Source organism: Plectropomus leopardus, chromosome 16 (assembly GCF_026936395.1).
Source record: "Plectropomus leopardus strain MGB_pleo_1.0 chromosome 16, ASM2693639v1, whole genome shotgun sequence".
In the NCBI taxonomy this organism is placed as follows: Eukaryota; Metazoa; Chordata; class Actinopteri; order Perciformes; family Serranidae; genus Plectropomus; species Plectropomus leopardus.
The window spans coordinates 33,147,077-33,291,255 of record NC_142191.1 but is presented as its reverse complement, the minus strand read 5'-3'; the positions used below and the strand labels follow the sequence as shown (position 1 = coordinate 33,291,255).

Below are 144,179 nucleotides of genomic sequence, written 5' to 3'. Positions count from 1 at the left end.
ACAGTTAAGTTCAGCCTCTGAGCATTTATTATTGCAACGTTAAACCAGAAATAATGTCATTTTTAGTGCACCAAAAATAAATATTGTTTTTGCTTTCATGTCTCATATTTAAATGAACCCTTTGAAACCTGAGCAAATTGGCTTGATTTCTGTCAAACACGTGAAGGAGGCAATGAGCAAAAAAAGACCTACAAATTAGCAAGAAATTAGTAAAAAGTACAAGAAAATTACCTAAAAATCACAAACAAACAAATAGAACAAGGAAATGAACTGGTAAAAGTGCTTAAAAATAATCATTCTTTAATATCAATATAATCATATAATCAGTTTCTTCTTTCCTCATAGCCTTTTTGTCATGTATAAATAGCTGTGAAAGGCGTCCAAAAGCAGCACAAGGAATGTCGCTCCAGGTTTCAAAGGGTTAAATGGATCTGAGATGAACTCCCATGAAGCCAGGCAGCTCCTGTGTGTTCTGCTCCATGTAGTAATCCTTTCTTTCTTCCCTTCTCTTTTAATTGTGCTTTTGCTGAGAGACATGGAGAAAGTAGATCATGTCAGGCCAGATTAGCATGATCCATTTGAAATTTGGATTCAGCTAATGAAAAGCTATACAGCGTCCTTTATTTCTCATAAACAGCTGGAAGCGGGGCGGGAGGGGACAGCCTCTATCAGCAATCCACCTGAGGACCAGTGAAGAGGAAGAGGAGCAGGTAAGAGAGGGACAGAGAGCAGGCTGAAGACAGGGAAGATGACAGAAGAAGACATTTCCAATCACTGTAACCCTTTAAACCTGGATCGACATCACCTTTCACAAGTATTTAAACCGTTGAACCCTTAGCAAATAGATGCCATTTCATTCAAAACATTGCAAGAAATCAGTGAATTTAGAAAATATTCCAAAATAACCTCAGTACAAATGTCCAGAATACTATATTCATAAATATACTTCATTTATAGAGGGCTTTTCAAACAAAGTTACAATGTACTTTACAGAAAAAAATGGATAGACAGTGATTAAAAATAATAATAAAAGCAGTTAAAGTTAAAGTATCTGTTTGTGGCATGTTGATTGTGATGTGTTGGTAACATGGTATACTTGCGTGGATTGTTTTACATATAATACATATAATTTAATGATGATGATTTAAGGAATTATTTGATTATTCACAATGCCTCAGTGTTTCAGATGCATTATCTTATCAAAATCTGAGAAATAGTTCCCTAAGATTAAATTATTATTGCCCAAACAAACATGAGAATTTTTAAATTTTTTGAAGTCACCTTTGCCGGCCTATTTTCCATGGTGACATGGGGACATTTAGAACAGTTTAAGGGTTGTGGTCAGGAGTTACACGTCCCAGCTGAGGACTGAGAAAGCAGGACAGTGTATATAAATGGCCAACCCAGATGTCTGGAAACAGAGCAAAACAACCTAAATCTGTACCAGCAGACATCCGGTGGTGGTGGTGGTGGGGGGGGTCGTCTAGACAGCGTCTCAAGCGCTGCACTGACGCACACCTCGAGCACTGTACTGCCTCTGGTTATTGTCCTTCAGACGACCTTTCACCTTCAGCATCCACGTACGTCTGCGTGACTGACAGCTGTCATCACGTCTCACATTTTCATCACAGCCTCCAGAGAAGCCGAACAAATTTGTAAACGAGACACTGATTGAGTGTGATGGTTAAATTGATCCTTCTCTGTTTGTTCTCCCACATGCGGAGAGGTCAGAGTGTGGGGCGGCCCAGGCCTGCAGGCACTCTGTGATGCTGGAGGACACTTCAGCCTCCTCCTGAACTCACGCCATCACTTCAAGGACAGCTGCCCCGCCGCACTGCCCACCAGCTGCTGGACACACACACACACACACACACACACACACACACACACACACACACACACACACACACACTCTGCATGGAGTGCAGCTCCACAAAGCTTCAGCTAGAGTGGGCTGCAGAGTTGGTGCTTCAATGCTTCTGTTCACATATTGATCTGTCCTTGAAAAGGACGCTGTGTTTGAATGAGAGAAAAAAATTATAAAGTGCTTTGCCCATTAACATAGAAAAGCAATAAATAAAAGAGGTTCATTGACCCTTTCATACCTGGACTGACATTAGATTTTTTGTGCTGCTTTCAGATGCCTTTTACAAGCATTAAACCCTGAAATTATTTTTTATTGGTTTCTTAAAAGACAAAAAAAAAAAAAAAAATGGAAGAAAAGGCAATGAGCAACTTGACATAAGGTGCTCTGCAAACTGCAAGAAATTAGGAAAAGATGACAAGAAAATTACTTGTAAATCTTTTGTTTGTTTTTCAAAAGCATTGTAAAAGTGTCGATAAATGATGACTTCAGACTGAGAACAGGCTGAAAGTGCATCTAACATTTGGTGGCCATTATAAAATTGCAAAGGGTATACATGCACTACACAGTATTCATTGCAACTTTATAATAGCCATCCAAATAATGTTTATAGATAGTCCCTGTGTCTATCACTAAACCATTTACTGTCCATGATTTATTTTAAAGTGTTAATAAAAAGTGTTTCACACAGAATAATCGCATGCAAATCCATAATGTGAGTGTGGCCAGCGGTTAGCAGGTTAAACTAACCTGTACTCATTCATAGAAGTGCACAAATGTATGGGTGGGAAAACACATCCTCTGTATCCTCTGTATTGTATGCTTTCACGTAATAAATATTCTCTGCTTGTGTCAATCTTAACCCTTTACGCCTGGAGGGACAGCACTTTTCTTGCGCTGCTTTTTTTTTGCTGATTATTCTACATTTTTTTTAAAGCACTTTCCCCAGGTCATTTACATTTACTTTTAACTAACTAGCACTAACTTGCTTATTGCCTTGTTCCCATGTTTTTGAAAGAAATCAAGCTTAAAAAAGTGAGAATGGCAATGATACTAGATGTTTCACAAACTGCACGAAATGAGTCATTTTAGGAAATTATTTTTAAAAAGGTAGGAAAAATGTGTAGAAAAATATATATATACACAGTGTATATATATACAGTGTATATATATGTAATATACATATATATATAATTAACTCAATTATATATTTAAAATTATGATACAAAATTGTTATAGCTTTGTTAAAGCACCTTGTTCTGGTCATTTCCATGATTTTTATAACTTTTAAAACTTTTGGGTAATTTTCTCTTTCTTTGCACATTATCTTCTTCTTCTGAGGGTTGCAAATTATAGGCACTTTCCTTAATTTAGTATTGGTAAAATTAACAACTGATTAATCAATTAATCATTATTTGAAAGAAAAACATTAAAAACTTGCTTATTTCAAACAATAAAAACTGAGTTTTTTTCCTTAACCAAAACTCACAACAACATATTGCATATGCTTTGACGGCATTATCAATTAATCGATTACACATATTTGATTAAATAATACAACCCATTAACCGATCATCGATTCATTTTTATCATCCCTACTTCTTCACGTTTTTGAAAGAAATCAAGAAAATTAGCTCAGGTTTTTCAAAAGGTTGAAGTGAGATGTGGTGGGATACTGAAACCTAAAATGCTATGTTACATCAAAAGCAGCATTACACAGGATGTCTTCTACATTACTGAGATATATTTGTATGTGTATAATGGGTTCCTAAGAGTTGTAGGAACTAATGAGAGTTGCAGGAAAAGACTGTCCTGAATGTTTCGATCTGTTTTTGGACTGTTATTTTTTCAGTACAGGGTTCTGGTTTGTGACATTACAGCTGCATGGTTAATAATGCCAGAGACAGTATTTCAGTAAAGTGCAGTAGTCGCGATATGCCGAGCTTCATAAATGCTTACATTATCAGCGGGAGTGCTGTAGATGGGGGTCAACCTGAGGTCACCAGCACTCATTTGACCTCTGAACTCAGTTCTGCCCTGTGCTCTCCAGAGCATTGCCTGGGCCAGTTGAACCATGTGTATGTTTCTCTTGTCACTGAATTAGCAGACAATCCCCCGCTCCTGCGTTCACGACTCACTGCACCGGTGGATTTTAACTGAACACTACATCACTCACACTGTCCAGCTCCCCGGAGACTGCCCGCTGAGTCAGCAGAGGGGATTTGGAGGGTTTGAAGATTAGGCAGCTTGTGACATCAGTGAGATTACTCAACACACCACACATACTGCTGTTTTTTCTTTGATATAGGAGGTTTTTTTCATGTAGCATAAATTGCTTGTAATGTTCCATCTTGTAAGTATATGTGATGCAATGTGTTCAGGTTTTTGAAAAACTACACCGAAAATAATACCAAACATTTGCAAAAGAAAAATCTGAAAGACGAAGTAAATTATACATATTATACAAATCCAATGCGAGTCATTTCATGTTGAGTATCTGTCAATACCGAGTCCTGATTCGCTACTTTTATTTCAGATAACACAGCCGCACAGTGCACACTTTAACCCTTTGAATCCGGAATTGTCATCAGTTTTCTTGTTCCTTTCCCAAGCATTTAAACCTTGAAACAATGAGCAAATTTGAGTGATTACCTACAAAAACATGTGAAAAAAAGGTAACTTCGCATGAAATGTCACAAAAACTATGAAAAAAAATGTAATAGGTGACAAGAAAATAACCTTAATGATTAGCTAAAAAAGAGAGAGGAAATCATCAGGAAATTTTCAAATAACTAAGGAAAAATACCCAAAAAAACATTTATAATTATAACTATCAGAAATTATTATTTAATTTTAGGACTCTTTTCAGGTCATTTCCTGCTTTGATAATTTTACTTTTTTTTGTTTTTGTTCAGCTAATTTTAGCTAATTTTCTTGTAACTTTTTACTAATTTCTTGCACATTTTTTGGTCTTTTTTTTTAAAGTTGATCATTGCCTGCTTTCCATGTTTTTGAAAGAAATCTAGCCAATTTCAGGTTTCAGGGCATTAAGTAAGCTTCTTTAAGGTTATTGAAATCAATCCGATCCAAAGCCTGTGCCGTTACGAATAAATAAATAGCTTTGCAATGCATTTGCCATTTATATTATACATTTATATTATATTATTTAACCAATAAAATGAAAAAAACTCCTTTAATCCTTTTGACCTGTCTCAAGTGAATGCCTCTGTTCCTTTTAAGAAAGTGTTTTTACTTCAATGCAGTCTAAGTTCCCTGAATTAACTGTATTTCCTCGATTGTTTATTTTCATTGTCCTCTCATCTTTTATGTGGATTACACTTCATTAATACATAAGCCATGTTGACATTTTGCTGGTGGGGCTTTTATTGTACTTGGAGTGGTGAATGGGTTCGTAGTGTTATCTGCATTTTTCTCCTCTCTCCTCTGAACAGGGCCCAAAAACACCATGCCTTATATTTAAACACAAAACACGAGACTCTCACACAGAGCTGAAATGAAAACAGCGCTCATAATTTAGGTACATGACGTAAATAAAAAGTTTCATATTGTACTGCATTTTTGTTTATGATGTGCAGTGTTTTGTGGGGCTCAGCTGCTGCTCTGACACACACACACGGAGCTCAATGGAGGGGAGACTGAGACAGGTGAGTGGATGAGTGTTGATGGAGGCTGCACTCACACACACTTGCATGACAACTGACATAGGAAAAGGATTGGATCGGGCTCCACTAAATATTCCTGTTCCCAATCAGTCAAAAAATGCCTTGATTAGCCCCTGATGTTTGAGATTGGACTGGGACATCCCTAATATATAGATATGGACGACATGAAAAAAAAAGTGAGACCAAATGTTTGCTGGTGCTGATTCAAAGGCCCTGTGTATGTCAGCATAACCAGCTGTAGGTGACCTCTCACTGAGTGACCCTGCTCACCGGCTGTTAATCTACTTTGACTGTCCTTGCTTCCCTGTAACCCTTGGATGGCGTCATGCTCCATTCACCAGCTGACCAAGCATGAAATGATTATTGGGCCCCAAACTGTGAGATCTGGTATTGTGCTGAGCCTCTGTGCTGGCAGGCCCGTTTGGTTGCTGGCATAAATCAGGTGAGGGGAGTGGAGCGGAAGGGACCATTATCCAGATGCCATCTATTTTTAGAAAGGGAGGGAGATGGATAGAGAGGAGATGAGATGGAGATGGAGACTAATTTGTACAGAAACACAGAATGATTGATATAGGGAAAATTAAGGTTATAAAAAAAGGAAGATAGAACCAAGGAGTAAGAACGAGAAAAGAGGGGGATGTATATGGGGTTCAAAGGCTTAATGACTATTTGCACAGCTCATTGATCAGGAGGAATAACCTTTGCAAACTTGGCTCAGCTTGTGGAAAGCTATCCATATATCTGGCACTATAAAGGCTGCATTAGCATAGCTACCTTATCCAGCTGTATTACCTGCCTGCCATGGACATGCATCATCAGTCCGGGCCGCCTGCATCATCAGCCTGAGACAGATGCCTCCATCTATACTGCCATAGTACTTAGCAGCAGCTTTCAGCTACAGAAATGGTCGCCTTCATCCCTGAGTGAGGACAGTCTCATAGCACAGTAATACCATACAGCAGATCTGTCATAGTTCTGCATTACTGGTCACCTGCTCACTTCTGCCTCAGTAATTTACGAATTTGCCCTCATTTGTTTCCCATTTCCCAACATCAGTCACGCCCACCCCATCAAGGAAACGCCGTTCACCTGTTCCTGATTACACATAGCCAGAATGCATACCCAGTCCGCTCTCATTCCGAATTGGTCAAAAGTGCTGCGTTGACAGTGCTTTTGGCAGAAGAAGGCATCATCAAAAGGCAGCTTTTAGTTAGTTAATGTTGTGTAATGTTGTTATGATATTTTGATTACTGATCAGGTGTGTTGCCATGAGATTTTTTTCCAATTCTTAAAGTGTTACTTGACTTTTCCACTGCAATGCCGTTTCAGTCCTACAGTAAATTTGACCTTCATATAATGAGGTTTCCTTTCACTGAACACCGAGCTGTGCCATCGTTCAGATTTAGCTTAGTTGGACTATCTGGCATGCCATCAGGTGCTATAACAGAGCAGGTGCTGCTGTCTCAGAGCTGTGATTGTGTTTTCAACATGGTATTTCCTCACGGCTCCCCTACCCAGTCCTCTCTTTCTGAGCTGCTGGACCTCTCCATGCTTGTCTGATTAAAGCTGACATGCTGTTGCCATATTCTTTCCCATTATAATACATAAACCAAACCTAATAAAACAAAATAATAAGGGCTCATTCATCAGGGAGGGTTTGAGGCCTAAAAACAGGTGAGAATAAACAAATAAATAAAAAGGAGATGTTAATAAAGACATGCAGACAATTTGCATGAAAGCAAATTGTATTCATATCCATCAACTATGAATTCCAGATGTGAATATTTCAGTATTCTTCTCATAAAAACTAGAGTTGCATGCTGGTAAGGATAAAAAAAAAAGGACACAGCATAAGCATGTAAAGATAAAAAAAAGTTAACATTGACTTTTAGTTTTAGCACTCTGCTCACCTGAATGGGGATGAAATGATTCAAAATCACAGATATTAAACATTTTACACGGTTTACACAGTTACACAGGCACTTAAAAAAAGAGGGTAAAACAATGTACTGGATGTGTGATTATATTCAGGATATTTCTGGTCATAATTTAATTTAAAGTCCAAATAGAAAATTTATAAAGATAAATGAAAAAAGTGTACTACAGTCAACACACTACAAGGAATAATCTGACCATAATCAAACTTGAAGTGCAGGTAAAGTAAATTCAGAGATTTGTTTCAAAACACATTCTGAATGTCTGAAACTGATTATTGAAAACACGTTACAAAGACTCTTTGCTATATTGTACTGAATTGTGGAGTTAGACGGTAGACTATTTTTTCACCATTTTCCTGTTTAAAGATTTTTTGGGCGGGCCTAAAACCATAGCTCGATGATGCACTGGAGCTATACTCAGCATAACCCCGCCCCTGACAATGTAGCAGTATAAAAACGAGAAGCATCATTAGCACAGTCCTGCGATTGGGTGTGGGCCTCCGCTCCTCCAGCGGACAGACCCCCAGCATTTCAGATCAGAGAATACTGTGCATTTTTTCATGATTTTGAGACCTTCTTTTACATACTTTTTGTGGCAATTCAGATTTGGTCAGGTGTTTAATAACACATTTTCCGTGATGTGACAAAAACAGAACACATTTTAATTTTCACTTGACCCAGACTTTGAACAGAAAAAGGAAATTGAAAACGCAGATTTAAAATGTGAAATGATCATTCAAAAAAGTAGCAACAATTAAAAGAAATAAGATTTCAGTTTGAGCAGTTCCATTGTAACTTTTGCATTGTAAATTTCACTTTTTGTATTGTGTCTTAAAATTTTCAATTTTTTTTGTAAGATGCACAGATTCAAAGTGTTCCACTGGCGATCTGTGGATAGAAAAGACAGAGGCAGAATATTTCATCTTGTGTATCCAGAGGAAAAGAATTGCATCATGGTGCTGTGTGTCAAGGTGCTGCACACTGTATTTGAAGATATTTTTGTATTTCTGTGCACTCATTATGTTTTATTTAGCCCCCAAGTCCAAGCAAGCAGCTGCAGGGAATTGTGTTGGGGCTACATGGTACCTGATGTGTTGAGCTTTGGGAATCCCTGTGTGGCAGGCCTTTCTGATATTATAGCCGATCAGTACCCGATATCATCTGGCTTTAATCCATTATAATTTCAGTTGCACTCTGAGACCCAGCAGCGGAGTTGTGAGTCCTCATTAGCGTAAATAATATCCAGCTGGCCCCTCTCCATGCCTACCAACGAGCCGGAGGCCTATTGACGTGAAAAAAGGTACTGCTGCTTTTGACTTGGTGCCAGACAGCAGAGAGGGAGGGGGAAGGCGGTGAATGTGGGCAAGAAAAGGGGTCATTTAAAGGCCTGAATGCCTCTGAAGAATAAAAATGAAAGAATGTATGGAGTGTGCGAATACCGAACAGGTTCTCATCCCAACTTATCAAATATTGCTGCCTAGCAGTGGACTTCTGCATCAACATATTACATTGTCGGTATCCTTCTGCGTCTGTTGGTCACGTTCCGGAGTGACACGACTGTGATGTCAACACAAGCACATGGTGGGATGGCACTTTAGGCAACTCAACCATATGGCAATCACTGCCAAAATGTCAATAAACAAACGCTGGTATGGATACTTAGATTTAGAAAAAATACATCACGTACAGAATCTCTCATGAAAGTTCAGGGTTTGTTGGACCCATCCAGCTCCCACCTTATAGGTGCCTTCTCACTCCTTAAATTACATCATTACCAGCAGCATCTCAACCCGATGCTGTTTTGTGGCATATCATGTGCATGCAACAGGTTCCATCCAGCTGCATTCTCTGCTGATGCCGTCCACGGGATTAACATGTGGATGTGAAAGGTAGCTTTTGGCGCCAGGATCCTCCACCAAAAACACTGTCAAAGTGGCAGTATTTGACAACTTGAGAATGAGAACAGTCTGCACATTCAGGGCTCTAGCTTATGCTCGGCGCAAGGTGGCGCACAGAGCAGTCCGAGTGTTGTTGCTAGTGTCAGACCAGCACAGTTGTCATTTTCATGCCAGTGATCATGTCCTTTAAATAACAAATGTACCTGCACCCATCTGTCCGCCCCTGGGCGTGTCAGTCTTAAATTGAGGTCTGGTCAGGCGCATTGCTGGCAGATTGCTATTTTGAGGCAACAGAAAGCGAATGTGCCATTGACCAAATAAAAGCTGGTCTGAAGTCAAAGGCACAGTCTGTTTCCTGTTATTTAAAGAGCAGATTATTCAGATAGCAAGATGTGCCTGCATGTGGCTCAGATGTTTGGATAACTCAGGCAGGACATTACAATGTTACATACGGCCCTCAAAGTCAAAGCATTCTTTGTCGCATGTTGTGTGTTGCACAACATTGATGCGATGTATCTTGGACATAAATGAGGACACATTACAGAACACACAAAGGCGTGAGGCTGAACTTCTTGTGCCATTGCCAGTTAATCCAAATAGGCCTGAAGCAATACACGAAAGATCAGCTGGCCCCTACCATTTCTGCTTGATTTTTACGCTGAGCGGCAACCTTTGTTTATCCCTTTTTCTCACATCATTGTAGACTTTTCTGTACTGTAAAGCCGCTCTGGAGGTTCCAAAAATTGATTGAACCTGCACCACCACATCCTCTCATGCCTGCTTTACCTCTGCTGTTTTTGGTGGTATATATACAGTATATATATATATATATATATATATATATATATATATATCATACTATCTGATGGTGTATCATAACACCGTGAACAGGTCTGTGCAGCTGCGACATATACAGCTGCAAAAGGTGGCTTTTGACTTTGAGATTTTACACCGAGATCCCTGCGAAAGCGTCAGTACCGGTACCATCCACAAACATGTACATCTATAAAGCAGCAGCCATCGGTGTAAGACAAAGGTCTAAATTACAGAGAATAAGTTGAAGCAGATGGAATCGCAGTTGTACCTTGTATAATTCCATGTGACAAATAAGCTTTTGACTGATTGACTGATTGATTTATCATTGACTGACTGATATATATAGTTTATAACCCCAATGCCAGTAACTAGACTTTTTTCTCCAACTTTCTTCATCTTGCGTCAATGATGACGGGCTTGTGTTTTGCTTGAGTTAGTGGAAAAAAACGGTTGCTAACCCTGACAGAGGCACAGTCAGTGCTCTACCTGTCCTTCTACACAACTACACTGTTGACTCATCCCTGATGAATATTCATTCTTCATGGATATCTGTGTGTTTGTGCTGATGGAGGCTTTTCCAGGAGGGTCTCTGCTGATGTCAAGGTTGTTGGCATTGTGCTGGCTAGATGTACAGATACATACACTCAGTCTGTTAGTGCTGCTGGCTCCGCTTGCACCACATCATGAGAGAATGGACGAGACGAGCATGAGAGGACTCCTGAGCGAGGGCAAGTATGCACCTCTGAATGTGGCACTGGTGACTCCTTGAAGGGAATTGCAATAACCACATCATACCTTATGTGAAGTCTAAACGGGATGTTTTGCTGTAATTACACCAATATTTCCCCGAAATGGCCTCGGGGGGTTGTTGTTTGCATAATCCTGTTTGATCTTGCAGAAATTGAAATTGCAGTAGTGCGGAAGGACAGTGCAACAGATGTAGACATGTACACCAACATTTTTGGCCATGATATGGATGCAAACACTTTTGACCGTGTGGATGCAGACATTTATGACCCTCCTCAGTGCAGTAGCTCAGATTCGTCTGAATCTGACGATAAAGGTGTTGACCCATGTAGCCTTCGAGACAGTATCTGAATGTTGGTCATTGCTCTTACAGTACTTTTAACTATATTGAGATTTTACCACCCTGACTTACCAAAAGATGCAAGAACTATTCTAAAGACTAACACTCAGTACACTATTCAGAACATGGTTGGGGGCAGTATCACTATTTTGGCATATTCTCTTCTATCAAAAGACATTGTCTCAGATCATTGACTCACTTGCTGATTGTTTTACCATGAAGTTGCAGATAAATATTGATGTGTTACCCCTGTTTAAGAGCCTATTTTAGGACTGTTGGTCAGTGTTACAATTAAAGAGCCTGTCATTATTAATTTGTTTTGTGGGCCCAACAAACCAAGATCAGCTGATGAATTTCTAAAGGATTTTGTTGTAATGGAAAACTGCTTTTTCTGAATATTGACTCTGTCATAAGTGATGCACCTGCAAAAGCATTTATAAAGAACATAAAGCCACATAATGGATATTATGGTTGTGACAAATGTGTGCAGCGAGGACTGTACGTGAACAGACGCATGACTTTTCCTTTCACTGATAGCATGCTGAGGACTGATGAATCTTTTGCACAGCAGGTTCACAAGGAGCATCAACATGGGTCAAATCCTTTTCATGGCTCAAATGTTGGCATGGTGTCACAGTTTCCAATGGACTATATGCATTTGGTTTGTTTGGGTGTTGTTAGAAAGTTGTTTCTAATGTGGCTCAGAGGTCCTGTCAATGTTCGGTTACCTGCAAATGTTGTAAATCAAATGTCTGATCGTATAAAAGAGCTGCAACATCATATTCCTTTGGAATTTGCATGGAAACCACGATCATTTAGAGACATAGACCAATGGAAGGCCACTGAATTTAGACAATTTCTATTGTATACTGCCCTGTCTTTCTGTCTTCATATTTGGCAACTAATATATATAACAACTTCATGTTGTTGTCCACTGCCATTGCTATTTGAATCGATGCAGACCTCTCATTGTCCTACTGTCAATATTCTCAGACACTTTTTAAACTTTTGTATCACATTTTGGTGAGATAAATGGCAAAGATGCTATGGTGTATAATGTGCATAGTTCATCTTCCAATGGATGTACAGCAGTTTGGTTGTCTGGATCGCATTTCAGCATTTCCCTATGAAAACCACCTCCAAAAGATAAAGTGACTAGTTAGAAAACCAAATAGCCCTTTTGCTCAGATCATTTGAAGACTGTCTAAACAAACTAATTTTGGGTCTTCTGGTGCAAGTACTGTTTGGGCGTTTGATGTGGCATCAAGCTCTTTAAAGAAACAACACTTTGATGGACTAATTCCTGATGGACTTAATGGACATTACAGTCAGATACTTACATTTTGAAAATGAAAATCTCAATAACATCTTTTTCATTGGAGATGATGTTTGTGTGATTAACAACATTGTTAAGTGTACTGATGGAGCATACATTGTATACAAGGTCTTCTCAGAAATGTCGCTCTTTTTTGAATACCCATTCAAGTCTGACTTACTAAGTATATTCTGTGTCTCTTGAGCATCAGGCCAAAACAAGTATGCAAATGTGTCAGATGTTACAAAAAAGTGCATAGCTCTACCTCACAGGGGAGGTTTTGTGGTCATGCCTTTACTGCTTACATTGAAACAGTAATTAACAGTGTTCTGTGTGATCTTCATATTTGATGGCATGTAAGCAGTCTGTGGTCAAGGATTTGCAAGAACAACCCGTGTCAGTGTATATATACATTTGTTTGAAATGGCACAACAATTACACTTATGCTCACTTGTGATGTTATTAGTGTTAGCTGGCATCCAGAATTTGATGTTGTGTATCAATGGAATGTGCTCTCTTGCTGTCTTATTTTCCTCTAACCATTTCCTTCAATTAAAGGATGTTTCATGTGGTACAGTTTTTAGATGAGCAGAAGTCTGTGTCTGTGGTGCCACAGTCTTGGTACAACAATGGAGCAACATACTGGCAATCCTATAAAAGTGACGAAAAACTCCACAAAGCTACAAGATTAGCAGAGCAGCCAAGCCAACACTGGACCAAACATGATGTCAGAGAGTCAAAGACATGTCGTAAATATTTTTTTCTTTTTTTTTTTTTCTTTTTTTTATTTGATTAGTTTACATAAATATAAAACATATGCATTTACATGAGATATATATGCATGCATGCAGTAATAAGAGGCATGCTCATGTGGAGAGAAACAAATTGGTCATGGTCCTTAATATGTTAATACTGTAAGATGTTTTTTTTTTAGATGATTATGTCAGCTTGGGGGATGATGAAGAAAGAACATCTGAGCTTGACACTGATCATGGCAAGGAGGAGGCAGTACAACAATTTAAGAGGAAACGTAAACCAATGTAAGTCTGTATAGCAGTCAGATTTATTATCAAAATTAGACATGTTCTTAGGCATTAACACATAATTTGTCTGCATAAATAGCCACTGCTTAGGTGAAACAGATTCTGAAAATGATAAGGAAGAGGTTCCTCAAAACAACCAGGCCCAATTACGACAGCCTCCAAAATCCAAGTTGAGTTAAACTCAGCAGTCCTCTGCGCCACCAGTGCCATCTGCTTACAGATGTTCACTTGATGATTCATCACTATCACCCCCTGTGTCATCTCTTTGCAGGTTGTCATCACTTAATGATTCAGTACCATCACTAATGCCACCAGTATCATCTCCTCAGGCATTATCACCAAGGTAAATGAAAGATGACTATTGTTTATGTGTATTGATATATTGTTACAAAAAACATAGAGATTTATAAGTGTGGGTCAATTATTCTTTTAACTTACTGGTTCTTCATATCTCTTTTTTCTTTAAACCCCATATCAAGATGCCCAGTTTCACCATCTCATCGCTTGTCTTTAAGCACCATTCCCACTTCTCATCAATCATCACGCTCTATGTCATCTCCTCATCGGTCATCAACACGCCCAGGGTCATCTCTGCATCGGTCATTAACACGCCCAGGGTCATCTCCTCTTTGGTCATTGCTAGGCTCACTGCCATCTCCTCGTCGGTCATCAGCACGCCCAGGGTCATCTCCTCATCGGTCATGGGCATGCCCAGGGTCATCTCCTCATCGGTCATCAGCAAGCCCAGGGTCATCTCCTCATCGGTCATCAGCAAGCCCAGGGTCATCTCCTCATCGGTCATCAGCACGCCCAGGGTCATCTCCTCATCGGTCATCGGCACGCCAAGGGTCATCTCCTCATCGGTCATCAGCAAGCCCAGGGTCATGTCCTCATTGGTCAACGCCAAGTTCACTACCATCCCCTCGTAGGTCATCAGCACACCCAGTGTCATCACCATATTGGTCATCAACACGCCCAGGGTCATCTCATCAGTCATCGAAATGCCCAGGGTCATCTCCTCATCAGTCATCAACACGCCCAGGTACATCTTCTTGTCGGTCATCAAAACACCAAGGGTCATTTCCTCGTTGGCCGTCATCATCGTCATGCCCAGTGCTGTCTTCTCAGCCCTCTTCAGTCTCTGCATCGCACTCACAGTCTTTGTTGTGGTCTCAAGACACTGCTGAACTATTCAGGCCATCTTTAGAGTGGGGCGATCAGGAATAGAGCAAATACCTGGCTCTGGTAAGTGTCCACAACTGCAACTAACTGTTCACGCTTTTATGGAAAAGTCAAGTTCCATCTCACAATGTCTCTGAATTCACCTTTAGCTGTTTACTTGAACAGTTTATGATGGTACATGTTGTGTCACTGTAATGCTTGACCATTAAAACACAGGGGTAGACATCACCTTTTCTCTGTTATGTTTGGTTCAGGAAATATGATGCAAAAATACATAATTAAAATACATAAAAATGAAAAGTTACCAAAGCAACCACAAAGCATTTCTATGATGGCTCCATATCTGAAAATGTTCAGGCCCCCAAACTGTGCAACTGTACCAAGTTTCATGCTTTTATAAAAAAGAAAGAGTTACCTCAAATTTTGCACATAGCATCTGGAGTAAGCAGTGTTGTCCACTGTGGACTGTGTCCCTTATGTTGCTTGCATTAATTTTCTGTGAATGTTGTTTGTATAGGTGCTGTACGCAAAAGTCATGTGGCAAAGCAAGCATCAGACATTGAGATCAACAAACACGTAATCAGATGGCTCAACTTGGCATCTGACCGAGGAGGTTGTCGTAGGGACCGTATGATGCGAACGCAGGTAACATTTGAAGCAACTTGAATGATCCTACCATTCAAAGAAAAGCCCCTCAAAATGCACAAGCAGACACATGAAAGAGACAACCATGAGGAATGACTTACTCTCAGCAAGAATATGAACATTAAATTTGCTGACCTTAAACATAGAAATAAGCTCTTCCTGTTGAGGTTATACTGTCAGCTATGCAGCTGTTTGGAAAATGCTCAACAGCCACCCACTGTGCAAGCAGCAATTTTTGGATATTTTGCCAGCTATGGTGTCATAATCAGTTACCAGAGATGTGAATGCTTGTCGTGCACGGTCAAATTGCTGCTGACACACTGACAACTTATCTACCAGCACAAACAACAATTTTATCACATCTCTGCCCCTCCCAAGTACTCCTTTTTAGCAATGGCTCCCTCCCTGTAATTACAAGGTGATTAGAAAGTACACTGTGTCATTTAAAGTCAGTATAATCACATTGATCACTGCTCCTCTGTGTTTGATACCCTCCATTTCACCTAAACCAGCACCACCTTACGTATACTCAATCAAGGTGGAGTTGTTACACTTCATGTCTCAGCATTTCTAAACATAATACACTTTAACACTCCAGAATGTTTTATTTTAATAACTTTTGGCAGCCTTTAATAAAGTAATAAATCATAATTTTTGTGGAGGCAGTGAATCTGACAGTGTCATCTATCAATGCACACACTCCAACCATAAAATAAGTTATATGTATGTGAGTGAGGCAGCCGTTTCCAGCGTCTATGGATGCTATTTCAGACTGCGGTGTGAACAGCTATAGCTACTGCATGTACACTGATAGATTGCTGATTTTAATTGAGCTGTCAACAAAGCTCTTAATAATAATGTACAATAAATGGGTGCAAACTTTTCAGCCCAATTTTATTTGGACGTTGTGAAAAAGTGCCGCTTTGACAGTACTTTAAGTTTGTGATACCAAAAGGCACCTTTTGCATGCCCACAAAACAACACTGGATGGTGTCTGGTGAAAAAGAACCAGTCGCAGTGTTATCATACGGCGGTAAATGGAAGGACAGCACCTGCTGTGTCTGCATGATATGCACGCAGGTGGTGTCACGTGGGAACACAGCAAGATGGAACCTGTCATGTGCCCATGAAACGCAGCAGCATGGCGCCATCTTGTAACGCTGCCAACAATGTAATAGTATGAGGAGTGCAAGGGTGCCAAAAGGGAAAGCAGTAGAGGAAGTGGATGAGTCCCACAAACCATGGACTTTAATGTGGGAGTCAGGTGTTTGTGTTACACCATCCGGACGACAACGACATTAATGGTGTAAAAATTGTCGTTTATTAACGTCACCGGCAGGACAGAGCAGTACATACAAGCTGTAGCAGCACCTGGTATGCACAAACAACTACACTGAACATGGGCCAGACAGAACAATGTATATATTTATTTTTTTACACTTTACCATGTGCCTCCTTTCCCTAATCCTAACTATCTGTTGCAGCATGTGTGTTCGTTGATTTCCCGCCATGTGCTTTTGTTGCCTAAACATAACCACGTGCAGCGTCATCCCACCATGTGCTTGTGTTGACAATCCGGTAGCGGCATCTTGTAAAGTAAAGAGCAGATGAAGAAGGGTACCTAAAACGTATTGAGTAGATGCAAAAGTCCACTGCAAAGCAGCAACATGTGATGGAATGAGAACGTGTTGAACTTTCACCAGAGATAAAATAACGTATTCTTCCCCAAATTATTCTCCCCCAAATTCTTCCCCCAGATGAATTTTAAGCACTTGCAAATTTACAGATAATATATTTAGAGGAGTAAAGTGGCCAACTCTCACCAAAGTTTAGTGAAATGAGGCTGGGATTTTAGAATGCGAAGTATAAACTCTGTGTTTACAAAAAGGGAAACACATTTTCCCTTCACTAATGGATTATGTGAAGCTGAACTCATACAGTCGTTTGACACTTAGCACTTACTACAGAAAGTGAAGAGATGATTTTCACTTCACTGATGCAAGTACACATTTCATGATTAAATGGGGCTCAGTTTCTACCCTCTGACTACTTGTCTAACCTTAGCCCTTTAGATGTAGCGAGATACTTCAGTTAAAATGATGAAAATACTCGTATGTGCAGCCTGTTCTTATTCCAAAGTCATTAAACACTGCCCTTTTTGTCAGCCTTTTTGACGTGAGATTCTGACGCCAAAAGCCGCCTTTTGCATCTGCATGATTCACTCCCAGATGACATCAGCTGTGAACATGGCTGGACAGAACTGGTTGTCGTGTTATTATACGCTACCGCTGTGATGTTTCCGAACAATCAGTGCCAGCACGTGTGTTTATTGATGTTCCAGCATTGGTTACCATGTGCTTTTGTTGCCTAAACACAAACACATGATAATAATCACTCCATGTGCTTGTGTTTACATCACAATAGTAGCATCCCCAAACATAAAAAGCAGATGCAGAAGAATACCTGTAGCGTAATATGCAGGTGCAGAACTCCACTGCAAAGCTGCAATATATAAAGGCTTTGGATGAAGCATGTTTGTATGTGACAAATGCTCAGTTGTTGATGTGCTTAAAAATAGTAGCACTGGCACAAAACCCCAGCTTAATTTTAGCAACATCTGGATTTAGCTACCTGAATTAGAAAAAGCTGGCTGTTCTGGTGTCTTTTGAAGATGTAAACTCTGGCTTGTCATGTTCTGATCAGCAACGTGCAGTTGTAATAATCCACACGTTATTCCTGATTTTCCTCTTTGCTGCCGATCCCCCTTTGTTTTCTCTCCGGTAGTCTCTCACTTTCATTTATTTCTTCTTTCTTCCTCTCTACTCTTCCCCCTTCGGTGATTATGAAAATATAAACCAATGTCCGGCTCTGACTCCACTCCTGCTCATCCTTTACTCCCCAGGCAACTGCAAAGCACATATCACACATGTTCAACAACAACCTTGTATATTCTTTTTCCAAGCTGTCAACTCATACAGAAGGACAGGTTTGATGTTACAATTCAATGGCTCTATATTTATATGAGAAGAAAACAGCGGGTGAAAGTCCAGGGTTTGTTAGACTCATTCACCTCTCCTCCTGCCAGCCTTAAAGGGACTCGTGACTCTTTATATTTCATAGTTAACAGCAAAGTTTCAACTTGGTGCTGTCCAGCAGTGTATTATACAGTTGTGACAGGTTCCCTCCGGCTGCACTGTCAACTGACGCTATGAATCTGCATGTCATGCTGCACCAGGTGCCATCCAGCCATGTTGCAAACTGACGCCATGAAATATGGCTAGACCGGGCTGTTTGCGGTTGGTATCTTACACCAAAATCACTGACAAAGCAGCAATATATGACAGCTTAAAAAGAAGAGTGCCCAGATTGCTTCACCAAACAGGTGTGACTAAAATGAATTGTCTTTGTCACCAGCAGCAGCAGCATTATTTAGTGAACAGACTGTCGTTGCCAGCTACTGTAGAACACAGCTAAATAAACTAAAATGCATTCTGAGAAGTGAACAAATAAATGATGAAACAAAAGCAGCTGTATTTTGTATATTTCTTATGAAGTAATAAAAGAGAGAGAAAAAAAGGGTTTTACAGAGTCAATCTATTTCAGCTGAAAGGACAGAACTCAGACACCTGGAGTGTACATACATATTTATACTTGCAAACACAGTGTTAGGAAAATCATGGAGGTTTCCTCCACTGAGACAAGGTGTACTGGAATAAGGAACATTTGTCTCCTCTTCCCAGCAACATCAAGTTTCCTCACACACAAATGAAACTTCCAAGGACAGTTGGTCACATGATTAGCACAAGTTCATGTGAGCTAACTTGGTCAAATCAAAAGTTAATATAAGATGATGAAGGTGAATGTATAAGGTAAATATAAGGTGATTAATTTGAATATATAAGGTAAAGGGCAATTCTTGTCTCGACAGTGGTCTGTGAAGAATTACAGTATATATCAAAGATTAAATTGCTGACACGTAAAAACAAATGTTAAATAAAATGCCATCATGATGGTATAAAGGCTAGAATCATTATAAATGGTAGTGATGAACACAACCACCTGCGTAGCCACAGATGTGCCATGTCACTTGAGAAAGCAGCCAGACAGAACCAGTTTTGTGTGCATGAATCGCTAAAGGACAACATCAGGTAAAAACGCTGCCGGTAACCACGTACTACAAGGTGGACATGTGTGCCTATGTGGTGGGCAGGCAGGGGGAAGGCTCCCACAAACAACCAACTGTTGTGCATAAGTCTGGAGTTCGCTTCCCATGTGGAAGTAAGGTTTTTTTTCTACACCTTACTATGTGCCTCTTTTGCCTAAACTGAACCATCCATGACTTTGTTGTCTAATCTCAACCATCATGACGGACCGTGTTGGTTGCCATGTGCAGTTCTGTAAAGGACTGTAATGCGTCCTCCAACCATGTGAATTTGTTGACATCCCGGTAACAGCATCCCAGAGCGTAAACAGCTGACACAGAAGGATACCTATGATGTCAAAACAAGATGCAGAAGGTCACTGACAGAGCGGCACTCTGTGACGAGTTGAAATAAGAACGTACTGGACAGCCCCACCGCTGGCTGGTGGTTGACTTCAAGCTGCTATAGCCACTGACCATTTGTGGTCTGATAAATACAGCGGGGCAACGATTAATTAAGGGAATGAACAACTCTACAATGAAACATAATGAAATAAGTCAATGTGTGGGAAACAGGAATAGGTCTGCTGGTGGGAGGGGCTTATGGCAGAAAGTGTAAAGCTGCAGGAGGAGGGTGTATGTTTTTTTTCATTTCTAATTTTTTCTTGGCTTCATATTAATGTGTATTTTCAGAAATATTTAAATGTTTAAAAAAGGGGGGGGGGGAATAAACATACATTTGATGGCCTCCTTGCAATAACACTGTGGAGCCCCAAGGGGTTGCTGACCCTCTGTTGAAGACTCATGGATTAGAATAAAAGATTCAGTGGCCTCATTTCTGAATTATTATCAAATTTGATTTCTTCTCTCCCGAAAAATTCCACTCTTTTTCCTATTGCATTCATGCATTCCCAGGCGCTATATGCCCTACTTTACAGTGCTGCTGAAGAGCCTCATTAGTGAAATTAGACTTAATTAGCTCCCCATCCAGTCCTTTCATCAAAGCAGCCTTCCCTCAATTTGGTAAAATTCCCCTCCACTCCACAGAAAAGTTTCTGACATTTCCAACATCTGTGCAGCTCTGCAATCAAGACTGCCTCCTCTGCAGCACCGGAGCGGGAAGGAGCGGAAAACAGCAACAAAAACCCAAACAGAGAAACTGGGACAGAGCAGGAGAGCAGACAGACAGGCACGCAGGGAGACATTAGTCCCATATCTGGCGTTTGAAAAGCTCTGATGAAATGATTGCTGACATACAAGCAGGAGTCATCTGGGAATGATTTTGATTTTACAGCTTCTGTCAGAAGTCAGGCAAATAAAATGGCTCAGTGATGCAATGAGAGAGTGATGAGAAGCTTCTTCTCAAACCTTTACAGCTGAGCTGCATCATAACTATGAGCTCACACCACAATTAATCCATCCTTTTTGGATATCCAGCCAGTTCTCAAGCCGAACTAGTCAAATATCACCACCCTGTCAGTGTTTTCAGTGTATGAGTGTGATGCCTAAAGTCACGGTCCGAGTCCAACTAGAATGCAGCTGGACGGCATCAAATGAGAACACGCTCGGACCAGTGGCGTTGTCATCCCATTATATGCAGGGACAGCTGCTAGTGTGGTTACTTTCATCAGTACAGTGCTGACCACTCACCCAAGTGACTTTGCAGTCTAGCTTTTAAATGTTACAAAAATGCTACTTGTGTTGTAGACACCCAGTATGTTCACTATCGTTATAACTTTTGTGTGACCGGACCAGCCCGTTATCATTCAGAACTCACAAAATAACGCAGCTTTGGTAGTCCTTTTGGCACAAGAGGTGGGTAGGAGGGTACCACTGACAACAGACTTTCATGTGGGAATCCAGTGTTTGCTTCTGAGAATGAGAGAGAGAGAATGAGATGTTTTTTTCTGCACTTTACCATCCCTAATCCGAACCATCCGTGCCAGCATGGGCTTTTGTTAACATCCTGACATTGGTTGCTATGTGCTGGTGTTGCCTAAACATAATCACATGCAGTGTAATCCCACCATGTTGTTATGTTACCTAAATTGCGATAAATAGATGCGAAAGTCCACTGCAAGGGGCAACATGTGACAACTCAAGATGAGAAGATGTTTACTTTTATCATCAGAGTGTAGACAGCTCACCCACAATTCACTTTGTTTAGCTTATAAATGTTGCAAAAATGCTTATTATGCACTAAATACCTTATATAATACCCCATCGGTATGACCTTAGTGTAAATAAACAGTAGTATAAACAGACACGCAAAGCTTTAATTACCTTTCTCTTCCCTAAAGCCTCCTTACTGGTTTAAGATGCATAACCACAGTAACCTTATAGGTGCAATCTGTTTTACACATTAATGAATAAAGTCTTATTGAAATAACCCAGATTAGGAATAGCAGCGCGTTCTCACTGATGTTTATTTATTTGTTGGGGAGGGGGGTATAGAAACAGAGCACCAGAGGTAAATGGGAACAAAGATGTTACACACAATGAAAGAGGAGTTAAAATAAAAGTAGAAAGTAGGTGGGAGGGCAATAGATGTTTCAGACAACAGTGGAGGAATTAGAAAAGGAGAGAGAGGAAGAAGGGAAAGATAGATTTGCATTCACAAAAAGAAATCAGAGAGAGTGAGAGAGAGAGCATCTCTTGATATATTCTGCATTCACTCCCATGAATACTGTCAGCCATGACAGATAGACATGCCCCTTCAAAGGCTTCTCCACAGCTACAGTAAGTCAGCCCGTAGTTTCTTCCTCATTATCACAGGCTGCCACTCACATGGACAAAAGATACTTTACCAACCAAAAAGATGCAACCGTGCATTATAAAGATAATCGCTGATGTCTTGAAGACTTTGCATTTTCCTGCGTTTTTAATTAGCTGTATCTTTCTGTCACAGTCTGGCATCTGTCGGTGTATGTCTTGCATCATTTTTGTTAGAATGAGATGTTAAGCACATTAATGTACTGTAAGGTAATACTTCTGTGAGTGTGGCTTTGCTTCAGTAAACTTAAGTCTAACAGTGCTAAGAGTGCAATATCTGCAGGCTGTATATGATGATACATCAAATCCACGACACCAGCTCATGGGGCACATCCCCATAGCAACCTTTGCAGTGAGGGGTCACCAGCAAAGGACTCTAGAGCAAAACTGCCAGCACATCAGAACCACACACACAAAACAGCAGTCCATTTCCTCTCAAAAACCGACCCACAAACGCCGTCACAGAAGCAGAACCACACACTGTTATCTCAACTCGTTAAATATGGCCGCTTGGTCAGCAGACTTCACAACTACCTATGACAGGCTTTCCTCCTGTGACTGTTGTTGACTATTTGGGACACCAAGTGAATTTACACCTGTTTAAATGCATTGTGTCTTTACAAAACACATTTCCATTTTGACAGGAAATGTACAGTTTAGTCAACTAAGCAACAAAGATTAGAGTTATGTAAGTGTGGCAACGTGGTCGTGGGTACTTTTATATTATAAAGGGGCTGTAACAGAATGATACAAATTGCAAGGCAGACAACGTCACCTAGGGACTTTCACCCAAGGAGTTTTACCCAGTTCTAAGCAGTAAGGCAAACACAGGTTCAAGCACTACAAGACAGAGACGTGGTTCAAAAGCAAATCAGAATTTATTCATTAATAATTATTTAAGCAAAAATAATTTTAAACTGGAAGTGTCTGTGGAGGGAAAAGAAGGAATTAGCAGTGAGCAATGAATGCGGGTCAAAATTACGGTAGGAGGTATGAAAATTTATTACAATTTATTCCCTTAACAATAACTCTTTTCAATTACTAAAACACTTCCAAAGTGAATTATTAAAACTGTATAAAAAAAAAGGGAAGGGGGAGTGAGTGGAAGCTGGCAAGGGGGAGGCAAACTACCAAAGGAAGTGTCCCAGGAGTGCACTTACCCACCACTCGTGAACTCACAGCAAACACACAGCAAACGGGTGCAGACTATCATGTCCCAGTGCCTTTCTGTTGTAGTTAAGCAACAAAACGTGGTAGGTTTAGGCAACAAAAGTATGTGGTTAGGTTTAGGCAACAAAAGCGGGTTGTTAGGTTTAGCCACAGAAGCAGGTGCTTAGGGGTTGGTCAACATAGTCGAGTCTCAAGTCTAAGGCTCCCAGGTGACAGTCAGGGGTTGCTGGAGCTATCTACCACCCCTCCACCTTTCCTTATCGTGGCTTTCCAGCTCCTTATATTGTATTGTTTCCAACAGGATTTCAAAGTGATGCCATCCGGCGGCAATTTAAACACACGCTACCCAATGGCGTATCATAAACACCACTGGTTTCAGACTGACGCCACCCGGCAATATGATTTTTTTGTCCTGGTGTCTGACGCCAAATTCACAGACCATGTGATGATATTTGACAACAACATGCTATCAACATGCAAAGATGTCTACAGATGTGTTTCAACCTAACGGTATCTAGGCCACTGCCTGACTGACAGAAAAAGCAAAGACCACACATAATCAAAATTTGTCTGCTTTTCTTACTATGAAAATAGTCTACAGTAAGAGAAAAAGATAGCTCAAGATTCCACATTGTAGATCCTGTACTGGTCCGAGTCCTAAAATGTAAAAGACAGGACTCAGTCTTTTTGTCACAGCCCCTGTCTCTCATCCCCCTCCTGTCACTCTGCTGCAGTACTTTTCCACTCACCCTCCCTCTGCTCCACTCTACCTGCAAGCCACGCCCACCTCCTCAGCCCAGCTCTGCTCACCTGCCTCACAGCTGCAGCTCATTACAATCAGCCCTGCATATAAGCCTCTGCAGCACTCTCACTCACTGCCAGATTGTTCTTCAGCGTCATGCGAGACTTTCCAGCTTTCTTCTGTCTGATCTCCCAAAGCTGACTCTGCCTGTCCCTGACCTGCTCTCCTCGTCCGCCTCCCGGTAAACTCACCTGCCTTCTGTCCCCGACTTCGTGCTCTGCCTCGGCGTTTCTAGTACTGCTCAGCTGGCTACGACCCCCCCCCCCCCGCCTGCATCTGACCATTCCTCTGCTCTCTCCCCATCGGCACACCCGCACGAACTGCCGGCTTGTCGGACCACAGAGCTTCCTCCTCGCCGTCAACGGCTGTAGTAAGCTACGTCTCTTCCCCTCGTCTGAGCCCCAGAGACTGTTTGAGGTCCTTCAGCCTGAAGAACGAACTGTACTCTGTATTCATTCAATTTGCTTCATACCTTGTTTGTTGTGGAGAGAATAAAAGTTATTACCAACTGTTCCTGAGCGCCGGTGTACTGCATTTGGGTCCAAACCCCGCCCATTTCACTTTTGGCTCCTTTTTCTATTTTCAAGGTTAGAAAACTGCTATTTTTAGGTAGTTTGTGCATTTAAGGAGCAGTTAGGCCAATATTGTAAGAAAGTGTCAGAAATGTCTCCATTTTAAGCAAAGACTTGAATCCACAGCACTGATGGGAGTGAGGCAGGGAGAGCACACAGTTAACATCAAAGGTAGTTGATCCACTTTAGGAAAAATTTTTTAGGACATTCTATGAATATGGGTACAATTACAGCTCAAGAGAATATCATAACTTCCTGATCCCCCAATTCTTTTTGTTTTGATGGGAGTGTTAACCCTTTGAAACCTGGAGCAACATCACTTTTCTTGCGCTGCTTTTAAATGCCTTTCACAGATTTTAAGCCTTTGAGCCATGAGGAAATTGGAACAATTTTATTTCAGAAATATGGGGAAAAGGGCAATGAGCGACTTCGTAAGAAATGTTCCACAAATTGCAAAAATTAAACACCAGCAGCCACACTATTTGTGACCCTATTGGTGTACAACTTTTGTGGAAACGTGAACAAAGGCAAGGTTTTACTTTTTTTCATGCCGGGTTTTTCTAGGAAAAATTGAATTTCAGGTTGAAAAAAATGATCATTTAGGGGCTTTTCTATGCAGTTAAACATAGTGGAAGGTCATTTTTGATCCTTAAAACAACCTAAAGGTTAAGGAACTTGAGGGAAGGAACCCCACTGATTATTCCTTTGGTCTTTAAAGGAGCAGTGCACATGATGTCAAACTGAAAGTAAATTAGTCTGATGTGGAGCTATTTCCTGCCCTTATGTAGTTTGCATTAAAAAGGAGAATACATTTTAATTTCCAGTGTGTCCAGAGTGTTTCTCCTTCTCTACAGCCCTTTAGTGCCCCCCCCTCCTCCAAGACAATCAAATGACCTTCACCTAGTCAGACTGTTTCAGCACACAGTGAGTCACCTCCACCACAGAGACGAAGGAAGCGAGGGGGGTGGAGGGTGTTTAATGACACAGAGGGCAGAGGCGAGTATGAGGGATGGAGTGATAGAAAGACAGGTATATGGGGAGTAAGGAATACAAAAAACCACTGCATTATTTGTCATTAGAGAGGGAGAGAAAAATCCTCCACAGGAAAGACCCTGCTTAATTAATTATCAACTTCCCACATGTGGATTGTGAAGGTGTGAGCGAGGAGGAGAGGAACGCCAGCATAGGTGTAAGAGGAAGGTTAGGGAGGCCTTTGGGAGCGTGAAAGGAAGTGTGGAAAAGCAGGACCGAGGGGAGGAGAGGAAGAGGAGGAAAGACTGAGGTGGTAAAATGGAAAATTTTTCATGTTTGCACCTTTTAGAGGAAAAGGTTACACCACTATCAACACATTCATGTATTTTTATTGAATACTTTGTCAGTGCTTCTGTGCTTCTACTGATAATATTTTAGATTTTTTTAGATTTCTGTATCAGCTGTTTACGCTCCAGGATGCTGTTACAGAAATGTCAACAAATACACATGGTGGGATGATGCTGCACTTTCATTATGTTTTCACAACAGCGTGGACCGTCACGATGGTTGGGATTGGGCAACAAAGTCACTTATGGTTAGGTTTAGGCAAAAGAGGCACATGGTAAGGTGAAGCAAAAAAAAAATGTGGAAAATGTATTTCTTTCAAAAACATGGGAAAAAAAGCTTTCAGCAACTTGACATGATTTGCCCCACAAATTGCCACAAAGGACATTGTGAAAGGTGATGGGAAAATGATGAGAAAAAAAGAGGGAGTATCATTAAAAAATGATCACATAACAAGAGAAAAATATGAAGAAATTAGAATTATTATATAACGATATTATCACGATAATGGTTATATTATTTAAAATTAGGTCACAGGAAAAAAAAATATGATTTATATTTAGATAAATGTAATTAATTTATTTATTTTTTACTTTTTTCAGGTCTTTTCCTTTTCCGTTCTTTTCTTTTTCTTTTTTAGTCCTTTAGGCAATTTTCTTGTAAATTTGTATTCATTCCTTCCTAATTTTTGAGTCATTTTTTATTAATTACTCATTGCCTTTTTTCCATGTTTTTGTGAGACATCAAGCCAATTTGCTTACATTTCAAAGTGTTTTAAGGTTTAAGAATGAATTCCCTCTTTCTTCTGATAATTGATTCTAATAGCTGTATTTTGACTTAGAAAACAGAAGTTATTTTGAAGGACTTCCGTTTTTTAGGAATGGAGAAACGCAGTTAAATTAAAATTCAAAAAGGGTGAGAGATGGTAATAACAACAACAGGTGGAGGGAAGGTTTTAAGTAAAAAAATAAATAAAAAATAAAACAAAACACAGTAGTAGGGATGGAGGTGGGCTGTGCAGAGAAATCCCCTTTAGCCTGCGGGGCTATATATTTCCAGAAATGCTCTGTCAGCATGATGGCAGATTGACTGCGACAAGTGCCATTGATGAATGAGATTGGGAATGGCTGCTCTGATGTCATTTATGGAGTAGCAATATTTTTTGACGAAGAGCGCTTTGCAGAGCGTACCAGAGGTGGTTAGCAGCGGGCAGCGTGCTCATTCAACAAACACAATCACCCCCAGCATCAGCGTTATTTATGGACAATCTGTGTCATAGATCAGCATTTGTGGATACACATGCAGTCTCAGACACATGCCTCTAATTCTGCCACCTGGGTTTTCATTTTCTACAATTCTTTTTTTTTTTTAATTTGCACATGTGACTGAACTAAAACAAATAAATCAAAGTAGCAGTGCAAGCTCACATCCAGGTTCAACATATGTTAATTTCGTGGGTTGTCTGTTCATGCGTCATGGTGAACACAACATCTTAAGAGAGAAGTTGTTCAAATTTGGCACAATCGTTCATTTGGATTCAAAGAAGAACTGATTAAATTTTAGTGGTGAAAGGTCCAGGTCAATGTGATCTTTCATACACCTTATTCTCGTGAACATGATGCCTCATGAGAGGACTTTCTTCAAAATCTGACATAAATGTACCCGTGGACTTAACATGAACTGAATAGAATTTGGTGTTCAAAGGTCAAAGGTTACTGTGAGTACAAGTCCACCTCATCTTGGACAACACAATATTTCAAGAGGGCCTTGAGGGAGTTTCCTCAAATTTGGCACACATTCACTTAGACTTGAGACTCGACTCATTTGAATTTGGTGATCAAAAGTTAAAGGCCATGATCATGTTTTTGGTCATAAAACAAGAATTTATACCCTAAATACAACAAAATTTAACACAAATGTTGAAAGAAATGTTGAATTTGGCACAAATTTTCACTTGGACATCATAATGAACTAATTAGATTTTGGTGACCATAGGTCAAAGGTCAAGTTCACTATGATCTCATATGACTCATTCTGATATCTTAAGAACACATTGAGGTAATGTCTTCAAATCTGACACAAACATCTCCTGAGACTTGAATAAACTCATTAGAATTTGCAGCTCAAAGGTCAAAAGTCACTGTGACCTTGCGTCAGTCTAATTCTCGTTTAACACACTATTTGCAGAAGGCCTTGAGAAACTTTCTTCAAATTAGCCACAAATATTCACTTAGACTCAAGAATGGGCTGGTTAGAATTTGGTGGTCAAAGGTCAAAGGTCAAAAATCAATGTCATGGTGACCTCACGAAATGTGTTTTTTGCCATAACTCACAAATGTATATCCTAAATATGACAAATGACTAGAAGGATATAATGATGAAGTCATGACTTTTTATTTCCAAAAGGTCAAAGGTCAACTTCACTGTGACATCAAAATGTGGTTGCTTGTAGAAGCAATCACCATAGAGAGCAAACAACCTCTACTGACTTCACCACCAAGGACAGCGGCTGGTTCCCTGAGACTACAGCTTAATGTAGTCGGCTGAAAATGCTACATGTATATTTTTTTATTGAAACAGACACCCCCCCTAATTTTTTTGTTGAATATGTGAATTAATCTAACTCGGTTTATACAGTTTTGACATCGCGTCAATACTGCAATATGTCAGTAGATGGCACTGTAACGCCACTGTGGATCCATTAGGGAGACTCTAGATATTTGCTCTGCTCGTGCGCAGCTCAGGATTAAACGAGCACCGGCCGGAGCAAGACGCTAACTTTTGGTCCTCTCTCTTATTAATCCGCAGGTATGTTCAAACTTGCTTTTCTATGATCAGCTTTGCTTAACGCCTAATGCTAGTGCATTAAAACACGTTTGGTAGAGTTTTGATGTGGTTTTGAGATGCATTTTGAGCACAGACGGGTTGTTTTTGTCAGTTTGTGTCCTGGCCGCGGCCGCCATCTTGTCTAATTACCTGCGTGAGTTTCTGTTTTCCACAGTATTTTCACAAGCGTAAGTTACAGACATTAGCTTGAGGTAACATAAGAAAACGTGTTGCAAACATTGTTTATGAGTTAAAGCCAGTTCGCCGAGAGTAAATTCGGGAGTCGCCATATGCAAATTAGTTTCACTTCCGGTCGCTCGTTGACAGTCATCATGGCGCCAATTTGTCAGACAGTTAAGTGCAAGGCTAAGACAGTGTTATGTAAATGTTGGACAAAGGTTTTGTACCCATTATATCAGTGTCGTATGAGTGTTATTGTATTGTATGTGTTAAAGTATGAGTGAGTATGGGTATTTGAGTTAAGTAAATGTGTGTTTTTTTAGTAGTATTATTTTTGTACAGTTTCATGTTTTAGTTGAGCCAATTCTTATTTATGTGAAATATAATTTAAATTATTTTGAATTCAAGTGTACATAATTTACTTTAGACCTTATGTTTATCTGGTTTATTGTCAATTGGATTTTTACATTGATTTTCTTTGTGTAACTTATTTTAGTGTGAATGTGAAAAATGAACTTTAAAGCAACATATTTCAGCCAGCTGACATGACTGAGATGTAACTGAGTTTTATGCAGTTTATTCAGTATTAAACGAGCACTGGCTGGAGCAAGACGCTAACTTTTGGTCCTCTCTCTTATTAATCCACAGTCCAGACTTTTGTTTTATGGGCTACACAGTGCACCCTTGCCTGTGTAACCTTTGCTGCCGGTCCAGATTTCCCCTAGGTCTGGACCCGGTAACACCAACACACTCACCACAAACATCCTTTTTTTTATATAGTACAATTCCATTATTCAGCATTTTAGGCACATGTCAACATCACTGAGCACACTTACTGTACACTTATAAACTCTACTAACAACCATTGTTGATGTTCCACTGTGCACAGTCTGCAGGCTTTTAGCTTAATCACAGCAGCTTTGACTCTTTGTGAGCCGCTGTGCGGCTCCAGATCCGGAGGCAGATCTCTTCTGGCAACTTCGAAAACCAGTAAAAAAGGAGGAGGTGCAGAGGTGATTGGGACTTTGCCATCCAGGCTCTTAGGTTTTTACTCAATGCCTAAGAAGCTTGGGGCAGCAAAACCATAGTGATCTTTGACATCACTCAATAGACATACCCACAAACCAGCTTTTAAAGAATTAATTCTGCATTTTATTTTGATTGGATTCCCCTCTTTCATATGGCTGTCATATATTTCATTATATTATACTGGCTCTGTACAGGCTCTTCTTCAGCAACTGACCCTTTTGAAAACCTGAGCAAATCAGCTTGGTTTCTTTCAAAAACACAGGAAGAAGGCAATAAGCAGCTTTAGAAGAAACAAACCCAGAATTAGTAAGAAATTACGTTTCTTTTTTATAAAGTCATCTACCTGAAAATTAGCAAAAAAAAAATAAAACTAAAAAGAAAAAAAAAACAGGGAAATGAATGATATAATGAATAATATATATATATATATAAATTGAAAAAAAGAAAAGCTGCACTATGACAGGAAATTGCAGACTGCAGTTAAAATTATGAACCCATCACAACACCTTTGCACTCTGCTCATAAATACAAACATATCTCAAAAACTAAATAATGTACATAGGTCGAATGACTTATAGAATGTTAAGAAATACTTTGTTTATGTTTCTACATTTAAAAATCTTTTGTTTTGGGGTTTTGTGTAAAATCTGATGAATCTGATTTTTAATGAGACAATTTAAGTAATCAGTTAGTCGGTTATTTTGGTTTATTGACCTATGTAACCTTTTAGGCTAGGTTAAGCAAATTTTGGGGATGCGAACGTTCCGCAATAAGCAAAAATACCAACAGGCACAGGCATTTCTATTTCAGATTGCAGATTTCCATGGATTTGAATTTTCTACTTTCAAAATGTAAAAAAAAACCCAACTAATCATCAACACTGCTGCTGTATGAAATGTGGTATAATGATGATTTTAACTTATTATGGTGTAATGACCTGGGGGATTAAAAAGTGAAGGTCTATGAGTTATTGCTGCACTCTGCACTGACTGCAGATCTGAGGGTTAGTTCGAAGTTAGTTACATGAGTTACAGTAACATGAGCAGCACTGCCTGTACGGCACAGCTGAGCTCTAATAGAGCCTCTAAACCCATCAGTGTTCCAGCAGCCACCAATAAAACATGGCAGCAGCAGGCACTTTCCAGGTATGGATGACTCAGAGGGAATACCAGGAAGCCCAGTGCCATGTCTGCAGCAGGATGACACACCCAGATGCCTCTACCCGCCATCACTACTCTGGGTGGAGGAGCCACTGAGGAGGCCTGCTGCCAATGAAACGGGACGGTCTGACAGATTGGAGTGTGGTGTAAAATGATGTAAAACACTGTGTGTGTGTGTGTGTGTGTGATTCATGTGTGTGTGTGTGTGTGTGTGTGTGTGTGTGTGTGTGTGTGTGTGTGTCAGCACAAGTTCAAGGAGAAGAGGTGGCAGGGACTGCCAGTACAACTGCTCATAACCTGAAGAAGAAACAAAAATCGTTGCTTCGGGAATATGACACCAGTAGGGCAATGTAATTAAGTACACTAACTCAAGTACTGTACTTAAGTACAAACTTGAGGTACTTGTGCTTTACTAGAGTATTTTCTTTTCATATCATATAGAATTTTACTTCACTACATTCCAGAGAGAAATATTGTACTTTTTACTTCACGGCATTAATCTGAATGCTTTATAGAAATTAAGATTTTTGCTGTTCATAAAATATGATGTTTTGCAACAATTAGTGGATTAATCAATCCACTAACAGAAATTTTAACTGCCAAATATTACAGTAGTTGTTCTAGGTTTTTTTTTCCATTCAAGGCGGTATATACATTTAACATAAATTCGAAGTTTGGGGTGTTTTTTTTTTTTCTTCATATTTTAATTTTAAGTTGTTGTTTTTTTAATGGTTTAGAGTTTGGAGGGGTATTTCTTCTATTTTGTTTCATAATTTTGAGCTCAGGGGATTTTTAATTTTTAATTTTTTATAAATAATTTTGAGGGTTTTTTTTAATAGTAATTATGAGGATTTTTTTGTCTTTTTTTATTAAGGGAATGTTTTTTTTTAGGGTTTTGAATGTTGTGTTTTGCTTTTTTTTCATTGGGTGCTTTTTATACTTTACATGTATTTTCCTTATAATGCTTACTTTGACTTAAGTATCCTCCCTGCATGCTCTACACAAGGTATCACAGTTTTTTCTTTTCTCCCTGCAGGTCATGATGTGATGTAAGAGCAAAGCTCAGAGGCCAGAAAGATGCTAACTCTGCAAAGGATCCCCCACCACAAACACACACACACACACACACCCACACACACACACACAGCAGTTTTATCATCGACCTCCTCCTTTTTTTCTCCTCCCTCGCTCAACCGCTTGGTAAAATGAGAGCTCTTTTCATCTGTGTAAGCTGTGGAAGAAACCCTCTCTCTTTAGGTCCAGCCCTCTGGGGGTTGTTATGTACTGCATCTGCAGATTCATAAACCTGCACTGCATCGTGCTGAAGTGTAAGCACTGCTGTATGTTCAAATGCTTCCTGCATCAATTATTCACAAGGTGCATTTGTGTTGTTGCAGTTATCCCTAAATAACAACACAGGGAACAAAGTCAAGCAGGAAAGGACAGAACATTTCAATGGACAGATGGAGCATCAGAAAACTACACAAACATTCAGTCATGTTGTGCATGTAATAACTACTGACTGTAGCAGGACAGGGATACCCAAGTGGCTAACCCTAACCCTAACCCTAACCTTTGCAAAATGACAGGAGGTCAGGGGCCAGTCACGCCAGCCCCATAAATGCTTTTAGGATTTTAGGATATTTGTAGCATTTTAGCACATTTTTAGGATTTCAGCACATTTCTAGGATTTTATGACATTTCCAGAATTCCAGGACATTTCTCAGAATGTAAGATGTTTCTAGGATTTTAAGACATTTGTAGGATTTTCGCACTTCTCTAGGATATTTCTTAGAAATCAAGCTGTTTCTTGTGTTTTATGACATTTCAAGGAATTTGGGACATTTCTAGGATTTAAGGATGTTTGTAGGATATTGGCATGTTTCTGGGGTATTAGGATATTTCTAGGATTTATTCTGAAAATACATATTGGATGGAGAGGAACGACATGTGACTCTTTTCCTTGCAACCAGGGCGATTTCAGCACATCAAGAAGTGTTGCTTCCCGGTGGAGTCACCAAGAAATCTTTTGGAGGAGAGGGAGGAGGGCTCCCATAATCTGCCAGACATCAGCCTTCAGTCATTCTGTTACATGTCCCAGACCCGCTGAACTGTAAACAAATACTCTTAGCCAGCCCTGAAGGCTCCATCTTGACACGCAAAGTTTGCTTGTGTAGTCCTGAGATTTTGCGCGAGAATGTCGATGTTAACAGGATGAGCCATTGTGTGTCTGGGCTGAGGTTGTATTATCTTTGCACTGAGAGATATTGTAAGAGGTGCTGTTTCAGTCTGAGGCGGTGGATCTACCAGGAAGAATTTCAAACAAGACAAATCCAAAATGAAAAACACAAGTCCCTTTCCAGCGCTGAATGTTTTTAAAAAATGCCTGACCCGTTGTGCATCACCCCTTCCCCCTTCAGAAATAACAAACAGTCCCTGTCCATAAACACAGAGAGAGGCAACTAGGAGCATGCAGAGAACATCACGTCCAGTTAAAGTCTGACTGAGGTGTTTACGTGACAGAATAGCTAGACTTTCAGTTGAATTAGAAAATTTCAGCTGATTTCAGTCAACTAACATGTTGACATATTTTAAAGTCCAGTTTTAGTCAGACTGACACAATAATTTCACTTTTTCTAACATGTAAACATATTGACTTTATCGGATGGTGGCAGTTACTTGTCTTGTTTACCGTGTTGTCAGGGTTGGGGATGGGGGGGTTGGGGATAGTAGCTAAATTATTCAGGTGTGAATGTTCAAGATATGCTCTATTGTACAGAGGACTTCTGACCCACACGGAGGAGATTTGGAGGACCGGAGAGGGTTTTTTTGGGGGGTATCTGTGAGAGCTGTGATGGTTTCCTTGTATAAGATGTGCACGTGTTTCTGTATTCAGTGTGTTAGGTTCTGTTGTACTTTCTTATGTGTCTTTTCAGTAAGTGTGAATGGTTTTATTAAGTTCGTCTCAACAAGCCTGGGGAGAATGATAGTGTTACAATAGCTTCATTGACCTTGATGTTGACAAAAGAATCAATAAAAAGTGAGAATGATAAAACACTAATTTAGTAAATGAATAAAACCTTGAGAAATTAGCTGTCAAAATTCAAGCAAATAAATCAGCTGCAACAAGTACAGCTGTAAGTAAGAGAGGATGAAATTATAATTGCCCTGAAGATAAAAATGAGGTCAACGTGATAAATTAGGTTGCAGGTACACAGAGAGTGAAACTACATTTTCCGAGATTAGTAAAAACAGCCAGCACCTGCAAAGTAATCCACTCTTTAAAACATGCTAAGTGAAAGCCCACATTAACCCTTTGAAACCTGAGCAAATTAGCTTGATTTTTTTACTTGAAGTTCAAAAACATGGGAAGAAGGCACTGAGCAACAGAAGAAGAAATTACCCAAAAATTATCGTGGAATTATGAGGACGGGAGCGCATGTAGACACAGCAGCCAGTGCCTCCTCAAATTCTTGCTACTTTTTGGCTGTATTTTTCTATTTCTCGACTCCACTGTGCTGAAGAACCACTTTCACTTTTCAAACTATGTTTAAAAAAATGAATAATAAATCTACATTGTACCTTATACCCTGTAAAAAAAATAGTAAAAAGAAAAGAACATTTTCTGGAATTAGTAAAATAAAAACAAGGCAAACAAGACTAGTTCTGTAACACAGATTTAAAGTTGTAATTTTGATTCATTTTCTTCCCTATTTCTTCAAATTTGGAATAAACGTTCACATGGACTCATTGAGTTGATTTGATTTTGGTGGTCAAAGGTCGAAGTCAATGTGAAGCTGCATCTGTCTCATTCTCATAACTGCAGTATCTTAAAGGGGTCTGAAGGGAGTTTCCTCCAGGACTCAGTAATGAGCTAAAAAGCTCACTGTGGCCGCAGAGAACATGTCATTGGCCATAACTCAAGAACTCATATGCTATCTTGAAGTTTCCAGTGTCTAATAGGATAAAATAATAAAATTATGACATTTTATATCAAAAGGTCAAAGAAAAACTTAACTTTGACATCATATGGTTCTGCAGAAAAGCTCTTATCTGGCCATTATTTCATGTCATATCTCAGGAACAGAAGGGGAGACATTTGGTCAGATACTGAGCCGATGACACTAATCTTGGCAGCATGAAACTGTGCGGATTGTATGTGTATGTGGTTGCAGCACCTAACTCCTTCTAGAAATGGCTTCTTTTTGTCCAGGTTAACCCTTAAATGACATGAGTTTTCATGTGCTGCGTTCAGGCGCCTTTTACAAGCATTAAAAACTATGACATCTGAGAAAACTGGTTTGAGTTCTTTCATGTGAAAAAATAAAATGAACAAGCTGGCAAGAAATGGCTCACAAATTGCAAATTGCAAAATAAAAAAAGAAAAATCTGTAAAGGATGAAAAAAAGATCTTCAAAAGATTATAAGACATTTTAAAAAATGTCCAGAAAAATATATTCATAATTCTGTTATATCATATTTTTAGAATTATGTTACAGAAATATCCATATATGTATTTTTCAAGACTTTCTTTTGCTCATTTTCTTGTTTGTTTTTGGTTTTTGGCCTACTTTTTATGCCTATTTTCAGATAATTTTCTTACAAGTATATATATTTTTTTGCTTTTTGTCAGATGATTTTCTTATAAGCTCTTACTAATCTCTTGCTTTTTTTTATTATTTCCGGTAATTTTTCTATAACTTAACTAATTTCTTGCAATTTTTAAAATTTAATTTTATTTTCATTTTTTATTTATTTATTGTGATATATTTTTTGGCCATTTCTTGTTAAGTTCCTCATTGGCTTCCTCCCATGTTAAAAAAAAAAAAATTCAAGCAGGTCTCAAAGTGTTAAACTAACAAAATGCAATGCGTTGGTCAGCTTTTCAGGTGTTGCTTGGTATGTGCTTTGACTTTCTGTGACAAACTGAGGCCAGGACGGCAAAGTGGTGTGGTCAGAACCCCCTCTGTGTGGAGTTTGCATGTTCTCCCCATGTCAGCAGGGTTTTTTCCAGGTTTTCCAGCTTCCTCCCACCCCTGGAATACATGCAGGTTCGGTTATTGTTGACTCATCTCAGTTTTGGAGAGAAATTAAGCAGGTGTACATGTGAATAATAGTCAGAAATGGATCAGACACTTAAGTAGATGCTTGCTGGTCCTATATGGAGCTTTTTTGATTGTGGATGCTAGAAAATAGATAATGACTTTATTGTAGTGGAGCAGGGTGTAAAGGCCAGTTAATGACACCCAATTTGGATTAAGTGGGCTTACTATGAACAGGAGAAGACTCATTAGGGCCCTGTCTGCAGGGAACAGAGTACAAGCTGAGTGAGTCAGTGACATCCACTCCCCAACCCTCATTAAGCAAACCCTGCAATTTTTTTTTTTTTTTTTTTTTTTTTTGCCATTTCATATTAATGGGCAGATGAGAAAGTTTTGTCTTATTAGGATTTCTGGAGAATGAATGGGCAAAGAGGCTGCTAAATTTAGCAAAAAAACTGGATGACGTCTGTCTCTAAAGATTAATGGTGGTTAGAGAAGAAGCCGAACTGGAAAAGAGTGTGAATCCAGTGACAAACGTCTTTTTTTTTGTTTTCGGCATAATCAGATGGAGTCTAATTTTTGACACAGTATTCACTGTGTCAATCAGCCAATAAAACATCAGCACCTGCTCTGCACTGCTCCATCGGACACATCGAGCAGGTTTAGATGTGCTGTCGTGTGAGAGCGAGAAGGCATTCGGTATCTGTCACTGTTTCCAAAGTTGTTGATGGAGCAAAGACAGAAATAGAATCGTCAAACTTCATCCTGCTCGGGTATTTTTGGGATGACACATTGCTGATGTTCTTTGTGCTAACTTTGAGCTATTTTCAGGGAACTAGATGTGTATCTATTTGATTTCACTATCACAAACAGTTGCTTTTATACATCAAATGCCATGAATCAGCATTTAAGTGTTAGCTGACATTCAACCGATGTGTCATTGAACTTCAATATTCTGTATTGTTAGAAATCTAACTGAAAGTCCTGGCATTTTATGGAAATGAAACTGCAGCTTATATGAGGAAAAAGGTAATGCCTGTACACTAACTCCATGCCTAACATGTTTATTTTAGACAATGTTTGGATCCTGCTGCCACCCTGAGTGCTTAAGATGCCATCTGCCACCACAGAGCTTGTCAGCCTGTTGTTGTGCTTTATGTATAAATATAGGTGTGGTTTCATCTTTTTAAACATTTTGACCTGACAAAGATCCAAGCAGGATCAAAACATTGTCTAAAATAAACTTGTGTGGCATGGAGAAAATGTGCAGGCGTTACCTGTTTTTTCATGTATGCTGTTTTTTGATAGCCTTGCACCTGTGATGTGTGCACAACTACCCTCTTTCAATTAATGAAACTGCAGCTGACATAATGTAGCACTTAAAGGAATTGTCTGACATTTTGGGAAATAAACGTCTTTACTTTCTGGCAGTGAGTAAGATGAGGACATCGATATTACTCTCAGAATTGCACTTTGAATATAAGCAAGTGCAATATTTTGTTGAACTCATAATTACATCCATTTTGCACACCTTACAGCAATTTGCACATTGTGTGGATGCACGTGCTTACCCCCATCCATCCATCATCCATCCGTCTGTCCGTCCACGTCTATATCCATCCATCCATCCATCCATCGTCAAGTCAAGTCAGTTTTAATTATAGAGCCCATTATCACAAAACATGGTTTGCCTCAGAGGGCTTTACAGTGTACAACATCCCTCTGCCCTTAGACCCTCACATCACCCAAGGAAAAACTCCCCAAAAAGAACCCCTGTAACAGGGGAGAAAAAAAAGAGGAAGAAACCTCAGGAAGAGCGGTAGAGGATGATGAGGGATCCCTCTTCCAGGACGGACAGACGAGCAATAGATGTTATAAATAACAAATGAAATACAATCATGGCAAAAAAGGAAAGAGAAAGAGAGAGCGTGAGAGGGGAGAGAGGGGAGAGAGGGGTGGGGTGGGGGGCACGGCAATAATAGAAACAGATGCATGTCATATTACAATAATGGTAGGTGTGGAATTAGTAATTGCTCTCTATGATGACGTTATGAGTGTTGATAAGAGTCTCATGCGTATATTGATAGGGAGGTGTACAAAGGCAAGATCACAGCATCGGCGCAACCAGGACCAGACCACGATCAGGGCGAGCGGGGGGGCACAGAATCAGTACAGCCACAGCACGAGCACAACCAAAGGCAGGGTCGCAGCATCAGCACAGCTATCACCACGGTCAGGCACAGTGAAGGTTACGGCCAGGATCCAGGAAAACTAGGAAACAAGGGAGCAGGAACGCTCCCGAGAGGCAACAGGATTAGCATAGTGCAGTTCAACAGACCCAGGCTCTGTAATCGCAAACCCCAGGTAGTGAGAGTACCACATGGCTATCACAGATGTAAGGCTAAGCTAAACTACTGAGGCTAAGCTAAGTTTGCAAACGGCGATGCAGTAAACAGACATGCATGATTTTCTGATGGCGGCATTAAGAGAAGGAAAAGGAGCTCAGCGTATCAGAGGAAGTATCCTGGCAGGTTAAACCTATGTCCCATGGCTGGTCCCATACCATAGTTAGGACAGGATATGCCTAATTTTTGCGATGTTATGCAAGTGAAAGAAAGCAGTCCTTGAAGTTTGTTTTATATGGGAGGTAAAAGATAAATCTTGATCAAATAAAACTCTGAGGTTCCTTACAGTTGTGCTAGAGGCCAAGGTAATGCCATCTAGAGAAATTAAATTGTTGGAAAAGGAGCTTCTGAGGTGTTTGGGGCCAAGAACAATAACTTCAGTTTTGTCTGAATTCAACATCAAGAAATTATGGCTCATTAAGGCTTTTACATCCTTAAAACATGTTTGAAGTCTAGATAGCTGATCAGTTTCATCTGGTTTCATAGATAGATATAATTGTGTATCATCAGCATAACAATGGAAATTTATAGAGTGTTTTCTAATTATGTTGCCTCGAGGAAGAATATATAAAGTAAAAAAGGATTGGTACAAGCACAGAACCCTGTGGCACTCCAAAGCAGACCTTAGTATGTGCGGAGGGTTGATCATTGATGTGAACAAATTGGGAATGATCTGATAAGTATGACTCAAACCAGGCTAGTGACGTTCCTTTAAGGCTAATTAAGTTTTCCAGTCTGTGCAGTAAGATTTGATGATTAAAACAGAGACCAGACCTGTGTCAGAAGCAATGAATAAGTTGTTATTAATTTTTGCAAGTGCCGTCTCTGTGCTATGATGAACTCTGAAACCTGACAGAAAGTCCTCGAATAAACTATTATCTTGGAGAAAGTCACAGAGTTGATGAGCAACCACTCTCTCAAGGATTTTAGAAATAAAGGGTAGATTAGATCTGTCCACCCATCCATCCATGCATAAATCATCTATTTGTTCGTCCGTCCATCCATCCAGGCATCCATCCATCCATCCAATTAAAAAGCATTGACGTACTTTTTAAGTAATTGTCAAAGATCTCAGGATTGTGAGTATGTAAACACACAAAGTCACTACCTAATTTAACTGTATTCCTGACCGTATTTCAGTCTATATAAGGAGCTGTTCAACTGCTGAAAACAAACAGTTTTGTCACTTTTGACCTGCCTCGTATCATAGTTTTCACACAGATACAAATGAATAAAGATGCATCCTTTAGGTGGTTTACGTTCAAGTTAGAGTATCTTCATCAGTGTACACATCTGCACATTTTCTACAATGTTGGTTCACTAACAACACTAATACAATTGTAACCTTGTTGAGCCTTTGTTAGGGCCTTCTTACATTCCACCAGTTATGTCTCAGAATATTCCAAAGTGAGTTAAACCAAACATTACAAGTTGATTTTAATTAAACTCAGTAGATTACATGACCTATTCACTCCTGCAGCGCAGCCTGGACATATTTTCTTTTCCGGCAATACAAATTACAGACTACTTAGACCATTAGAAGAATGAAATAACACAAGGTAACTTTGTAATCACATTTCTCCATTCATTTGCAAATTTACAAATTTATGACTGTGTGTTAGCAGAGTCTGGTCATACTCTGGAAAACTGCCATGGTCTGCTAAACTCCCCAGCCACTTTCTGTGTTCTCATAAAAAACAGTATTTCACAAAAGACTGAACAAAGGAGATGTCACTGATCCAGCATGGGAATATACAGTTTGATGAAGGCCCTTGTAGGAATATTCAGCCAGAAGTTTTAGTGCATTACTGTAAAGCACACAGAAATTACCTGTTTGTGAAATGGGTTATACATGTATAAAACTATCAGTACTGCAGTGTAGAAAGACTCTGTTACAAGTAAGTCATGCATTCAAAAGTGTCCTTAATTAGAGGTAGAAAAGTAGGCTAGTAGCATCAAAAAATTCTTGAAGTACAAAAGGTAAAGTACTGCAAAAGTCCAATGGACTTTTTCAATATTTCAGGATTGTAACTGACACATTATTGGGTTACAAAATGTAATGAAGTGGAGGTGCAAGGAAACATCAGCATGTTCAAGAATAACTTTAAAGATGGTCAGTTAGGTACAAGGTAGATTTATTAAATGTGACATATTATTTAATAAACTCAGTTGGTGTAATTAGACGTGTCAGTTTCAGTTAATCATTCAGTTCATTGAAAAAAAGGATGCACTTTTGCAGTATTTAAAGGTTGCATTTTAACTGTTCATGATCACCTGAAGCACTACAGTGAAGACAGTGATGTGGTTTCTAAAAAATATTCCATCCCTTTACCTATGGAAATTAGGCTCAGTTCAAAAAATAACAGGGGTTATGTGTGAGGGCAAGATATTGAGCACCTACACTAATCTAATGTAAAACAAACAAAAACAAAACAAAAAACAAACCTAAGAGACTAAGGCCTTGTTTAGACACGAACGGCCCTAATAAAAACCTAAAAATCTTTCCATTGCATTTTTAGAAAAATCTGTGTTCATATAACATTGTGACAACAATCCTTGTACACGCATCTGCAAACACAACCAAAAATGCTGCAGTGTGCATGGCAGGCCAGTAGTTGGCTGTGTAACATTGTAATGACACATCATAGAAGAACACCACGCACATGCGCAAAATGCAGCCCATCATGGGTCCATTATAAATCCGGATACAGCCATTGGGACGGGCCTCGTTCATAAATGAAGCAGAGAAAGCTCTTTTTCTGGGTTTAGAAAAGTGTAAAATACCCAGATCTACTGGCCCATAGAGCGTGCGTGGTTGTGATTAACGGCAGCCGAACGCGGCCGAGTGTACCCGAGCACTGACTCCGACTCCCTGGCTCGCTCACACAAATGACCTGAGTGCTCGAAGCGAACAGCGCTCGTTCATGAGCATTGCGTCTCGTAGAAGCTTAGCTTATTCACAACAGCAGCTAATCAGCGGTATAAGGACAGCGGTGCTATGTCAGTTTTGATAAGTACTTGATAATCAGATAATTGTATATCTGTCTCTCTATACACACACACACACACACACACACACACACAAATATTCATACAACTTAACAGGGAATCATATCATAATTACAACCGGAGAAATTAGATTAACAGAATCAAAATGTGCCATGCCCACAAAAATATAATAAAAGGTGGTGCCTTGTAACATTGCCCCGTGTATTATTAAACAGCTCAGCTGTAAATAAGTAAATACTACGTTCAATACAGTTTAATAACTGTCACTAGTGCTCCGTGCTGCTTACTGATAACTGGTTGTTTGAATACAGACCATAGACTTTACAGCCAAGAATGTATGGATGTGTTGTAAGATGGTAAAAATGATGAATTATGATTCAAAAATGATGAATTACAGCAAAAATATCCATTACTACAGCCGGCACAAAGTCTGTTTTGTGTCAGGGACTCCAAGAGTTACATGCGCGTGCACGTGGTGGAGTCCGGCGGGTGTGATGTGCATTCATTTTATGTTGGAGAAATACCTCTATATTCAGGAAATGGCGCAGGAAAGTTAATGTGTCAAAAAAAAATGTCTCTTTCCCAATGTTAAGCAAATGGGGAAAAGTTTTTCTGGGCCAGTGTGCATCACATGACGGTGTAATTCCACTTTTGCCCACTATGTAAATTTTGCATCAGAGGGTGGTGCACTTCCTGGGGGCTTGCAGCCCATAGACTGTATATAAAGATGGAAGACACGCCCCCTCAACCCTGCTATGCTTAAGTGAGGTTAAAATATTCAAGATACAGCCGCTGCCATCTTGTGCTGGTGATGTCATTCAGAGCCGGAGTCTGAGCCGTAGAGATATCCATGGTGGGGTAGTTCCCGCCAAAACACCTGTGCAACCAATTGGGAGCAGCCCCATCAAATGTGAGTGCATGGAATGAATAACTCATTCAAACTGAACTTCTCATAAAAACAAACACTTGAACAAAAATCAGGGTGATTAGAATTACTTTCAGTTTTTTTATTTGGTGTGTACTTTGAGTTCTTAGTTTGGCCTATGTCACTAACATGGAGGGGCGGGCTTTCTGACCTATACTGCAGACATGTACCACCAGGCAATTGAGACTGAAAATTTACACTTTGGGGGAACTGTCATGTTGTCCATCTTTATATACAATCTATGGTGAGTCTGTAACATTACCATTCTCACAGGATCCACGTGTTGCCAGTTTACAGGACAACAGAAGGGGTTGCATTTTCAGAAGATAATGCTCTAGAACCTGGTTTCAGGTTTGTTTGCGTTTTCAGGTCCCCAAAATGCCGTCGTTGTGTGAATGACAGGCCAAACCACAACAAAAATGTAACGTTTCCTGCAAGAACTATTGGTGTGTACGCGTCCCCTAACTTAACACCAGAACCCTTTTTTTTCAGTTGAGAAGCAATATATAAGGGGATTTAGTAGTGTTGTTGATTGATTCAGGTGTAACTCTTGACATTTGACTGCAAAGTATTAAAACTCTACATAATGTGTATAAATATGCATAGTGACTGCCCTCTAAAAGCTGAAACCTGGCTATAGCAGGAGTCTTCTTTAGTCTCTAACCACTGACATCACAGTAGCAGCATCAACATTCACAGCTGATGCAGAAGGATACCTATCCTGTAGTATGTAGACACGGAAATCCACAGCAAAGTGGCAACATGTTGCAGAACCCTGAGCCTGTTACACAGGCGGATCAGTACTACCAGCAGAAAACCGTAAAAACCCTTTTAGACTTGCTCAGTTGTTAAATTGACTTACATTCAAAAACCTTCTGGGATTAATAAAATATTTCTATTCTATTCTAAATTCCAGCTGGCCTGCAGCTAGTTTAGCTGTACTAAATATGCTGCAGCACAGAACAAGAACATGTAGTGCTTCTTTGTTTAGTCATAATTTGCCTTTTTTTTTCTTTGAGCCTCTCCAGTTTGCCAGGTAGCTAAGCTGTGCTCTAACGGGGAAAACTGTTTATTGTTGTGTGCATGACCTTATTTGTGCTTGTATGTGCATCTATCAGTGTGAAAATGCACATCAGAGCATCCGAGTGTGAGGGCTGCCTTGTGCACAGTGTGTGTGAGAGTCTTCGTGGAGGTGCTGATGAATGGCTTTGATTAGCAGTGAGGACAACACTGGAGCCCTTGGAATGCCCTGCAGGATTACAGGACATCGCCAGCATTTGGGAAACAAACACTCAGGCAGAAAATCACTTTCATAAAGTGACACGGACCCTAAACTTAAGTACACACACACATGCACACACACACACACAGACTCGAAAAACACATTTACTCAAAGACATGGCAAACATACCTCGTTGAATGGCTGAAGCCAACACAGTTAACACACACTCATGCAAACACAAAGGCTTTAACCTGCCACATGAAAATGTGAGCTCGTGTTTTATTTGCTCTGTATTTTGTCCCCCTCCCATTCAATCAGATTTCCATCCAACCTGGGCCAATCACAACTGTTTATGCTAACATGCTAAAATCTTAGAAATGTGCTCAATTTCCTAGAAATGTCCTTTACTCCTAGAAACAAGGTAAAAATCTAAGAAACCTCCTAAAATCCGGGAAATGCAATAAAATCCTCGAAATGCCATAAAATCCTAGAAATGTTCTAAAATCTGAGAAATGTCTCAAAATCCAAGAATGTCCTTAAATCCGAGGAACTTCCTAAAAGTCTGGAAACCTCCTGACATCCTAGAAATCACCTAAAAATCCTAGAAATGTACTGAAATCTTAGAAACTTGCTTAAATTTCTAGATATGTCCTTTAATTCTAGACACCTCCTAAAATCATAGGAACAAAATAATGTATGTAGCTGCTGCGACTGGCCCAAAAGTTGAGCAAATTGAGTATCCCTGCTTTCACACACATGCCTTTCAGGACATAAAGGGTACCTTAATACCTTAGCGTGCCTGTACCTAAATATGTGTTCTGTCATGGTTTCCTAATCTTTCGAAAGCATCTGACTTTCCAAAGCCATTTCATAATTAGTGTATACCTTTATATCATTGGTAAACAATTTTGATCATTACAGATAGTGAGAGGCCTATATTTTGATACTTGTTTATCCCTTTGCTGTTCAGCTGTATTTAGATAAGTTGTTGTTTTCTTTTCCCTCAGTTTGGCATGGAAGCAGAGTCACAAAAAAATTCAAGTACAGTATCTGTGACAACATCCATCATCAATTATAGTAAAAAAAAAAATGTTATGTACACATTGGTTTATTGCAGAACACTGTCATAACACTATCAGGTTCCCGGTAGTGACCCTCTCCCTCCTGACTCGAGACTTTGGTTTCTAAAGGAGGCACTTGGCACCCAATCAGAGGCTAAATGGAATGTGGTCAGTGTGCGACCTTTAATTAAGTCCTTCCAGAGGGGAGGATTTACTGTCACCCACTTAGAGGAGTAATCCATAAAGTATTAATGTTACCACAATCCGTGTGAACAGTGTAGGACTCGTGTATGCTTTATCATAACGTGGCGTATTTGCAATGGTATGAATGAATGGCTGAGTTTAAAATGACCCTCTCTCAGAAGGTACACCATTAACATATAGGACAGGAGCCTGGTTCAGCCCTCATATCGTTTTCTGCTACCTTTTTCTTCACTATTAATTTCCTGTTAGCCTTGATAACGAGCACCCCCAAGTTGGGGCTGTTTGGTCTCATGGGGCCCCTTTTTTTTGTGCCATGTGTCTGACAAAACTATTTAGATACAAATATTCAGGTACTACAATGGCAAAAATAGTCATAAAAGTGTAAAATTTGGCAGGAAGTATCCTGAGACAAAAAGGAAAGTAGCAAAATAAGATTTTGGGGCTTGCTCTCCTTTCTCTTTCAAAATATCATCCACAACATCACCAAAAGGACAAAAAATACAGTGTTTGTTGAGTCTCAATTCACTCAATCAAGTCACAATACCTCAAATCATGGGAAAAAGAAAAAAAAACTCAGTCGCTAGCCCTCCAGATATTCTACTTGCCAGCAAAGTGAACCAAATAATATGGGTCCCCCAAAGTTTTATGGTATAAATAAATAGTATGGGTCCCCAGCACTTCTGTGATTGTGACACTTCTGTGTCACAATCTGTGAACTGACATATGTTGCTACGTTTTCATAATCAGCATACTCAAATATTTGGACAGTATCTCAGCAACCTCTTTGGACAATACTGAAGTTAGTTTTAGAGGTTATTGAAGAAAATTCAAAATGGACCAAATGTGGCCATATTTTAACTCCCAAAGTGCTGTTTTTATTGAATTTTTATTTGATTTACAAACTTTAGGGGATGCTGATTAAATTGACCTATCGCTAAGCCCCGCCCTAAAACACCACGAGCCAGTCACATTTCATGCAGCTGGACCTCCATAGAAAAGCATCAGAAATTCAGAAATTTAGATTTTGGATTGTGGTTTTATTTAAATGTATGCAGTTATAACAAAATGGCCAAACATTGTGCGCAGGGTAAATGCAACACTAATAGGAGGTATCCTGAGAGGTCAGAGAATGAAAAGTATTTTATCCCGTTCCCTAAACCTCACATGAACAGAGCAAAGAGTCTCCTTTGGATTAAGCTGTGTGGCACGTAACAAAGGTAAAAAGGATGTTGTCAGAACCACACAGACAAACTTGGACCCACAGAGCAGACCAGACACGAACAGGTGTGAGTGAGTAGGTTTATTCCAATTGCAAGTATGAAATCGTGAGGCAAAAGGGTAACAAAAGGACTAACAGGTCAAAACATGGAAAGTTGCACACAGAACGAGGCAGACAATCTGACAAAGACACACTTGGGAAGACGGGGAGACAACGAGACACAGGTGAAGACAATGAATAACCACACACACACACACACACACACACACAGGGGGTCAAGAAACCTCAGATGAAACACGGACAGGAAGTAGGGGAAAACCAGATACCAATTAAAACAGGAAGTGACATACAACACAGACTAGGACCTGACAGATATCTAAATTTGCTCTAAGGTAAAGCAACAAAATTGCTGCACAGTGACAAGGATATGTAACCTCATACATTACGCTGGCAACATTGTGTTTAATGTCACGTTGCAGCAAACAGCAAACTTGCAGTAACATTAGCTTAAGAAAGCTAAAAGCTGCTAACGTTATGGCCAACTTCAGCTTTGTAACATTAGCTCAAAATGTCAGCTGTTCAACTTAGTCTTCGTATTTTTATTGTTTGACAAACAGACATTAGTGTCAACTGTTGCAAAAGGTTATAGTTGCCCACCAACCGCCCACCCAACTGAAAACCATTAACTTAGCTGTAACATTACAAAGAAAGCAAAGTCTGGCTAACGCTAACACCAGTGACCTAAAATAAATATGCTACTATGTTCAAAAGCTGGTTAACTTGTGCAGACCCAGTAAGTAATGTGGGTAATTTTTTCATATGATTTTATATTTTTTTGTTTCAACATTTGTCAGTGGAGGGCCATTGACATGGAGCTTCCCCATCCACCAATTGTTGGTTTGAGTGAACTAAAAGGTCATTTTTGTAGTTATGTATTAGAAATAACTGAAAGTTATGTATTTGAAATAACTGAAAGAACTTTAACTCTGTTGTAAATTGTGGTAGGCTATAATGGTAATATAACTGCAGTTCTAGAAAGACTCTCTGTGGTACTGCATGGGTTACTCAGGATGGTTTTGATAGTTTTGACAACCACAAGCTCTTTAGATCTTTAGCGTTTAGATAAGAGATTTTTGTATCGGCTACTCTCGCCACACTGAAAGTTGACCACAAAGGAAGGTTGTTTATCTCCGCTCCTCAGCAGCGGAGGCAGCTCTGAAGGATGTGGAACAGCTTGAAATTCTAAATAATGATTTATTCAACAAAGATGCGCAGACGTGAATCCCGCAGTGTACTTTGTGCAGGTCTGGTGAGCGGGGCTCGAGCTTTGTCATTTAAAGCGATGAATGCATCTAAACAGTTCCTGACAATCAAAAGAAACAAATAAGGACAAATAACGCTGCTGCATCTTGTGCTCAGGAGGTCTGTTTGGCAGACTCGTAAATGAGGCTCTACTCATGCCAAGAAATTATTCAAGAGGTAGCAACTGTACATGGCCTACTTTTTATGCTACATCTCCTCTGCTGGTGCTGCAACTGTAAGAGGTGATGTACTGAAAGTCGGGCTCTACCAAGGCAGGATTACGGTCCGGGGCAACAACATGACATCAGTCAATGAGATGTTGGTTCCAGGGGAATCTTCAGTGGCTTCCTTTGTGTACACACTGGGAGGGGGCTTCAATGATGATTACCGCTGTAAACCCAAGAGTATACAAATGGTATTTACAGTGTAAGAAGCATGAGTTAATCCTAATCCCGAGCTGTAATTGATTTTTCATAGATGAGATGTTGACAGGAAGACGTTTGACTAGGACGAGGTTTAATCCTTGTCTCTGAAACTGGTCAACAAGCAGGCAGCTGTGTGAGGGGGCCACATACTGTAGTGCAGTGAGACTCAATTTATGGTCTGCAGGCCAAATCTCGCCCCCGATAGGATGCTGTATGGCTCCCAGGCATTTTCTAATACACTATAAAGATATAATGATTCACACTGGGAATTGTTTTTGTACTTTTAATATACATAAGGTGCCAGAGTGCATAAAACAGCATCAAAATAGCTACGCCTCCTTTACGCTACCTTTCCTAAAAATCCCAGAAACATCCGAATGTCCTAGAAATGTCCTGAAATCGTAGAAACATTCAAAAGTCCGAGAAATGTCCTAAAATCCTACAAAATATTCTAAAATTCTAGAAAGATCATAAAATCCTGGAAATTTAAAAACTAAAAATGTCCCAAAAATCAAGAAATGTGCTAAAATTAGTGATGACCAAATGATGCCATGAACTACTTTCTTTATTTTTCTGAGCCCACTACATAGTGCTCTCTGTTCAACAAAGAGTTGAAAGCATTGCCATTCCTTAAGCCTTTTCCTTTAAACCACGAGTGCCATCTAGTTGTCTCAGAAAAAAAAAGAAAATGGTTCATGAGAAAAAAACATCCTAAAATCCTAGAAACATCCTAAAATCCTGGACACGTGCTGTAATCCCATCTCCTGAAATCGTAGGAACATCCTTAAATCTGAAAAATATACTAAAATCCTTGAAACATTTTAAAATTCTAGAAACATCCTAAAATCCTTGAAATGTCACAAAATCCTAAAAACATTTATAAATCCTATAGATATTCTAAAAATATGAGAAATATCTGAGAAACATCCTGAAATTCTGTAAAAGTGCTGGGATAATAGAAACCTGTATGGGGCTGCGACAAGCTGTCATTTAGCCAAAGTGGCCCCCAGGCAAAGCAAGTTTACTGTCCCTGATGTAGTGTCTAATTTTATTGGCACAAATTATGCAAAGGTTTTTTCTGAGAATGTCATTTTTAGAAAGAAAATTGAAGAGTTGTAAAACAAACACGGATGTTTCCCAGAAAAATTCTTAAACATTATAATAATTCTTAACATATGTTTTAATCTGTTATCATGATAACTATAAATAAAGTTTCCCTAGCTTTTTTGTAACTGTAACTTCTCCCTCCACCACTAAGTGTTGCTTAGGCTCTCAGCTCAGCTGCCTGCTTCACCAGTTGAGACTGGAGACTGAACTCTGGTGGTGCATGCTGTGCACTACATACAGTAAGTTTAATAGAAAGAGTATTAAAAACAGTATTTAAAAACATACCTTTGGGATTTTTAACTACTCTGGTAAAATTAATAATAATGATAATAATTTTGTGTCAGTGTGTCTTTGCATCTCTCCAGTTAAGGGGCTAAAATTAGCATGTTGCCATTGATGCCAATCAGAACCAGAAGCGATAAAACTATGCGGTCATTTAACAGGGCTCCTTTGATCTCTGACTTCAAGATATCTAAATGAAAATGGGTTTTATGGATACCCACCAGTCTCTCCTACACAGACATGCCCACTTTATGATAGCCCCATGCAGTTTTTTGCTGTTATTTGATTTCCAATCAAGACAATCTGGTTAAGTATTGACTTGCCTTGTCGATATGGACACCATAACTTTTTTGAAAAGCAAAATAATGGAACTGAAAATGGGACTAAAAACATGATCGATTGCAATTAACAAGGCCTATTGAAAAACTGAAAATGAATTGTACAACAGACCTATTTGTCATATATTATCATGATTTATTATTCCGTACACGCAACATCTTTTGCCCGTCTGTCTGTCTTGGAAGAGGGATTTCCTTAGATGCTCTTCCTGAGGTTTCTACCATTTTTCCCCATTAAAGGGTTTTTTGGGGGAGTTTCTTCTTATCTGCTGTGAGGGTCTAAGGACAGAGTGATGTTGTGTGCTGTAAAGCCCTTTAAGGGAAACTGCAATTTGGGATAATGGGCTTTATAAATAAAATTGAACTGAATTAAAATAAGTCAAGTTATATATCCTAATATGTATGTGCATAAATGGAGATATATCACATTTTTGTATGGGGATGGATATGGAAAATGGATGGATAACTGGGGTTTAAAAGGTGTGTATGTGTGTCACTTAACCCTTCGAAACCTGTGCATTGGTTCCATTTATTTAAAAAATATAGTGAGAAGGCAACAAGTAACTTTACAAGTTATTATCCAAAAATTTGCAAAAAATTAGTTGAAAAGTTACAAGAAAATTACCTGAAACTGAAAAAAATGTATAAATGTATAAATGTATCTGTTAAATTAATTTTAACATATATTTGAAACATAATATTAAACAAAAATGATCATTATTTTAAATCCAGTTTTCTAAACATTTCCCCCTTTTTCAGATTGTTTTTAATAACCCCCCTCTCTTTTTTAAAATAAATTCCTATAATATTTTTGAATTTTGTAGGACATTTCTTGCCAAGTTGGTCATTCCCCTTTTTCTCCATATTGTCAAAAGATACCAAACCAATTTGCTCAGTCTTCAAAGGGTCAAATACCTTGTAAAGGCGTCTGAACGCAGCACATGACTGATGTCCATACAGGTTTCAAAGGGTTAAAGTGGCAGGTTATTCCTGAAAAGAAGAAGAAAATAATAATCAGGGAGCAGTGTGAGGCCTGGTGCTGTCACCCCTCCCTGCCTGGCCTGCACACAGCACTCAGCATGAAGCACAGCACAAGGTGGGTTTCCCCCATTCATGAAGCCAACACTGACTCATCCCCATGCAAGTGCTTATGGTCATTCAGCCAGCAGCGCGTGCATTTTACAGCTCTCATGTTGCCTGTTGCCTCCACTGTTCCTAAAATAACCAGCCACCATCACCCCCTCCTCCCTCCTCCTTCACCCCCGCCACATGGTTACAGTTAAGTACATAAATCAGGCGCCACCGCTGGTGCGCGCGCTGTAGCATCAGACAGGAGGCACACATGCACTTCACACCGCCGCGGCTCGTCGCTGCTACTGCAGCCGCTGCAGCAGAGGAGGCTCCATCTTTCGGAGGCGGAATGGCTTGAGCTCGCACGGCACGGACTCGTCTCGCTCGGCTGATGCGATGCTTCTCTGACTGTCCGCCTGTCTGTATGTGTCCGCGCGTCTTGCCGCGAATTGCTGCAGTGCTGTTTTTCCAGGTGTTGTGGCGTGTGTGTGTGTGTGTGTGTGTGTGAGTGAGTGAGTGAGTGAGTGCGTGTGTGTGTGCGTGTGTGCATGCATGGTGGTGTAATTCTCTTCCGAATTGGACTAAGCCGGGGAACGGAGTCTGATGTCACATGTGCTTCATCGGAGGAGACGGGGCATCTGCGAGCTGGATTTTGTGGAGGATGCTGCGGCAAGTGATACACAGAGGGCTCAAGGCTTCGTTTTACTGGCTGGGCTTATTCGTTAGCAGGCACCCCGTGTTCTTCCTCACCGTCCCCGCCGTACTCACCATCATTTTCGGATCTACCGTCCTCAGTCGCTTCAAGCCGGAGACGGACCTGGAGGTACTGGTCGCCCCGACTCACAGCCTCGCCAAGATCGAGCGGAGTCTCGCCAACAGCCTGTTTCCCATCGACCAGTCCAAGCACAAGCTATACTCGGATCTGCACACCCCGGGCAGATATGGCAGGCTGATCCTGCTCGCCAAGTCCGGGGGGAACATCCTGGAGCTGGCCGACCAGGTCCTGCAGGTCCACAAGCAGGTGTTGGATTTGCGCGTCAATTACAAGGGATTCAATTACACGTTCGCGCACCTCTGCGTGCTGAGCCACAGGGACAAGCGCTGCCTGCTGGATGATATCATCACTATCTTCGAAGATATCAGACAGGCGGTGCTTTCCAACAGCTCCTTCCATAAGGTGCCCGTGAGCTACCCGAACACGACATTAAAGGTGAGATTTGATTGCACGCTGCAGGTCGTTTTGCATGCATGTCAGGGCCTGTACACATACATACACACACACACACACACACACACACACACACACACACACCCTCTCCATCAGCGCTAGTGACAGAGCAGCAGTATGTGAATAGCTGTAGCGGGCTGACCCTCGATGCTTGCCATAATTTCTCAATGAACGCAGAGGGCTTTGGGGATGTGGGGCTGCAGATTGTTACATACATGAGCCTGTGAGGGAACCCTCTCCTTAACGCGCACAGCCGGCTTTGCAGCTTTCACCCTCCCTTATCGATGCAGGTGCATTGATTGGCTGCATATAGCCCCCCCCCATGCCCGCTCTCTGTTCTCACACATAAAAACACACACGCACGCACACACAGGGATATCCTTTTTTTTTTTTTTTTGATGCAGTATCACCTCCAGGGGCGTTTCTAGGATTTGAGGACATTGGAGGCTAATACCGGGCCTCTGTAAGGGGAAAAGTGGCCATTTTTTTCTATTGCATTTTTTTGTGATTTTTAAAAAACTATTGGCAATTTCTTGCTCGACAACGTTTTGCATTTTTATTTCTACAATTTGACTTATTTTTCTTAAAATATATTGTCATTTTTTTCTCTAAGCGATTTTGGCAATTTTCTTTTTTTAATTAGGTAATTTTCTTTTTAATTTTCTTCTTTTGGTATTTTTTTCTCACTCTTTTGCAGATTTCTTTATTTTTTTATTTCTGGTGATGTTTAAAGAAAACAGGCTTTCTAAACCTACTTGCCAGACAAAATAAAAATCCCGAAAATAATTTCACAGTCAGAAACTGTGAAGACATATCGAAACTATCCTTGGATTTTCAGATTTCCAACAGTCATGAACACATCATGTGGGATGAACGCTTCGTGCATTTTCCTCGAGTCACTCAAGGAGGTTCAAGGCAAAATATTTGTAGCTGTGGGGAGGGTAAAAAAACAAACAAACAAAAAAACAGCCGGCTCCCTCCTCTCTGATTAAATAAAGAACTGTCCCTTAGGCCTACGCTATTCTTATTTTTGAAACTATACATACATATTTAGATCCAGGGCTACGTATGTTGGGGCTGAAGCCTCATATGGCCAGGCCTAATGACGCCACTGGTCTCCTCCTTCCCTTCTCCTGGCTGCACATGCCGATATACTCCCTGCCTGAATTCTTTCTCTCAGTTTCTCTGTGACATCTGATTGCAGTTGTATCACGCACACACACACACACACACACACACACACACACACACACACACACACACACACACACAGACACCCACACACACAAACACACTCGTCTAGCATCAGCAACACACATGAAGATGCTGCATGTAGACACTCAGTGGGCCTGCAGATACATCAAGTGCAGCTGTGCTCTGCAGATGGAACCTATGGGGCTGATCAGGTGTGAGGCTTTTTTATTTTACTGAAAATCTGTTGAAGACGTGCATGATAATTTGCCTTTGTTTTTTTTTTATGTTAACAAAGTGCACCAGGGATGAGGTTTTTCTGTAGGCCATTACAAAAGTTAGCATCGTCCTGGTTCCCTCAACAAATAAAAAGTCTATGGAAGAAAACAGGCTCAGTGGTCAGCACATGTTAATTATACCTACATGTTAGAGATGTTGAAATTAATCGTTTCTAAGATGCATCGTGATGTGGATGTGGACAATTCTGCATCATTGCATTGACAGCACATAATAGATTATAGCCACGTTACGCAGTGTTTCCCCTACAATGTTACAGGCCTGGCGGTGCACCAGGCCAACAAGACACCCCACCAGGCCTTAACGTTAGGGAGGTTTGTGCAGGGCAAAAGACACTGTATTTTTTCCCCTTAGGAGATAGAAGCAAACTTACCAACCCTCACGATCTTCCTGGGAGACTGTTTTTTGCCCCAGTATACAAAAGACATTTGTAGTCCATGGATACAGGTTCAAGCTTGTGTGTTTAATTACACTCGGGTGGAGAAAGCACTCTGTCTACAAAACGTAGTGGTGTTATGTACCATAAAAGAAACAAAAGAAGAAGATGGCTGAGATAAAACAGACTGGTGATAGTTCTGAACACCAGGTTATCAAGATGTTGCAGGTCAAAATGCACAAATGCACACTGTCTATGGTGCACAGTCTTTATTGTGTCCTGTGTTTCACTGAACATCCACATGCAGCAGCTGGTTAGAGAGTTAATACTGAAAATGCAAAGAAATTACATATTGTTTTGTTTTACAAAAATACAGACTGTGTGCCAAGTGTGTGTGCACATTTGGATACTCAAGTGCGACTCAGGCTGCACATTCCTGTCCAAACCCAAGTGACTGAGCCCGTCAGTGTTTTCAACAACTGACAAAAATGAGTAGGCCTAATAAAAACAAATTACACACCTGGCTCATCACAAAGCTGACTGATAGATCGCAGCACACTGACAGCACAGTTTTTCCCCACAGTGCCACAGCGTCTGAACAGTCAAATGTTCAGCAGCGGAAAGTCACTTCAGACTTCTACAGAAGACTTTTTTTTAGTCTCAGTTTTAGTCAGACTTTAGATGAAGCTTTATTATTATCTATATTATTAACTATTACAACGCATCCCATCCAGCTGCTCTCAGCTCTCGTTGTTATCAGAGGCGAATTTAGTGATTTGGTGGCCTGGTGCCCCAGCCTAATTGCCTTGCTTTGATTTCACCCATTCTCAACAGTGAATGATGCTGGGATATATAAATATATATGTCACATTATGGGAGAACAGAGCTAGCTGACTGATTAGCCAGGTGCATTAATATAGAAAATTAAGGATGCAATGTATCATGATGCATTGTGGAATTGATTTAAATCAAATTGTTGAGAAGATAATCGTAATCAAATCGAATAGTGAAACAAGTGAAGATGCACAGCCCTACTACACGTTTTGTTCAGCAAGATAATCTCCACAAATGAACACTGTTGGGATTTTTTCAGTGGAATTGCAATTGCCAGAAGTAAAAAGCTATTATAAGGCTATAAGCGAACTATACTATGATCGCACCACCACCAGAAAGTAAAAGCTGTGTTCAGCGGCGTTCGGCGTAATGACGTTCTGTAGTGTCATTTAGCAACTTGATAGAAATCGCCTTTGTCAAGACACATAAAAGCTTCAAAGTTCACAGTGGGGTTTACTGACATATTCGTGCATCATGACAAAATGTGAAAGTCTCCTCAACTTGTGGGAACAACATATATATATATATATATATATATATATATATATATATATATATATATATATATATATATATATATATATATATATATATATATATATATAAAAACAAATTGACTTTGAAATGAGGGAACCACAGATGATAATGAAATGTTAAATTGTACTCTTTACAGATAAAATCGTTTTTTGCTTGTCACTCCCAGGGGCGTTGTTATCCAGGGTTGCAAGGGAAAGGGGCCCTTCTGAAAGCTCTAACCATGAAATCTTTTAGCATTTCAGCACCTTTAGTTCCCTCCTTTCAAAGTCAATGTTTTTTTTAAATGGGTTTTTTGTTAGATGTCATGTCTGACATAAGGTCTGTGGTTTGACTTTTGTTTTGTTCCATGACATAAAATATGTCAGTAAATAACCCAACCACAGACTTTGAAGCTTTTATGTGTCTTAAAAAGGGCAGTTGCTAACAAATGGCTAAAGGAGACTAGAGGGGACTCCACATTTGTGAACATTTCCTGAACAAAATGTTTAATCATAAATGTTTGTTTGCCACAGAGCTTATTTTCTGCAATAATCCAAAATCCAATGGAAAAATCCCATAATTTTACTGATAAGGGAACCAGGGCAACTTGCGGGTTTGTCCTGCAGAAAAACATTGTCCCTGGGGCACTTTGTCGGGAATCATCTCAAAACGCATAGGGCCCTGAACATGGTGCTATGTCTGTGATCACACCACAAGACAAAATCAATGTAATGTTATAGATTCATACAGAGCAACCATCTTATTCAACAACAGTGGACTGTGTTGTGAGGCTTACATCACTATGCACAGTTTCTTCCCCATCTGCCACTCACACCGTAGGCTCAAACTGACACAGGCACGTATTTAATATATCACAGGTCTGCTCTCCAGCATGGCAGCTTGTAACTTCCATTGAAAGCTGCACAGCAGTGTGAGCTATCTAAGCAGCACCAGTGTCTGAGAGGAGTAGTGGAGCCATCCATCTTCCTGCTGCAGACTGTTTGCCTCCTTACACTCAGGTGAAGGGACACTGACTGTAATCTTGGTTTTAGATGACAAGTGGCAGTCAAATATTAGGTCTGGGTATTGATTCAGATTTTCTAAATCGATTTGATTCGATTTACAAGGTCCCAATTCAATTTGAAATACCAGTTTTGCTTGGATATAAAAGAAATTCTATGAGAAATAATGTTGTAAATTTCACAAGGAACCCTCTGACCTGGTGCATTATTATAAAAAATATAGTTTACATTAAGAATTCACCCAAAAGCAGTTATATTAATCATGTACTTTTATTAAACATGATCTGACCAACTTAAATAAAATAATTTAAATTAAATCAAATCACAAGGCAGACAATGCAAATGAGGTGGCTCCAAACAGTTTGTAAACTGAGGACATCCACTTTGCTGCCTGTAACTGTCTTACAAAGCTTTTGTGCAATATATTAGTGGTTGAGGAAAAACAACCAAGACAGAAACAAACATATATTAATTCATAAATAAAAGTAAAGGAACTGAAATAGTGCAACAAGTCAAGTTTTTTGAAACATATTCGAAAAATCTCTTAAAGTGTACACTGTAAGCATACGATGAAATACTGAAAAAAGCCCTCTCTGACAAAATGTGTGGTGAGATTTTATCTTGATTTTAAGGCATTCTCATTCTCTGTCTGATATCTGTCATCTCTTCATCCATTCAGATATTATATATGTATATTCAGTGTATTCAGAAACAAAACAAAGAAACAAATATCACTAAAATATCACTCAAAAATAGAAGTTATGAGGAGTGTTTGAAGAGAGAATTTTTCCGCAAGAAAAGGAGCTGAGCTACATGATCTACATCTTTCGGATGGGACACTGGTACCAGGTACACAAAGGTACCTCTTTACTTGGACAACGCCGCGGACAACATTTACATATATTACTCGCCGTGTGGCTGGTTTCAACTGCCCTGGTTTGTAGGAGGCTCCAGTCATTGTCTATGTAGTGAGCAGTAACTGTCAGGTACGAATCCGTTGCTCTTGATGTCCAACAGTCGCAAGTCAAGGCGACTCTCTCTGCTGACTAAGTGAAGTTGCGATGGTCTGTTTAATATCGACATACATGTTTGGGATTGTCACTTCATTTAGCTGTTTGCGTGTCGGTAAAACGTAGCGCGGCTCCAGAGTCTTAATGAGGCTTCGGAAACCGTCATTTTCAACAACGCTGTATGGTCGTATATCCTTGCATATGAACGTTGTGACAGCCTCGGTTATTTTCTGAGCACACGGAGAGTTCTTGGAGATGAGACTTGGAAATGCCTTCTCCAGGTGGGTTTGTTTCAGCTCCGACGTCTTTGCAGATGTTTCTGGGCGATGTCTTGTTAAATGGTTGCAGAGATTGGTGGTATTTCCACAGTATTTCAACTCCAAGTTGCATATCTTGCATATGGCTTTACTTTTGTCCAACTCATTGCTTTCCTTGTGTGTTTGAAATCCAAAATGCATCCAGACATCTGCTTTTAAGCTTGTTGACGGTGCCTTCAGTGTGCCTGCTCCCGCCATGTTGTTCAACAATGCCCACCTCACCTAGCAAAGACCTCTCACAATATCTCGTGCCATGAAATGTCGCGTGAAATGCTGACCACGCAAGAGTAATTGGGTTCAGGCTGTAGGCTGCTGACGGCTGTGACATACAGCCACGGCAGAGAGGACGGTTACATTAAAATATTGATTTTATGGATTTTATGAATCGATATCAGACCATTTAAAGGAAAATTGAAAAATTGGAAAATTGATTCAAATCGACATTCAATTTTTCTAATCCAGCCTATCAAATATGTTGTTTTCTTGAATAAAGAATGAACAGTATAAAATTCAGAATCTGCACAAAAGCACACCAGTGATAATTATTATTTTCTTACCAATGATATTGTATCCCAACATTAAATTGATAGATTTTATAGTAATTTACTCTATTTATATGCAGTGGTTGTAATTATTCATCCAAGCATTTACCAAATTATAACAGTCATTTTTGTCCTCTTGTGTCCAGTATAATGCTTGATAGAGATTTTATGATTAATTAATTCATTCATTAAGCTGTGGAAATCAAGCTGGGCTTTTCCTTTTTTGATAGTAATGTGGTTGTATGTCATTTCATCACATAGAGAAGAGGTGAGTTGAGGTGTCTGCACACCGAAAATACCTCTCAAAGCTGTTTGAGAGGTATTTTATGTTATCACTTTGACTTCAAGTGCTCACAGTGAACGTGATAACAAACAGTGTTATTTGGTTAAAATGTATGGCAATCATTCTCTTCCTGCAGTGCTGTCAGTATGTTGCAGACAAGCTCAGAGGGGTAATTAGCTAAAGTACACGTACTTTTCTGTCAAAGAGGCAAATGTAACCAACCAAATCCTTACAGAATAGTGCGGACACATTTTTCAAAGCACTCTCCTTCCGAGGTCGCCAAATACTGCTGCTTTTGTAGTGATTTCATCATAGGATCCCTTTGCCAAAAGCAACTTCTCGCGGCAGCATAATACACAGACAGCTGGTGTTAGCTGAGATGAGGATGGATGGAGTCTGTTGCGTCTGCAAGCGGGAAGGGTGGTGGATGGGTCCTGTTTGCTTCCTGTTTTTTCTCACCATACCATTTACCTCCTTCCCCTATCCTAACCATCCGTGTACATTTGTTGACAGTGCAGTGTTGGTTGCAATGTGTTTTTGTTGCCTAAACGTACCATAAAACTTCAAATAGTCCCAATCAGATGCGCAGTACCTTTTACTAACTCATTGTCGCTTCAAATTTTGACAAATAAAGGCCTGTCTCAATTAGAGGCCCAGTCTGGCTGCCATGATGCTTATTTTTATAGTTCTTTGGATGTATAAAACTGGATTGTTGGCTGCCCGCTGAAGCTTAGTTAGCTGCTTAGATCATACATAAAAATATAAATGTTAAAACGTTTGCCAATTTGCACATGCTACACACATAGTTACCTGGCGAGAGTCCCTCAGTTCAGTCATTCAGTTTATTTTACTGAAACCATGAGCACCAAAGAAAACAGTTACACCAGCATTATAAACAAAAGAGATGCAAAAAGAGTATAAATAAACAATTTAAATGTATCTCCATCTTTGCTGAGCAACAGTTTTGCGTGGAAGGGATTAAAAGCCTGTCCAATATAGACACCTGTCCCAAATGCAAGCCTGTTGAGTTCAGTGGTTTAAGCAAAAAATTGCCACAGTAGCTATTAATTTAAGTTTTGCGGCAACCACATGCAGCTTAATCTCACCATGTGCCTGTGTTGCCATCACATTATGTAGATGCAGATTTCCACTGCAACCTGCAGCATGTGACTACTCCAGATGAGAACATTTTGCATATTTCCATTATCTTGCTTGACAACACAACAACAATAGTATCTGCAGTGTTTTCTTTGAAAGAGTCTGTCAACGTCTTGAACAGATTTGCCAAGTAGCTTCAAAGTCAGAGTGTATGAAGTCACAGTGGATGAAACTGTTGCATAAAAAGGTCACATTCTGTGTGTTGCTGGTTGCATCATTTCATTGAAGCTACATCAACACTTGTACAACCAACCCACTGATACTCCTACAATATTCAATTTTCAGTGAACATGTAAAAATTTACAGTGAAATATTTAAAGCCAATGTCCCATTGTTTTATTGTATTTAATGGATGCAGCCTTTCGTCAAATATATATTTCTACATGCCTCACATTTACTTGTAACTAAGGTTGCTCAGAAACAGCCTCCGGCAACATAGCAATAGTCAGTGCTGAATTATCCTGCCAGATCAGTTTCAGAGGAGAATCTTTTCAGTTTTTCCTCTGTCCACATAGCCTGATTGTATTGGGAGGTTAGACAGCGACCATACAACAAAATATCACAACGGTCCATGTGAAAGATTAAGATAATTTTTTTTACACACATCAACAGTTCATCAAAAAAGCACTTTTCCAAAAGAGTCATGCTCCCCAAAGGTGTAATACACCCACATCATTTCAGTAAGCCGATTAAGTTCTCTATTCAGGCTGAGGTGCACCTGTTATGGTGGCACGACTTGCATTTGTATGATTCTGAGGACCTTGCAGTTCAGTCACACACACAGACGAACACAACTTGAGCCTAACTGGTCAAGGATAGTGGATAGTGGTAGGGCACATTCATGTCAACATTCAACTGGTAATCACGACTAAGAGTTCTTTATGATTCACAACATAGCTGTGTGTCTGACCAGGGCAGGAACAGGGACACATATGGAGAGCCATGAGTCTGCAGGTTTTCACTACAGTCAAAATGACAGCAGGTGATTTCAATGATTGCTTCATTAGTGATTGTGATCCAGCTCTGTAATTATTGTCTGCAGAGGTTTCCTCCATGCAGAAATGAACAAACCTGGTACTTAAAATCAGTAAAGACACTGAATAAAACAGTTCTTCTGTAATTATCAGCTTTTCAGGACAGGCTTTGTCAAGATCTGTGAACTTTGTTAAGAACATAACTGACTTATACACTTCAATTTTAAAGATATATTTTTGGGGCTTTTTCAATGCCTTTATTTGATAGGACAGATATAGCATGAAAGGGGGAGAGAGAGAATGGATGAGATGTCGCAACGGGCTGAAGCTGGACTCAAACCTGTGGCCGCTGTGACGAGGACACAGCCTCTGTACATGGAGCGCCTGCTCTACCAACTGAGCCACGGGGCGCCCCAAATACTTATATACAGGTATTTCTGGAAAATATTCTTACTGTTGTCGTCTGTCTTGCTGACAACATTTCGTCTTGACACCTGTTGTGGTTCTGTGTGATTTGGACGTTGTGTTACACCCCTGCTGTCCTCAGATGTGGTTTGTGTGCAGCAGTTGTGAGTCGTCAACAGGGGTGGACTCAGGACTCAGCCATGAGGGGTGCTGATGCTCAGTGAGACGGTGTCAGAAGTGTTGTTTCCAAACTGTGCTGACTGGGGTCTGACTGTGAGGAAGCCCACTAGCCCAAGATAGAGATGGGTGGCCCAGTTGACCCAGTTTTTGTTGGGGAATGATTGTATTGAAGCTGAACTGAGGTCCATGAACTCCTTTCATGCTTGGGTGTTCTTTTTCTCTAAATGTGCCTGTCCTCAGTGGAGTGCAGCGGATATGACGTCTTCAGTGGAGCGATTAGGGTCGTATGCAAAGTGTAACAGGTCAATTGGGGGAGGAAGTCTTGATGTTATGTGGTCCTTGACCAGCCTCTCAAAGCACTTCATCATAATGAGAGTGAGAGCTACGGTGCGGTTGTCAGATGGCACTGCAGCAGTGGTTTGACTCTGCAAACAGATTTCTATGGATTTGATGGTTTTGTGGTGGCGGAAGAAGTCTCAGATGCATATTTAAGAAATGCTTCTTAAAGACGTCACCTTGGGCTCATGGTGACGTCTTTAAATGGTCATTTCTCCCTCATTTATTATTTTTAAGTGATTGAGAAAAGAATTATCCAAACCTGCTAAATAATGAAAAATGTTCTTTTTGTTGCAACTAACAATTCTTTTTATCATCATGCTAAAGAATGCTAGAAACAATTAATGTTTAGCATTTTTGTACAAAAAATGTCAGTCTGTCAGTCTAAAGTCTATCTTTATGCATGCATGTACTCCAGCACATTGGCATTATCATTAACTCCACTCCAACATGAATTCCAGTTTCCCTTGCGCTCGGCACTCTCCATGTTCCTGAATCCTTCTCTCCGTCTGCCCGTTTGACAAGCTGTCTGGGCTAATTCATTTGCCTGACTTCTTATGGCTCATCCTCCTCTTTGATGTCACAGCCAGGGTTTATTTCTGGGCTTGTTAAATACAGACAGTCTTCGAAAAAAAAAAGAGTCCTACTTTTTGCTGAGCTGAACTTTAACTGTGTTCCCAGGAGACAATTCTTAAAATATATAATTTTTGTTTTGCTCTGTCTGCTGTTTTTTCAGATGTGTAGTCTATTTTAAACTGTCAGGTATTACAATACTAAAAATACATGACACAATAGGATAAAAAAAGACAGCAAATGGAGCTTCATGAACAAACTGGACAATTCCGAATTATTAAGGAGAACTACATCTAATACAGAACTTGATATCGCTACCACAGTTCAGATATGCAGCATGCTAAGGAGTGTGAGAAATGTGAAAAAAACCTACCAGCTGCTTTACCACCGGCAACGACATCACTGTGCTGATGTCTGATGCTTAATTAGAGCTGGTTGATTGCTAGGTGACATGCCAAAGTTGTTACAGCAACAGATTGGACATACGGCAATGCTTGTATTCGATTATCTGCTGCCAATAGGGACCAAATATCAGAGTTTTCCCTGATAACACAGTTTGTTTCAGGTCATACAAACTTCTGGTTTCCAGTTGCCCAAAATTTATACATTAACATGTTGAAATTGGAAGTCCCTGAACAGCCATGGTTGAATAATACGGCAAATAGCATCACAAGATCTCAACTTACAGAATTATCTCAAGATGTTGGGTTCAGTATATTAAAAGCATCAGCTGAACAGTTAAAATCACCCATATTTTTCAATTATTGGTTGAATGTTCATGAAATTTGGTGCACACATTGATGTTTTCCTCAGAATGAGTTTTAGTCACTTTGTTGATCTCTTGACTTTTCTCCAGCATCAATTTAAAACTTGGACCTGATGTTTGTGACCAAATGCCTGCACAAAACAATCATGTTCCAATAAGTCTTAGCTGCACTTTGTGTTTAGTGCTAAACGTATGTGGTGAACATAGTAGCATTATATCCTCTCAGCATCAGCGTGATGGCATTGTCGAATCAGCGCTGTGCCTAGGTGCAGCCTTATAGAGCCACTAGCATGGCAGTAAACTCTAGTTTTGTCTGGTTTAATGAAATATAATCAAGATATGTATTGATATGGACATTAACAATTAAAAAATAAACTTGTCAGTGGTCATCCGGTGGAAATAGAATGTAACAGAGACAGTGTTTGTGTGGTGCCTCTAATTTATTGGCATTTCTGTATGCGGGGTGCAACTAATCCATCCTGCTTACCCGGGGTCAGGTCGCGGGGGCAGCAGCCTAAGCAGGGAAGCCCAGACTTCCCTCTCCCCAACCACTTCGTCCAGCTCTTCTTGGGGATCCAAGCTGAGAGACATAGTCTCTCCAGTGTGTCCTGGGTCTTCCCCGGGGTCTCCTACCGGTGGGATGTGCCCTGAACACCTCACCAGGGAGGCGCCCGGGAGGCATTCCAATTAGATGCCCGAGCCACCTCATCTGGCTCCTCTCAACGTGGAGGAGCAGCGGCTCTACTCCGAGCTCCTCCCGGATGACTGAGCTCCTTCCCTATCTCTAAGGGGGAGCCCAGCCACGCTATGTAGGAAGCTCATTTTGGCCGCTTGTACCCGCAATCTTGTTCTTTCAGTCACTTCCCAAAGCTCATGACCATAGGTGAGGGTAGGAACGAAGATCGACCGGTAAATCGAGAGCTTTGCCTTTCGGCTCAGCTCCCTCTTCACCACGACAGATCGGTGTAGAGTGCACATGATGGCAGACGCCACACCAATACTCCTGCCGATCTCCTACTCCATCCTTCCCTCACTCGTGAACAAGACCCCGAGGTACTTAAACTCCTCCACTTGGGGCAGGATCTCCTCCCTGATCTGGAGAGGGCACTCCACCCTTTTCCAGCTGAGGACCATGGCCTCGGATTTGGAGGTGCTGATTCTCATCCCGGCCGCTTCACACTCGGCTACGAACCGATCCAGTGAGAACTGAAGGTCACGGCCCAATGAAGCCAACAGGACCACATCATCTGCAAAAAGCAGCGACCCAATTCTGAGGTCATCAAACCTGACCCCCTCAACACCCTGGCTGCGCCTAGAAATTCTGTCCATAAAAGTTATGAACAGAATCGGTGACAAAGGGCAGCCCTGGCGGAGTCCAACCCTCACTGGAAACGAGTCTGACTTATTGCCGGCAATGTGGACCAAGCTCTGGCACCGGTCGTACAGGGAATGGACAGCCCGTATCAGGGGGTCCGATACCCCATACTCCTGGAGAACCCCCCACAGGACTCCCCGAGGGACACGGTTGAATGCCTTCTCCAAGTCCACAAAGCCTATGTGGACTGGTTGGGCAAGCTCTCATGCACCCTCAAGGACCCTGCCAAGGGTCCAGAGCTGGTCTACAGTTCCACGACCATAACGAAATCCACATTGCTCCTCCTGGATCAGAGGTTCAACTATCCGGCCGATCATAGCACTGCAAAATCTAATGGATGGAAGTCATGGATGGCTGGTTGGACAAAATGTCTGACACATGAGATCACCACTGGCATGCTGGTTTTTAAGCTACTAGAACCACTGGCTGTAGCTTAGGAGATAGAGTGGGTTGTCTGCTAATCTTAAGGCCGCAATTTGATCCCCGGCTCTTCCAGTCCCCATGTGCAAGTATCCTTGGGCAAGATATGGAACCCCAAATTGACCTCGACGGCTGTTCCATCAGTGTGTGAATGTTTAAAACCTCAGTAGCAGGTGGCACCTTGTATGGTAGCCCTGGCCAATCGTGTGTAAATGGGTGAATTTGACTCGTAGTGTGAAAGCAGAGTGGTTGAAGGTGCAAGTTGCTTTTAACAATGTTGTTTTTAACCTTAATCTTTATTAAGTAGTTTAGTAGACTGAACCTAACCAAACAAGCACAGAGGTGGCTCATCTCAAAACATGAAAACTTTTTGTTATAGTAATTTTTTGGAAGGCACTGTGTCATCCAGGTCATAGTGCCACCAGATCAGACATCACTCCAATAGGTTGTTTTGGAAGGCATGACAATGACCAGCTTTTTAATCCAGTTTAGAGGATGTATGGGATATTTTTGGTGCATGACAGCTGCCTCTGTCAGATGTAGATTACAGGCTGCTTTACCTGATTACCTGACGCCTTCTAATATGGTCTGTTTTGTCAGACGAAGCCATTTTGTTTTACTAAATTATTCAGTATGATTATTGTGTCACTGTTTTCTGTCATCCATTAGCTGTTATCTGTAATGCCTGTGTACAGGATATGATGGTATATATATGTTTCTTTGGGCAACACTAGTGCTTTTTTTTCTGTCAACTCACGTCAACTTGTAGAGCTGCATCGATCTCATTCATGTTTATTGCTATTTCTGTGTACATTTTTATGTTGCCATGTTTCTGGCTTCGGCACAGGAAGATGATATTTTTAAATCTTGCCTACAAAGCTCTTATTGGCTGGATTCTTTCCCCAACTGGGAGCCAGGTGACACAATACTAGACCCGTTTGAATCACTTCAGAATTAGATAAGGAGATATTAATATTACAGGATGAGAGTGTTCCTCTCTTCTTCATCCATATCTCAAGACAGCTGGCTTAAAATATCACGAAGAACCACAAATGTGTGCTTGGTGATCACATGGCTGTAATCAAGATTGTGATTTGTCTTGATCAGATTTGGTGCAGCTTATTGTTTCAGCCCATTATCCTGAGATACCAGTCTGATGTCTCAAGATAATGTGATAATTAGCTTGTTATCTTGGGACAAAAAGGGAGCTTATACTAGAGCAAGTATGGCTGCTCTGGGCTTCCATAGATAAAAGCTTTGATGGTCAAAATGGAAATATATAACAAGGCAGAGGTGTGGTCTTTCTGCACTGCATTTATTCTATGACTAATAACATTGGCTTTGACGAGATCAAGCGTCTTGTTGCCTTCACGAGAGGGCAGTGAAATTGAGTGCTGGGCTGAATTAAGTTATTGGGTAGTTTCGGTCGTGTGCCGCATGGCAATGTCAAGCTAAGGTCAACCCTTGTTTTACACACCCCGTTCTCCTTAATAAATCATAAAATTGGAGGTGAGAGTGGCGGCGATGAGGCAGCGGGGATGTGCAGCTGATATGCAGAGGGAGCTCTGTGACAGTTTGAATGCTGCAGCAGAGGAGGGGATGTGATTGGAGGATGGGAGAAGAGACGAGGCACAGCAACTGACTGATGGGGTTTGCTATACCTTTACAATAAAATTGAGAATCTTTCAATATTTCGAATTTGGAACATAACAACTCCAACACAAAACTTTGTCTAAATGCCTTTAGCAAATAATTTTTAAAAAGAAACTTTAAACATCATATACAGTGAGTTCCCTGCAAGTCCTTTTTAATAAAGAAAAGCGGAAACTTAAATTAAAAATGAATAAATAAAAATCGCTCCCTGATGTTTCACAAAGTAAAAGTTTCTACCGACATTACGCTTTCTTTGCACTTTTTAATTAATTAGTTTGATCTGCAATCATTAAAATAAAATGCTGATACAGATAATTGACAAAATGCCAGATTTCAGCCCAAATAATCGACCAAGCTGATAATCTGCTGACCCCTAGTTTAAAGCTGATTGAATTGGTGTGCACATATTGTAGCGCTGTAGGGATATACAGTCAAATTGTCTGATATAAACCATTGTTGTTTTGTCTTTGAGTTATCAGGGTTATTCAGAGGGGAGGTCCCCTCCTGGTTGACACTGCATTGCTGAGGGCTGAACACTCTTAAAACCTGGAGCCAAAAGTGGGACTGACTACCCAGGGCCCCAGTGGGGAGGGGGCCCTTAATGGGCCTGAAATAAAAATTATTTTTTTATTCTCATTTTTTTTCTCGCTAAATCATAACTGCAATAAGTTAACTAAAATTGTCTGAATAAACAAACAAACAAACAAACATTCAGAAATCCTTTCTGGAAAAAATGTGGAGTCCCTCTCAGAGGCCCCTCTCACCCCTTCTAAATGCGCAAAATGGTTTAGTCCGCTCTGCGCCGGTCGACTCGATTGATCTGTCAGCTGTCCGTCAAGCCTGAGAGTGAGTGATGTTATAGGTTGCAGCACCATCTCTCTCCCTGAAAAAAAAGTCAGAGTATCAAAAAAGGAAAGAAAGAAAAACGAAACAAAGGAAGCAAGCTGAGGGAAAACAATTTTTAATGACTTTCTTTCAAAAGAAAGTTGGGCATAACTTTCACAGTTTAAGAATGGTTTAAGCTAATACCAGCAATTTAGACTCAAAGCAGTAGGCCAGCAGGAGTCTCACTTGGATTGTATTTGCATTTTATATAAAAGTTTATTGTATTCATAAATTACTCAGCACTGTAGGTAACATATCATATCACATTATATTTATAAATATAACCTCGTGGTAAAGTCAGTCAACTTGTCACCCCCAGGGCCCTGAGGCATGCAGGTAAAATTGTCGCCGACCCCTCTGACTCTGGACGCAGACTTTTTGAGACCCTCCCCTCTGGCAAGAGGCTGCGGTCCATCAGGACCAAAACCTTAAGACTCAAGAACAGTTTCTAGCCCCACTACTGTCACCATCATGCACATCAGAAATACTCTGCCCCCCTCACAGGCTCTAATCCAGCCCCAGAGTCTGAAAACATTACATTAATGTTATGCTTAATCAGTTTTTATGCGTTGGACTGGATTTCTTGACATGGACACTGTAGGTCAACTTAATTATTATATACTTAAGGTATTTGCACTGTGACTATACTTACTATACCGAAAAATTTTATAATCCCTCCATTGCACCTTTTGTACATACTTTTTTGTGTCTTTTATATTCTATTTTGTTATTTTATATATTTAAATTGCTTCTATGTTTTTTATCTTATGTTCTATTTAAATTCATTATTTTGTTCTTCCTTTATCTTAATTGTTTTGCACCAAAACACCAAGTCACAGTCCTTGTATATGTAAATGTACTTGGCAGTAAAACTAGATTCTGATTCTGATTCTGATTCTTTGGAGCGATATTTAGCTAATTTCCCAGTGAACTAGTTTAACATATTTGATATCAGCGGATTCATTACAGTCTCTAGATTTGTATGATTCAACTGACTTTGCGCTAGCTTTAAAAGCTAGCGTGCTAATGCCCTACAAACATGTGTATTCAATTTCAAGTAAGATTATTTCCATTTGTATTAAAGAAGTAAACGGAGAACAGAGGAGAATAATTCCAATTTTAGGGTCATAGAATCACGTGTAGATGAATCTGATTGAAAGTAAACTGTAGTTTTTGGAGTTTTTTCACTTTGAGGGGTTAGATTATACAAAATAATCAATTTTTATTCATTGTAAAGGCAATTGTAAAGGAAGCTGGGTTTTTTTTGTTGGTATTTTGAGTTCAGGTGAACATAAAGGCCTCTAGTGGTTGTCAATTGTCTACTCCAAACTAACAGCAAGGATGTGAATGTTAAAATGTGTATCTGTGTTTGTAAAAATAAATATCAGATCTTGCCGAAGAAATATTAGATTAACTCTTGTGATTATTTTTTTCAGGGGTGTAAAACAAAGTTATAGTTATTTTTTGTTTTTAATGGGTCATTGGGTAATACAGGTGTGGTTATAACAATTGTGCAAGGTTGGCTTGGGCTGTGGTGATCGGGCCCAATGAGGTATGTTTTCATGGGGCCAGGAATTCCCCTGCTGCCATGTCATGTGGGGGATTTGGGTTTTGTTAGTTTTGCTTTGTATTTGTTTGTAAAGGGTGGCCATCTTGGTTACCTGGTGTGTGTTGTTTGGTTTGGCCAAACCCCTATATATGCTCCCTCTTGTATCACTGTGACAGGTCAGTGTATTCAGTTAACCCTTTAAAACTGGAGCAAATTAGCTGATTTCTTTCAAAAACATGGGAAGAAGGCAAATGAGCAATGAAAGAAGAAATGAACCCAAAATTATATAAAAAGAACAAGAGAGTAGTAAGAAGACAAGAAAATGATCTGGGAATGCTGTTAATAGTTTTTTTTTCCCTTCACGTTTTCCGTAGGTTTTTAGAAATATTTGTCGAACTTTTTTTTTTAACCAAGTTGCTCGTTGCTTTTTTTCCTCATGTTTTTGAAAGAAATTGCACCAATTTGCTCAGAGTTCAAGGTTTGTGAAAGCCGTCCAAAAGCAGCACAAGAAAAGTGAGGTTGCTCCAGGTTTTAAAGGGTAAACATCCTGTTTTACATACAGCTATGTTGCGTTGACCTCTTTAACGTTGTTAAATTATTGATTTACAATGTTTCTTGGGGGAAGAGAGGGGATGGCAATTCCTAAATTCTATTTGAATATTCAGTTCTTACATATCCTGTTCTGAATTCAGTATTTTAAAAATAATTTAACAAAGGAGCTATTATCTAGTTATGATAAAGAACATATAAGGAATATTGATGGTTGTTTCTCCTCTCCTCCTCTCCCATCTGTCACATCCATCTTTTCTCTGAAAGCTCCAGGGCTGTTACTTTTCACATATTGCTCAACTTCTCACAGAAATCTCTCTCTCTCTCTCACACACACACACACACACACACACACACAAAGAAAACAAAAGCTTGAGCATTTTCTAAAGCTTAAAGCGCACAGACAGTCTGCAGGTGATATAAAAATTGTCGCCCTGATTATGTCTCAGTATTCACTGTGTGACTCTGCATGTGTTTCAGCGCTGCACACAGTTGAAGCTAGAAATACTAAATATCCATGTTGGGATATGTAGCAAGACTTCCTCTTGTGGCAATATTTTTATGCACTGGAGGCAAATATTATACACTCACCGGCCACTATATTAGGTACACCTTGCTAGTACCGGGTTGGACCCCCTTTTGCCTTCAGAACTGCCTTAATCCTTCGTGGCATAGATTCAACAAGGTACTGGAAACAGTCCTCAGACAGTTTGGTCCATATTGACATGACAGCATCACGCAGTTGCTGCAGATTTGTCGGCTGCACACCACATCCCAAAGGTGCTCTATTGGATTGAGATCTGGTGACTGTGGAGGCCATTTGAGTACAGAGAACTCATTGTCATGTTCAAGAAACCAGTCTGAGATGATTCGAGCTTTATGACACGTTATCCTGCTGGAAGTAGCCATCAGAAGATGGGTACACTGTGGTCATAAAGGGATGGGGATGGTCAGCAACAATACTCAGGTAGGCTGTGACGTTGCAACGATACTCAATTGGTACTAAGGGGCCCAAAATGTGCCAAGAAAATATCCCCCACACCATTACACCACCACCACCAGCCTGAACCGTTGATACAAGGCAGGATGGATCCATGCTTTCATGTTGTTGACGCCAAATTCTGACCCTACCATCTGAATGTCGCAGCGGAAATCGAGACTCATCAGACCAGGCAATGTTTTTCCAGTCTTCTGTTGTCCAATTTTGGTGAGCCTGTGCGAATTGTAGCCTCAGTTTCCTGTTCTTAGCTGGCAGGAGTGGCACCCGGTGTGGTCTTCTGCTGCTCTAGACCATCTGCCTAAAGGTTCAACGTGTTGTGCATTCAGAGATGCTCTTCTGCATACCTCGGTTGTAACGAGTGGTTATTTGAGTTACTGTTGCCTTTCTATCAGCTCGAACCAGTCTGGCCATTCTTCTCTGACCTCTGGCATCAACAAGGCATTTTCGCCCACAGAACTGCCGCTCACTGGATATTTTCTCTTTTTCGGACCGTTCTCTGTAAACCCTAGAGATGGCTGTGCATGAAAATCCCAGTAGATCAGCAGTTTCTGAAATACTCAGACCAGCCCGTCTGGTACCAACAACCATGTTCAAAGTCACTTAAATCACCTTTCTTCCCCATTCTGATGCTCGGTTTGAACTGCAGCAGATCGTCCTGACCATGTCTACATGCCTAAATGCATTGCGTTGCTGCCATGTGACTGGCTGATTAGAAATTTGCGTTCACGAGCAGTTGGACAGGTGTGCCTAATAAAGTGGCCGGTGAGTGTATATGAAAACATACAGGCGCTCAAAACAATTTCAGGAGAAAATGGCAACCTTTAGTTATGTTTTGGCTCTTTATTTACAGGACAGTGCCGTTTTGTGTGCCCGAAAACTGAAAGATTTGAAAACGCCACCATTGTTGTTGTAAAGTAAACTGGCAATAAGGAGTTTCCTCTGACAACGGGGACTTTTTGGACTCGTGCATTACGGTCTCAGTCAGTAGCTATGCACGAGTAGGTGGACAACAACAACAATGGTGGACTCCCGAGTGCTGTTTGTGCTGCTCACCCTCCTTAAGTTAACAGCGCTTCTCCGGTAAAGTGTAGATTTACTACTTACATGCACCGACTACTAAATCCACCTTTACGCCGGTGAAAGTACACGTGCATACACATACAAATGTTGGTGCTTTGTATGTTTACATCTCACTGCTCTGCAGAAGGAAGTGTATGTGCACGTTTTGTTTCATCATAAAATCACACCGCCAACTACTGGCTTGGCATGTATACTACAGCGTTTTTAGTTGTTTTTGCGGATCCATGTGCACAGTGTTTGTTTTCAAAACGTCTAAATGCTGAACTTTTTTGAAACAATCCACAGAAAACGATACTGTTTTCTGTGTATCATTTCTGTGTAAACGTGGTCTAAGTCTGTTACCATATTGACTTTCCAGAGGCACTACTTCACGGTCCCACTGGATAAAGGGTAAAAGTGAACAGAAGAGAAAGACTGGGAAGAATAAGAAGAAAAAACAAAACCCCACAGAGTAAAAAATGGCAGACAGCAGCAGAAAACAAATATGAGGCTGCATCCAGAGTTTCCGCTGGGTCACAATGCCTCCTGAAATGAAGCCTCGTGAGCCATTTACTTTATTTTCTGAGGCCACTAGATGGCACTCTTGGTTTAAAGAAAACGGTTCAAGGAATGGCAATACTATGTGCTTTTAACTCTATCTTGAACAGAGAGCACTATCTAGTGGCCTCAGAAAATAAAGAAATTGCTTTATTAGGCTTCTTTTGACCATCATTTCTTCCTGTGTGCGTGCGTGTGTGTTACAGAGCCCACAGCCTGTTTTTTTTATTTCGGTGCTTAGAGATTAGAGAAGCGCTACTCAGAAGCAGCTTAGCTGCTGCTCACCTGTGGTACATGTAAAGAAATGAAGTCTCGTTAATTTCAGCAAAAATAGACAGTAAACATGGAGTTTCAATGGTCATACGGACGTTTTACCTCCTTTGATTACAGTTTCAGTGTTTCCTCCCATCTTAGACATAAAGAAATACAAATGTTTATGTATCTGTATTACTTAAGCTGTCTTGTCTGCATTTCAAAATAAAAGCTCTCTGACAATGTTTCTGGCGACAGAATCCTATCTGTTGATAATACAAGGTTTTTTATTGTGAAATATTTGCTAGACCGTGTTGTTGACAACACAGTGGCTTACAGGGCTCCATAAATGAGTGGAGAGTGTGCTTTAACTGTGGATATACAGACGTTAAAGCAGCAGGCAGCTCTGCAGCAGAATCACAGTACCTCTACAACTGTTTTGCTTTCATGCAGTTTCACCTTTTGCCAGTTTATGCCCTTTTAACATTGGAATATTTTATCTCTGTGTCAAAGTCTGTGAGACTGGCTCCTCACTGCAGTCAGTAAAAACACAATTATTGCTTTTTGCTTTTTGAGGGGTATTTTTTTACTTACGTATGTTGTCACAGATATCATGATGTATCATAGATGGATTATCTTGGAACAAATCCATTATTGCAAAATGGTAAGATCGTGATAGTATCGTATCACAAGTCACCCTGTGATTCAGGCCGCTCTCACTCTTTGCTTTTGGCGTGCAAGTGTGACGCCAAAAGCAACCTTCCGCGTCCAACCGTAATCCGGCTGGACAGTGTCAGATGAAAAGGTGGCCACACAAAACTGGCGGCGTTGTTAGTTGAACGCAGGCAGGTGGCTGGACAGCACAGACTGACTTTCGTGTGGGAGTCTGGAGTTCACTTCCCAGGTGGATGTGTGTGTGTGTGTTTTTTTTTTTTCACCATGTGCCTCTTTTGCCTAAACCTAACCATATGTGACTTTATTGCCTAATCCTAACCGTCGTGACAGTCCACGTGTAAACATAAGGACCATGTTTCATGGTGGGATGACCAGGCTTCATCCCACCATGAACATTTGTTGATGTCATGGCAACAGCATCCTGGAGTGTAAACACCTGACGGAGAAGGATACCTAAAGTGTCATAGACGCGGCGGGTCGCTGACAGAGCGGCACCATGTGACGAGTTCAGAGTGAGAACATGTTGGTGTTTTCCACCTTCAGTCTAAGCATGCACTGGCTCAACAAGGGCTGCAGAGGTCTATGGATAAGTGTGTTGTGACTATTGGGATTCATTTTGAAATGCTTCAGTGAAGTTGGAAAGTCACTGTGGTAGATTAATTTTGAGCTTTGTGCAATTACACAAGTGAAAGCAGAGCTAAAGCTTTCTGATTTCCCTCAGCAATTACTGAGTGATTACATTACATAAACACACTTGTACACTGTCAGGAAATGACGAATATGAAGCGGTGAGTAGGAGATTTTTGAGAGAAATAATTTAGCAGAGAAATAATGTAGCAGAGAAATAATGTGCAGATCTTGCCTGATGAATTGATATATTAGAGCTGATCGGTTCTAGAATGTCTAAACCCGGCTGTTTAAATGTTGTCAATTATGTGACTTTATGGTGCAGCGTCCACCACTAATTTATCCTGCTGCCCACACACAGAAGAACTCATCCAGCTTTTTTTTTCTCACTGCAGTAAATTGTTTACAAAGATTGAAGCAAACAATCACTAGGATTTATTTATCCAGAAGTGTGAGATTAATATCGAGCTCCCCGCAGTGAAACAGCATACTGCGGCTGTTTGATTGTGGTGGATTACTTTGTTCATAACAAGATAAATCATATCTACAGTATGCTGCAAATTAATGCTGACATTGTTCTGGTTGCAACAACAAAGTCGCATCATGCAGGAGTTCAAATTCACATTTAAATGTAGTGTGGGTGTGTTATATAATAAATGCCCCCCCCCAGTCCGTTTAATGAAGACAGCAACACGATGTTTTAATAAACTGTAAGCATATAGCTTTGATGTAGTGTGACTGCATGAGGCATTTATAACATTCAGGAAACATTGAGGAAATGCACTGTGTTTTTAAATGGTTCATACACCCAGGTGGAGACATAATCCATGGAAGCTGAAGTCAGTGTGAGAGTGCATCAAGATAAAGACTAATACTGTTCCTGTCTCACCAAGATGTGTCACTGAATCCCCCTGCTGAACTGTATCACCGGCTAAATCCAGCTTTTTGCATCAGCGCTCCTGAAAAGGTGCCATTTTCAGCTCAGCTCAGATGAACAGCAGCTTCATTACTGTTTAACCCTTTAAAACCTGGACTGGCATCACTTGTGCTGCATTCAGAGGTTTTCCAAACCTTTGGACCCTGAGCAAATTGGTTTGATTTCATAAAAACAAATTAAAAAAAACACAAGGGGGGAAAAGTGATACCCAGCTAATTTCAAGACATCATGAATTATTTTTAAGCCATTTTCAGGGTCATTTCTTGTTTGTTTTTCAGTTGTTATTTTATTTATTTACCTTTTCTGTTTTTTAGATAACTTTCCTGTACTTTTTAGTTTTACTTTTCTCATGTTTTTGAAAGAAATAAGTATTTTTAGGTATCACAGGGTTAAAAGTGTATGTAGAAACACTACTAGACTTTCATATTCACTAGTTTTCAACTGAAAAAGTGGTTTGGAGGTTTACCTAGGCTACATCTTAGAAGAATGCCCCCCACCCCCAAAGTCCATTTACTTTTGTTGTGTTGAAAATATTTGGACAAAAACAAAAGTTTTTTTTTTTTTTTTTGGTCACATGAGATCCAAAAATGCAAAAATTAAGAAAATTCTTGAACTGAAGTAAAAGTGGTCTTTAACATTCAGCCTTTATCAACACATCCATTTGTAAAAGGATGTTTTGATGTAGTTTGGGTGTTTCCCTTTATTTCAATTCATCAAGAATATTCTCTGTTTTTGAATTCTCGGTTCACTGGAAGCAGCAAGATAAACAAGTTGTCTTCACAAATTGAATGTAACATGCGGTGAGTAACTGATATATAAATGGCTATTTGGGCGGTAAAATATTCCTTTAAAGCCTCTTTTCCACTGCACAAAAAACCTGCAAACATCTTGATTTTTATTGTAATAGCAAATGTTATATTCAATACTCACACCCGAGCTCTGACCGACCAGTTGAGCATACTAATTTTAGCCCTTTAACCAATGAAGTGCAATGACACGCCAAGGTACTGCTTGTCTCCGTCCAAGCAGTGCAAACATCAGTCCAAACTAGTCTGCACCGAGTTTGAAAGAGAGACTGAATAAGTAAGAAATAAAGAGAAGTAACCACTGTAAAGGTGTCGCAGACCTCCAAGCTGCTTATACTGTTTACTAACCTCTTCTCTAGCCTGTCTGTCATATCAAACATGACACTCCAAAAAAAAAAAAGAAAAAGAAAACACATACACACAAAAGGCATACCTATCTGCTGCAGAGCCTTGTACACTGCAGTGCTCTACTGGCAGTGGGAAAGAAGTCTATCAACTGTTTTTAATGAGTTTACCTGTGTTTTAAACATCCACATATATATGTGCTAATTTGGGTTTACAGACATCGTTTGGTCACTATTTTGTTTGGTCGCTATGTTCCTCAGCTGTACTTCCTTTTTTTCCCTGCAGCTAACAGGCTACTTCAAGAAATTATCTATTGTAATTTGTGGCGTAATACACATATACAGAGCTACCTTGGAAACATTTCCGACCTCAGTATGAGAAAGGTTGTGCCAGCAGTCACCTCAGCTGTATCTCTTCCTGACAGACTGACAGATCTGCTTTTATTGCCCCAGCTGCTTCATCGAGCTCTTCATTGCTCTGCACAATTCTTATGGCACAATCACATTATCTCCCAACTCTTGTCACTGTGATGTCTTGCATGTGCCATATGATTAAATTAATTGAGTCAATACAACGGAGCAGCACATCAGTTCTGTCCACAGCTGTACGGTGAATGTAAGTGAAATGATAAATCAACACTAAAGCAGATCCGCTGCTGCGCTCTTCTGTGTAGGCTGGATCTTTTGCCACTTTTGCGAAATGTCAAGAGGCAAGGGGGCAGTTGTATCAGATCCATACATGTCTTTGTTTTAGGATGTTTCTAGGATTTTAGGACATTTCAAGGATTTTAGGGTGTTTCCTAGATTTTAGAACATCTACGTATATGTTTAGGATGTTCCTAGGATTTCAGAACATTCCTAGGATCCTGGGACATTTAGAGAATTTTAGGACAATTCTAGGATTTAAGAATGTTTCTAGGTTTTTTGGGACAGTTCGGAGGATTTCAGGATGTTTCTTAGATTTTAGAATAAATCTATAATTTTAGGATGTTCCGAGGATTTCAGAACATTGTAGGGTTTATGATGTGTCTAAAATTTGGTGGGGATCTCTAGGATTTAAGAACATTTATAGGATTTTAAGATGTTTCAAGGATGTCAGGAGATTAGAGTCTTGGCTAGGACCTCTCTCTGGGGTGCAGGGGATCCTCCACTGGCACTCTATTTTGACGCTATTTCATGAACTCTGGCTCTTTATGTATATTAAAAACTGCTCCCAGTGTGAATCACTTTATTTTCACTGTGAATTAGAAAATGGTTGGGGGGGTATGATGTACAGCTGTCTGCTCTCCTCTCTGCTGCCAAAGAATGTGGGTGGAGCATTAAAAACAGGTTAAAAGATGTATTTTTAGGCAAACCGCTGATATCAGATGTCCTTTCCTCCCCTCAGGATGGCCGCGTGGCCTTCATTGGCCACCAGCTGGGCGGCGTGTCCTTCTCACCCAACAGCCGCGACCAGCAGGTCAAATTCGCCCGTGCCGTCCAGATCACCTACTACCTCCGCAACCACGGACCTGTGGTGCAGGATGTCATCGCCGAACGCTGGGAGAACGAGTTCTGCGCCCTGGTCAGCCGGCTGTCCACGGCCGAGGCGCCTCACGCGCCCGACCAGCTCTACATCCAGTCACTCACCTCCTTCAGCCTATGGCGGGACTTCCACCAGACGGGCGTGCTGGCCAAGGGGGAGGTGCTGGTCAGCCTGGTACTGGTGCTCCTGGCTGCCACCATCTCCAGTTCCATGCGGGACTGCTTGAGGGGGAAGCCGTTTCTGGGCCTCCTGGGCGTGCTGACCATCTGCATCGCCAATGTGACCGCCGCAGGGATCTTCTTTATATCGGATGGGAAGTTCAACTCGACGCTACTGGGGATCCCGTTCTTTGCCATGGGTGAGTGAGAGCACGGGTGGTGATGTGACTGACTCGGTGTGTGTGTGTGTTAGTGTGTGTGTGTTAGTGATTAAGGTTTATCAGGGGTTGCCACTCACCTCGGGGTTGATTGGAAAAGGGATTAGCAGAATTGTGATGGGCTTTTCCTCAGAGAGGATGCCGGCGGTTCATTGTTGCAAAACAGGGAAAATGGAATGTGTGTGTTCATGTGTGTGTCCATGTGTGTGTGTGTGTGTGTGTGTGTGTGTTAGTGTGAACCTTGCAGCTGAAATCTTTCTTTAGGCAGTTTTTTGTAAATGTGATTTTTACATTAAGAATACATTCAGTTGTGCAGGCTCTTTCACCGAGTTTAATGTAAGATTTTCCTCATTGTCGTGGATTTAATAATAAACTGTGTTACAGTGAATCAGAGGAGAAACACAAAGCTAACACACATCAGAATCCCAGAGGATTGCAGCTATATGGAAGGAGGACCAGAGTAAGCACACGACATGACTCAGTGCTTTGTGCGTCAACTTAAACTAATGAATCTTCTGCACAAATCAAAAGTCATGAATGTCACACAGTGTAGCACAGCCATGTGTTTCAGGGACAGAGCCTTAGAAGGTTTTGAATATTCCCTAACTGATCCTCATCCCATACTGTAACCCTCAGCCTCACAAGTCCCTGATTACATTACAGGTCAAATATGTCTCAATGGCAATATCACAAACACAAAAAATGCCCCTGTCCTGTCAGTGAAGTGATGCAGTTTGATACCAAAAGATGATCTGAGCATCTCTTTCAGTTTATTGCAGTCATCATCAACACATCTGGAGATACATGGTTTTCAATGGACAGGAAGTCATAAGCAGTAACGGTGCTTCACACCAGAGCTGTTTGGTCCACTTTAAACAAACCCTGGTTCATTTCCTCAGATAGTCCAGTATGTTTGTGTTGGTGTGAAAGCTTTTCTGAGCTCTGGTGCAGACCAAACAGGTGAACTCTGGTCCACTTCAAAACGGGAGTCTCGGTTTGCTTCCATGTGAACTCTGGTGTGGTTCATTTGTGGTGTGAAAGAAAACAAACCAACCACAGGACTTCATAAGGGAGACATGATTTAAGCAGGATTTCTACAGCTGAGTCAATAATAAATCCATCTGCTGATCGTAAAATATTTCTACAATCTTATAATTGATCCTGATAGCAGGCACTGTCGCTATGGGCAGGCACACAGCAGTGCAGGTGATATTTTACATTTTTATTTGCGTAGGACAGGAACATGTAACTGGTCTTTCATGATGCAGATGTGTGTCTCTGTAGAGCCTCCTGCAGCTGCTGAAAATGGCTGTTTTATAGTTCTCCTGTAGAGGAATATATTTGGTTTTAAAGTTTTGTGATGTTTCGTCTGTAATGTGTGAGCAGAACAACAAAGCAATTACGATTACGCACCCACAGCGGCCCTGATAATGTGGTATTTATTTGCAGTCTAATAATAGCTGCCTAATAATGCTTACAATCAGTTTCATCAATTCCTTATGAGCTCTTTGTGACACCAAAGAACATAAATATAAACTCCCTATAAGCATTAAAGTGAAATGAAATCTGTCAGTCAGCTGAGTTTGATTTCCCCTCGTGGGTCCTGATGATGCAGGATGACAAACACAGAAACAGTCCAATCAGCGAGTTACCTGTCAGCCGGTAGAACCTCATGTTTACTCCTTTTACTTTAATTACTTCATTACTTTTCCCTGAAATCACATTTACTTTGTTTCAGTTTATTTAACAGAATGTCAGTTTCACGCCTGCAGTTTGTCCTTCTTTCAGCTTTTTTTTCTCCAGACTACCAGAGTCTTTGCACACGGCACAAAACCTGCCCTTATATAGTGTTTAGGTGGCGTTACCTGTGCTTATAGGTTACTTATGATCAGTGGGATTCAACATCAAGCACACTTGATCGGAGCAGATTTAGATGGTTAAGAGCGTTTGGTGCATCTGGAGTTGCCTTTTCTTGTATTTTGTCTTTGCAGAAAATTAAGAGAATGTTGCTGCATGTGGCCTACTATGTAGAGTATCTCTGTATCATTACTTTCTCCTTTGTCCGTCCTCTCTGTGCTTCTTCAGATAGACTTTGTCCATTTACACCACAGTATAACTTGCATTTCCTCCCCATGAGCTCTTAAGGTCACTGGATCCCTGGGGCTTCGGCACAGCTCTGCTGCAGGCTGGCTGACATAACTGAAGTTTAAGTAAGACTCAGAACAGGAGGCTGGATCAGCTCTTTGTGACCCAGAGGCAGAGGAGGAGAGGAGAGACGGAGGGAGGGAGGGAGAGACGGAGGGAGGGAGGGGGGGAGGTGTGATGGGAGTTAAAAAGGAAAGTCAAGGAAAAAAGAGCAAGGAGAAAAACGTATGTGATGTATAGGACTGGACAAAAGGGGTGGTGCAGAGGGAGAGGAAGCAGACAGGGACAGATACAGAGGACAGAGGTAGAAGAGAGGGGAAGAGAGAGAGAAAGTCACATGGAGATGAAGGAGGTGTAGAAGGGCGAGGAGATGGAGAGGACTTGATTAAGTCTGTAATTTCATGTGACAGGACCTCAGAGGCAGTAGATGTCCACCCTCCTCCTGGGAGGTCCTGACTGTGACACACCCCTATCACTATATCAATGCCGCATCAGGACCACGCTCACAACTGAAATGGATACTGATCCCCATGCCGTGATGGCCGGGTGGCGCCCCCATGCTGATATGGCGCCATCAGGTTTAATATCAATTATGTGTTGAAAAATTAACCCTAAGTGACTGTTTCGTACATTTTTCATTCTTCTTCTTCTTTTTTTTAATCATTTTGGCTATGATCATGCATATGGCATCAATTTTGGCACAATAGTTTATTTTTGTTCAATATTTTTCCAGCTCAGCTCCTACAATAAGTCTTAAATACACTGTGGAAACTAAATTGTTACATTCAGACTGTTAAGATAAAGAAATGCTCCACTGAAACCCATTCAAACTGACAATTTTGATCCCACAGCCATCAAAGCATAAAAACATGCATATTATTATTTTTGGGTTTCATTCTGGGGTTTTGCCTTGGAATTTTCATTTTTACTATTTTCCACCTGATGATGTCATTTTTACCATATTTGGCATATGGAGAAAATGCATGCTTTTTTCCACTAGGTGCACTGTCACAGTCAGTGTTGCTGTAAATCACTCACAAGTCCAGACTGTAGAAAAGTGTCTGTGCAGCTAAAATTATACCACAAGTCCCCAAACCTGGCAGGTGTTTGGGGACTTTGTGTTGGGGACCCACCACACGGGAACATTAAGTGAAACTTAAAAGCAACTTGGCTTGGAGTCAAAATTCTTAGGATGAAAAGGATTGGTTATACAAACATCACATAGGTGCAAAGCTTTTGAAAAACTTGAATGAAGAAAGAAGGTAACGCCTGCACACTTACTCCATGCCACACAAATTTATTCAAGACAATGTTTCAATCCTACTTGGATTTTCGTCGGGTCAGAAATGTTTTGACCTGACTTTCTTCTTTCTTCTTGATTAAAATTGGATACTAGATATCACATGTTTTGAATAGTGTTCATGTTGGTCAAACTGTGAGTCTGCAGTGTTAATCAATCAATATACTATAATTTGAAAAACATGTCCAACTTGTTTTATTTCGCCAAATGTTTCTTAAAACTTCACCAAAATAATTGACGATAAATCCGAACTAACAGGCTGTTGTGTGATTTTTTGTCAGTATTGTATCAACAACATTTGGATTTTTGTTGAGGTTGTAAGTTAAAATAGACAAAAAATACCCCAGTTTTATACATGATGATTTCATTGCCTCAACTTGTGAGACGGTGCAGAAAACCATGTGTCTGCAGAAAAGTGGTCAGTACTTCACCTTCTCTGGAGATACAAAGATCCAGGGCTCATATTTACATCAAAGATCTGGTCAAATAAATAAGAAAAGCTGCTTGGACCTCAATCATTGCCACTGGCTGCTGTATTTAATGTTGTTAAATTCATAGGTTGACCACTAATGGCCAGTTTCCCCATTGAACCTTAAAAGTGCCTCACACAATCAGATTTAATTATGGACACCAGCTAAAACTTTCTTTTTAATTATCTTTTGACAATCTATATTGATTGTTTTAACCCTTGATATGGAAGGGTCCCAGCTGGCACCAGATGCCAATGTGATAGTGTTAGAGAGACTTTGAGCTCTAACATTGGACAGACATACCATTTTGGTTTGAAATGACAATCAGGTTGACGTCAAAACTCAATGCTGGCTTGACACCAGCTTCCCATGTGGGATGGATTTGATGTTGTGGTTGGAAATCAACATCAGATATTCATCAAAACCCAATGTTGGGTTGACCTCAGCCTGCCAACGTTGGACAGACATTAAATTTTGGTTGGAAATGAAAATCCTGTTAATGTCAAATGCATCTTTGGCCTGACATCAACCTCCAACATTGGATAGACGTTGCATTGTGTTTGGAATTCAAAATTGGATATCTGTCATATCATACCATTTGGTTGACAACAAGCGTCCAACATTGGATTGACTTTGAATTTTGGTTGGAAATTAAAATAGGGTTGATGTCAAAACCCAACACTGAATTGACAGTCTATATCGATTGTCTGAACTTTTGATGTGGAAGGGTAGTACAGTAATTGCCTTCAGTGAGGTCTCTGCTGGCATGAAATTAGATAAAATGGCTTTGATCAAAGTTTTTGAAGAATTTTTTACATTCATTTTTAACTTCACTATATTATCCTTGTGCTAACAAGTTAGCCTGCAGCTCCAGGTACCTGTCGGCCACCACGCTAACAAACATCAAGGTGCTCACAGTCACTGCACAGTGCCATGATTCATTTGGGCTGTATGTACACTGTAGACCTAATTATCATTTCTGAATAATACTTTAGTTCCTTTTGGCTTTTTAGCTTGTTCTGGCCCCCTTCATTTCGTCTGTGGAGACTACAAAGACACTTGGGATCATAGAGTGCTATTTAAAGCTCCTATGTGTAGAATTAATACGACATCAGAACATATGCCATTCAATGCAGCTTTTGTTTTCTTTGAAAGTCAATCTCTGCAAAAAGTGTTGAGATGGTATTTACTGTGTGGACTGGTGGTGCTGGAAATAAGGTATAGAAAACTGTCAAAATCTTCTTGTATCCACTATGTGGTGCAAGAGAACACACAGATATGTCATGCTGCTGTATAGTAATGGTAGATCACACTATGTAAATATTTTGAAAATCCAGTACCAGTAAATACCAGTCTTACTTCCTGTTGCCAGTAGGGGGCACAATGATTATGACACCTCAATAGCATGTTGACGTCTTCAGGCTTTCACGCTAAGGGGATGAGAAATTTTGGGCAGACTAATGCCTAATTACTAATGTACAGTGAGATTACAGAGATGTCTTGTTTCATGGCGAATCATGTGTCGCCATGGCAATAGTGTTTACTCAAAGCTTACAATCTGCATGGGTTAGCATCATCAAGGTGTAAATATTTGTAACCATACTTAAGCTGGATGTGGTCAACCCATTAGATGGTGTACATCAAAGTACAAATCATGTCCTTCTCTGTTGCCAGTCGGTGGCATTATCACTGAAACTACATTTTTGCACATGTACGTCATGAAGCCAGGGCTCATATCATGCATAATAAATGTTAGGTAACTTGGATAATGTATGCTGAAGTCACAAAAACATCTTGTCTAATGACAAAATGTGCAAAATGGCCGTGACACAACTTGCTAAAAGGACTAGATCGAAGCATGAAACATGTCATTTCTTGTTGCCAGTAGGCGGCGCTACAACTATAACTAACTTTTGTCATGTATATGGCTTCAGGCTGGGATTCTCATAAACATGTGAAATTTGGCTCATATTTGACCATCTACAGAGGAGTTTTAAATCATGCCTGTTTCATGGTGAACCATGGAAATTTGATGCCTTGCCATGGCAACACCATTCAACAAAATGTCAAGATTTTTTAATCTCGAAGGTATGAGATGGTACAGAATGAATGAGATGGTACAGAATGAATTTAAAGTCAATCGGATTAAATCTGTACGAAAAGTTATAAGTATGACCCTTGTAAATGGCGAAAAATGCAAAAGAATTGAAAATTACATTCAAAATGTCAGACTTGGGAAAGGTGTATGGCTCCAGGAGACTTTTGTGTACGTCTTGACATGATACATGTATGCACTAAATTTTGTACATGTGGATGAGAGTTACCACTGGGACTACCTATGTGGGGTAGCTACTTTTTTTTTTTTTTACAACTAATGTTGAGACCCTTAAAATATTAAAATTTTCACCAGTTCTGTTACAACATTTTGTTTTTAGCTCTTTAGCCCCTCATAAGTGAGATTTAGTTGAGAGAAAAACATTAATAATTCCTTCAGTTTCAATAGGGCCTTTGCGACTGACTGCAGTTGGTGCTCAGGCCTAGATCAAATTAGCAAACTAAAGGCTAAATACCTCACCATACACACCTCTCTTGACAATTTTCTATACTTCAGGTACTCCCTAATGCCAGAGGACTGCACAGAAACATAACAATTAGGAACACACACAACAGCAACCTGTGTCAGAGTTTGCATCTGGGTATGCAGTATGAAGTTTCTCCTCTCTGAAGCTTAACGTGGCTTGTAAATTGTAAAGCTGTGTCACGGTTTCCCTTCATCTGTGTCATCAAAGCTTCCTTTAAGATCACAGTAAAACTACTCCACTTTTCTCTCTGAACAGTTGAACTAATGTCATCTTCGGCCTTTGAATCATGTAGAGAGGGGAAGTCTACACGGGGCAGGTACCGCGATGTCCGCTGGACCTTTGTTTAATATGGAGTAGCTTCTCCTCCTGTCCGTCTCCCCTGTGTCTATCTGCTGTGTCATCTGCGAGCCAGCCAATTAATGCTGAGCTGAGCTTGTCACTTCCTTCTCTCTCTGGATATGTGAAGGCTGTTAGAAGTGTAAAAAACAGGAAGGGAGAGGAGGAAAAGAAAGACAGAGGACTCATGAAACATACATGCAGCAACATCACAGGGGACGGGCCAGCTCTGTTGCTCTCAGGCACTGACAGGCCGAGTTCAGCTCAGCACATTGATCCCAAAACTTGTTTTTTATTTTCTCACCTCGGCATGCAGCCACTGTACATCCCACAGGAACGTGGTAGTACTCCACACTACTGAGCTCTTTTTCACCTCAGCCACATTTGACTCACAGAGAGAGCGCATCTTTTCAAATCGCTATCTTGCTCGAACTTTGTGAAGGTTTATTTGTTTTATTTTGGGTGGAGACTCAAACAACAAATGTGTTCCATCATAACCACAGACAAACTCTTTCTTTCATACAATTAAAAAAAAAAACCCCTCAAACTTTGTTGTTGGCACAGCATAGCAAGGCACGGGAAGTTAATGTTATGCAGATAACACTGTTTTATACATGACTATTCCTTCTCTTAATCAGGCCATGAAAAATCTGCAGTCTGCTTTTGATACATTTCAGATTTCTCCCATCAAACATAAGCTTGGTTTAAATTCTGACATAAATGTCAAATAGAATTAAAGCTGCAAGCAGCAATGAAAGGGTCCTCACACCCCCACATAGGTTGGGGTACTGGTGGGACTCAACGAAAGTGGTTGTTTGTTTCTTTGAAAGTTGGATAATGTACCTGAGAATTTGGACCCTGGAGTGAACTATTTCACATGATGTACTACTTACAACAGCCACTAGTTGGCAGCAGCGGGGACACAAATTTCATGACATCTTTGTGTATATCATTTGTAGACCAAACCATGTAAATATCATGTAAATCCAGTGATAATTGTCCCTCAAGGCTTACTTCCTGTTGTCAGTGGGTGGCGCTATTATGACTAGTGAATATTGTCATACAGATGTGTTCAGGGCGGAACCCTTATAAAATTTATGGTTGTGTAGGCCAAGTTGATAAAAGTATAAAAAAGAAAATATTGTTATAAATATGTGTTCAGGGTGAGACACTTGAAAGTTTCAGGCAGATCGGACAATGCACATCAAAGTTAAAACAATTTCCTGTGTCATGAAGAGACATCAATATTGTATGCTGCAAAATGGGAAAACCGTTTAAGTTTTGCATGGCATGTAATCACCAATGGGTGAGAATGGACACACTAATTTTGAAGTCGATTGGATTAGCCCTGTAGGACAAGATGGCAAAAGTACAAGGCCCGAAATCACCAAAAATTTGCATAAAATTCAAAATGGCGATCTCCTGTTGGTTTTTTTTGGGTGGGTCTAAGATGCTTTTTTGTGCGTCTGTGCATGACACATAAGAGTACCGAATTTCGTAAATGTAGGTGAAACAGGTCATTGGGGCTACACGTTAGGGGGCACTGTGTAGCCATTTTGCCACACCTGTTTCCGAAACCACCAAAATACGAAATGTTTAGGCTTGTTTGTTCAGGCCTCCAAAAATGCGATTCATTTGGCGGAAAAATAATACTAATTCCTTGCATTCCAAGAGTGTCCTCGCACCGGTCGGTGCTCGGTCCCTAAAAATAGAAATCCTGTTTTCATTCAAAGCAGTATTAATAACTTAATACAGCATGGAGGTGCATTTCCCAGTACACTTCAGAAACTAAGAAGAAAATGCTTAAAATTTTGTATAATTTTGAATGTCAGAGGAAGTCACTGCATCCAGCCAAGACATACCCTCCGGTTGAATGGTTGAAAATAACCACTTTTTGTTGACCTCAATTGAAAACATCATGATATTTTCAGGAAAAGACGTGAAGAAGAATTTCTAAGGACTTAGGAAAAGACAACCGCTGTGCTAAGAGAGTCCCATTGCACTTACACTAAGCTCTGTTATTACATGACAGCAGATATTTTTGAGGTGGGTCTGCTGTGATGAAAATCACTTTTACTTGACCTTGATGGAATACATCATGAGGTCAAGGAAAGATGTGAATGAGAACTCCAGCCCATTCTCATAAAATATTGCCACTTTGACAGTGCTTTTGACGTAAGATCGCACCACCAAAAGCCACCTTTGGCATACACATGAGATGAGAATGTGGCCAGAGAGAACCGATTGCAATGTCATTGTACCACGGCTGGTGGCTGAACGGCACCTGCCGCGTCACTTCAGAATGCAGCCAGGCAGAAGATTTTATGTGTGCATGAAAGGTGACAGGTTTAAATGCTGCCGCTTACAAAGTAATATAAGGAGCGTGATGGTGCCTGTAGGGTGGGCGGGCGGGGCAATGGATGGGTCCAACAAACCCCAGACTTTCATGTGGGAGATCCTCTCAGGATGTGATGTTTTTTTCTAAACCTCACCACGTGCCTCCTTCCCCTTATCCTAACCATCCCTGCCAGCGTGTGTAATCGTTGTGGCGTTAGTTGCCATGTGCTGTTGTTTTCTAAACATAACCACGTGCAGCAGCATCCCAACATGTGCTTTTGTTGACATCATGATAACAGCATCCTGGAATGTAAAGAACACGTGCAGAAGGATACCAGGAACATAATATGTGGACGTGGAAGTCCACTGCAAAGCGGCAACATGTGATGACTTGGGATGAGAACGTGTTGGTTGAGCTGCATGTGGGTAAAGACTGTACTGCATATGCAAGCTAGCAATTGTAAGAAACTGCAATAACCTCAAACAGCAGGTGGGCCAGTTCCAGGGTTCTGGTAATGTGCACGCTCACTCACTGACATGCCTTCTTGGGAAGCTTAACTGGAATGGAGCCATCACTTTTATTGCTTTGACAAGTCAAAATATCTGCTGCGAATAAAGTCTGTATGTTCTCATGATAATAATGTACCAGGTTGCCAAATTAAAAGTTGTGCTGATCTGCTCTTTTATCAATATAAGCAGAACTTTGGGAGCAGGAAGGTGCATTAATGATGTTTTAATGAAAAGTTGTCTTGCTCATCCCCACACATTCACATCTGTCTGAGCCAGGGTTGTTCATGTTACTGTTGCTGCATGATTGTTCTCCTTCTGGACCTTGGAATTTTTACACGCTGATGTTTTTTTATCCTGTGAGGACAAGATAAATAGTGGCACTCGACGTTCTCAGCTAGTCATGCACGATGGCGAAAAGCCCTCTGGGAATTCCTGCCTGTTTCTACAAGTAGGGCTGGATGACTGATGATCGATCAATGAATGGTATTGCAGAGAGTGGCTCTGGGAAGATGGTAGTTTGACAGCTTCAGGGTCGTTATTAAGGACCGCAGGGAGGAATCATAAACCGGGTCTATACATCAATTAATATAGCTCTATGATGACAAAGACAGAATAATACACCATTCCTGGAAGAGCGAGCCATTTAGAGTCTATACACTGTAAAATCGTAGGTGGTCTTACTTAAAATAACATTGAAAATTGGGTGCCTTGAAAAAGAGAGGTAAATATATCTACAAATCCTAATTTGTTTGCTTTTTATCTAATTGTTAAGTTTACTTGAAATTTAGCAGTATTTTCACAATTTTGTGAAGTTCTGTTTTTCTGTTCTGTTCAGTTGTAGCAACTCCAGTAAACTAAGTTAGTCTGACTTAACTTGATCATCAAAAAGGGCATTTTGCCAATGATGAACTTAGGAGATCTGGGAGTTCTGTTTTCTTAGCATGTTTAAGAAAATACAAATATTATTGACTAGTTTGCAACCAGCAGAATACATATATATTGCACAGTAAACCTGGTTTACTGAAGTTGCTAAAACTTAGAAAGACTGATTTAATCAAACTTGTCATTTTTAAGATGCAGCAACTTCACAAAGTTAAGTAAATAACCAGATTGCAAGTAAACTTAACAATTAGAAATAAAATTAACATAAATTAAGAATAATAGTTACATTTACTTACATTTTTCAAGGCAATCAGTTTCCGAAATATTTTTGAAAGTAAAATCAACCTGCATTTTTTACAGAGTACTAGGGATATCCAGCCTGCTTTGCTTGAGGGACCAGGGGTCAGTCACAGAAGCCCCATACATGTTTCTAGGATATTAGGACATTTCCAGGTTTTTGGGGACATTTCTAGGAATTTAAGACATTAGGGGCTTAGCTTTGTGATAACCAAGCTCTGTTCTGATGCTGTTTTATTGATTTTTGGTGCTGTTTTGCATGCAAACTTTTTGTCTGCTCTTGGTGCTAACTCGTCATGTCTCTGCTGCCATTTGAAGATTTTCTGTGTCTGCCTCAGGCAGAAACAAGGCGACTCTCCCTACTTTAGGTCTAGAAGTCTTATGATGTTTTATGGTCTTATGATTGAGAACTGTTATAAAACACTCTCCAAGAGCATATGTATTCAAGAGATATCTTGAAATAAAGTCATGTAAAGTAAAGTCAATGACACCTTGGTGAATGTGATTATTAGGGCTGGGTACTGATTCAGATTTTCCAAATCGATTAGATTCAATTTACAAGGTCCCAATTCGATTCGATTCACGATTCGATTTGATTTGATTCGATATCCATTCAGTCGGGGATATTTCAGTTAAAATACCAGGTTTTTTTTTGGATATAAAAGAAATCCTATGAGAGCTGATGTTGTAAATTTCACAAGGAACCCTCTGACCTGGTGCATTATTATTAAAAAAAATATAGTTTACATTAAGAATTGACCCGAAAGCAGCTACATTAATCATGTATTTTTATTAAACATGACGTGACCAACTTAAATAAAAGAATTTAAATTAAATCAAATCACGGCAGACAATGCAAATAAGGTGGCTACAAACAGTTTGTAAACTGAGGACATCCACTTTGCTGCCTGTAACTGAAGACTGATACAACCTCTGTCAAAAGTGCAGAGATGCTGTTCGTTACTGTGCACTTCAGGTGACAGCAGAGCTGCTGAGATGGCTGGTTGCTGCTCCAGGAAACGGTCCACAGCGCTGTTCCACCGTGTCACCACGTCAGTCACCACCTTATGTACAAGCAGCTCCAGAAGCCTTTGCTTCTCTTTGAGCTTGTGGCTTGTAGTGGTGCTACGATGAAAAAATGAAACGTTGTGCCTCAGTCTGCCGAGCAGGCGTGCAACTGTTGGGACTTTGAGAGCTGCTTGCGAGGCTAAGTTGAGAATATGTGCGAAGCAGCCAACGTGCAACAGGTCCATCATTTCCCCAGCACGGACAATATTTGCAGCATTGTCCGTGACAATGGCTGGGTCTTTGTTTGTCAGCTTCCACTCTCCTATCGCCGCAGACAACATTTTACATCGATTACTTGCCGTGTGGCTGGTTTCAACCGCCCTTGTTTGTAGGAGGCTCCAGTCATTGTCTGTGTAGTGAGCAGTAACTGTCAGGTAGAAGTTGGGGTGACTCTCTCTGCTGACTAAAGTGAAGTTGCGATGCTCTGCTTCATATCTGCATACATATTTGGGATTGTCATTTCACTTAGCTGTTAGCGTGTCAAAGCGTAGCGTGGCTCCAGAGTCTTAATGAGGCTTCGGAAACCGTCGTTTTCAACAACGCCGTATGGTCGTTTATCCTTTCATATGAACGTTGTGACAGCCTCGGTTATTTTCTGAGCACACAGAGAGTTTGCTGGTAACTCAAATGCCTTCTGACGTCTTTGCAGATGTTTCTGGGCGATGTCTTGTTAAATGGTTGCAGAGATTGGTGGTATTTCCACAGTATTGTACCTCCAAGTTGCATATTTTGCATATGGCTTTGCTTTTTTCCAACTCATTGCTTTCCTTGTGTATTTGAAATCAAAAATGTATACAGACTTCTGCTTTTAAGCTTGTTGATGGTGCCTTCAGTGTGCCTGCTCCCGCCATATTGTTCAACAACGCCCACCTCACCTAGCAAAGACCTCTCGTGATATCTTGTGCCATGAAATGTCACGCGAAATGCTGAACATGTGAGACTAATTGGGTTTAGACTGCAGGCTGCTACCGGCTGTACCGTACAGTCACGGCAAAGAAGACAGTTACATTAAAAGATCGATTTTTGGATTTTATGAATCGATATCGGACCATTTAATGCAAAATCGATTCAAATCGATTAAATCAATTTTTCTAATCCAGCCCTAGTGATTATCATTGGTTAACTTAACTTTGATAATTCAATAATCAAAATTCATTTGGATTGTGTAACACACAGTAACATTATTGTTATGTAGGACATTTTTTCTCTCTTTTTTAAACCTGGACACAGAAGTCAGTAATGACCGTTCTCACCCAAGCTTCAGAGCTTACTTTTATAGCACTCTCTTCCAAACTTTTGCTTCTTGAAAAAGCCTCCGAATGAACGGGAAGTCCCAGCGGATGCCATCAGACACAAAGCAGTGTCTGCTGCTCAGGCTGAAGCGCCACAGCCAGGCTCCGACTCACCACATTATCTGACTAACAGCCTCATTTGTCATTTTTTTAAATGTATTTTTTCTTCATCATAGAAGTCTTTTGTATTCCTTACTGCCACACTGTCACCAGCCTTGACTCAGGTGACCCAGCCACGGTGCTGAGTTTCTCCTCTAACATTGTTAACCCTTTGAAACCTGAGCAAATTGGCTAGATTTCCTTTAAAAACATGTGAAGAAGGCGATGAGCAAAGAAAAGAAGAAAGGACCCCAAAATTAGCAAGAAATTAGAACAAGAAAAGTACCAGAGAATTAGTTGAAACAAAACAAAACACAGAAAAATAAAGTTTTAAAAAAAATACAATTTATAGAAATTCTGCATTAAAAAAAAAACTAATAAGAAAGTTTAAAAAGAAAACAACAAGGAAATTACCTGGAAAAAAGGTGCTGAAAAAATTACAATAATTCAGTAACATTGTTTTAAATATTTGATATGATAATTATGTGTATAGTTTTTGCCTAACTTTTATTTATTTATTTATTTATTTATGGGCTTTTTGGGGGTGTGAAATTTGCTTTGTCAGTGAAAAACTGGGTCGGTTAAATGTTGGGTGTGACTGAATGGCTTGTCCTGTTGTGTGTGACCGTGTGTGTGTAGATTTTTACGTGTCATACAGAGATGTTCTTCGGCACTGCAGCAGCTCCACCACATGACGTCAGAAAGTATTGATCCTCATATTACTGTCAGAGTTCCCTGGTCAGGAGATAGCTAACCTGCACACACACACACACACACACACACACACACACGGCACAAACAAAGTCATACACAATGTGCCAGAATTCTAATCAGCAGAGTTTCTTAATACAGATCCCCCCAAGTGTAACATATGACCTGCCATTAATAAGGCAGCTTGGAATTTTTCATAGAGGTGTGTGACCGGGACTAATGGGATCAGAGGCCACAGCTGTGACCGATGGCTTCAGGTCTTATCATGCCAGAACAGCACTCTCATGTTGGGCCCTGAAGAAAAAAGATGGTGATACACAATTAAAAAGACTTGTTTTAATTTGGTATTGAAATTATTGAACAGTTAATTAGATTCAGGTCAGTTGAAAAGAGGGACATTTTTAAGATGCAAGAGACATAAGTTTTATTTTGCCTCCCTGCTGGCAATAGCCAGAGCTGGAGGCACCGTGTTTTAGGACTGTCCGTATAAACGTTCACATGCACATACGTACATATACTTAGATAAAAGCAAAAAAAGTTTTTTTCTCCTCTTTTTTTAATTTCCTTGGAGCTATAACAACAAAATCAATGTTCCTTTTTTTAACAGATACCATAGTTTTTAAACATAGACTAAACTTTTGAGACTTGATGTAATGAAAAAACAGAAAAACATAAATAAGATTACAAACCCTTTCCTGCTATTATGCTTGTAATATGTTGCTATACAAAAATACATCACTTTCTGAACATAGAATTATCAGTATTACCAGTACTAGTATCATTCCCAGGTATGTATTCTAGTATTTCACCATTATATTACTTTGGAAACATCTCAGAAATAGTGAAAAAAAATCATAATGATATACTTTTTGTTTACTGCATGTCACTGTTTATGAAATTGATTCCTATCAAAGATGAGAAAGTGACAGCAGAGTTGTCTCATCTTATTTCAGGCCAAGTCCACAGGTACAGAAGCGTAACTTTTTTTTTGCATTTTGGCTTTTCGTACACGCGCAAAGGAGTCTTTGGTCACTGAAAACAGACATTTTGGAAAAATCAGTTTTCAGTGTGTATATGTAGACATGAAAACCTTGGATTTTTGGCATGCCTCCTTTGATTTTTGACATCAGAGTGTGCAGCACACTGCATGCTTAAAGCAGCATGTGATGGCCATTGACTATATGGTGATAGCAATCTGGCCAAACTGCAGCGTGTTGCACGCTCATGGTGTTGCTGTGACGCTTCTGCAGGGCTGCCTGCTGCTCTGAGTTCTGTATTTCCACATTTATAAGCACATGTCGCACTCATTTAACAAGTTGTTCAGCTCCTGATTGTCAACAACACGGTCCTGCAAACGTTTCACAATAAAAAGCCTTGTGTCAACAACTGATGGGATTTTGTCAACAGAGATGTTGTCAGAGGGCTTTTATTTTGAAATGGAAGCAGGGAAGTTTGAATAACACCGTGACAGATAAAGACACTGAAACTGTAAAAAAGATGGTATAATGTCAATGTAATTATCAAAACACCACTTTCACTGTCTATTTCTGGCGTCAACTGCGCGTGGCACGCAGAAAAAATGAGCAAGCCTCCGTTTCTCTGGATGTGCCATGGCTGACAGGCAGCTGAGACATGGTGCCCCAGCTTAACTGCCTTATTTTATATTTATTATATATAATTTTGTGATTAAGGGTCATATGGGGACGGAGACGTTGCGAGTGGGCCATTCCAACCGCAGAACATGGGGATCATCAGCGTTTTCAAACAGCTCTGTTTCGGGGCTGCTGAAAAGCTGGATTAGTGAGAATGCCAGGCTGAAACGTGTCATCACTGATGTTTGTTAAATTTATAATGGATTAATGTAGATGTTGCCTGAGTTTCAGAGTCATTAAAGTCACATGTGAGTCGTTGGCCCACACAGCCATCATGTGGGCCGTTAGGGTGAGATGGGTCCAGGTGTGAATGGGTGTCAGGCTGTCTGAGGAGGGAGCTCAGGGCTGCATTGTATGTAGGTGTTATTTGGTTATGTAGTCCTACTTTCTTTTGTTTAATGATGGTCGTGTGTTTGATGCTTTTGTTAATTTGATGGGTAACACAGCATCTCTAGTTTACTTGCATGACTGTATTTTAGTACACGCTGATGGAGATCACTTTATGAGTTCTATGTTTGCAAGCAGACACAAGAAGAAACAAAAGCCTATAGATAGAGACATACATGCAGACATGCAGACAGCTTGCTTAGCCCAGCCTGTTGTCTGCACATAGACAACACACAGAAGCTGTTGGTGATACACTTTGCAACATCATTGCTGACTCTGTGGTAACATTTTGTGCACTTTGATTTTTAAGACATAACCTGTCGTTGGAGAGAGAGAGAGGACAAAAGACTTCCATGCATAAGCAGCAGCAGCGTGCTTTTTTTTTCAGAAGGAGAGAACTCGAAAATGCAAATGACCAAATTTGCTGTTTCACACCTGGGGGCAAACCCAGGCAGACTCCTACTCACAAGCCAGCACATTGCTCCTGCTGAACTGGGGAGTGTAGGTGTGTATGTGTGTGTCCTGTATCATGTAAATATAAAAGGGGCAATCTGGCGACTCAGCAAAGCTTGCACATATTAAAAGCAGAGCAGTATAGAATATTTATTCTTCTTGCAAAGTTAATTTGCATCATTGCCCACCTTCACTTCAGTGTTATGACTCTTTTTAATAACCAGTAGGGCTGTCACCTTCTTGTCGGTTGCTTGCTCTCTTATTGTTGTCAGTCAGTTGCTGGTGTTACTTTAACCCTTAGGGCCTACTTTAATATTAAACACAATTGTATCGCTTTGCACACAAAATGCATTTTTCAAAATCATTAAAAAAATTGTACATTAAATATTATCAGTCCTAATCATAAATATCTAATATTCATTAATCTTCAGAATTTTAACCGTTTAAATGTCAGGTTTTTGTCATGATGCCACTATGGTTTTAGATTTAACAAAAAAAAACCATGTTTTTTTTCCCCCCATGTCATTGAAATAAATCAAACCAGCAGCAAAATGTCTAACCTTAGCTTAGGATTTAAAATAGTAATATTCCCCTTTTTTTAAAATAAAAATTAGCACATTCATGCAGCTTTTGTAAACACAGGTAAACCCGCTAAAAAATATCTGGTAGACTTATTTTCCATTGCTGGAACGGAACTGTGTACAAGGCTCTGCAGCAGATGAATATACCTTTCTGTGTGTGTGGGTTATTTTTTTTGGTGTGTCATGTTTGATGTCATAGACAGGCCAGAAAACACGTTAACGCAGCTTGGAGGTTTGTGCAAACTTCATGGTGGTTACTTCTCTTTATATATATATATATTACTTATGCAGTCTCTCTTTCAAACTCAGTGCAGAATGATCTGGATGGATGTTTGAGCGCTGCTTAGGAGACAGACGGTATTTTGTGTTGCCCCATCATTTCTTGAATGACAATCAGAGCTAGGGTAGATAACTGTGACACTGCAGAGTCATTTAACCTGAGTGTGAATGCTGATTATTACCTTTTCCATGATATGAAAAAGCCAGATGTTAGTGGGTTTTAGCAGGGTTTTTGTGCAGTGGAAATGAGTGAAGTTTCTCTTGCATCCAGTGTTAAAGAGATATTTACTGTTAAGGCAATTGTATGCTGTATATGACATTGTCAACCCCACAGCAAATTTCTATAGTGTCCAGTATGTCAGATTTTTTTCATCGGCCCAATTTGACACATGGTTTAGTAATTTATTTAACTTTATTAAAAGGGGAACAGTTTAAAGCACAAATGTCACAATTTTAAGCACTGTACCAGATTATATTTTTGAGCTAATACGCATCTGCAGTCCCTCAGCAGGTCAGAACAAATACATAATGACCTGATAATTTAATGTTGTACAAAAAGAAAAGAAAAAAATGTGGCGAGAAGAACTCGACCATGCAGCTCTGGTGGAAAAATGTTACAGTGTGCTGTTTAATTTCATATAATATTACAATGGAGATCACATTTGTTTTTCATTGCCCTGGAAAGTGTTAACGCAACACATCTGCATCACAAGTCATCACATGTTACTGCCTTGTGGTGGACTGCGGTGTCTACATATTACGCTCTAGGTATCCCTCTGCGTCTGCTGTTGACGTTCTGCTACCATGATGTCAACACAAGCACATGGTGGCATTACGCTGCACATGGTTATGTTTAGGCAACAAAAGCAAATGGCAACCAATGCACATCCTGGCACGGATGGTTAGGATTAGGGGAAGGAGGCACATGGTGAGGTGTAGAAAAAAAACATCACCATCAGATAGGAGGTGAACACAGGACTCCAGCATACCTGCCCTATAGGGACCTTCATGCTCTTTACATATTGTCCTTACCAGCAGCGTTTAAACCCGATGCTGTGCGGCTGCCTATTATGTGACCGCAACAGGCTCCATATTACACATTCTCAACTGGCTGCATATCATACTGCCACAGCAGGTGCCATCCAGCCATATGCCTGAGCATAATAACACCTCTCTGTGCAGCTGCATTCTCAGCTGATACCATCCAGGAGCGTATTGTGCGGTGGCAAAGCTTGGCTTTTGGAGTCGTGATCTTATGCCAAAAGCACTGCAAAAGTGGAGCTGTTTGAAGACTTTGGAATGAGAATGGGCTGGTTTATAATAACCCTGACAACCAGTAATCTAAACCTACATATTACCATTATGCAGATGTTGCATTTATGGTCATTTTTAGAATTATCTAAGGTGAGGCTTTGTTAATATTGAATGTATCTAAATGTTTACACACATACACATAAAGTACGACCAAACATTCAGAAGTCAAAGTTAGGTGTTACATCCTCTGGGTGACATATCTTTTATGCCAAATGAATGCAACTGTTTTGATGGTTGCTTTCTTTATGTTGGAGCCTCATTCAGCCTCATAAATGTTTTTTAGGCTCTTTAGGTGTGATTTGAAGCCAGAGAGAAATGAATCCCTGAACTTGTTAGTTTTTGTTAATTGCAGACTGACACTTTGGCCAAAAGCTGTGAATCTCTCCCTGCTGTCTGGGTAATGACTTTCGGCAGTCATTACTTTTGTATTAAACCTTATGCAGTAGAGTCAAAATCTCATCCAGCGAAAATAATGTATGACAGGAGGCCAGGGGCCAGTTGCAGCTGCCCCATACATGTTTGTTTGTTTGTTTGTTTGTTTGTTTAATTTTAGAACATGACTAGAACTTAAGAATGTTTCTAGGATTTCAGGAGTAATTTTAGGACTTTAGGATACTTCTTGGATTTTTGGACATCTGTTGGATTTTAGGACATCTATAGGATTTTAGGATGTTTTAAGGACTTTAGGAGGTTCGTAGGATTTAAAGTCATTTCTATAATTGCTTTTTTTGAGGAGTTTGGGACATTTCTAGGATTTTAGGAATTTGTTATGATTTTAGGACATTTCTGGGATTTTAGGACATTGCTGGGGTTTTAGGACATCTCTAAGAGTTTAGGACATTTGGAGGACTTTAAAATGTTTTCAGAATTTTTGGCCATTTCTAGGATTTTAGGACATTTCTAGAATTTTAGGATGTTTCTAGAATATTTGGACATCTCTGGGACATTTGTAGGATTGAGGACATAGCTTTAGGAAATATCTAGGACTGCATGACATTTCTAGAACTTTAGGAGGTTTCTCATTTCTAAGATTTTAGAAAATTTCTGGGATTTTGGGATGTTTTGAGGACTTGTAGACATTTCTAGGACTTTATAATGTTTTTAGGATTTTAGGACACAAGGGACTTAACTAGGACCTCTATAAAAAATATTTGTCGGAGTGAATTTCATTATTTTTATTGTGAATTAGAAAACGGTTCAGGGCCCAGCCGTCACCCTATCAAGGGCCAGAATTGGTCCGAGGGCAGCAAGTTGAATATCACTGGTGTATGAGCGGCAATCAACCAGGCAATAGCAATACAGGAATTTGTATTAAAATTTGTGAGTGAAACTGGAGAAATTATATTTTGGTTGCAAAAGAGAAAGACTGTATTTCATCCATCCATCCATTTTCTACTGCTTATCTGGGGTCGGGTCGCGGGTCGCGGGGGCAGCAGCCTAAGCAAGGAAGCCCAGACTTACCTCTCCCCAGCCACTTCGTCCAGGCCTCCCTGGTGAGGTGTTCAGGGCACCTCCCACCGATAGGAGGCCCCAGGACATGCTGGAGAGACTATTTCTCCCAGCTGGCCTGGGAAAGCCATGGGATCCCCCAGGAAGAGCTGAATGATGACTCCTGGACACTACCCAAAACTTGTGACCATAGGTGAGGGTAGGAACGAAGATCAACCGGTAAATCGAGAGCTTTGCCTTTCGGCTCAGCTCCCTCTTCACCACGACAGATCGGTGCAGAGTCCGGTGCAGATGCTGCACCAATCCGTCTGTCGATCTCCCGCTCCATCCTTCCCTAACCCGTGAACAAGACCCCGAGGTACTTAAACTCCTCGACTTGGGGCAGGATCTCCTCCCTGATCTGGAGAGGGCACTCCACCCTTTTCCGGCTGAGAACCATGGCCTCGGATATAGAGGCGCTGATTCTCATCCCAGCCGCTTCACACTCGGCTGCGAACCGATCCAGTGAGAGCTGAAGGTCACGGCCTGATGAATCCAACAGGACCAAATCATCTGCAAAAAGCAGAGACCCAATCCTGAGGTCACCAAACTGGACCCCCCAATGCCCTGGCTGGGCCTAGAAATACTGTCCATACAAGTTATGAACAGAATCGGTGAAAAGGGGCAGCCCCGGCGGTGTCCAACCCTCACTGGAAACGAGTCTTACTGCTGGCAATGCGGACCGAGCTCCGGTACAGGTCGTACAGGGAACGGATGGCTCGTATCAGGAGGTCCGATATCCCACACTCCCAGAGAACCCCACACAGGACTCCCCGAGGGACACGGTTCCCCAGAAGGGGCACTCTCCAGCACCCCTTCTAAGGACTGATGGTCCTTATGGTGGATACTCTGAGATGCTTTTTGGACCATCGGCACACAAACAACAGTCAGGAGCCATCCCCCCATCCAAAGGTGGAGGGAGGCTACCGTCTCATCCACCGGGGTAAACTCCAATATACAGGCATTGAGCCGGGGGGCAATGAGTATTGCCACCCTTGCTCGGCGCTTCTCACCAGTGGCAACTCCATAGTGGAAGACAGTACAACCCCTCTCAAGAAGACTGGTTCTGGAGCTCATGCGCACCAGCTCAAGCTCCTTCCCCACCAGAGAGGTGACATTCCACATCCTTAGAGCTAGCCTCTGCAGCCAAGGATCGGACCATGTTGGTGTTGTACTGGTGCACTGCACAGATCTGAAACCTGTCCACCCGCCATCATTCCTGGCTCTATGAGCGCTGAGGCGACTGTGTTGGCAGCACAGTACAGAGTTCCAGGTAACCACCACTAGACAATAACCATGTGTTTTTGAGATTCATAAAATGTACCCTAATTGAGCAAAACAATGTAGGAAGAGATAGGTTTAATTTGTCAAACAGTTTTTGATGAAAACAGAGTGATGGGCTTCATACTTTGTACCACAGTGAAGTGTGCAAAAGTTTCACAATTTGGCTTACATTGTGGTGTAAGTTACAAAGTTGTAGCATGTAAAAATGATTTCTTATGAATTTTCAAGCTTTTGAAATTTAGAATAGTTAATTCACATTTAGTATGGATGTTTTTGCTTTTATAATATAAACTCTACAGATGAAAAAAACAAAACATTAGAGAGAATACCAAGAATAAATACTAAGGACATAACTGCAATGTCCTCAATCACAGCTACACAGCCTGTTATTATCTAAACACCATCCCCAGTCAGTACACTCAGCTGCTTGCAGATATTGAGGAGCGAGTGCCGTAGGCCTTCACTGCAGCTGCCAGGAAGTGTGTTCCACCACCTGCAGTCTTATATACGGAGGCAAAAGTGAGGTGAAAGGGAGCAGACTTGTTCATTTGCTGTCTGTATGTGGGTGTTTGTTCCAGAGCGTCTGTGTGTGGGTGAAGATGGCGAGAGCAATAGCAAATGAGAATGTGGTCTTCCCAGCAGATTCATAGTCGTGGCTATAAAGTTATAAGATGGTAGTCATACTGCGTGTGTGTGTATGTGTGTGTGTGCGTGTGTGTGTGTGTGAGTTTTTAGTTTAGTTCATTTTCAGCAGGAGACCAGCAAGTGCTACAGCATGTCACTTGGTAGCACTACTGATTGTGGTGCCACTTCACTCTCTTCTTCTCCTTCATATTTATGCCCCGTTTACACATACACAGTTATTTTTAGAAACGGACATTTCACCCTCTCCGTTTTCAAAAATAATTCCGTGCACACGTGTCCGTTTTCAGAAAACTTTGCGTTTACACGAACCCATGTATGTCTGCTGCCAGGACATTCCAAAACAGTAGGTGGCAGTGTAACGAGAAGCTGAAGCCCACGTTAGCCAATCAGAATCCCGAAAATAGCAACAACAGCAACGAGTCACTTCCTCTTTCTTGTTTACAGAAGAATGGCGCCGGTGACGCGGACAGGCTCTTGGTGTTGGAGGGAGGAGAAGTTGTTGCAAAATTGCTGTCCTCCGAACACTCATCCGTCTCTGCTCCTCCATGTAATAAATCAGCTGTAGTTGTAAATGTAAGCATGAGAAGAGGGCTTGCACCAACATAAATACGGCTGCTACTCTGAGGGGATCCATGGTTACCATAGCAACATGTAAACATAGGTCACACTTTTGACACAAGTGCAAGTTCTGTCGCATACTGTGACATCTACTGCCTGCGTTTTCTCCGTTTTGCTCCGTTTACACGCAAATGGGCAACCGGCGTTTTCCAAGATCTCCACCCTGGCCGGAGTTTTTAAAAAGCATCGTTTTCAGAGGCGAATTCTCAGTTTGCGTGTAAACGAAGGAATATTTCTCCGTTTCTAAAAATAACCGTGTACGTGTAAACGGGGCATTAGTGTAACAAGGTAAGGCTTGTTTAGCCAAGATGATTTCCAGAAAACGTACACTTACCATTCAGTTAGGACTCAGTCAGCAGTCAATGATGATATAAAACATTCAATAAAACATTTTGTTAATCACAGCAACTAAAAGAGGTCCTGAGCATAATAAATGTGAACACAAAATATTAGACTGATTGGTTCAGTACTTTAGAAAGTTAGCTGTGGAGAGACACACATACATACACACACAGACACACACAAACACACACAATCCAGTCATCAAGATCTTGAAAAAGTACAATTTACATTCATGAATTTTTTAAATTTACTGTCAAATTCTGTACAATTTGGCTTTTGATACTCTTGTATTCATCCATCCATCCGTTTTCTTCCGTTTAGCTAGCTACACTTCGCCTGGTCCCTCCCCTAGGACCTGTTTGCCATGGGTGACCCTACCAGGAGCATAAAGCCCCCAACAACTGAGCTCCTCACTGGGACACGCAAACCCCTCCACCACAATAAGGTGGTAGCTCAGGGAGGGGTACTGTCAGTAATACTGTTGTATTCTAGTTTCTAAAAACACACAATGAGTTAGTAAATTTATTTTGATGGTTATTATTTTTGTTTTTTTAATTTAGTTTTTATTTTGTGTGGTTTCATGTGGGCACCAAGCCCACAGCAAGTTCATGCGGGCACCAAGCCCACGGCAAGTTCATGCGGGCACCAAGCCCACGGCAAGTTTATGTGGGCACCAAGCCCACACCAACTTCATGTAGGCATCAGTGCCTCCTCTTCCTTGGTGGATCTGGAAGTGAATCCCTCTCGTCTTCAACTTCGTCACCCTCATCAACCTCCTCATCCCTGTTCCTCTTCGTTGATGGGCTTGGAAGTGAATCCCTCTCCTCTTCAACTTCATCACCCTCATCATCCTCCTCATCCTTGTTCCTCTTCCTTGATGTTGCTGGAAGTGGGTCCTCCTCTTCTTCCTCTTCTGAGGCTGAATAACTGTCATCACTGTCGCTGTCCCAGTCACTGTCAGTGTCGCTGTCAGCGAACTCATCCCACCACCTGAATCGCTTGCTCTCATTCTCATCCTCATCGTCATCTTCTTCCTCCCGAGGCCGTCGTCTAGCTTCTTCAGATGGTGGTACTTGTACTGGTTCAACTGGATTGACAATTACCACTTCAACCTCAGGAGCTGGAACGTTCTCAACATGAAAAGAGAAGCGGCAGTCACCTTGGCCATTCTCCTCTCTCAGAGGCGGATTCAGAAGGAAATCTGCGTCCAGCCCAAATATTCCAGCTGCTAGTTGCCAAAAGTTGATTGGTGCTGGAAATCTGTCTCCTCGGCCATCCATTTTCACTGGTGGGAATTGTGTGGTCTGAACACAGTGGTGTAGATCTGCAGATTTTGAAGTTGAAGAATGATGGGTAATGTGCGTGTAGTGAGGTATATATAGTGCACCTATCGTGACATCAGAGGATTCTATTGCCTTTGATGTTAAGATTCTAAAGATGATTAAAGCACCTGCAATGTGATGTCATCAGAATTCTAAAGATGATTAAAGCACCTGCAATGTGATGTCATCAGAATTCTAAAGAGGATTAAAGCACCTGCAATGTGATGTCATCAGAATTCTAAAGAGGATTCCATCACCATAGAAACACTGCAAATTAGAATTTTAAAATTAAAATATTTACAAGCTAAATTGAGGACTTTTAGTTTGAAGGACTGTTAGAACTCCATGCAACAGGTCTCAGGTAAAGGTATTGTTGGTTATTAGTTGTATGTAGCAAACCTACGGACTTCGAGTTGCAATTTTGCAGAGGTGTGTAGGCTCTACACTAATGCTCATTTACTTCAAGAAGAGGAAGAAAACATGGCAAAGTGACATACAAAAGCATATCAAAAAGATAATAATACAGTGCACTTTAATACAAAACATGACCTATGCCTAAGCTGTCAATTCAACAAGTTGTTAACTATAATTCACTGTTCATCAATACAGAAACTAAAAAATGAAATAAAGAGACACCCTGTTGTAAGACGTGATATCCTACTGTGTATTTTGAGCCGATTCTTAAGCACCAGCTTGAAACCTCCCTAGCTGCCCATGATTTTAAGAATACCTGGAACCCTATTCAACCATTTCACTGCCATGCACAAAAACGTTCCCTTTCCCTGATTACTCTAAGTCCTCGAGGAATGATTAGTAAAAATGCCTGTTGCAAAGTGATGTGCAGAGGACAAAAACATCTTGCAGGCAGGGAGTTAAGCTGAAAATTTAGGCAGACTTTGCCTATGCCCTTCTCGGGCATTTTTGTACATTTTTGTACATTCACTTTTTTTTTTCATTTGGTGATCATTTTGGCTGTGTTACAGCTTGTGGCATGAATTTTTATAAGAACTTTTCTTTTGTGTAAAATTTTTGAAATCCAGTGTCTTTTACTCTTACATGTCCTTTATTCGCCCTTGACGCATTTTGCACCCTCTGGACACCTTCGTGGCAAAAATGGACACGCACAGAAAAAATGCTATTAAATCATCATACATCAATATTTTTTTCTGCTTTTTTTTCAGAAATCACTTAAACAACTTAAGACTTGCTCAAAACTACCAAACATTCAATCGTTTTCAGGATTTTAACCCTTTAAATGCCAGTTTAATTATTTGAATTACTAATGATTTATTACAAACAAATCACAAAAAAATATTTTTTTCCATATAATAAATAGTAGGGGGATGGGACTTTGGTGGTGATTAGAGTCTTGAATGTGTCAAAGATTAGCAACAAAATTGATTTGATTGCATTAGTATTTTTTCTGTAGCACCAGATACTCCCTCTGGACACCTTCGTGGCCAAAAATGGCTCATTGACTTCCATTATAAACACATTTTTTAATCTCACTGCCATTACAGTATGAAATTGTGCATTCTGTAATGTCAGCATTTCATTGTGAAGAAAAGTAGTGATATTTGACATTTTTACTGTATTCCACCAGATTCAGCTCTTTTCCCATTGTAGGCCGATGCATGAAATTCTTGTATTTTTGCCATTAGATTACATTATATTATGGAGCCATGTGACTACCAGGTGGCCCCAAGAGTGATTTGTGTGTGTGTGTGTGTGTGTGTGTGTGTGAAATAAGTTTTAAATCATCATCTGATTCATCAGTGTGAACATTTATTGTGCAAACTACAACAACTTTGTAAACTTAAACAACAAAAGAGAACACAACAGAACATATGAAATATGAACATAAATTGGAAACAGAAACATCCAGGATCCAGAACATATGATGTATGTGTGTGTGTGTTTGACAGAAACAGATAAATGGATTGAGAGTGTGTGTGTGTGTGTGTGTGTGTGTGTGTTAGCCATTGTTTCGGGGCATCACAGCGACACTGGTTGAATTTTATTACTGCAATCTCTGCCTGTGTTACCTTACTCTTGCTCTATCTCCATCCTCCATTGGTACTGGCCAAGAGTCGCAAAAGAAATTAAAGTTTGAACATTTAGTTTTGCATCTATCAGCATTCAGACATTGAGAGAATTGTCTGTTTCCACCAAATCTGATTAGCATTGAGCGGCAGTCATGCTTCCAGCCATGTGCTCCTCTCCTTCCTGCTTCTTTCAATTTGCCATTGATTAGAGCTCCTGCACTGTCCACTCTGACCAGGCTTTGCTCTATTTCCTTTGTTTCTTCTCCTTGGATGGAAGTTTATTCATGTAGTTCTGGGCTGCTGCAACTATTTGTAAATGTATTGTTAAGCTGAGTGTGAAACTAGTGTTTTACTAAGTCTGTAGGAGGGTTTCCATAAACCTTTAAATTGCACAAATTGTAACTGCAAATATAAAATATGCCTAATGGAAACACTTCAAAAAAAAAAAAAAAAACTTGGATTGGAACTAATGATGGCTAGTGAGGTGGCTGCAATAGAAATAAAACTGCTAAGGTTTTGAACATTCATCACCATGCTTCTTTGAATGTTATCGCCAAAGGAGAAGTGGCAGAACATCACTCAGTGGAAACACAGTCATCTCGCAATTGTGCTTTATTGACATTTTGAAAATATCGCTGAAGTTTTGGGCAAATCTGTAATGGAAACCACCTTGTGTAACACTGGCCTGTTAAAAGACAAGAAATGAACTAAAGCATCACAAGCTACAACATTATTTTCCAATATGGCAGTGTTACAAGGCTCAATCGTATATTAAGCTTAGCTGTCAGTGCTTTGTTAATGAGTATTAATTATTTCACTTTTTAAAATACATGGAGAAAAATAAGTTTTTTGCCGTGATGGAGATATTTTTAATACTGTCAGCTAACTGATGCTATTGGTCTAAAGGGCCATCCACACCAAGTACTTTAGCTATAACCATATAAGTGTAACAGGCCAGTGCTACAAAAGGTGGGTTTCCATTACATTAACAGCTTTATGTCTATTGCAGCCACTGCACGAGCCGTTATTATTTCCAATAAGGCCACGTATGCCTGTTATTTAGCCATAATGGAAAGGCCAGCCCCTTATACGTGGGAGCGGCCACGTATGAGGGATTTCTGGGAGGTGATAGTTATGTGATGCAATAACATCTCTTGTAGCGCTTGCTGCATCATGCCCAGGGAGCCATTTCCTACCGACAAACACATAGCCATAGCATCATGTGATCTCACAAACGCTGCATGTGTTTTTTTATTTTTATTTTATGTCTATGGTGGAAGACCAGTTTCCCCCTTGGCGATTAATAAAGTGAATCCTATCCTACCCCACCCTAAAGTGAAAAAAGTGCTTCCATTGCAGTTTTGCCAAATATGCCTTTTTCGAATCACCTGAAGCGCCACCTTATGTGAGTGCTAAAATATTTTTGCAATAAATGAGTGTTTCTTTCGAAAATTGACGTTTCCATTCGGCATATTTTACATTACCAATTTTGATTCGTGCAATTTGAGGGTCCCTGGAAACCTTGTGAACACCAATCACATCTCTTAAAAGAATCATACCTAGCAGCAGAGTCAAGCACAAATCAGTAAGACAAAAGTTTCTGTTGCTTGCTCAGAGTTCAAATCACAAAGAACTCAGATATTCAATCTGCAACTAAAATTTCCCAGCCTTTCCATTTTTTCGTACTTCAGTTCTCTGATTTATCTGTGGAGCATGTTGGAAACTGTCTTCCCCTCAAAAACAGAGAGCTACCAGCCAAAGAATACATACAGGAGAGGGGAACATTTAAACTCCTAGTTGTCATATTCTTAGTAGGCACGAGCAGACATATTTCTCAAAAAAATGATTCTCCAGATATTTGTATTTTTTTAATCCTTTGTTAGCATTGAGTCATTTCGTCAAATATCCTTAGAGATTAAGAGAAAAATGTGAGAAAGCAGCACTTTCATAGCCACTACACATGAAGAGATGCAGAGTGCTATCCTTGCTGTTTTTCACTGCTGAATTCAGACATGTTGCCCACTGGAGCGTCTTTCTTAGTTTGACACGGGTGTAAATACATATATCACCCCAGTGACCGCGTTGCTGTTTTTGATCTTTGCTTGCACTTTTTCAGCTCTCTGTCATCCATCCTATTTGGGATTCTTCTCACTGTTGAGCACAGAGCTTTCAAAGACTGAGGAAGTTTCACAGAGAGGTGAGACAGGTGTAAAATCTCATTGATAAAAAGAGTTCTGCTCTTACTAGAAAGCAGACTTGATCAAAACACAGTCCCAACACTATAGTCTCAGTGCTTCTTGAATCGAGACTGTTGGAGGATATTATATTCTCTACTACAAATCATACTTAGCATTCGCATGCCATATGCTTGCAGATGTTCATGATCTTATATCTGACAGACAGTATGAAGATTTAAGTAATGATAAAATGTTCAGGTAGCCCTTCTGACTAGCAATAAGATGTACTCACATTACATCAGTATGGAAACTGTAAATATGTTCATGAGTCAGCAGTTCTACCTTTATTTTTTATAGTTGCAGCTGCAGAAATTTGTGTGTGAAAGGGTTTTCCGTGTGTGTGTGTGTGTGTGTGCATGCACAGTATGTGAAGGTCACCTCTTTGATACGTAGCCGTGGCTTAAGGCTGCCAGTCTCTTCTCAATTTCTTTAAAAAGTTTTATTAAGTACACTTGCAATAATATTATGGGGAAAGAATTTTCTATTCTTTTTTTTGTTCTTTTAAAATGACAAGCAGGAGAGGTCCACATTTGGTTTTGCAGAGTGATGGTCCACTGTTGGTACTATAGCAATTTAGACCGTGTGTGTGTCTGTTTGTAGACCAATCACACGATCTGCAGATTCATTAATATTAGAAATAATATGTGGTTGCTACTTCTTCGCATAGGCTATAATCACATAATGTAAAAAATAGAAATTATATTAAAAACAGACAACAATGACCCAAAAGTTAGCACAAAATAAAAAGTACAAGACAATTACTTGAAAATTAGTCAAGTCAACAAAACAGAAGAAATGAAAAGGGTAAAAAAAAAAAGCAAAAAAGGCAAAGAAGACTTAGAAATAGTGCTTTAAAATTATTAGGTAAGATCACTTTAAATATCATGCTAATTATAATTGTCACAGCTCAGGTTTCTTAGGTTGTTTTCATTCATTCATGTTGTTTCCTGTTTTACTTTGAAACTCACATCTCTCATTTCAGATCACTTCACGTCCTGCCCCTGTGTGTTTTCCCTCCCTTTTGATGGCTTCACCTGTGTCTGATTGTCTGTCCCGCCCTGATTAGGCTCACCTGTGCCTTGTTATCCTTCCCCTCACCACAGTATTTAGTGTGTGTCTTGTTACCTCTTGGTGCCAGTTCGTCTTAGCCTCCCTGTGTGTCGACGTTCCAGCCTTTTGTTTCCCTTGTGTCTCTTTGTTGGTTTTTTGGACTTCGCCTGTTTTTTGACTTTGCCTCTGCCTTGCTCATTTTGGATACTTTTGCCTCAATTGATCATCCTGTGTGTACCAAAGCTGTTTCATCCAGTAAAGACTTTTTACTTACCAGAACTGTCTTCTGAGTCGTGAGTTTGAGTCCATTTCCTCCTGGTTCACCAGTTGTAACAATAATGTTTTTCTTTTTTCCCCTGAGACAGTCTTTCCCTAGCTTTTTAAAAAAGAATAGTTTAAATCTACTAATTTCTTGAGATTTGTGGATCATTTCTTGCCAAATTGCTCACTGCCTTGTTTCCCAAGCATAGTAATGTCACTGCAGGTTTCAAAGAGTTAAATTATTGAAACAGCTCACCTCCAAAAGTGGTCTCTGTGAGCACACGTATTGCTGAAACAACCAAATGTTTGATTTGCAGAAAATTCATTGCCAGGCTATCTCCTTTTGGTATCATTGCAGATTTAATATATTGGCCTTTAGTACTCTCTCTCTGTCTCCCTGTCTTTTTTGTCTGATAGTGAACATTAAAAGCTGCAGCCCAAACAGAAAGCATCACTGATCATGTTTTAATATTTATCAAAGGACCTCTTATTCATGCTGCTGCCAATACAAGATGTTGTAATTGAAATGAATTAACGCATCCAAATGCATCAGTAAAAGCATCTTTGTGAGAAGTCCTCTTCAGTGGTGTTAATAATAATAATACTAACCATGGACACTTCACACCAGATGGGCTCATTGTTATGACCCACATCCTCCTGCAGCTATCAATCAATGTAATGAATCCCGGAGCTTTTCCAAATCATGTCCCCAAAAATGACACATAGCTTAACATCCTATTTGGTACCTGGTGAAGGTATGCGGATGCCCCTGGTGTAACTGTTGTGTCAGAATTCTCTCTGGCCTCACACTTAACCAGATGACACTAACTAATTGACTTGCAGCACAGCTTAATAAAACTAAAAGCAAAAAAAGCCATGTAGCCAACTCATTACAAAGGCCTCATCCTTTATAGTTAATAAGCCTCTTTTTTTTTAACTGTTTCTGCCTGTGAGAATTTACAGTGCTGTCAAGGGTAATAATCCCCCTCACTCCCCTATCCACCTGCTAGATTTAAAAAGAATACTTGCTGATGCAGACATCGGCCAAATTCGGTGTTGACTTGTACTGAAATATTGACATGGTGGAGGAACATTCAATTGATATGAGTCTTCAGAAATTTATAGCACAGCCTAACAACCCCCCCACCACCACCACCACACACACACACCTCCACCACAAATGCAGCTCCAGCGTTTTACAAATAAATAAAGAGTGCGCGTGGGTGGTTGGGTGTGCCTGTGTGGGAGATTTTGCACGATGGAGCACAGCTTTGAACGTTGTGTATTCATGTCTATATTTTCAACTGGTGAAAATCCCACAGATTTGACTCACATGAATGGGCCTGCTGCAGACAGATTTGGATGTTGCTTACTGATGCATGGTAGAGAGGACTGTGCACAATTCTGCAGTATCTCAGATACGAAGAGAAAAGGAAAACTCATATGTCTACTAAAAGGATCAAGCCAAGGTGCTCAAATTTTAATTATAGCTTCAATCTGTCGTATCACAGTTTAAACATTAAGCAAATCCTAAAAACATTGTTTATTCTCTTTGTTACTTTTGTATTTAAGTGCACTGGACATTGCAGCCTGCAGGGCAGTGATGCTCAATTTATGGACTGCAGGCCAAATCAGGGCCCCGAACCCTTTTCTAATTCACAATAAAAAATGCAATGAGTCACAGTCGAACTTGTTTATGTACTTTTAGTATACAAAGGGTGCCAGAATGCATAAAACAGCATCAAAATAGAGCTTGTTTATCAAAAAAGTGCCAGCAGAGGATCCCCCACACCCTCTGACTTAGCCTAACTAAAACCCTGATGTCCTAAAATCCTAGAAATATCCTAAAATGCTAGAAAAGTCCTACAATCCTGAAATTGTCCTGAAATCCAACAAATGTGTTCTAGAATGTTCCTAAAATTCTATAAAAGTTGCAAAATCCTAGAAATGTCCTAAAATATCAAAAATGTCCTAAAATCCTAGAAACTAATTTATTTGTAACAAATTTAAAACAAATTGTAAAACTCCCCCCACTTAAACAGGCTTGGATTATTGTCTGCATGACACAATCCTGAAAACAGTCAAAACGAGGGCAAATTTGAACTATTTCAACTGAGTAAAGTTCCATAATTAACGCGTCATCTTGTTGGCCTGTCATATCTGCAGAAAAGTTCATGTCGGGCCAATGTTGTCACTCTTAATCTCTAATCTGTTATCTGCAGATGCCAATATTAACCTGCATTCCTCATTTGAGGAGGTTGTTGGGCTCTAACAGATATAAAGTTTTGTGAATGGATGCCTCTTACTGAAATGCACCTTGGAAAGCTTGTTCTTCTTACTAAAATATGTTTGTTTCAATGTAGTTGTTTAATGAAGGGATAATTTCACAGGATCCTATCCAGGGATTGGAACTGCTCCACCTACGTCAACAAACATTACAAAATGTAATTGTGACTTCTATTTGAGCCCTCGACGTCTGAAATAACTGCTCCCACTTTGCACCTATATTACACACAATACCTTTGCATATATTTGGTATGTGCCTTAACAATTAAGCTACCAGAGAACGAAATGATGTTAACCATTTAAAAGCTGAATAAACTGTCTTGATTTCTATCACAACATGCAAAGACGGCAATGAATAACTAAAGAAGAAACTACCCAAATTTAGCAAGAAATTAGTGAAAACTTACAATAGGGAAACAAAATCAACACAATCAAGGAAATGACCTCATATATAAATATAGTATATATATATATATATATATATATTAGGCCTGGGCAAGGATTAAAAGTTTTAATCGTGATTAATCACATGAGTTTCCTGCAATTAATCACCATTAATCGCATTTTTATATGCAAAATCCAATAATGAATTCGAAAGATGTGTATAACGCACTTTTATTTTAAATGTACTGCCATATGAATGAAAGTGCCATTTGTTGTGAAAACATTTTTAACATCAGGATTTTTTTTATCCAGTAGCAGTTCAATATAATATTTAGTATAAATCTCAACTTAAACAATGTAATCAAAGCAAAAACAAAACTAAAGCTTATTGCCACTGCCGGGGCATTAATGTTATCCTGTTTGTTATATAAAAAAAAACTGACACAAATTCCTGAGCCACAATCATAACATTTAAAAAAGGCAATGTCTGAGGTAACAGCAGAAAAATCATTTTTCTTTTATCAGGGAGCAGCATAAAACATCTATGTTCTTTACCAAATGTCCCTGTTGACGAGTGAGGTGAAACACAAAAAAAAGCTCACAACTGGGATTTACTGTGCAGGGGAGTAGTCTGTAAAGTCCATGTTTATCCTGTATTTCCTTTGGAGAATCTCAGTCAAAAAAGAACCAGAAAACCTTTTCAGTGCACTTTGTCAATTCCTAGAACTTGACGTTTTTACTCCTCTGCACTAAGCCAGTTGCTAAGACATACAATATTATTTACATTTTCGGATGATAACGAAGCTCTTTTCTTCTGTTCAATATGACCAGCAAGAGAAAACAACCGTTCACTGGGTTGCAGGTGTGGCTAAGTACTTCTGTGCATAGGGGGCCAGCCTGCTGTGTGAGCCTGCATGTTTGGACCACCACTCTAATGGACAGGACTCTGAACTGATGGGTTAAGTCTTCTTCCTGTTCAGAATCAGACTCAGATGAAGCAGCCAATAGGGTTAACTTTTTCTTTGGTGGCTCTGATGTTTGTGACTGAGGCCCACACCTCACTCCTCTCAGCTCTGGATATACACTTGAGGTCCTTAGTCGCAATCTTCAGATATGCATTGTTGGCATTTTCCTTGCGTGTCTCCAGGTCTTTTCTGAATGTAAACTTGAACTTGGCCACGTAGGCAGGGTCATCATCTGAGCTCTCCATCACCCTAGAGAGATGGCAAAAAGCAGGCAGAGCCACAGAGCACGAGACATACTTTTCTCCTCCTAAAAGTTCAGTCACATACCTGCTCCACTTCAGTCAAAATAAATTGCATTCACTTATACACAAAAAAAATCCTCTACATAATCAAGCTGCATTTACATATTTACACACACATATAAACACACTATTTCTCTCTTACATGCACTCAGACAGGATAGTGAGAAATATGATGTAAAATATACCTGCAAGGCTCCAGCAGCATTTCCAACCTCTGCAGTTTGTCCATTTCAGCTGTAGTTGGCATGGCCATCTTGGTGTCTGTGGTGAGGACATCCCTCAGTGGCTGTTTGTTTCTGCAGATGCTTTTTATCATGCCCAGAGTTGACTTCCATCTGGTTGGAATGTCTTGCACAAGCGACTCCTTCTTTTGTCCATGTTCAACTTGTTGTTGCTCTAATTCTGCAGCATTTGCTGGACTGTGTTTAAAGTGCCCCACAACTTTTCTGCACTTGACCAGGACATTGTCAAACGCAGTGTTATGCAGAGATACTGTGACAGAAAGAAGCGGGGAACATGTTCAAAAGGCAGATGTCTCGCAGCAGTGATCATGTTTCTTGCACTATCTGTGCTGAGTGTGGTGGCTTTATTTGACACATTCCAGAGCTGTGCACTTTGAATGAAGTGTCGCATGCACGTTTCAGCAAAATATCTTTCCTCTGTTTTCATTACTGTCAGGGCATGTGAATGCAGTTCCCACTGTTCATCAACTGTAACTCCAAGGTAATTATTGTTACCCAGTGATGTCCAGTAGTCCCCAGTGAGAGCAACAGAGGGTGTACGCTGTAAAGTTGTCGCTTTTTCAGTCCTCTCCTATTCATACAACTCGTGTACTCTTCTTGAGATGGTGCGTCTTGAGGCAATCTCATAGCTGCCGTCATTTGTTGCAATTCTGAGAACGTTTCTCAGACCGACGTCTTCCACAACATTAATCAGTATGCGGTCTGTAGCTATCCACTTCGCTATGGCATTTGTTGGCATTTTGTTTGTTGGCAGTGAGCAACAGACATTTACAATAGTAAAAGAAATAATAAAAACTGCGTTAATGCGTGATAAAATAATTGTTGGCATAAATTAATTAATGAGTTAACGCGATAATAACCCGTTAACTTGCCCAGCCCTATTATATATATTTAAATGTGCATTTGTGTGTGTATGTACCTATACACAATGTGTTTATACATATTTTTTCTAGACATTTTCTCTTTTTTATAATTCTTATTTTTTATGTTTCTCTTATAATTTTCTGTCTCTTTTTTTGTTTTTGAACTAACTTAAGGTCATGTTCTTGTCAGCCTTTTCTAATTTCTTGTGATTTGTGGTGATCTCTTGCCAAGTTCCTCATTGCCTTTTTAGCCATGTTTTCAAAAGAAATCCAAACCATTTTAGCCTAGGGTCTAAAGGTTCAAGTACAGCACACAAAAGTTTATCCATGAGATCCAAATTTGAAGAAAATCAAAATCCCCTTTCACGCTTATTTGCAGACAAAATCTTTTTTTTTTTTTTTTTTACACTCATCTTGATGCTGCTTGATAAAATTATGTTTTATGCAGTTCTGACATGGAGCAGCAGTTCGGTTCTATCACAACCACTGGATTTTAGGAATCTGGAGTACTCTCATACTCCGTTATCACTCAGTGATACAACAAAATGTTGCCTCTGAAATCCCTCTGAGACATGGACCATTTCACTTCTTAGAGATGATTATATCATGCAAATAGAACAATTTCTCAAAGCATGTCATTTTTGGTGTTTGCAGTGCTAACACATTGGTTCAAACAGAATTCTAATTGAGTTCTCTGTCGTCTTTTCCAGGTCATGGAACCAAAGGTGTGTTTGAGCTACTGGCAGGCTGGAGGAGAACACGAGAGAATCTTCCATTCAAGGAGCGCGTGGCGGATGCTTTTGCAGATGTAATGGTGTGCTACACCATGACCAGCTCGCTCTACATCATCACTTTTGGCATGGGAGCTAGCCCTTTTACAAACATCGAGTCGGTGAAAATTTTCTGCCAGAGCATGTGCGTTGCCATCTTGGTCAACTACTTCTACGTTTTCTCTTTCTATGGCTCCTGCCTGGTGTTCGCTGGACAGCTGGAGCAGAACCGCTACCACAGTGTTTTCTGTTGTAAAATCCCTTCAGTGGAGTACCTGGACCGCCAGCCCACATGGTTTAAAACCATGATGAGTGACGGCCATGACTTGTCCACGCACCATGACAGTGTCCCCTACCAGAATCACTTCATCCAGCATTTCCTGCGTGAGCACTACACAGAATGGATTACCAATACTTATGTCAAGCCCTTTGTGGTTATTCTGTATCTCATCTATGCCTCTTTCTCGTTCATGGGATGTTTACAGATCAGTGATGGATCAAATATTGTGAACCTGCTGGCTAGTAACTCTCCAAGTGTTTCATATGCTCTGACCCAGCAGAAGTACTTCAGTAACTACAGTCCTGTGATCGGATTTTACATTTACGAGCCAATTGAGTACTGGAACTCCACAGTGCAGGAGCACCTGAAGACTCTGAGTCATGGCTTCAACAAGATTTCCTGGATGGACAACTTTTTCCACTACCTGCGGGTGGTGAATGTGAGTGCGTCAACCAAAAGCGACTTCATCACCATCCTCGAGGGCTCCTTTCTGCGCAGCCCGGAGTACCAGCACTTCACTGAGGACATCATATTCTCCAAAAACCGCGAGACTGATGAGTACGACATCATCGCCTCGCGGATGTACTTAGTGGCACGGACAACGGAGAAGAAGCGCGAAGAAGTGGTGGAGCTTCTGGAAAAGCTTCGTCCGTTGATGCTGATTAACAGTATCAAGTTCATCGCATTCAATCCTACGTTTGTGTTCATGGACCGCTACAGCTCCTCTGTCATCTCGCCCATCCTGACCTCAGGCTTCAGCGTACTCACAATCCTCATCCTCACTTTCTTCCTGGTCATCAACCCTTTGGGGAACTTCTGGCTCATCCTGACGGTAACATCCGTGGAGCTGGGCGTCCTGGGTTTGATGACCCTCTGGAACGTTGGCATGGACAGCATCTCAATCCTGTGCCTTATTTATACCCTCAACTTCGCCATGGATCACTGTGCACCACACCTGTACACTTTTGTGCTGGCCACCGAGCACACTAGGACGCAGTGCATCAAGTTGGCACTGGAGGAGCACGGGGCAGCCATCCTGCAGAACACATCCTGCTTTGTGATCGGGATCATGCCCCTGGTGTTTGTGCCTTCCAATCTGACCTACACACTGTTCAAGTGCTCCCTGCTCACGGCGGGCTGCACCGTGCTGCACTGCTTTGTCATCCTGCCCGTCTTCCTGACCTTCTTCCCGCCGTCTAAAAAGAGACACAAGAAAAAGAAACGGGCCAAGCGTAAAGAGCGGGAGAGGGAAAGGGAGCGGGAGAGGGAGAGGGAAAGAGAAAGGGAGGAGATAGAGTGCATCGAAGTCAGGGAAAATCCTGATCATGTGACAAACGTCTGAGTAGTTTGATATTTTAGCAGTGAGTATCAGTGGGTATCTGGTGGATTTGAGGTATTCTCCAATGGTGAGGTGCTTCTTGAGGTGCAGGGGAGTCTGTGGTGTCCCTTGAGGAGTGCGAACTGGTCACTCTTAACCATTAGTGGCTAAGCCGGCCAGAGTAGAGCGCAGCCCCACTGGTTAGTCATCCAGTCCTTCAGTCTGGACAGTGTATCTCATTTGCACAAACTGCAACATGCTCATGGTTCCAAAGTACTTTCCCAACTATTTGGTATATAAAAACAAGTTAGTTACCAGAACATATGCTTGCTAAATCTGTAAGTAAATTCTAAACAAACAGTATGTTAGTCAATCTAAATAATAGCAATTTTATGTTCATCCTGTGCAGCCCTTTTCTCAGAAGAACTGAGTGAGGAACCTAGCAGTCTGTTAAGCCAAGGACACTCAGACAAGTCGGTGAAAGTGGTTTGTGTGATCAAACAAAAGTGTGCAAATGAAACAATGCCGACAGCACACACCTTACCACTCACACTTTGATAGCAGCAAAAAGAAGCGATACCTAATTCTGTTGAAAGAGAGAAACTTTGGAAAGCACACTGCATGCTTTTCTGTGACATTTAAAACAGCTCAACAGCTGAACTGGGCAGATGGCATACACTGTGTCCATTATGAAGAATTATCTTGCACATTGCATTGTGTGAATAGAACTGTCGAGGCTTATATCAGCAGGAGACAAATATTTCTGCTTTATTTCAGTGGTTGTATAAGGTTGAAGGCAATGGCAGAAAAAACTGCCATGGGCTGCAGCATACGAAGACAAAGTGATACATGACTGTCGTGCAGCAGTATTTAAAAAAGGCAGTAAGCCTGAGTATGACTTAAGTAAATCCTAAACCGCTTTTGCACCAGACTGGTGAAAACCAAAATTGACGGATGTTTCCAAGGCTTGAAATATCAAACTTTTCTAGCGGGTTGATAACAATGGAAAGTTTCTGTAAGAGTATGAATGTCTCTGTGATCCACATACAAAAGCTTACGAGCAAGGCACTGGCAGTTGGGAGGTCTGAATGCAATTCAAAACTAGCAGCGGTGCCAAATAGTGTACAGAACTGCTTGACAGATTACTATAACAGCAAAAAGTCTCAGTAAGTTTGAACTTTCATAGGAATCAACCATGAGTCATGAGTTATTCAAGCTTATTTAAAGGACTGCTATTTAATGTTGTTCAGATTTATGAAGCAGGCTTTAAATTAAGCAGCGAGGCACTTTTTGTTAAGTACACTGTGTCATAAATAGTGTGAAAAACTGATGGAGAGCGGAAGTAAAAACTACAGCTTCTGGGTTTTGTTCCAGAAGTGAGAAAAGCTCATTTAAAATCATTGAGTTTTGTTATATAACACATTTCTTTAAATCCAGCCCTACAACGTTACCCTGCTCAAGAGTTCAATTTGAAAAATTCATTCATTCATATTTTTATTTTTACCAGCATTTAAAGCTGTTCTAACCAATATTTTAATGTTGACAATGAATCAAAAGAAAGTGTAATGTGAAAGTGGTCGATTGTAGTGACATAGTCAAAGAGAATTATCACTTGAGCTCTGCAGAGATTTTTTTTTTGCAATTTTTAGCCCATTATTCTTCAGCCAGCAACTTAATTTTTCATTACTCCCTTTAAACTTTTTTTTCTGGAAGCAGGCGACTTTTTTTCCTGTAAAAAAGCCTTCATATACCCACTCTTTGCTGGAGCCCAGTCGATATTTCAGCCAGCCGATTTTTTGTCCGATATTGGCCCATCAAAGATATATCGTATCGACTTCTGTGTTGTCCAAAACACAAAATATGAAAAGTTAATTTTTGACAGGACATAATGTAGAAAAACATGTTAAGAGTAATTTAGAAATACCAAATTCTGAATAAACTTTACTATTTCAGTGCACTGATTTCATTTTCAATAAAGTTTGATAAAACAGTGCAAAATATCCCTCCTCCATTACATATCTATGTTACAAGAATTTGATATCCATATCGAAGGGATAATTGCATTGGCTATTTTATATATAAAATATCGGCTAATATATATCAATACCGAAATGTTTTACTCCCGAATATTGGCATCGGCCCAAACATTCAGTATCAGTCTGGCTCTGTCCTTTGCACCTTTCAAGCAACAAACCGCAGACAGATAAAATTAGTGGACATAGAAAAGCATATGTGCAGTAACAGTAACATATGTCCCTCAGAAGTTGATGGTAACCTAATCAGAGCTTAAAGACTAGTGAGTACTAGATTTCCATTGGTCAGACAACCAGAAATTATTGCTAATGTTACTCTATATCTGCCGGATGAGTAAGTAGATAAGCAAACTTCTTGAGGTAATAATTTATCAAGATGTGTTTTTTAGCATGTTATCACATGACCAAAAAATGCTGGGCTAACACCATTCCCCCAAGCCTAAGACCATCTAAGATTTAGATCAACAGCTTGAGAGAGTGGATATGATGGTTACATTATATGCAAGGCCATGCTAGAAAAATGTTTTTTAAGTATTTATGATTACAAAGGGCTTGAATGCTAATAGTAAGTACTACAAAAGATATCAGAATATGGACAATAAACTATAAGAACATATTTATTTGTGTCAGAAAGACTCATTAAAAACACCCTCAATGAGAGATTCCATTGAGCTAATGGAGAAGGATCCAGCCTGGAAGTGACGTCAACACTTCGGCTTCTCTATTGGGAACATTGCAAACACGAAGGCCTGCAGCTGGTTTTGTCTACGCCGTAAATGAGTATATTTTGCCCCAATACTTCAAATGACATTCCATCAAAGAATAGTGATGATGTACTCCACAAATACCCTTCCTCAGTTTTTAGTCTTATAAGTCTAAAATGGCTGCTGTCTCTCCAGAAGGTAAACAGTATTATCTACATGTGCCAAGGCCTGATATGAATCTCTGTTGCAGTCCCGAAACAAGGTCAGCAGCTCCCAGAGATACCAATCTCACGCTGACCTCTTGCAGGCAGATTTGAGCTGGTGGCATGTGATAGAGAGGCCCCATATGTGAGCAGATGTGGCTGATTGCGGACCAGTCAATAACTTCTTCGGGGATTGGCTGGTTCTTAAAGGGCTGTCATTGAAGGGACACTGCTGTCTTGTTTCTCTGTGATGCCACTGAGAGAGTGAACGCGTCTCAAAGAGGACACAGAGTTTCACTAAGAGGACAGCTAAACAGGCAGCTGGGGCAGATTTGAATGTTCATATAGGACCAAATGTCGGTGAGAAATACGTGTTTGATGAAGGAGTGCGTGAAGGAAGAACATTTAGTATCAAGTAGCAAATCACTAGTTATCAAAAATTCTATTAAACCCACTTCTTGTATAAATTAACATCAGTGAATACTAAGATGCAAAGGGCACCTGTCATACTTAACCACATTTCCTGCTTTTGAAGAGCTAGGAAATAATATTAAGTGCTGAATAGTCAATGATAAGAACCTGATAACTTTTATCAACCAAACATTGCCCTACTTAGAACTGAGGAGTTTTTGGCTCGCTACTTCCTGCAGGAGCTGCAGTGAATGTCACATTATGTAAAAGCCATGTCATGTTTGTATAGCAAGAAGGCATGAAATGTTTGAAACACGGGAAAGAAATGCAAATCTTAAATAATTTACTTCCCAAAATGAACTGTGTTTGCATGGCACTGTATTGTATGTATGCATGTATTTATTTTTTCTGTATGAAGTCTGCGTATTTTTATTTTCTTGCTACGCTGTAGTGACTTATGTTTGTTGTTTCGATGCATATTCTGTAACACCATGTGCTGCAAAAGAACAAAATGAGTCTGCGAGACATGAGAATCTGTTCCAAAACAAAAGCCAGAGGATATTTCGTGTGTAAAATAACTGTAAATTTCTCTTTTCTATATTTTTTAAGAAAAAATATACTATAGAAAGATTTTTAACAACAGAATTTTCTTAAAAAAAAGAACAAAAAGGGAAAAAAAAGTTTAACACAGTAGGCCAGTAATAAACAGTGGAATGTTACCAGTATACTAGATCTTATTCCTTGCACACTTCAGTGTCAATGTTTGTCGATGATTCACGTTTTTATATGGGAAACTGTGGCCATCATTTTATTGTTTGTTTGTGTGTCTTGACTCCTATTCTCTGCTTGGCTCTCACATATAAGGAAATTGTTCATTTCTCAGCAGCCCATTTTTGAACAACAGGTCAGTCTATTGGGCTTTGTAATAATCACTTTGAACAAAAATGTATGGTAGAAATTTACAGAATATAGGAACCTCCAATTTATGTCTGAATTTATGTCTGAAAACTATTACAGTTTGCTATACTGCAGCTGAAGCTTAGCAGCAAGGATTTCAATATTTAGCATTAGTGTTTACTCCTCTGGGTCACCATTCCTAAATATACTTGGTCTCCACTTAGACAACCTGTCATTACTGCCTAGAAAGCTGCTGCTGTTATGTAGCCACATTCACCACTTTTCAACTTTTTTACACTTAGCATCATTCCCAGTGCTAAATGCCATCTGATTCGGCATCTGTGTATTTAAATAGCATCACTAGAAGTTAACTGAATGTATTCTCCTAAGAAAACACATTGGATTTTACCAGTGGGTACTTAAAACAGCATGTAATATGATATATTTAAAACACATCTTTATAATGTCTTTAATCCTCTTTTTACAGAAACCCAGCTTAAAGTATAAACTTGACATTATTCAACATATTTTCCTATTGTCAACAAATCCTCTGAAAAGACTACAAACGACAATGCGTTTGTCCATCTCTCAATACTTCTTGGCTTAAGCTACCATTTCTGTGGCCCTCTGCAGATAGGCTTTGTTCCCATCACTTAAGTAGTCAACTAATGTTACTTAAACAAGCAGATGTATTTGTTTGCTTATTTTCAGATGTATATTAAGAATTTGGGACAGCAAAATATATAAAAATACATATTAGATATCAGACTTTGATACATAGGATCAATGTATTAATGTTTTTGGTCTTTTCACGGGATTCATTGATACAAAACATTGGCAGCCTTATTCTTTAAAACATTTATTTGGCCTGGTATGCTTTATTACAAAATTTAATGAGGTATTAGAATTACTACTATTGAAGTTGACATGCTGTTTGCTCCAAAAAGCTAAGCTTTGTATTTCGTTTTTACATCTTATACATGTTTCTGTGTACATATATAGTTTGACTCTCACACATTTGTATTAAAAATAGATTATTTGGTTCACATTTATTTACTAACTTTACCATCATCATCCATGAATGCAGCATTTCTTTTCAAAAACAGAAAATAGTGACTACAGTTCTTCAAGTGTTGCACATTTTCTAATGTTAAACATCAGTTTCATGGATCCATTCTGTAAGCGTCTGCTATATAGTGTGTTTGACCTCTACTGGGATACCAAACTAAATGTATGTGATACTGTGACATTACAGCTAAAACATTTCAGATGGGAAGTTAAGTGAGGTTGCCTGAGAAACTATTATTCACTAATCTAATGAATGCCTAATCACTAAAAAGCGAGAACAGGATTAAAATAGAAAAAAAAAAATATGTTCAAATATTTTGTGGTATTTTGAAAGTCAATGTTTGGATAGTTGGGTGTACTGTAAGTCTCATGGAGTTCTTTGACCATGCACCAGCACATATTCAGTTTGTACAACCAGGGACAGCACAATATTTCCACAATACAAGGCAATACAATTATGCAATCACCACTTCGCTTGCTGAATAATCTGCATTGCAACCACAGCCTCAGAGGACAAATTGCTGTTTTATTGCAACTCATCTATCTTGTATGTCAACCAACTAAGCAAATAAAAATAGGCTCAAGTTTTCATCAAGCCTGTTATTTAATGGCACCTAGTTCAACATTTGTCATAGAGTTTTTACATTGTGTAGACAAGTTCAAAACAAAGTGAGGTTATTTTAGTAATCTGAGTAATTTGAGTTCAATTGCTGTTGGTTAAACAGGCCAGCCTGATGTGACTCCCAGGGTATTCAACACAGCCTATTGGACTGTGGTTTAGCATCAGATACAGATGCACATTGTACCCTGTAACATATTTGTTATGCACCAGGCTTTAAACAAACTCCATCGTTAACCCATCCATGTCGCTATTAGATGATCAGAACCACGAGCATAGTAATAAGAGTGAGAAAATCTGCTCAGGGCATGTAGGAAGGGGAGTTGGATGGGTACACCAAGCACAAGATGTTTACCAATCTTTGTATCCAGATTCAAAGTAAAAGTCAATGTTGAATTATTTTTGTTACGTTTGTCATCAGTTATGTGAGTCAAAAGTCACTTTAGTCATTAGTCATATGAGTTGACTCAACATTTCTTACATTTATATAACATCAACCACACTTAGTTTTGTTGCTTAAAGATAACCACCCACCACCCCTATCTATCTACAGCATGTTTGGCCTATTTAATCATTTGTTTACTTCATTATTCATTTGAAATACCAACATATGTCAATACCTACAGGTTTGTGTCACAAAAAAAGCAATTTAGCTACTATTTATATATTATTACCCATACAACATTGTGTAACTGATGGTATTGTAAAACTCCCCTGATTTAAGCTTTGTTTGCTCTTATTATTCTATGTATTTTGAGGATTGTGGTCAGTTTGCCAAAGTCTGAGCCTTATATACTGTGTCTTTAAAGGGCATACCACTCGGTTTAAGAGGGAAAGCCTACATAAGCTATGTAGACCTGTGGGAAGTCCAGTACAGTCTTCAGTAGCCTCAAACCACAAAATAGCCACAACAAATTATTGCTTTCCAAAAACATAAAGTTGCTAAGTAATGTCTCAATAAAAATCCATGAGGTCAGATATTATTAACTGTCAGTTGTTAACAGGTGGAACTTTTAGTTTAGAGTCATAGCCTGTGGGAAGCAAATTTTTCAGCCTTGAAAGTAGTACATCGTGTACTGCTACTAGCCTACATTACATTACACCAATCTCAGGGCAAAATTGAGGTGAAAGGTTTGGCTTTACAGACTAGTTTTATGTGAAACCAGCTACAGTGTTATAATAGATGTAGGTCCTACAACATTCTTTAAAGCAAGACTTTGTAACTATTCCTTAACAGCAGCTGCCTGTCTACAAGTGGCTCTCATTGAATAAGGGTAAATGCTAAAATGTGAACTAAAAGCAGCACCGGTATTGGAGAGCTCTAAAGTAAATTATCTGACTTAGTAATATCAGTTTTAAAGGGACATTATAGTGTATGTCCAAAGTTTGCAATATTAGCAAGAGTATCCACCAGAAGCTTTTGGACATACCAAAGCAAGAAAGACATTTTCTTGCTAGCAGAATGTTACCATACATTTTTTTAACCAAGGTTATTTGAGACATGAGTGGTAATAGATGTGGTTGAAAGGATATTCTAGAAAGTAAGAATGTTTAGTTTTAGCCAAACTACCAGATTATTTTAAATGCTGCAATGTAATGTTACAGTAGAAGAAATGTAAAGACTTTCAAAGTAAGCAAACTGACTCAGTAATGTCTCGTAACACCATAAAGTTTGCTAACATTAGCTACCATGAACCATCAGAAGCTACTGGCCATGCTAGAGCAAAAGGGGTTTTGGTGGCTAAACCCCCCCTTCCCCATTGGACTGAATTGTGCAAGAGCGTTTTTGATTCCCAATAAATTCCTATCATCATAAGTAACAGCAAGAATGTGGAATTGCTTTTTCTTTTCGTAAACAGTCATGTCAGTTATACAGCAACGTTTTACTGTAATATAGAAGTTTGCTTAACATTAACTACAATTAGGCAATTTATGGTCATGGAGGCAGATTGTATAGGCAAAACCTCTGAGCGTATTAACCGAGTAAGCTTAATTTGTGTTTCTATAAGTATTTAACTTTTTCAGGAAGAGGGAGATTATGCCATTTCCACTTCCCAAAGTCTCATAGTTTCGTTGTAAATGTTAATTTTGTGGACAGGGAAGCCTTCAGGTCAGGGTTCCTCCAGATGTTCTGTGGAGTAATTTTGAAATATGCGCAGATCCTGCTGTTTGATCATTAAGAAGAGACATTTTGGGATGGAAAATATTTTCACAACAACCATGTAAGGAGTTCATACAAGGGACAAGGAACATCATGTGCAGTATTTACCAGGTAGAGAGGATTCCGGTAAAACTACATTTTCAGCTGGTTAACCTACAGTACTTCTCAAAATGAAGTTTAGATCATTCAAGTCAGAATCACTTTCTTTTTCTACCAAACATTGCTTAACTTCTGGTTTTGAGGTTGATCATGATGACTGCCCTGACTCTCTGTATCTCAATTGAATGCTTTCTTAAATTGAGTGGTATTTCTCTTTTAGTGCTGCAAGTACCTGGTAGCTCCATCAGTCTGTGCTCCTCATATTATACACATTATCATATATGTTTGTTGAGCTTTAAGTTGAAGTGTCTTTCTTACATTGTGACTGAGATGTCAGTGTGAGGTATGTCGTTAGAACCAGGTGCAGTAAAAATACACTGTGATGAGATGACAATGGTGACAAATGTTGTTGGCTGTGTGTGTTTGTTGTTTGAGTAGGTGAGTGGAAGTGTGTTAACTTGAAGGGTAACTTGTGATCTGATATTGTGATGATACTGTGGAATTTAAGCTTCAAATTGCTGTTATTTCTGAATGCCATTCTCACAACTGTTCAGCTGACAACAATCATGATGTTAGAAAAGGTTAAATTATTATGTTAATCCGCCTAAAAACTGACTTTTACAATACACAAAAACATGTTAGTCCAACTGAAATCGTACTAATTTGATTTTCTCAAAATCGGACTAACACACCTTTATAATACAGTTTTGGTTTTATATACTCTCTTATGCATATGTGTTCTGTGCATGCTCCATAGTCCCAACGCCTATCTTAGACGGAGAAGTTGAACAGTATGTACAAAATGTACAGCGCTAAGAAGTTAGCTATGTTTTCACAGTTTGACATACAACTATCTTGTTTGTTATGTGACATAATAGGTCAACTGGAAAAAGGTCCAATAGCATCTAACTGAAAGGAGGCATATCTTCACCTACCATTGGTTGCGTTCCACATACTTCCATCAATAAATGGATTCTTCCCTGCTGATTGTATACTGGGACAAACACATTAGTCCAATTAAATGGCCTAATTAATCTATCTAACTGTAGCTGTACTTAACTGTGCATTTAAAAGTAGTGACTCACATTCACATGGCGTTTTCCTAAGGAATGAATTGTTATCCCCTTCTCAGTACTGCTAGTCACTGTTCCCCATGTGATGTAAATGCTAATGTCACCCAGCTGTTAGGCCAGTGTGCAGCTCTGCGTGGCTTTGTATCATACACAAACACATGTGCACACATGTCATTAAAGTATATTCCTCAAAGAAGAACAGGAAATTACCAGTTAGGTCTCGGTGTAGCTTGTTTTTCAGGTGTTGGCGGAGCTTGAACACTGTTTTGCTAATCACTGCCTCTTACCAAGCAGCAGAAAGATTTAACCTCATTTGACTGAAGTGACATGAGGAGAAATACAAGAGAGGAAAAGAGTGAGAGGAAATGAAGGCGAGGATGAGAGAAGTGTTAAGAGGGAGGAAGAGACAAAGAAAAAGGATACAAACCATTTGAATTTGAGAATGTTCCAGCAGCAGGGATGATGGAAAGTTTTCTGGTGTCGGGAGATGGCGTGTGAATGGAGAGTGAGAAATGCTCATGTGCTCATGTCCTTTGCTTATTTAACTTAGAGCACAGGGAAGGTAGCTGTCTGTTATGACAGATGCAGATTTGCTTATTTTAGAGGAAAGTCACTCTGTCTCGATAGGGCAGTTTCTGCACTATGCTGATTACTGACCACTTTCAGTTTGTCATGATTTTCAATTTATTCTGCTAAAGAAAATAGAATTACCTCAGAATTACCATATTTCATTGCATGTTTTATAGTAACTAAACTCTCAAACCATTTTTCAGTTGAAAAGCATTATGGGTATTTAGTAAAGTTGCTGGTTAATTCAGTTCCAACTCTGGGCATTAATTGCAATGTATTGAAATTTTACATATTAAGTATAAATATCCACAGTGACTGCCCTCTAAAGGTTGAAACCTGCTTTTGCAATTTAATTTTGCTATTGGCTTGTCCTGATAGCAGGAACCTGCTTTCAAAACAAACCGAGCCACCCCCTCACCAACCGACTACAATTCGTTACATAGCGTTGATCTGTCTGTGCTTTTGTCGTATGAGCATGACGCCAAAAGCCACCTTCCAATCAGTTTGCGGCTGGATGGCGTCAGATGAAAATGCTGTCAGACAGAACCAGTAGCGTTGTTACTGTACGTTGGCGATCGGCGATGATAATGCAACTGGACAGAACTGGTCGCACGCACATCAGGACAGTATCAGGTAACAATGCTGCCAGTAACCACGCAATATGAGGAGCGCGAGTGTGCTTGTGGGGCTGATGGGTCGGGAGGTATATGGGTCCTAAAAACAACTTTAACACGGGAGTGCAGAGTTTACTTCCCATGACATTGTGTGTGTTTTTTTTTTACATTTTATCATGTGCCTCTTTTGCCTTAACCTAACCATCCCTGAATTTGTTGCCTAGGCACGGCAAGGCAAGGCAGCTTTATTTGTAAAGCACATTTCATACACAGTGCAATTCAAAGTGCTTTACAGAGTAATAAAATATAAAAACGTAATAAAAGATACAGATTTACAATAACAGAGAAAGATATAAGATATACAAGTCAAAATGCATTACTTAATGATTAAAAAAAAGTGCAGACAAGAGGTGCAAAGATAAAGGTAATTTAAAATGATTTAGAAATAGGTTGGTGGTCAGCAGGTGGAGCAGGCAGTGTGAAAAATGAATAGCTTTACCTTAAGTGATCAGAGTCTGGGCTTGTTGAACCTCATCTGGGAGGTTATTCCAGGTTTGTGCTGCATGATAACAAAATGCTGAAAGGTGATAGAAATTTAAATCAGAGTCCAGGATAACCCCGAGGTTTAATGCTTGACTCTGGGTTATGAGAGAGAGGGATTCAAGGTGAGAGCGGACACTCTGCCTTTCTCTCTTTTGCCCAAAGACAATGATGTCGGTCTTATCTCTATTGAGTTGGAGAAAATTTTGATGCATCCAGTCATTGATTTGCTCGGGACAGTGACACAGACGTTCTACAGGTTCATAATCACCTGGTGAAAGTGATATGTATATCTGTGTGTCATCTGCATAATTGTGGTAGGCTACTTTGTTATTTTGCATAATCTGGCCTAATAGAAACATATAGAGATTAAACAAGAGGGGTCCCAAAATGGACCCCTGTGGGACCCCACATGTCATAGTCATCTTCTCTGACTTACAGTTTCCAATTGAGACAAAGTACTTCCTGTCAAGAAGATATGACTTTAACCATTTAAGGACACTGCCAGAGAGTCCGACCCAGTTTTCTAGTCTTTCTAATAAAATGGTGTGGTCCACTGTATCAAAGGCAGCACTTACATCCAGTAGCACTAAAATAGAGACTTTGCCGGAATCGGTGTTAAGGTAGATGTCATTTATTACCTTCATGAGTGCAGTCTCAGTGCTCTAATGGAACTGAAAACCGTTGAAACCGACTGAATGTTATCATAGTAATTGTTTAATTTTAAAAAGTTGCTAAGTTGCTGGTGGACAACTTTTTCAATAACTTTACTGAAAAATGGTAAGTTTGAAATCAGCTGAATTTTTTTTCAGTGCAGTGGCATCCAGGCTGCTCTTCTTTAGGAGAGGCCTGATGACTGCAGTTTTCAAAGCATTTGGAAAAGTGCCGGATTAGAGAGTGAGTTGTTTTACCAGATCGCTCAGAACAGTTTCAAGGAAGCTAGTGGGTAAAACATAAAGGCAGCAGGTGGAGAATTTCTTCCAGTGATTTGTCACTGATGGCCTTAAATTGTTCCATACTTAGTAAGTTACCTTGGGAAGCCTGCAGTGATGGCACATTATTCTTTGGCACTGAAGAGTTAATTGCAACTCTGATCCCTTGAACCTTGCTACTTTGCCTACTCCCAAATATGCCTAATACCATGACATTATTCCACCATGTGTATTTATTGACATCACCATAACGGCATGCTGGAGCAAGTTAGGAGTGAAATCGTGTTGGACTGTGAGGGTGCAGGGAGGGGCTGTGGATCAAGAGTCAGCATGATTGTGTGTCTTAGCCCCCCTCCCAGCCCTGTCTATTATTGGAGACTTTTTTCAACATCCATGGGAAGAGGCACTTAAGCCAAAAGAGGGGGGTTTCATTCTTCTTTAAATTGCTGGAGTGCTCCTTTTAAAAGATCAGTAATTACCTTTGAAATAGACTTTTTTTCCTTGTCAGACTCTAGGAAGGAGGAACTTACATTAATTTAATTATTAAGATTCATAAAACCTTTGTGACCAATGAAAGTGTCCATTTTTTCCCCACATTTGCTGTTATATTTACCCAAAGTTGTTTGCCTTACAGGCAGCAGAAAAAGTCGATGTGCAAGTGTGAGTCTTGGCTTTAAACTGCACGACTCTGGAAGTTTTACTCTCCACAGCGACATCACAGTGGCTTTTTATAATCCCCCCAACATTTTACTTCCTGAGCTGATGGAGAGTGGCAGCAGGAGTGGCTGCTGTCGTGTTGTGCTGCGTTGCAGCGTTATTGCGCCAAGCTGCCTTGGCCGGGGATATTTTTGGCTCCCACCTTGTCTTAATCCTGTTGTGATTCTCCGATGGATTATTCATGCTTCCTCTCTCCTCTTTCCCTCCTGCTTATCCCACCTTGTCCCCCTCTCACCCCACCTCATCTTTTTCTCACCTCCTCTCTCCCTCCACATCCTCTCCCCCTCAGCACCTTCCTGTAGCAGTGTAACACAGTCTTCCCCTCTGTATATTTGTGTCATCATCATGCATGCATAGTCTCAGCCTCTGAGTGTGTGCTCCCATGCTTTGCACCAATCAGTTCTATTATTTATTCATTTGATAGCTTATATAATATATCTGGAGTTCTCCTTATACCCTCCAAACAGATAAATGGTAATAAATCAAAAAAGGTATTAACACCACTGCCTACCTTTTAATGTATCTCTCCACTCCACCCCCTACATTTAGATCACTTTTCTTCTCCATCTATTGATGCAGTCTGAATCCCTTGCTGAGCACCGCTGTGATAATTACTAACACTGAATTCTCTCTCTGGCTCTGTCTCTCACCACCTAAAATAAAATCCTGAAGATGTTTGGCCATGAATCGAGTTAAAGAGTGTGTAAATATGTATCTCTGTAGTAAGCCTTTCCCAAATGCAGGAACAGTGAGTGACAGCGATCTGTCGAATCTTTATTAGTTATTTAACCCTTTGAAACCTGGAGCAAAATCACTTTTTTTGTGTGCTGTTTTCAGACGCTTCCCCCAAGTATTTAAACCTTTGCACCCTGAGCAAATTGATGTGATTCCTTGCAATATGCAACTTGGTAATAAATGTTCCATACATTGCTAGAAATTAGATTTAGAAAACATTTATATGTTAAGGAAAAACATCTGGGGAAAAAGCAAAAAGCTAGGGAAAAACTATATATATAATCATTATAATGATTTTTGAAATAATGTTATAAAATTATTAAATTTTCTAAAAGCTTTTTCCAGGTCAAGTTCTTGCTTTTTTGTATACTTTTGTTTTCTTCCTTTTTCTTTGTTTTTTTTTTTTCTTGTTCATTTTACTAATTTCTTCAGAATTATTTGGGGTCATTTCTTTTATTGCTCATTGCCTCCTTCTCATATTTTGCCAACAATCAGGGAAATTTGCTAAGGTTCCAAAAGTTTCATTTACAGTTTGTGACTATCACTGTGTAATGTTGAGACAAATGATGGAAAGATGAGAGGAAGCTGTTGAGGGAGAAGTAATGGAAATAATGTTGAGGCTCAGTCTGTTATTATTGATTCAAGATTCAATTTTATCGTAATTTCACTGCATATTCACATCCACAGAATGAAACAAAATGCCGTTCTCACCAGCTCAGTGCAGTTCTGTGCAAATTCTAGGAGAGGCGCCGCAAACGTCGGTCATGACGCCATGTTCATTGGTAACGCTAGTTCTGATTCTCTATCTACAGCAGTTTATCTTAAAGAGTTTGGATAATTATTGCAGCTCCCTGACATTAGCATGCATCAAATTCAGTTTCAACGTCAGAGTAGGCTAACACTACGCCAATTTTTGCCCCTACTTTCACATTATGTCTAAAAGGGGGTCGGGAGTGGGGGTGATTACACTACGTCATATGTGCTTTGGTTTAATGAACTGATCTGTCTATACAGGCTGAGTAATGACTTGCATTTTCCTTATCAAAACTATTTTCTTTAGTTGTACATGTATAAGCAGCCTGTTCTTACTGCCAACTCGTCAAATTTCGCTGTTTTGTCAGTCAGTATCTTTACATGCACATTTAAGTGGAGCTACGCCAGCTGTGCCAGTATGAATCAATTTATTGACGAAAGTATGTCCGACTCTTCCAAAGCAGGTGGTGATATGCACCTTGATTTAGACCTTCATTTTGTTTTATTTTGTTTTCATCTTCTTTTTTCCCCCTGCTTTTTTCGACAAAGTTATGCTGTTTGGCTTTGGGTGTGGGGGACTACGGAGCATGTGCAAAACGCCGAGGCCAGTTCAGGTGCAGTTGAGGTGACTATATGAAAGTGTAAATTGTCTAAGTCTTTTAGTCAGACTAAGACAATAATTCAACTTTATCTAACATCAAGTTAACGTACTGAATGATGATGTAAAGAACTGGTGTGTGGCATTGAAGTCAAAGTTTTACATCACTTCTAACTCTCTCTGAGATCCCATTTTTTAATGTTAATATAGCTGAATAATCAGTACACGTGATTAATAAATGGCTTTCATGAATTAGTAATCTGTAAGGAGAAAAACATTTGCTTTGAGTGCTTAGTTGGGTTACGTTGATTTAAATAACAATTTTAAAGGAGACTTTTAGATTGGATTAGACACAGCAGGTCCTGTTGATGCAAACAGTACATTCAGTACATGCCAGGGAATGTGCATTGTGATATAAAACATAGGAAATGTACAATGCAACAATATGCTGTGAAGCAATTTTTTTTTACATCTAAGTGCATCTCACATGCATCTTTTTTGTCTACCATATCAGCCCTTAGTGGCTCTGCACTTCTTTTACCAGTCTCATTTTTTTTCCAACAGTTACGGCTTTTGACATTGGACAGAAAATGCGAGTGCAAACATGTTAACATGTGTTGACCGTCTTAGTATGTAGCATCTGATAGCTACAAAACTGGTGTAGTTGCAAGCTTGCTGGTCTGTGCTGTGGAGAAACAAAAAGTATCTCACTTACAAATCTCTGCAGTTAAGAAATTGCACAGAAGGGTGGAACCAAGCTCTATCTAATACAGTGATATTTATTATAACATAGAAACATGTCCTGAGGCTGGCAGTGCTTAATCATAAGTCACTTGTAACTTGGCATCCACCTAGGTTTAAGCCTTCCTCTCACTTAGACCAGGTGTAAATTTTGTGCCAACATTAGCTTTCCTGCTGAAGTCTCCTTTTCATTTAGCTACAATGCCAACACAAACACGCCTTGTGCTTTACCTCAGCTTGTTGAATAAGCACATTAAGCGGAGCATATAAATTTGCCAGCAAATGTCACTTCGGTTCATTCACACTCTTGTGGGTCTTACTCTTTAAATTGCAAATAACACATTGTCCAATCATGAGTTGTAAGCCAACTTTGTTTCCTTTTTCTTTTCTTTCACGTGGAGCTCCACACGGCAGCTGCTGTCACTTAACAGATTCCTGTACAGCTCTATTAATCTTCGTATGTTGATGTCTGTGCAATTCTCTTTTCTTTCTCCTGGATCTTCTGTAATAACATTTGCTGTTAATGATAAATGATTTACTGCACATAAGCAAGCCAGCGGGAGAATGTTACTGTATACTAGCAACACGTGCTTCTGGCGAATTTATGAGTCCTAGCATGCCTAAAGAATGGCCCAACTCAGTCGACCTTATTCTGCTTCTGATTGGGTTACCCTGACAATACCCTAACTCAGACCAATCCAACAAACAAATGCAATGAATTCAATCCAATCAGGAAAAGAGAAGGGCAGGTCATTCCTTGACTCTCCTGTGATTCACAAATAACTAATACTAAATCTACTTTCCATGTGGTTGTGTTTAGGCGCCAAAAAGCACATGGTAACCAACGCCAGGACGTCAACAAACACACATACTGGCACAGATTTAAGCAAAAAGGTCACAGATGGTTAAGATTATGGAAAAGAGGCCCATGGTATGGTGTTGAAAAAACTCCCATTACATTCAGACGGGATACAAACACTCCACCATGAAAGTCCAGAGTTTATTGGACCCATCCACCGCCCCTCTCTGCCACCCTACAGGCGCCCTCGCATGCCTTATATTATGACATTAACGGCAATGTTTCAACCTGATGCCATTCCATGGCATATCATGCGGACCTGACAGCTTCCGTCCAGCTCTGTTCTCAAGTGAAGTCGGCCGTCGTCGTATCATCCTACCGTGGCAGGTGCCGTCTGGCTGCATTCTCAGCTAATACCATCCAGGAGCACATCATACAGAAATGAAAGATGGCTTTTGGCATTGAGATCGTATGCTGAAAGCACTGTCATAGTGGCGGTATTTGACAACTTCGGAATGAGAACTCGTTGGTTGGGTTGGTGCAACCGATGAAAAGTCCGTTCTAACGATTGGTCTTTAAAAAGACCAACTTAGAACTCAGGACCAGGCTTTTTTAAAACCAGTAGGTGCAACCAGATCCAGCTCTTTGGTGCCACACCAAACTAAATTTTCCCAAATCTTCAATCAAAGTTGAGTTAAAAAATTCAAGTTATGATGAAACTGTGAGGCTATATTATCCACTGCAGCTGCTCGTATACAAGCATTAGCATCATGCTATCTGCATGATATAGCTGAAAGTAACACCAATAGTATGTCAATACACTGACATGCACCAGGCCTGTAGTAGAACACACATGATGTCCACTGAGGACTAGATGGGAGCATACATTACATAAGCCTGTGTACATTTTTGTGATGTGTGTCCTGTTGCAGTTGTACACTCCTGAACTTTCCTCTCAGTGTCAACAACATGAGCTCTGTGAAAAAAAAAATAACAGCAAATGAGCAGCAAATGAACAAGCAGTCTTCCATAAATGCAGAAATCTAGGTGATTAATTATCAGCAGAAAAGACCTCTTGGACATCCATGTTCAGCCATGTCAGCTTACAAAAAAAGGGGAAAAAAGTATCTCAGATGTGTTTAAAATCACCTGGGTCAAAATATTATCCTGAATCCTTTTTCTAAAGCTTTTCACAGTGACTGATTGAGCTCACCGAGCACATTACAGCCTCCTTCTAACAGCCCAGTCCTGGCACTGCTCTGGACCTACACGTGGGAGGATTTTGGATAAAATTTGAGCCCAGGCTTGCACACTGTATACATTTCTCTTGTAGCGAGGAGCTTACAAACCACCGATCAGACCAGCCAAAAGTAGAACCATAGTGAGTCGATGATGTAAGGGAATGTCTCAGTGTCAATTTATTAGAAGATGTATGCTTTTGAATGCTCTGAATATTTTAAATGTAAACTCTTTTCTACTGCCTGCTATGTTAAAGCTATAAATAGTATGCATATGATCAACCTTTTTTACTGGACAGAAAAATACACGATTTTAATTAAAAAAGCTTTTGTCTATGAAACAACTGTGAGTAACTTTTCTTGTTGTCAGTTTCATTTTTGTTTCACAAAATATTTCCATCAGCAAGCTCAAAACACATAGACAGATGGTGGAAGTAGAGTTTTCCTCTGAAGTTAAAAGCCTGTTTTGAAATCACAAAGTCATTATTTCGTTTCTTGAGATGTCAGAATGTTTTACACTTACATTTTATGTAAAGCTACAATGGGTAATATTTTGAAGGGATTATTTTTTAAGTTCTGTATAAGTACAGCCTCAATTACCACAAAATGGGAACGCTGTGTAAATGAAAACAAAATGCAGTGAATTGCAAATCCTTTTTGACAAATATTTAGATGAATATGGTACAAAAACAATATATTAAAATATATAATATAATATTATAATATAATATATAATATAATAATATATTTAATGTTCAAACTGAAAACTTTTGTTTCTTATAAGAGCACACTCACTCAAAGTTAGGGCAGGGGCATGTTTTAGCACCGTACTATATCACCTTTTCTTTTAACAGCACTCAGTAAGTGCTTGGAAGTGACAACACTAACTGTTGTTTTGAAAGTAAAATTCTTCCCCATTCCTGCTTGATTTATGACTTCAGTTGCTAAAGAGTCCGGGGTCTCCTTTTCTGTATTTTGCGCTTCATAATGCTCCACACATGTTCAGTGGGAGACAGTTCTAGACTGCAGGCAGGTCAGTCCAGTAGCTGCACACTTTTACTATGAAGCCACGCTTGCTGGAATAAACAGGGACTACCGTGAAAAAGACCTTGTCTGGATGGCTGGATTCGCAGCTTTGCCTTTTACATGCAGAGATTTCTTTTGATTCTATGAATCTTGTGATAATATTATGAATTTTGGATGGTGAAATCCTTAACTCTTACCAGTTGCGCTTGGAGAAATGGTGTTCTTTAACTGTTGGACTGTTTGCCCACTCAGTGTCTCACAAACTGTCGATCCTTACGTAGGTAAAAAAGAGCATCCTGGAAAGGCTCAGTTGTTCATAATAGTTATATTTTAATCTGTTACCAATTCACTTCTTTACCTGCCGAATGCTCAGAAACAGGTGTTTTCAGGTGCTTTCCTCAACTTTTCAACTTTTGTATTGCCTTGGTAACTTCCAACTCATTGAAATGAATGCGGGGCTGCGTTTTTTCACACAGTGTTAATTCTGTTGTGAACATGCTTAAATACCATTTGTTTATAGCAACTGCTCTTCTGATGATGTCATGCTAATTTAATGTCTGTCTGGTGTCAGCTGAGAATCTGTCGGCATAATGTGCAGCGATGGTTTCTATTTTTACACCACTTAAGTCAATCCCCAGATTGCCATTATCTGGGTTTTACAGCTTCTGTCCCTCTGTTGCTGCCTTCGGGAGAGATGAGCAGCATAAACCTGACAGTGCAGTCAGAGTTTAGATTTACAGCAGCTGACGTAATCTGACTGACCCATTAACAAGAGGCAGACACTGCAGCCAATCGCCATTACCAAGTTAATTACAAGATCACGAGGAAATAAAGTTTGGCATCTCAAGATTACTGAAGTAAAATGTAAACTAGCATTAACAGCTGCTCATGACTTCCTTATTTAACTAATTACATCCATCAAAGTGTCCTTTAGCAGATGTACTAACTGCTCCGGTGGTGCTGCTCTTTCACTGATGGAGGAAAATGGAGAAATTTCCTGGGCAGCTTCCATGTGTGAAAGTGTCAGATGATTAAAGTGGGAAGTTGGACGATGCTGAAACAGGTTGTGTGTACTCAGCAAGCTTCCCCGGGTAAATCAAGGATAAAGGCATTCACAGTGTCATCTTGTGTTTAAAAAAAATTAATGTATACGCTAACATGGTACACTACTGAGTAAAACAACGTCAACAAAAACAACAACATTTGTTTCACTTATTACTTATGCAAGTTTAGAAAATCATCAGATATTATCTCTGCTTGAAATGAACTTCAAAAAATAATAAGGTAACCATGGTAACTCTGCATTTCTGAAAAAAGTGGAACATTAGAGGCAATATTTCATTTAGTTTGATATTTAGACAAATCTAAACTATAGACCATCTTTCTGTGGGATTATTCCAGCTGTGACACAGTGATCCACAACTAAATGGGTTTGTGCCATGTGAACAAAATCAACTTAATCTAGCCTTTCACACTCTACGCAGTAATTCAGGGGACCACCACCACCTAATTAAATGCATGGTGACAGGATAAAAAATCTTATTTACTGATCTAGATAAACCTTTTAAGTTGCAAACATAATTTCGATGAGTTGTGCGATGAGTTGATAATGACATCAACTTAGTTTTGCGTAAAATTTGAACTCAAATCTATGTTCGTTGTTTTAAAACAAAATTTAAGTTGTAGTGAGTTCGTGAAATTGGCTAAAGGATTTAACTTTTCCACCTTCAATTCAGGATTTTTTTCTTCTCCAAACTACTTATAATACCTGGACAAATGCAGACAGTGAAGACTGTTAGGGACCTGCAGGTCAAACAACTACAACACAAAGGACATCTCTTACTTAAAAGGCCCCTTTACACGACCTGGCAGTTAAAAACCATGTGGCTGTTTTTATTGACCAGGCAAAGGCTTTCGATTCTAGACCATGTTACTATCATATGTCCTCTGTCAAGGACATATAAGAATGTCTGTCGAGATTCAACAGCTACTTCTCTGGTCGTGTACGATTTGTAAGAGCGGAGGGCCCAGCCAGGCCAACTGTTCCCGTCCAGAGGTGTTCCTCAAGGGTTCATTTTAGGGCCACCCCTTTCCAAGATCTACATAAGTAATGCTGGTCATACTGTTAGCTGCTCTCATATCCACCTGTACGGTGCAGCACAATTTTGTATACAACATCTAGCCAATCCTTGAACACTGCCCAAAATGCCCTGAAACACAGTTTTAATAGTATCGAACATGCCTATTCCAAACTTCACCTTCTACTAAATATAACCAAAACAAAATGTATGGTCTTCAATGTGCCATAAGTCACCTGTCACAGCTCAGGTTTCTTAGGTTGTTTTCATTCATTCATGTTGTTTCCTGTTTTACTTTGAAACTCACATCTCCTCTCATTTCAGATCACTTCACTTCCTGCCCCTGTGTGTTTTCCCTCCCTTTTGATGGCTTCACCTGTGTCTGATTGTCTGTCCTGCCCTGATTAGGCTCACCTGTGCCTTGTTATCCTTCCCCTCACCACAGTATTTAGTGTGTGTCTTGTTTCCTCTCTGAGCCAGTTCGTCTTAGCCTCCCTGTGTGTCGACGTTCCAGCCTTTTGTTTCCCTTGTGTCTCTTTGTTGGTTTTTTGGACTTCGCCTGTTTTTTGTCTTTGCTCCTTTTGGATACTTTTGCCTCATTGATCATCCTGTGTGTACCAAAGCTGTTTCGTCCAGTAAAGACTTTTTACTTACCAGAACTGTCTTCTGAGTCGTGCGTTTGAGTCCATTTCCTCCTGGTTCACCAGTTGTAACATCACCTGCCCCCTCAAAATCTCCTCCCTGGATGGGTTAGAACTGGAATTCATCAACTCCTTTAAAAACCTGGTACATGGCTCGACAGCCCAGTCGCCTTTGAGATCAACATACTGCTCTCCAACGCCAGAGCAAGTATTGCTTCCCATACCGCAGTGCAGCATCTTTCATACCCTCTGCAAAGCGCACCTTGGTTAAAATGATATCTAAGCCAGTTCTGGATTAAAGCCATCACTATGTGATTTTGGGCTGTTCCAGACAAAAGATGACGATCGTGAAAGAAATGTGGTGAAATCTTTGGTCGTGGCTCTAAAAGGGTGGTCCAACATCGCGCAGTGAGAGAGGTTGAGGATCACAATTGAGTTTCATAGTCAAATCAGATAAGGAATTTGACTTGGTGTTTTGGTGCAAAACAATTAACAAAGAGGAAGAAAGTACTGCAAAAATCTCGCAGTCTGAAGGAGGCTTTGGTCTACGAGTTTTCCTCCAAAAACCTTTTCAATAAACTGCTCCATTCAACGGTTATCATTGTAACCTGTATTCTCCAGTCAGCTGGCCATCACCCCATACCAAGTGTCACATCCACTTGTATGAGTTCATTTTTAGTATTGGCAAAACCACTCCACATTATTGTCTTCAACAGTGGTTCAAACTGAAATTATAGTCATTAGGATCAATGAACCAAGAGTGGTCATATTCCTTTGAAATTTAATATTCCTGTCATTTTAAATAGTCTAAAACCAAATCTTAATTTGATGAAATGATACTCAGGCACTTTTAAATCTTCCTATAATATAAAACTTATTTTTCTGTGTGTTGGAAAACAATATGTGGTCTGTGTAAATCAGATTCTTTTATCTTGGCATCAGTGCTCTGGACTACTCATAAAATTTACTCTTAGCTAAAAGAAGAGCAAAAATAATAAAATCATCAGTGAATCCCCCCAAAAAAACAGGTTCAACCAGGTTCAAAAATCAAATCAAAAGGTAACAAAACAAAAAAAAACCTAATCCTGGATACAAGCAAAAATATGAGAAAATTTGTTCAAATATTTTTTCTTGTTTGAGGCACAGTGTTTGATGACTACAAAAATGAGGTGACTCAATTCTCACTTTGAGCAGTTATTGTCACTAAAGGACACTGAACTTGCCCATACATTTTACTAGGATTTAAGGACATTTCTTGGATTCGAAGATTTTAGTAACCTTTCTCTGATTTTGGGACATTCTTTTTTTTAGATTTTAGGATGTTTCTTGAATTTTAGAACATTTTTCGAATTTTTTCTAGTTTCTAGGATTTTAGGACATTTCCAGGGTTTTAGGACATTTCTAGAATTTTAGGACATTTTTAGGATTCTAGGACATTAGGGGCTTAGCTAGGATGTCTGTTGGGGGGTGTGGGGGATCCTTCACTAGCACTAGATAAACAAGCTCTATTTTGATGCTGTTTTGTGCACTCTGGCACCTTATATATACTAAAAGGACAAAAACAATTCTCAGTATCAATCACCTCATTTTACCACGTATTAGAAAATGGTTTGGGGGCCTCCTGACACCCTATCAGGAGCCAAATGTGACCCACAGGCCATAAATTGAGTATCGCTTCCACAGTGCATAAAAAAGGCACAAAATTGAGCTTGTTTATCAAAAAGCTTTGGAGAGAAACATGAAACAAGTCAGTAAACGTGCCTAAAGAATAACTCATATTTCCCACCAACATATCTGACTGCCTTCCATTCAAAGCAGTCTGAACTGGGCCTACTAGAGTCCCACACACATGAAAAATCTGTGTGTTTTAGCATGTTTGACCTGTAACAAGGCAGAGAAAGGAGCGACTTTCTCACATCTGCTTCTGAATTTAACACATTACTGGGAAGCTCATCGGTGCTAATTACAAGCCAATCAGATAATAAAAGGAGTCCATCTGGCACAGCAAGAGGAAGGAAAAAACAGCAGCAGGCAGGCAGGCGAGTGGAGTGAGAACGGGAGGAGACACAGATAGCAGCCGAATTCTTCTCAATCTGCCACTTTTTTCTTTTTCCTTTTTTTCCTTTTACAAACTCCTCATACTCTCCTGCCTGCTTGAATCTCTCCAGAAATGAAATATTCATGGAAGCCCTGAATTTTATCTGCTGCTCATCATCCTGCAAGCCTCCTGCTCTGCTACTTCTGCTGTGATCGCTACTATAGCAGAGCCAAGCCCGCCGCAGCAGCACACTCCCCAACTGTAAGTTCAGCTGCTGCTTTGAAGAAGAGCTCCTGCATATATGCAAGGTCCAGCTCCAGCTCTAGCTCCAGTCGCCCTCCCTTTCTTCTTCCCACCCACACACACAGACAAGAACATGAACAAAATGGTGAAAGTGGAATGAGAGAGAGTGTTACGTGCAGAAATCACACAAATAGAGAGGACAGAAGGAGGAAATAACTGTGAAGAGGGAGGTAGATGTAACAGAGTTAAAAATGCACTTTATTATTATTTCCAAATTGTCAATCTGAAAGCTGTTGATTAATTTAATTCTTTTGAGTGTTTGTGAATTTTATCTCTATGAATTATTTTATTTACTGTCGTTTTTTTTTTTTTTCCTTTGAAAATTGCCTCCCTGCACTCTGCCTCTTCCGTACCTACTGGGCTTCCGTAGCCTCCCCCCCACACATTTCTCCCTCACAGTGCCGTTTTGCATTGCTGAGGGTAATTTGTGTGGAAAATGCTGCAGCCGTATTATATTGTTTTCTTTGGAAAATGAGCAAATTGCGTTGTAACCTTTCATGCATATTGTTGCTGTTGAATATTACTATGTTACCGATTATTTTTGTATTGTTTTCACAACTAATTTAAGTTTTATAGACGTTTTTAGTCTGCACCACTCTACTGTTTTTGGCGCGGTTTGCATTATGGTGGACGCTCTGCGTCACGTGACTGAAGCAGCTTGTAATGTAAACATAATTGTTTGGCATGTTTAGGGGCGGACGTGCAGATGGGAGAGTCCAGAAGACTTTAAAAGTGTTTTATGTCTTCTGCAGGTATTTGTTTTCCTTTCTTAAGTTGTCATTTTTATTGTTTCTGTGAAATCACTCCCCCCACATACGCTGTTGCGGTTCGGCCACAGGGTGGCAGTGTTGTTCTTCTTGAATGAAGTTTTCCATGATTTTTAGGATGCTTTCTGTTGAAATATGTTATTTCTAAAAGGTTTTCTGGTCAAATTTCATAACTCTTGATAGAGAAATATGTAAAAATGATTGAAAATGTAACATAATGTTAAGATGATGAATTCATATGCATTTTGAGAAAAAAAAAAGTAAATCTGAGAGTGCCGTTTTGCATTGCTGAGGGGGCGGACGTGCAGATGGGAGAGTCCAGAAGACTTTAAAAGTGTTTTATGTCTTCTGCAGGAGCCAATAAATGCCAGAAAACTACCCACAAGCTGTCTTCTGTTACACCTATCCACTCATCCATTACATATAGATGGATGGAGGTGGGAAGATGCTGTGCTGCATTGTGAGCTGGGATGTGAACCATTATCTGCCTGTGATCTCTCTTCTTGGCCCCAGATCTCCTAAAATCACCTCAGCCTGTGATTTTCTCCCTCATGGAGCAAAAAATATGGAGAGGAAGAAACAATAAATGACTTCATCTTCAGACCATGAAAAATGAATTCTGAGATTTGCCTGATTAATAGTCATTCATGCTTGTGAAGCTGAGGCTGCATCCTGTGAGCCCGAGCAGATCTGCAACTCCAGGGAAAGAGCAATGGCTCCCCCTAGAGGATTAATTGATCCTTTTTGATTGATTTAGTGGTCAAAATGCAGGAAAGAAATAAAGACAGAAAGAAAGGAGGGAAGGAAGGAAGACAGAGAAAGAAAGAAAGAAAGAAAGAAAGAAAGAAAGAAAGAAATGAAAGAAAATGTGACCTAAAAATTTGCAACAAAAAGTAAAAAGTACAAGGAAATTACCAGAACAAAAAAACAACAAACAAGGAATTGACCAGAAAAACAAAAACATCAACAAAAAAGCAAACAAAAAGGAAATGAGCAGAAAAAAGTGCTTGTAAGTATAATAATTCTCAACCATCATTATAGTGGTCAAAATGCAGAAAAAAGAGAAAAAGAAAATTGAAGAAATAAATGAGAGAAAACATGACCGAAAAATTTGCAATAAATAGTAAAAAGTACAAGGAAAGTGCCAGAAAAACAAACAAACAGAAGCAAATGATCTGAAAAAAAAGTCTGTAATATTATAATAATTCTGTAATATTCATTCATTCATTGTCCGTAAACGCTTGTCCTCGCAAGGGTCGCGGGGGGGCTGGAGCCAATCCCTGCATGTCTTGTGGGATAAGACAATGTGGGAGGAAGCCGGAGACCCCGGAGAGAACCCACGCAGGCACAGGGAGAACATGCAAACTCTGCACAGAGGGGCCCCCGCCCACGGACCAAATCCCATTCCAACCCGGGATCGAACCGGGGACCCTCTTGCCATGCCGCCCTAATTCTGTAACATCATTTTAAAAATGTAATCCCTTTAATCATAAATGACAATATGAACAAACTAACAAATACAAATAAAGATGGATAAACAAAAGGCATGAATGAATGTACAAATGATTACAGATAAACGAAACATATGAAGAAACAGAAGAAACTTTTCAAAATAATGAAGAAGACAAGGGGGAGGTGGAGCAGAAAGAATGATGATTTTGTGTTTGTGATATCATCATCTTTTCTGGAGCAGTATGTCCTATAATGAATACGGGTTTTTTTTCGCAGTGGGCTTAAGTTAAGATATTTCATGTTATATTCAACACATAGCATAACAAGGCAGAGCAATGAACCACCTGTGCAATTAACACAAATAGCAAACGCAACATTTGCAGGAAGTTTGTGTTAAATCTTTGACACCTGTGTCAACATCACTTGGCGCTAAATTCAGACGCCTTTCAGGCATATTTAAAGCTTTGAACGCTGAGCAAACTGAATTGATTTTCTATCAGAAACACAAGGAAAAATACAAAGAGGAACTTGGCATGACATATCCCTCAAATTACAAGAAATTAGTAGATTTAGAATTTTTTTTTTTTAAATCCTATGGAAAAACTATAAAATTTTAAATTACTTATACACAAACACACACACATATATATATATATATATATATATATATATATATATATATAAATTATATATAATTTATAATAACAAATTATTATAGTTAATTCCCATGTTTTTGTTTTATTTATTTATTAATTGACATTTATTTTTATGTTTATTTTTTTCTATTTTTTGGGGTCATTTCTTCTTAAGTTGCTTACTACTTTCTTCCCATATTTCAAGTAACTAAGTCAATTTTCCAACATTTTAAAGGTTTAACCTTAAAATGTTAAACCTCTTCCAGGACGGACAGCGAGAAAGAGATTATAACTTTGATGAATATAACAAAATAATAGTAATATAGTTATATACTATATGTTACATGCATATATTATAGTATATGTATGTGACAATAATAATCATGAGTATAATAATAGTAGAAGCATGACTAATAATATTTACCATTAAAAATTATATTTAATGATAATAAATAATAAATATTGCATCAGAGATTAGTTTTTTTGATATTTTAGGCTTTTTATTATTGGCTGCATTGTGTGTGTCCATGTGTTTTTTTTGTTTAACAATTATACATACTTTATAAGCTTCTCTTTGTGTTTTCTTTTTGACAAATTCAGTATTTTCCTCTCCCATCAGCTCTTTGGTTATTTTATTTGGGTACTTTTCTATTGCAGGATAAGCAGGTTACTTGTACTACTGCTTCTTGAAATGTAATAGGTTACAAATTACTAGTTAAGCTGTTAAAAATGCAATCACTTACATTCATCCAAGTAATGTATCTTTGATTACTACATGTTTTAAACAGGGCGATGAAGCTGTAAATACCTAAAAACATATGTGTTATGATTTAGGTTTTAGTTTTTTGCTGTGTTTTGTCCCCGGTGTGTTTCTCTCCCTGCAGTGTGTGTGGCAGGAGTCGTGGTTGGCTCCCTATCTCTTTTGAGTTGACAACGAGGCTCACCTGCTAAGAGGCAATCAGCTCCTCCAGAAAAGCTGCTTTTCACTCCGACACTCTGTCAGATGATTCTGTCTTGTTCTGTACTGCTTCTTGCTGTTCCTCCTCCAGTGTTTTTCCTGTGCTCACCTCTGTGTGTTTCCACTGATTTTGCTGCATGTTTGTGTTTTCAGTGTTTGTTCCTCTGAACTAACCAGTGTTTTTGTGTCTTTTTTTCAGCATGTGCCTCACTGCTTTACCAGACATTATGTTCCAATCAATCAATCAATCAATCAATCAATCAACACTTTTCATACAAGCAAAACTGTAACACAAAGTGCTTCATTCAATACACATGTACATGCACACACACACACAGGCACATGGGTAAAAAAGCAAGACTTTGTAATCAGTTAAAGAACTAAAATGAAAGTACTCATTAAAACTATAAACTGAGAAAAAGCTCCCATAAGTGAGGAAACACGGGGCAGGATAAAACCTAGAATGAGGCTGTTCAGCAGAGAGTGAGGGTTCTGTCAATAAAGTTTGTGTTCAGGTTCCTTGCTGGGCCATTATCTTGAGTCTTTTATGAAAATGTATATCCTAAAAAATAATCTCAACTTTAAAAAGTAACAATTTTTTTTTTTTTAGTTTTTCTTTACATAAATGAATGCTGGCCTGTGTCAAAATTGTACACAAATAAAGTGATAAAAATTGCTATACTTAAGAAATATTTGAAATGTCAGGAACTGAAACAATTGAGATAATCATTCAATGAGCGACTAACCACAAGCCGACCCCGATGTGCAGGAAAGAAAAAGTCTGTGTGTCTGCAGACACTGAGGCTTTATTTCTTTAAAGAGTAAAATGGGCGGGGCTGGGAGGGGAGCTACAACACACCCAGTCGCCCTATCGTGCCGCCTCTTGATCCACAGCACCTTCCTGCCCCCTCAAACATAAAGTATACAGCTGGTGATGGGCCGGTGACGGGACGGAGACAAGGGGCTTGACGGAGCTGTGGTTCTCAAACTTTTTTTCTGTAATGTACCCCCTTTGAAATATTTTTTCAGCCAAGTACTCCCTGACCATGAGGCTGAGAGTAAGTGCAACCGGCCAGTAGTCACTGAAGCATGAGGGGGATGACTTCTTCGGCATCAGAATGATGGTGGTGGCTTTGAAGCACTCGGGACAACAGCCTGACTCAGTGAGATGTTGAAGATGTCCCTGAGGACATCTGTGAGTTCCTCTTCACAGTCTCTCAGTACATAACCAGTTATGTTGTCGGGACCCACTGCTTTGCGAGCATTGATCCTGCTGAGGGATCTCCTCACGCTGTCCGGGGACAGTGTCATCACCTGGTCGCCTGGAGGGGGAGGGGCTTTCTGTGCAGGGGTGCTGTTGAGTGCCTCAAAGCGAGTGAAGAAGTTGTTCTGCTCATTCAGCAGAGAGGTGGAGCTGTCACAGGTCAGCGGTGAGGGTTTGTAGTCCATAATGGTCTGTATCCCCACCATAGACTCAGAGTGTCTCTGCTGTCACTGAAGTAATGGGCTATCCTCCTGGAATACTGCCTTTTGGCCTCTCTGATGCCTCAGGACAGGTTGGCTCTAGCTGTTCTCAGGACCACCTTGGCAGGCAGCAGCGTTATGCGCCATGGCTTCTGATTGGCTCGAACAGTGATGGTCTTGGGGCAAAGTAGTCGGATGTAGTCCAGTTTGTTGTCCAAAGAGCGTACGTTGGCCAATACGATGGTGGGGATAGCCAGCTTGTGTGG

At 40.0% G+C, this 144,179-nt stretch overlaps 2 protein-coding genes, 1 long non-coding RNA gene and 1 pseudogene across 3 annotated transcripts; 3 read left to right on the top strand and 1 right to left on the bottom strand.

The window, feature by feature from the left end:
* The first annotated feature begins 11,143 nt into the window (after positions 1–11,143).
* On the top strand, positions 11,144–13,173 carry LOC148186986 (uncharacterized; annotated as a pseudogene).
* A 693-nt stretch (positions 13,174–13,866) lies between these two features.
* Positions 13,867–15,047, top strand: c25h13orf46 (chromosome 25 C13orf46 homolog). The gene is made up of 2 exons (XM_088089762.1): positions 13,867–14,568; positions 14,623–15,047. The coding sequence occupies exons 1-2, from the start codon at positions 14,123–14,125 to the stop codon at positions 14,828–14,830; spliced, it is 654 nt and encodes a 217-aa protein (XP_087945888.1). The 5' UTR covers positions 13,867–14,122; the 3' UTR covers positions 14,831–15,047.
* A 32,425-nt stretch (positions 15,048–47,472) lies between these two features.
* On the bottom strand, positions 47,473–51,947 carry LOC148186984 (uncharacterized). The gene is made up of 3 exons (XR_015779126.1): positions 51,820–51,947; positions 50,896–50,970; positions 47,473–48,218 (listed from the first exon to the last, which is right to left on the bottom strand). It is a non-coding gene; the product is annotated as an uncharacterized LOC148186984 (long non-coding RNA).
* Positions 51,324–128,530, top strand: ptchd4 (patched domain containing 4). The gene is made up of 3 exons (XM_042503864.2): positions 51,324–52,261; positions 77,136–77,631; positions 113,389–128,530. Exons 1-3 carry the CDS (start codon positions 51,662–51,664, stop codon positions 115,068–115,070), a joined length of 2,778 nt encoding a protein of 925 aa, XP_042359798.1. The 5' UTR covers positions 51,324–51,661; the 3' UTR covers positions 115,071–128,530.
* The last annotated feature ends 15,649 nt before the right edge of the window (positions 128,531–144,179 follow it).

Excerpts from the sequence above, each read along its gene's own strand:
- ptchd4 (XM_042503864.2), top strand. The coding sequence starts at position 51,662 with ATGTGCTTCATCGGAGGAGACGGGGCATCTGCGAGCTGGATTTTGTGG. Across the intron at positions 52,262-77,135 it reads ACCCGAACACGACATTAAAG|GATGGCCGCGTGGCCTTCAT; the intron begins GTGAGATTTGAT and ends TCCTCCCCTCAG. Across the intron at positions 77,632-113,388 it reads GATCCCGTTCTTTGCCATGG|GTCATGGAACCAAAGGTGTG; the intron begins GTGAGTGAGAGC and ends CGTCTTTTCCAG.
- c25h13orf46 (XM_088089762.1), top strand. The coding sequence starts at position 14,123 with ATGCCCAGTTTCACCATCTCATCGCTTGTCTTTAAGCACCATTCCCAC. Across the intron at positions 14,569-14,622 it reads AAGTTCACTACCATCCCCTC|GGTCATCTCATCAGTCATCG; the intron begins GTAGGTCATCAG and ends CAACACGCCCAG.